The 140,892-nt window shown below is 39.2% G+C and overlaps 4 protein-coding genes and 1 long non-coding RNA gene across 7 annotated transcripts in view; 2 read left to right on the forward strand and 3 right to left on the reverse strand.

Moving 5' to 3' along the window:
* Positions 1–5,932: 5,932 nt before the first annotated feature.
* On the reverse strand, positions 5,933–33,177 carry Ube2d3 (ubiquitin conjugating enzyme E2 D3). Of its 3 annotated transcripts, none has more exons than XM_028760352.1 (8): positions 33,069–33,177; positions 31,868–32,022; positions 16,910–16,973; positions 16,780–16,811; positions 11,762–11,839; positions 10,556–10,661; positions 9,372–9,465; positions 5,933–7,417 (listed from the first exon to the last, which is right to left on the reverse strand). In XM_028760352.1, the coding sequence occupies exons 2-8, from the start codon at positions 31,889–31,891 to the stop codon at positions 7,372–7,374; spliced, it is 444 nt and encodes a 147-aa protein (XP_028616185.1). In that variant the 5' UTR covers positions 31,892–32,022; positions 33,069–33,177; the 3' UTR covers positions 5,933–7,371. The 3 variants fall into 3 exon arrangements, with proteins under 3 accessions (XP_028616185.1, XP_028616186.1, XP_028616184.1); XM_028760353.1 differs by lacking the exon at positions 33,069–33,177 and adding an exon at positions 32,935–33,046; XM_028760351.1 differs by lacking the exon at positions 33,069–33,177 and adding an exon at positions 32,768–32,878.
* On the forward strand, positions 32,947–35,404 carry LOC114614754. The gene is made up of 2 exons (XR_003710378.1): positions 32,947–33,090; positions 35,222–35,404. It is a non-coding gene; the product is annotated as an uncharacterized LOC114614754 (long non-coding RNA).
* A 12,659-nt stretch (positions 35,405–48,063) lies between these two features.
* On the forward strand, positions 48,064–65,098 carry Cisd2 (CDGSH iron sulfur domain 2). Its single transcript, XM_028760485.1, has 3 exons — positions 48,064–48,189; positions 60,262–60,476; positions 62,436–65,098. The coding sequence occupies exons 1-3, from the start codon at positions 48,087–48,089 to the stop codon at positions 62,523–62,525; spliced, it is 408 nt and encodes a 135-aa protein (XP_028616318.1). The 5' UTR covers positions 48,064–48,086; the 3' UTR covers positions 62,526–65,098.
* A 9,174-nt stretch (positions 65,099–74,272) lies between these two features.
* On the reverse strand, positions 74,273–120,521 carry Slc9b1 (solute carrier family 9 member B1). Its single transcript, XM_028760345.1, has 13 exons — positions 120,517–120,521; positions 113,651–113,711; positions 111,406–111,497; positions 111,131–111,330; positions 100,772–100,942; positions 99,390–99,532; positions 98,311–98,438; positions 89,567–89,742; positions 81,417–81,523; positions 80,145–80,294; positions 78,019–78,127; positions 77,176–77,312; positions 74,273–74,502 (listed from the first exon to the last, which is right to left on the reverse strand). The coding sequence occupies exons 1-13, from the start codon at positions 120,519–120,521 to the stop codon at positions 74,290–74,292; spliced, it is 1,692 nt and encodes a 563-aa protein (XP_028616178.1). The 3' UTR covers positions 74,273–74,289.
* Positions 120,522–134,346: 13,825 nt separating this feature from the next.
* The window catches only part of Slc9b2 (solute carrier family 9 member B2), a 28,020-nt gene continuing 21,474 nt past the window's right edge, over positions 134,347–140,892 (reverse strand). The window contains exons 11-12 of the mRNA XM_028760484.1: positions 137,062–137,282; positions 134,347–134,666 (exon numbers count right to left, since the gene is read on the reverse strand). Of these exons, the coding sequence (XP_028616317.1) occupies positions 134,636–134,666; positions 137,062–137,282 (252 nt within the window). The 3' untranslated portion in view covers positions 134,347–134,635. The remainder of the gene's footprint in view (positions 134,667–137,061; positions 137,283–140,892) is intronic.

The following is a 140,892-nucleotide window of genomic DNA, read 5'->3' on the forward strand; positions in this document are numbered from 1 at the left end:
TGCTGAGCACACGTCAGCATGCTGTTTTTGTAGATTTAACTATTCTGATTGTTCATACAATATGGTGTCTTTATGTTTAGTTTTGTCTTCTTAATGCTTTTAAGATCTACACACATTCTAGTATATATCTTATGACTAGAAAATTAAAACTATGAAGCTCAAATTTGTTCATTTTCTACCTTTCAAGTTATGAAAAAAATGCACATACGAGCATTCATTCCTGCTTGCTTAAATGCTTGTTTTCATTACCCTTGTATACATATTGAGGGATTCCTGAGTCACCTAGGCTGGTGTGCATATGAAGCAAGAGCTGTGCTACTTAAGCTGTATCCTGGGTCTGTTTCTGAGAAACCACCAAACTCCTTTCACAGGTGTTGAACCTCTTAAGTTCCTATCAGAAAAGCCCAAGTATTTTTCTCCAAATCTGCAGCATTATTCTCCACTTATATATAAAAAAAAAACATCTGTGTTAATGTTTGTCTGAATGCTGTGCTTGTGTGCCAGAAGGCATCAGATCCCCTGTGACTAGCCTGTTGTGTGGTGCAGGAAATCAAACCTGATTCCCCTCCAAGAGCAGTCAGAGCTCTTAACTGGTGAGAAGTCTCTCCAACCCCAGTTATCCTAATCACCTTGTGACTTTATTGCCATTTCACTGATAATGTTCAATCTTGTTTCATGATTGCTATTTGTACATTTCTTGGAAGAGATGATTTCATTTATAAATTCTTTGTATTTTTGGATTTTAGATCCTTAACATAAAACTTGCAACTGGTTTTCATACTGTACATTTTTCACTATTACAATGTCCTCAGGCACAACTGATGGCCTTAACTTGATTTTTCTGCTTGTGCCTATTAAGTGCTAGGATCACAGGTGTGCATCGTTGGCATGCCTGGCTTGCGCATCTATTCTATGTCAATTTTTCTAGGATGATGTAAGGCAGAGGCCCAAGAACATTTTATGTATTTACCTGGCTGTTTCAGTACGTTTTTGGACGAGACTACTAAAACCCATGTGAATGGTTTTGCTAGATCATGTGAAATGTGAATTGACCAGAAATACATGGTTCCTCATTTCCATCTCAAGGCCTATGCTTTTTCCCTCCAATAAACTATTTTGGTTAGTGTAGCTTTGTTAGCTTCTGGTGAGTCTAGACGTTTCAATCTTTTGCCTTTGACAGAAATAACACTGAATTTAGATTGCTTTAAGCATATTACCTCAACATGATAAATCTAATACATAAACACAAGATTTCCACTTTTGGACTTAAATCACAATTTCATTTTCAGTGAACAAGTTTTGCACACCTTTGATAACATTTTTGAAGTCATTGTAATTCCTAACATTTCATTTGTTATAAAACTTTGGTTTTGTATCTTATAACTTTAATTAGGTGGTTTGTGAGTTCTCTACAAGCTTCTATGTCACTCCAAGTTTAATATCTTCCCATTTCAAAGATTAAACTTTATGTAGCTGTGTCATTTGTGTATATGCCATACTTGGACAAATACTCACTGAAGCCAGAAAGGGGGGGGGTGTCAAAGTCCTCAAAGCTAGTGGTTGTGAGCTGCTCATCATGGTTGCTGGGCTTAAGTGCTAAGTCATCTCTCCAGCCTGGTGGTAAAAAGTCCACTAGGAGGCTACTCTCTTCAGTCTGTTGGCTACCAAACTCTTGAAAGGTACTCATCAGCTGATTTCAAACCACTTTAAATACTCTGGTTTTTCCAGGACCACCTGTTTTGGCTACATTCACCTAAGCTTTACTTCAAATTTCTTTCTCTAAGGGAGTTTTGACAACAGCAAAATTGAAGGTAATGGACTTCTAATCAAGGATGATTCATAAGGACAATTTGACACTAGTTAGTATGGTGTGAAGCCATGAAAACTAACAATTACCACCTAGGACTTGAAAGAGCTCAAGGCAACTTCCCTGGGTATGTTTCCTGCTTTGTTTTAAATTTTGTTTGGGCTTGAGAATGCTCCTAGAGCCCCATGGGGTCTTGCTATAGAAACAAAGCTGGCTTCTAATTGGTGATGGTCCTGCCTCTACTTCCCAACTGCTAAGATTTACAAGTGTACACAACTGAGTCATTTCTTTCAGAAGAGAGGACATTTTCAAATTATTCCCACAATGTTTTACAAAATTGTCCAGTTTGTAATTATTTGAACTAATAAAAAGTAGTCTATGCTGTGATTTCATCTATAGTACTCTAGAGCTAAGACTCTTAAACTGAGTCAGAATCCCACGTGGTAAGTACTGGGGCCACAAACAAGATCAACAGTAAACATTTACAAAACCACAGCAGCCAAAAGCAAGCAATCCAAAGCCAAGCCTGCAAGGAATCTGGGTGTTTTTGGCAAAGTGCTCTCCCAAGTTATTTTGTACTTCACACTGGTTCTGTGCAACATGTACTGCACATAGCAGCAGGCACACAACCAGCAAATACTTGTTTTATAAACCTTGATCTACTGTATAACCCTAGACTCCTTCTATCTCAAACAGCATCATAGAAAAACAGGAACTTGGAATTTTCCTACCACTACTTATCATGCAATTATCAATTCAGTTTGTGTTGTAATGTCTGATTTTTTAAAAATTGGTTTTACTTGCCAACTTGTTTTAAAACTGTTGAGGAAATTTGGCTTGAGATTAGGGCAAATTTTCCAACAAGTTGTGAAATGAACCTAAATATACTTGTGCCATTATTTATCTTGCATTTATAGGTAGCATTCTCACTGCCAACAATCTGAAATTATAAACTTCTAATAAAACACTGAAGATGCTTTACATCTTGTAGTCACAATACCTGAGCAAGATTCATGCAGAATAGACACCCACTTCAAAATAACTTATCTTCCAAGAACATTTAAAATGAAGCTATGTTTGGTTTATACACCTATATACTCAGAATAAAAAACCTGGGGTGAAAAATAAGCCCTGCTGTGGACAGTAAAAATTAAAATTATCTTTTATATTTAAAAGGTTGTAATCACAAACTATCATCTGTGTAAAAAAAACAAAACAAAAAAAAAAACAACAAAAAAAAACCCTACCTAAAATATCCAAAGCACTTACATTCCAGGATGGACCCAAACCAAAACTAAGTATGCATTACACACAGAGCCGTAGCCCGGATGCATTCTATAAACACTGTATAAAATAAAATGCTCAAGAAATGCCACTCTGACATGTACCATAAGGGAAAAAGCCACATAGCATGTGGTATAAAAGTATCATCTGTCTACATATAGAGAAAAGCATTGTTTGCAGGCACAAAGGTGAACTCAACCAGAATAGTGATGGAGGTGGAAAGAAGTGATATACGTTAAAATTTATGTGATACTATAGATGCTACTGGAAAACCATGATTAGAATGAGCATGGTGGTATATAGTGTATACCTTTAACCACAGGAAGAGGCAGGTATGTCAAGAGTTTGAGGCCAGCCTGGTCTACATTAAGTGAACTCTAGGCTTGTCTCAAATCAAAATCATGGCATGGCACCATTGGTAACATGTGAGATTGCAACAATTCAAAATTTTACAATAGCACTTTATATCACATTGTTAAGATGGTTTATGGTACAACTTAGAATAATCATTTTGATTAGAAAGGAGGATGCCTGTTTTGGATGTCTGAGTACTTACATTTGAAGCCTAAGAGGCAGTTTTGTCTTCAGAGAATCTAGATAGCCAGGTGTACGACAACAGGAAGCTAAATGATAGAAGAGCCCTTTGTTTAACCTAAGCACCAAAGGGATGTTTTTATGTGACACAATCCAATTTGGCTGTGGTAAGTTATAAATTAGAAAAAAAAATGAAAAAAAAAAACTGGCAGAAACTGTTGTGCCTGAGTTAATCATTAAAGAATGCCCTTAAAAACAAAGCTAAAGTCCAAGTATCAAGAAACAGGACAAGTGGCGGCCAGATTCCCAATTTCCCTAAGAAACACTGCACCCCAGAACATTTGCTGCTGCCAAAAGCCACTGATTTTTCTCATTACACTGGGCAAACTATTTTAATTATCTGCTTTACAGTACAATTAAACTTAAACACTAGCATTCTTCAAACCTCGACTTACACTTTGAGAAGTCCGGTAATCCACTAATTAAAGCTCTACAGTTGCAAGTATCTACAGCCAGTCACACACTTCTGCATCATTTGTTGGTCTTTACAAGCTACTAGGCTCCACATTTCAGTTTTTCAGTCAGACATTGGGGCTTGTATTCTAAACCATCAAAAATGGCCATGGTTCTGAATAACTTTGAAAACCACCATACTAATCCTCCCTACACCAGTTTGACACCTGCTTCAATGTTATATTCAAAACTCAAGGTCATACAGTATTAAATTCAAGTGCAGACGTCATGGTAACTGGAATTACTGAGTAAGACCAAAGTGTGTTTAAACACAGACTTTAATGGTAACAATTCCTTTAAGCTCAATTAACTTTAGCTATTACAAGTCTTATGCAGATGTCACTATTAGACAACATTTAGTGACTTGCACTGGGTTCCTCATAAAATAGAAGACAAATTCACTTAAAAGTGTAACCAACAGTCATTGAACAGTTTTATGTGAACACAAAACAGGACTAATTTTAGTTATTACCCACCCCCCAAATTACGAACACAGCATGATCAGTGTCTTAAGTATACTTCAACTAACCCAGTAAATAAAAAGTGAGTGTTTCACTACCCCTGAGACCACTAGTTAACCGTGGTTCATACTTTTAAATGTGAGTACACCCACACAAGGAAACAAAACTAATCGGTTAAAAACAATCTGATTATCACATTGCAAACCTGCCCAAGAAAAAAGTCAAAAGGAAATTCACCATTAACAGGTCAACTGGACTCTAAAGACAAATTGAAATTTAAGAATTTACGCATTAAGTAGTATAGGACACACAAATAGTCTACATCAGTATTTAACCTAATACTTTAGTCCTATACCTGGCACTAGTGATGCCACACACTACTGGGTAGGGTAGAGAGCAAATTCTTGGATTCTTTTGAAAACCTCATCATGGGTGACCCCAAGTCCAGTTCAGTGTCCATACATTCAGAATGTTGGTTTTCCAGGTACTCTGTTCTCTTAAACCTGGAGAAGCCTCTATGGCTTATTCCCTTAGAAGCGACATATGAAATGTATAAAGCATCAAGTCAAAGATAGAGAACTGGACATACCCATTAATTCTGACAATCAATGGTTTAAGAAAGTCATCTCTGTAAAATACCAAAGGTAGTGGTTGGGAGCAATTTGAAAGCCAATTAGAGATCCACTGCTTTGTAAAAATGTTGACTGTTATATCTGGCTTTCAAGACACAGGCCTAATAAAGCTGTTTTGACTACAAGTCTCAGAAAGGATTTCTTTTTTTAAGAGTCAAAGAATACTATTCTTACCCTTGTGGGAACAACTGATTTGAACCCAAAAGTTTTGATTAGCGTGACACTTACCCTGAAGAACCCACAATTTAATAAGCAAAAGGTAAAATGGTGTGTGTGTGTGTGTGTAGAGAAACTCACTGGAAAAATTGTATAGCAGACTTGGTATTTTCCAATGTAAATACTTAATACAGAATAAAGCCAGAACATCTTCAGAAGGCATGCACTTCACTTCATTTAGAGGAGAACCTTAAGTAACAAATCATGTCCAAATTACATATTTAAATGTTTATAAAAAATTAAGCTTTTACATTTATTTCTAGCTTTCCACATCTGTATGCAGACAAGGAATACGATTGCACGTAAATATAAGCAGTGCAAAATATGGAAGTGGACATCACATGTGCTAGAAATCAAATACAAGACTTAGAAATAAAGCAATGGATAAATCAAAGCTAGAAAAAGGTGAACTAGGGTGAAGAATGGTAATGCCCTTATTACTACATAAGATTTAGTGGCACAGATAGCACTTGTCAAACAAACAATCCAACAGCATTGACTTTTTTTTATTCATTCATGTTAAGTCACCCGAAAAGATCTGCTGCATTTAAATGCTCATTAATGTAAATGGCTGAACAAATCCATCTCAATGGATAGTCAATATCCCACAGTTAAGTCACTTCAACACAGCCTCATGACAACTCCCACACCAAAACAGTACTTTATTTTGTAAATTTTGACCCATTATTACTCCCAAGTTATATATATATATCTCTTTTTCAGCTGTTAAGTGTACAAGATGAAGAAAATTTTAGTTAGAAGGGGATGCACCTGGAAAATAAATTTTTTAAACTCCATATACACGTTTCAAAACTGCCGAGTCCCAAGTCCATTTATGAACTCTAGGGCTGCCAGAATCATGTGCAGCGTATTAAAGCTACACTATTTGAATAGCTTATTAATTCTGCATAAATCAGGTCAAGCAATGTGTCAACCTGTAACAGACTGTGCATTTTAACTGAACATGGCAATATATTCACTCTTTTGAACTTTACATCATCATTTGATGTCAAACAATGAAGCAAATCCCAACAGTATATACAAAAACAGCTTTGCATTTACAAAGGATTGTTTCCCATACTGATTAATCCAGGCAGCTAACTCATTGGTTTATGCAACTTTATTGAAGAAAAATAAATCAATTACTAGGAGAGCTATTAGTTGATCACTCATCCATTGACAACTTGCATCATTTATTCAGTGCTATATTAAACAGAATTGGAAGATAGATTAACTAATAGCTCCAAGCCTCCTAACAATTTAAATGAAAATTACAAAATGTTTTGAGACCCTATTTTGGAATACAAAGGGTGTTTTGACTTCCAATTTCCATTCTCTGTAGAACAAGAACAGGTCATTCCTTTATTGACATGCATAAAATACATCACATTTTCTGTTCTGCTGATGCTATAATTCAATACCAATTCTCCAGCCACATCAGTTATGAGCATAAAGTATATCATGTAACCTCAATCTCTAACAGTGGAAGGTTTAAACAAGAATGGATGCTGCTAGAATAATGCTGCTCCCTTTGGTGTGACAGCTGAGCATCCATCTCCCTCCCCCTCAGATGGCTTCTTCAGCATGTTAGAGCAGTGAGGATTGGTTTAGTCTCATAACCAAGTTAGAGTGAAGACATTGGCCACATAATACACATGCTCCAGTTTTAAAAAAAATTTCTGAATCTTGGGCAACTGTTCTCTTGAACTACTTTACAGTTTCTAAAAGCAGTTATTGTCCAAAGCTGGAAGAACTTAAGTCTTCTCAGATGAGCATGTGAATGAATGGAGGGAGGTAAACAAAAAATAAAATTAAAAAAGATGAGGTCTGATAGGGGAGCAGCCGGATAAGAAAATCAAAAAAGGAACAGTAATTTAAAGTTTATTCCAGCTATAATGCAGGTTATTCTGACTTTAAGGTAGCATCACATGGCATACTTCTGAGTCCATTCCCGAGATATTCTGTTGTACCTGTAAATAAACAAATAAGCTATTTAAAAAATAAAATTAAAATGAAGAATTATTAGTATCGTAAAGGCAAGAAAAATATTTCTATTTTACCTGTGGATTCACCTTACATCACCTGTGATGGCTATGGTTAGAATACAAGTCAACAAAGGATAGAAATAGCAGCATTGGCATTCAAAGCAGTGGGGGGGAAATAAGAGCCATTTAAGTGTTATCTTAATAAACACATGTGGTGCTGAGATTGGCAGGCTTAACAAGACCTCTCTGCCATCACTAAGGTAGTATTCTATCAAGCTTTCAAGTTGGTTGTACATGCGGACACATTTTTACAACATTAGAAAAAACTCTACTGTACAATTTAATACTGATTGTCAGAATGGTATGTAGTATACACGCTAGATATCAATAGAAATGTTGGCCAATGCTATAACTATGCATACACTGTTACAGAGTATGAAACCTAGAGATTCAGAGAAAATGCCTTTGAAACTTAGGCAGGAGAGTACTACATTAGAAAGGATGATAGAAACAGTAATTTTCAAGGAACGAGCTTTATTTTAAATAAAGTTTAGTAGCACTGACTGCTACTAATCCTCAGAGACCTGCTGAAGAATGGGAATCTCTAGGAATGCAACCACATTTTTGTTAGAAAAGATCACCAGATAACTCATCCGTATTACTGAGGAAGAACACCAGTATCGACAAATACCATTCCCACTGCCCCACTATCACTATCATATAGGCTATTTCACCCCAACCAAAAAAGTGAGAATACCTTAAAAAATGAGTACATCATAAAGAATAGGGGCAAACTTTTAGAAGGAATAATACCACTAGTTTCCTCTCAAACCAAGTTAATAGAGTTCAACTATTTGAAACAGCTCAACATATTAAAAAAAAAACCTCTTACCAATTCAGGATTATGGTATTTAGAAAACCCTCTTCAAACAGCCAGCATTTTAAAACAAACTTGTTTTGGTTTAGCATACAAAGAGCCACAAAATACAGTTAACATTAATGCATGCTTGTCAGTCAGTAATCAACATTTAGTTTGTGAAGTTTAAGTGTTTCCCTTTATATTACTGCTACCTTCCTGGTAAAACCCGAGTAAAACCACTACATTCCATATAGTATTGACACAAAATGTTTAAATTTAAACATCATAATAATTTAATGAAGGATACTCTTACACTTCTACTTCTTACTAAAGCTATATAACTGCTTTGCCATGCAAGAATCCCAAGCAGTAGTGAAGACTGAGTATAACTTTCAAAAAACAGAGATCAAGCAGTTAAGTAGTTTTCAGAAAACTGCCATATCCGTTACCTTCGGTTAGTTAATACAGTGCTTTAAAGCATGCAGCACTCAAGTGCTGGCAGTACCATAAATAAGCGCACCATAGAGTGCAGATCCTCTTACCCTACAACATAGCGTATTTCTCTGTCCACTCTCTTGCTAACCTATTGTACCTAATTGAATAAGCACACTTAGCATTAATTATAACATATGAAAGTTAAATGGTTGTTAAGTTGAACATAAAGATAAATTAAATATTTGATAAATTTAGACCAAAATTTTTACATTAGTATTTTTTTTCTTTCTTGTTTTTCTTTTTGTTTGGAGAAACATACTCGGGTTTATTTCCCCAAACTGAAAAATTAAGCAAGGGTTTAACATTAGAAAACAAACATTTCAAGGGAGCTACTGACTGTCATATACGTTATGAACATTTATTTGGCAGGGTCTCATTAGATAGCCTAGACTAACTTCAAACTTCTAATGCTGCAGCCTCAGCCATTATACTGGCCTCTTACTGCTTTTAATTGTGTTTTAGTAACTAACTAGCTTACCAGAAACAAACATAGAAAGGTACTGTCACAAATTTCAGCAGAAATAAGCTCAACTTGCTAAATAAAACTATTGTTTATAGTCATTCACTAAACAATTGCATACTTACTTATCTCTGTCTGTTTTATAGATCCGTGCAATCTCTGGCACTAGGGGGTCATCTGGGTTTGGATCACATAGCAGTGAACAAATGGATAAAAGAACTACAAGGGAAAAAAAAATCCAATTTCAGGTGTTTGGACAAGCAAACAACTATCATAATTAAATAACACCCAACTAAAGACAGGTTCAAAAACAGATACAGAAAATCTATACCAGATATTTGTTAAACAGAGTAGAAAGCTGTAAAGATTTAAACACTGGCTATATTTTCCTATTCTTGCTAAATAGATGGCCCAACAGTTATAGGCACATACTACAGAGTACAGTTTTGGTTTCCCAGCTCTTACTCTTGGTGTCCACACAACTGCCTATTAACTACAGCTCCTGGGGATCTAGTATTCTCTTCTGGACTCCAAGACATCTGCATTCACGTGCACAATACCACCCACAATTACTAGTTTAGAGCCAAAAGAACAGCGTATTAAAATTAATTTGGAAGCTGAGGCAATAGTTCAGTAGGTTAAGACCTACTTCAAATCCCCACTGTTTCTTCATGTAAAAAGCTGGGAACAGCTAGCTATGTGTGATTGTACCCTAGCATTGGTGGGTAGAGACAGCAAGACACTGAGAGTTACTGTGACAGAACCTATCCAAATGAAGTAGAGGAGAGGAAGACACCTCTGGCTTTTGTATGCACCAGATACACACTAAAAATAAACTTTGCCATTATGTGAAAATAACTTACGAGGCAAATGGCCTACCAACATAAAACTTTTGACAAAAATCCCCTTAAGATTTATTTTTACTGATGAAGTAACTAAAAACCCAAAACACCCAAACCCACTAACTTTTTTTTTTTAAAAGATCCCGATCTAGCTTCAGATTCATTATGCAACCAAGGATGATCTTGACTTCAGATCCACCTGCCCCTACTCCCAAAAGTGCTTTTGTTTAGGCATGTGCCACACCTGATTTATGAGCACTGGGGGGTGGAGTAGGAGAGGATTAAACAGTGGGCTCTGTGTATGCTAGGCAAGAATGTTATACCAACTGAGCTACATCCCAATCTTGCAAGCAACTTAATTAAAATGTTAGCATAATAAAGACATTATCCAAGCAGATGTCTAAAGCCTCTTAACTGTTAGACAGTCACAATAGCTGAAAACTATTATACTGAAACTGTCATTTTACCTTTAGAAATAGTTAAAGCAGGAGACCACTGTGATCTTAGAATATCAAGACAAATGCTGCCATTACTGTTAATATTTGGATGATAAATTCTTGTTGTAAATGCAACCTAAAAAACAAACCAAATGACACAAATAGCTTTAAATAGCTTTCACAAATAAAAACAAGTACTTTACACTTTAAAAAGCAAGGCTTAAAATACTAAGTCTCACCAGCAGTCATAGTAATGAGAGACTATATAAGAGGACAGGAGAATGTGATCAAAGCATAGACACACACATAAGAAAAAAATATATATAGTGAAAACTTCAACAGAATCAATTTTAGATAATAAAAGCTAATTTTAAAAAGTCAATAACAGCCTCATCAGGGAAAAAGCCATTAATTTAGCTCTGAAGGTTAACCCTAATAGTATAGTTTAACTATCAAAAGGCAATCTGTGAAAGGGAATTTAGGATACTCAATTTTAGGATACAGGGATACATTCAAATTGTATTTCCACTGCTGACACAACAAATTGAGTATGAGCTTTATACCCAAAGGAACTATTACACTGTACTTTTAACATGACTAAAGATGGTTAGAAAAACACCATAATTTAATGTATACTATTTTCTAGTCATTCATATACCATGAATTTGACCCAAGAGTTCTGAGAAAGAAAAAAAAAATCAAGGACTATATATGCTCTGAACTCATTACTCTGTTTTAGTCTACAGAATACCAGGACCAAAGGTGTTGTGTTACGGATCCAGCAACTTAGCCTTTAACACTATAGTCACCTAAGTGTATTAAAGCAACTGGAACATTTAGTAACACATAAGGCAAGTTGATTCTGCAGCTTACTAGAGACTCTAACACTTACCATAAGCATAGAAATACTTGAGCCTTGTAACTTCAAAAGAGCAAAAGTTTAAATCTTTGTCTAATTCTTAGAAGTTAGGAATAAGTAACAGCTCAGTATGTGGTATATTGTTAACCTTAGCGCTTCGAAGATGACAGCTTAGATGAAAAAGTTCTAGAATAGTCTATAACAGGAGTTATTATTTACAAAAATATAGCTTATTTCTCTATGTATTACTTATTTTTATTAAACATACATACAAGGCTTAAGCCTCATTTATACAGAAACCTAAATTTTTACGAACATTCTGTTCTTCTAAAACAATCCATACATAAACTAACAGATTTTGGAAGGACAATACTTGCCTTAGGTGGTTTGAAGGGGTAGTCTGTAGGAAAATGAATTGTCAAAAAGAATACACCACCTTGATATGGGCTGTCATTCTGTGAAGAGAAAAATAGGCTTAATATGTAAAGATACTTCCTTAAAGAGATGGCTAAACTGGTAAGCGCACTTGCCACACAAGTAACCTGAGTTCAACCCTTAGAACCCATGTAACAGGTGGCAGGAGAGAACAGACTTCAGTGTTGTCCTGTGACTTCTATTCACATGTCATAATGTGCACATATCCACACCCACAAAATGAATACCTATTTCAAATAATATTTAAAGTACCTTCAAGAAAGAGGCAGTACATATCTGAGAAAGTTTACTTTTCAACTGGCACCTTGAAATTCTTTCATAAAGCCATGAAAAATTTTCTTCTAAACTTAACATATCATATACTCTTGAAAGTCAACAACTAGCCGGGCGGTGGTGGCGCACGCCTTTAATCCCAGCACTTGGGAGGCAGAGGCAGGCGGATTTCTGAGTTCGAGGCCAGCCTGGTCTACCAAGTGAGTTCCAGGACAGCCAGAACTACACAGAGAAACCCTGTCTTGAAAAACCAAAAAAAAAAAAAAAAGAAAGTCAACAACTAGAAAACAAAATTTCAAACTACTAGTGCCCTTTTTTGTTCATTACAACGTGCACATAGATATTTAACCATACTAATATAAAGATTTGAAACTTACTGTGAGTTTTTAAAAAAAAAAAAGAAAAGAGAAAGACACCACCATTTCCATTCTATGAAATAAAATGTATCAAAAGATACAGCCCATTAGTGTACAGACAGTAAACTGTAAATGGGAGTTTAATTTAAAACTACTAAATTCCTCTTGAAGTTCACAAGAACTTATCTAAAGAGATGCTCTAAAATTTATTTAAACTAAATTATCAGAAGTAATCACTGCCTGCAAAGGTTGTATGTATGGCTTATGAAATTTCTTAATTTGCCAGTTCTAGATGTTAGAAAAACCACTTTTGTAAGTGAGTATGACTCATTAACTTTAAATCCTCTAGAAAAGTTCATTGGTTTGACATAAAGACTTGTAAACATAATTTTAACATGAGTAAGATAATACACAGGGTTCAGCAAAACATACAACATGGAAAAACTATTATTTGAACTCTACAGATTGCTTTAGTTTTTTCCCTCTTTAGGTGTATGGATATTTTGCCTTAAAAGTGCCCTTAACCACTGACCCATCTCTTCAGCCCCAGACCTCCTGCTGTCTTTTGTCTGCTCTGGTCCTACTGTACTGGGGATGCAACATAAGACTGTGCCCGAGCTAAGGAGGCAGTCACTTACTTCACCTCCAAACTATGCCCACATGTTAAAACTATTTGTTTTCTCAGTCAAGATCTCGCTACCCCAGGCTCATCTGCCTTGTCCTTCATAAACATATATAGGCATTACAGGTATATGCCATTAGTGCTCTCTGCAAAATGTTCTCACTAAAAGACAAAGCCCATCAAACACTGCAACACATAAAAACTACATGGGAAAAAAATCCTTAGGTACCCAGAATGTGACCTAAATTTGAGATGAGTATATTTATTATATCTAAGTTTTCATTTCTAAGTTTCCCACAACCACATGTTAACTCCTGAATAACAATCTACAAGGATAGTGGGTGAGATAGCTCAGCTGGTAAAGCCTGCATTGACAATATACCAGTTAACCAGAGATCAATCCTTAGAATCTACATGGAAGGCAATGGTTCAAAGGGAGAGGTAATCTTCTAACTTTAACATAAACATCATGGCACATACACAAATGCACTCACACACGTGAATAAAAGTTAAAAATATCCAGTACTGAAATTTATAGGCAAAGCCAAAATACTAAAAAAACAACAGAAAAGCAACTTACAGGGTAAAATCTCAATGAGACACTAAAATCCTACCCTATTAAGACAAAACCCCAAAGGGAACAAAAATAATGGGTATTCTGAACTGATTGCCATCAAATTTTGAAACCCCAGATTTGAATAGATTTAGAATCTCTACCTTACTTTTGTTCCTATTGGCTTCTTTTGTTTCCTAACTATTTGTTCTCTATGGCATTCAATAATTTTGCATGTGTCTACAGATCCATTCTCTGCTTTTAACCTCTAACTCATCAAGTTTTACAGTTTTTGTCTTCTTCTGTACTGTGTCTATTTACTTCTGGTCATATTTTCTTTTTTTTGTTTGTTTTTGGTTTTTCTGGTCATATTTTCAAGCCTAAACATACTTGTCTACTTGATAATATGCATTCAAATCTCAAACTCCTATGTCAATTCCATTCTTCCTAAAGCACAAAAGAACACAGAAAATAGGGGTCTCATACATGATCCCTTTATTTGATTTGCAGTCCTAAAGAACTCAAAACAGTGTCATGCACAGTGGCTTCTTATGCCTGTCATCTACGGACTTTGAAGGCTGAGGCAAGAGGGTTGCTAAGAGTTTGAAGGTTGTAATAATTTCTAAGCCAGCCTTAGTTATACAGTAAAGTGAAGTCCTGTCTGTCTGTCTACCTATACACACACACACAAACACCCACACACACAATTTAAAAATTTCTTGAACTAGCTGCTTCTTATTGGCCATATTTTAGCTTAAAGAGGAAAATTTCACACATCGCATTAACTGTGATAGTATGAAATGACATAAAAACGTGAAGTTGGCCCAATAACTCGTATAAACTGATAGTTTTATTTCAGATTTTCTCATTTATAGTTGATTATCCTCTGTCCATTACTGATAATGCTGTAATGCCACAGAATAAAGTGGAGGTTATTATTTCCAAATCTTTTTCTGCCAACTACCTTTCAAATTAAAGAAAAGTTAATTAACCACACGAGAGACAGGGAACTTATTTCTGATGACATGAAGCATTAACAGGATTACTGTCAATACAAAGACCCTCCTTTCCCACATGTGGTTCCCATTATCTTAAGAAATAAACCAGCACACCCCATAGTAACTTCAAGCATTTGTGTGAATTTTCAATTGATTCAGAATCATTTGAGTATAACTTAATAAAATTCAAGTTTCTCTTTACTGACATTTAAGTAAAATTTAAAAAAACAAAACCAGGAATCTCTACACACAATCTGACTTAAGGTAGTATTCCAAAAGAAACCATTTTCTTATTATCCAGATGTAATGAACAATCTGCAAGTGATTTTATCACTGCCCTGTTTTAGTTTACAACTGCAATTTCACAAAGACATATTTATATGCCAAAACACGAGTTCTTTTTATTAGTGTAGTCACTATAGTTAAAAAGTATGAATGAAATGGGCAGAGTATACGACAGGTATATAAGCCACTAAAAAGAAGACAGTAGCTGTTGTCCCATTCCTAAATCATTATGTTTGTGCAGTGAGCATCTATCTAGTCAGAGGGGCAAGTTTCCCAAGCAACTAAATGTCAAATAGTCTTAATAAACAAGTCAATGCTTAAATGTTAAGAATATACTCAACTGTGACTAAAACAAAAAGGCACTTTTAAATCAAAAGACTAAAAAACAAAGACCTGTGGCCTTTTGTTAAAGATAAACCAATACTAGCCTGCTCCCATGATTTTAATTTTAGTATACTTTTAATTCTAACATATTACAATTACTCTTGAACTGCTGTCAGAGTCATGAGTTTTTCCTTCTATGCATTTTATTACTTGAGTATCTTATACTCTAATATGTCAATTACCTGCTTCCCTATATTAAAGTCCCTGAAGGCTAACAGATTGGTTTACTCATACCTTTATCCTCATCACACAGCAGGTGCTTGCTCACTTTCATTGAGCTAGAAAATGAGTAAGGTTATTAAAACCAGGTAAAGGTGACTCATGCTTGTTAATTCTAGCTTTCAGGGTCCTGAGGTGGGAGGGGAGCTGAAAATTTGAGAACACCCTGGATTACAACTCTGTCTGAAACAAAACAAACCCAAATAAACCAGTCTTTTCTTTTAAAAAAAATCAAGAATTCTGAACTAGATGTGAAATACTCAATACTGAGATATAGGTAATCAGGAGGCTGTGGAAGGAATTCAAGACAGGATGAGACTGTTGTCTCAAAAAAGGTCAATCCAGGGTGTGTGAAATAACTCCATGAGTAGTAAGGAAGGGCACTTGCCATTAAGTCTGACACCAGTTCAATCCCTGTGACCAACATGGAAGTAGAGAGATGACTTTTCCAAGTGAATTCCCTGATCTCTGTGCACATGTACAGTAAAATAAATACACTTAATACTTTTTTTTTTTAAGTCAACTTAAACCTGGAAAGTATTTGTTGATCTAACCCATCTAATTAATTACTAGGTCAAACTTTTCCAAAAATATTTCTTTTAGAATTATTAATACGTACTTAATGACTATTTTTTTCCTACCCAGGAATAATTTACATTACTACCTGCCATAAGATACGCATGTGACTTAAGAGATCCTAAAATGCCCTTTAAAGTTAAGAACAAACAAAACAACCAATCTTACTCAAGATGTTTTAGATCAGTCTATTTCTCTGAAATTCTTAGATGGTTATTCATAATCCTAAACATTCAGTTATCCAGCATATAGTTTATCTACCCAGGATAGAAAGGAATTTTGGTACCTTCAAAATATCAAGTTCTGCCGAAGTAGATTAAAATTTTGTATAAATCTATAGGGCTATTAAAAAAAATAACGATTATTGTAGATTCATTCTTGGCAGTTATGATGCTTTGAGGAACAACCCACAGTAGAATCCTTCCTTCTAGAGCTCAATAACTGCTCTTCACTGCCATACAGAAAACTAAGACTGAGACAAAACAAGGGATTTTGTGGATGCAGAGATGGTACCCCAGGATATAACCAGAGATACAAATATAAGGAACAACTTTTCATTTTCTTTAATTAAATAACAGTGTTGATATGTCATATCAGAAATACAGTAACTATGTATTAATAATGCCAAAGACTAAAAATTGTGATAAAGAGAATGTTGAATTTTCAGAAAAGCAAAACTGAAAAAAATACTTACAGGTCCCATAATTGTGGCTTGCCAATGAAACACTAGAAAGAAGAGGAAGGAGAACAAAACAAAAACTTCATTATCACAAAAACATACAACCTTCTGAAGTTAGTCATTAAGAAGAAACTAAGTTACTTACTGTCATCTCCAACTGGACCTGCAGAACATTGTGCTGGAGGGTCACGGGCCAAATCACTAAGTTCCTAAAACCAAGACAGAAAATGGTAGGTTATGGAACCTAAAATTTATGAAAAGATATGCAGTTGAATATCAAACTTTTAAATTCCATTCAAAGGGACATAAAAACCACTGTAATGAGGACAATATGTGCCAGAGGGGAGAAAGACATCCCAAGTAATCTTAAATCCAGCTCCTGAAATATAGAAAGACACTAAGCATTACTTGTTTAACAGACACATGTTGAAACAATCACCTTGGGACGCATTTGTCTTTGTCCTGTTAATTTTTCTTTTACTATATTTTTATCATACAAAAGATATCTCTGAACAAAATAAAGTAGTAGCAATAAGATGCTTTCAAGTTTACAAAATTAAGCAAGGCTAGATCAACATTTCTTTTGATGAACTAACTTTTCAGACCATCTTAAATGTTCCCTTGTCTGTCTTAAATTCCTTTTTCTTCCCAAAAGTCTAATTTCATTACCATGTCAAACACTTTATAGAGCTAAATACTCTAATTTTATATTTAAATTTTCTAATTAAGGTACGCTGTTAATTCAGTCCTCATTTTTTACCTATTTTTAAAACTCAGATTTGGAAGACAACTTTTCTAGGCAGAAAATGAAATTTTCACAATTTCATACAATGTGTCTCTAACATATACATGTATATATACCTAACCCTCCAATGACCTACAATGCATGTAACAAATACATAGAGTGCTTTGTATAAAAGTAGTTTCCTGTCTTAGACTTACATTTCTCTCTATGGCCCAAGTCAGTAAGAGCCACCTTTCAATACCCTTTCCCCAAAATACAGGTGTAGCTTTAAGTTCTTTATATTTACTTTGCCTAAGTATGGAAATAGTCATTAAACAAACCAAAACAAGGCTGAACGCAGTCATAACTAGAAAGCAGTGGTAGTCTAACGACCTCAAACAAGCCAAGCCATGCAATCTATTAACAAACTACATTTCCAACTCAAATCAATTCTGCCTGGTTTGGGTTCAATCTTCCAATCTAAGCTAGTTATCCTGCCCTCTAGCCTTCCAAGCAGCCAATAAAATGCATACCGTGTGTTGCTTAAAACATACAAATAAAGGATCACCTTGGCCAGTATTATCAATGTACCACATCAATTCATTTAACTGAACATATTAATCTTTCCTCAACTAATTTAACTGAACAATTTTACAAAGTACAGGATATTCTGAATAAGCTCACTTTCCTCAAGCATGTATCAAGTGAATGGAAGAGAAATTTCCAACTTAAATTCCAGAAAAACAGCTACCTTGGTTAAGAATACACCAAATCTTATAGCTCTTGTTAAAAGCACGTACGATCATCATTGTAAAGTAACAAATTCAAGAAACTACTAGTAAAACCAAAGCAGTTTTTAATAATATATTTTCCAGAAAGGGCAAAAAATGACTACAGAGCTGATTTGACCCAATATTTTAAATTCCTGATACCTTTTCCCCATTCACAATACAGTCAATCTCCAATCTATTGGTTTAGGAGGCAAAGCCTTATTTAAGAAGTTTTGGGCTTGAGACCATCCCATTTCTGAAGACAGTGTTCTCGTGTTCGTTCTCTCTCTCTCTCTCTCTCTCTCTCTCTCTCTCACACACACACACACACACACACACACACACACACACAGAGACTGTAGCTGTCAACTAGTGGAGGAATGCACAGCTCATACTGAAAATAGATCCTTAACTATTCCTTACATAATAAACAAGCTATTATGACCACTACAGAATAGCAACACACTATACAGACTACACACACCTATGCCATTTTACTCAGTGTTCTAGAAATCTAGAGACTTTTTTTTTTATAAAGATTTATTTATTTTATTTGAGTACACTGTCGTTATCTTCAGACATGCCAGTAGAGGTCATCAGATCTCATTACAGATGGTTGTGAGCCACCATGTGGTTGCTGGGAATTGCACTCGGGACCTCTGGAAGAGCAGTCACTGCTCTTAACCACTGAGCCATCTCTCCAGCCCCATTTTGTATATTTTAGATATATACTTATTGTATATGATGCACATGAATAAAAAAATTCCTAAATTTCAAGTATGGATACTCCATCATGTACTATATTTGTTAAACACAACCCAAAGACCATGTATCTTTTCTCCTTGCCTCTGCTTTGCAAGTGCTGGAATTAAAGGTACACGCTATCACTCCCACTCATCCCCCTTTTATTGGAGAAAGTAATCATACAAAACTTGAACTCTCACTTATGTCCTGCACCATTAAAAGAACACTTAAGCTTCAATAAATTCAAATTTCTAAAATGGCCATTGAACTCTGTTTGCCTGTTAAATCCATGCATATTTTCCCTATCATAATTCATGGTGAAGTTTACACCTCCTACCATTTAAGGTATTTACTGAACTAAATATGCCAGAACCAACAGGCACAATGGTGCATACTTTTGATCCTAGCACTTAGAAGGCAGAATCAGGCAGATCTGTGAAGCCGGCCTGGAATACCTAAGAGTGTCTCACAAAAATCAATGACAGGTAAGTATAGAGGACATTTACTTTGCATACTCAGCAGATGCTGCCTTGGTTTCATCTACTAAAAAGCACATGCAATTAACAGAATTCTCTAACATATAATTAACTCTAAGACTAGCAAGCCTCATTTCCTAATCCTTTTCACACAAACACCCTCTCCCTTTTAAAGGACTGCATGCAAAGCTCAATGATACAGAGGTTCAGATGAGAGCCTTAAGTCAACCTTGTCCTTCAACCTATGTGAATAAAAATAACACTAGCTGTTTCTGCTAGCTGTATGGTATGCACCAACCAGGTATGCTATGGCAATAGCCTATGGACTAAGAAATTAGAAATGTGATGTGTAAACCAGGAGTGAGGGAGTAGAAGGCTTAAGAGTCAACACGCATGGAAGGCATGAGGGGACAATAATTTTATCTCTTTTTCACACTAGTGGTTCTATTATTTCTCCTTAAGATTTCTGTGATTATATGAAAAAATGGCTGATATGTCAAATACATCAGCAAAATGAGACCTTTGCAAACACAATAGTATAACACCAGACTATTAGATGGAGTGAAAACAAGGCTGCTTCTTTTTCTCTTGTAACCCTGGAGACAGAATCCACAACTGCTTCACACACCCAAGGCAAACTCTTTAGCAATTCACCATGAGCTATATTCTTATCCCAAACACAAAACTGAGACCATTCAAGAGTATGAAAAACCTTATTTCTGTGCATGTATGTGTATCTGCATGAGCTGATAGCTCCTAAGGGAGCTACATTCCCTTAGGTCTCTACAGAAGCCAGAGGGCAACAGATTCTTTGGAATGGAAATTATAGGCTGCTGTAAGACATCCGATATGGGGGTTGGAAATGGATCCTAGGCCTTGTGTAAGTGCTCTTAACACCAGAACCGTCTCTAGTCACTAACAATATTCTTTTAAATGAAGGAATTTCAGAAGCATTTTTAAATGCTTGTGGTATATCCCAACAAAAATGTAAAAGGGCTAGAGAGATGGCTCAGTAGTAAAGAGGACTGGCTGTTGTGGAGGACTCAGGTTCAGTTCCAGCACCTGACACCCTCTTCTGGTCTCTGTGCACCTACAATGTGTGTTGTGTGTTCTCCCCCCCCCCCCACACACACACTCCTTTTAAAAAATTTACTTTTGAAAAAGCATATACTGAGCAATGCAGCATAAAACATGCCTTTTCCCATCCTAATGCTAGGCACAAAATACAGAATATCCCACCAAAAAATCCATAAGCAGTGCTGTTTATTGCCTCAGAGTTTCAAAAGCTTACATGCCTAGATTGGCCTTATGTGTTCAACTAATCCTCCACCTCAGCATCCTGACTCAATGTAGAAAGTAAGGATAATGCTAAAAAGATTTGTGATGTAAGAAAATAAAGCACGAAGTCAGAATTAAGTAAATCTGGTTAACATCTGGGTAAAGCAGGCATCTGATCCCCACTCAGTTGAGTTAATCAGGATATGAAAATCTTAGTTAGGGAGGATACCCCAAGATGGTTGACATAACTCCAATGATAAAGTTCTAAGAATGTACTCTGAAATAATCTAACATTTAGAATAGATTGAGTACCCTCAAAGTGACTAAGAACTTCTAGAAAAAAGCAAGCAACAGACTTTTAATGCTAGTATCAATTAAGTAAACTCAACCATTAAATATTGTAAGAAGAATGAAACATCTAATTTTGCTAACAAGTCATTTCAACAGACAAAACAGCCCTGATATACCTCTGCTAGTCAGTCTACTTCTGAAACATAGGGCCAGCTGCTTATATAGTAACTAAACAGCAAAAACAAACAAAAAAAAAAAACCAAAAAAAAAACCCTCAATCTACAATCTTAGACCCTTCACATGCAGTTTGCCATGAACATATGCCATACTATTTTCAACTTATTAATAGGATAAAATTCACCTTACCTCTGATTAGTTTTAATGAAATAGTGCATTGGAGGAAAAATGTTAGGGGCTAGAGAGGTGGCCTATAGTTCTCAGCACGCAACAGCAGGCAGCTCATAACTACCTCTAACTCTAGATACAAGGAACCCAATGCTCTTTTCTGGCCTTGGAAGGCAAGGTGCATCTCTCTCCACATACACTCACCCTAAAAACCTTAAAAAGAAAATGATACTAGGTAAAAATAATGTTAATTACCTCAGGCAAGTGAGTTATAGGAATATTTGAGACAAGAAATGTCTTAGCCTTCATATACACATACAGGATTTTGAAACAACTGCATATACAGAAGATATTGTGAGGCCTAAGTCTAAACACAGAATTCATGTTGTTATTTCATACATACCAGCTATGTCAAAGATATTTCAGTGAATCCGGTTACAGGATACTGGGTGTGCAACCTTCAACTTAAAACTTTAAGGTGTGTTCCTAAGAAGCCATGAATTTTGGACAGGCTCTTTTCAAGTACTCAATCTCTTTTTAAAAACTGAACTTTGCTGCTTTTAAATTAATCAACTGTGTAGTTTTAAGCAAAGAACTTTTTAAAATGCATTAGGTTTCAAACTGGGTATAGTGCAAGTGAATCTCTGTAAATGAATTTTGAGTTTGAGGCCACCCTGGTTTATATAGCGAGTCCCAGACAGACAGGGCTACATGATAGACTCTATCTCAAACAACAACAAAAAGTTATCAAGTCTCAAAGAAAAAGTTTGTCAATCCCAGAAAAACCCAAACATTTTAAAATTATTGCCAATAATGGCAAACTCCATTACCACTACTAAATACTCACTGTACTTAAGACTTAAGGTGGCAAAAAAACAATTTGTATACTACCTCCAAACCCTATGCCCTTTCCCATCAAGTAAGAATCTGAATTTTCAAATACTCATCTTACACCTGTGCAATATAAATGGCAAAAACCATTTAAAAGTAAGGCTGGGAAGCCAGGCAGTGGTGGCACACATCTTTGATCTCAGCACTTGGGAGGCAGAGACAGTGGTATTTCTGAGTTTGAGGCCAGCCTGGTCTACAGAGTGAGTTCCAGGACAGCCAGGGCTACACAGAGAAACCTTGTCTCTAACAAAAAAACAAACAAAACCAACCCAACCCCAAAAAACCCCACAACAAACAAATAAAAAAAGGCTGGCAGTATGTACTTTCTTCTTTTAGAATCTTTTAAAAGACCTAACCTAGCTATAGACTTACTACTATTTCTTATCTTGCTTCCTCAATTCTAAAACAGAATTATCTTTTTTAATGTAAGATTTTGAGATGAAAAAGACTTAAAGCATTAGAACACAATAGCAGACACACAACATACTCTAAACAGACCATTTGCAAACTACCCACCTTGAAGCCAAGCCTTGGTAAGGCTTTTTGATTCATTTATTCATAATACTGCTTCATAAATATGCCAAATAAAACAGCCCTAGCTCATTTAAATCTTCAGACTATATAATAAATCTTTGTTAAGCAGTCTAAAATATCTTTAGAATTTTTGTTTGTTTGTTCTATTTTTCAAGACAGGGTTTCTCTGTGTAGTTCTGGCTGTCCTGGAACTCACTCTGTAGACCACGCTGGCCTAGAACTCAGAAATCCACCTGCCTCTGCCTCCCAAATGCTAGGATTAAAGGCATGTGTCACCACTGCCCGGCGACCTCTGGTCTGTTTAACAGGCACACAAACACATGTGAGCTCACACAAAAAATTTCAATAATGGTTAGCCTAAACAAAATATCCAATAAACAATTTTAAAATTATCTTACCTATAATAAAGATGGTCAGAAATTGTAAAGTTGACTCTAATACATCAAGTACCATTTGACAAATCTTATGAATAACAAAACTAGTTTCCTACATGCCATTTACCCAGAGTCACCATTCCTTTGGTTCAGAAGGTTCAGGTTTTTACTTCCTTAATTTCAGGCTCTTGTTACTTAAATAATTTCTTCTTTCCCTTTCAAATTTTTAAATGTCTATTCCCCAAATTTCCATGACCAAAAGACATCTCTGTAGCAGTAATCCAAGATTTAAAGTAAAGTCAGTAAGTTCACATACTAAAATCTGCTTTATATTCAACACAAACTTTAGTTTGAGGGTTTTAATAACAAAAGAAAGCAGCAGCATGTCTATAATTTTATCATTTGGGAGGTAAAGACTGAAAGATTATGCTTATTTTGGGATATGTATCTCAAAAGTAACGGGGGAAAACACTATTCTAATCCTACTATTTGTGTTTTATGTAGTACCCACCAATCATAATCAGACCATGCTTTTGAGATAATTGTGACATTTGAATTCTTAGTAGGTACTGATGGGTAATCAAGCAGGCATTTATCAATCTAGAAAGAGAAAGATGGGTATTAAATAGAAAAACCCAGGTAATGGTAGAGACTGACAAAGTACACACAGCTTAGAAACTTTCCTAGAAGATCAAGTACTAATATAATTTAATAATCATAGATCAGCTAAGAAAAAAAGTTTTGATTAGGACTTTAAATGCCCCCAAGTGTATCTCAAAAGTAAGGAGTTATTAGAGCATGATGGATTGAATTTTTTGAAATTCACAGCAAGTATACCATCTATCAGTTTGATCTACAAATATGTTTACTATAGATAAAAAAGATACACAATAATAGTGTTCACACATCAATTCCCCTAAAGTTGTTCACTGTTAAGTCGACATCAAAGTATACTGAGTGCAGTGACACATCCTTTTGAAGTTAAATTTGTATTTTTGCATGCATGTATGTCTGTGCACCACATGTGTGTCTGGTACCTATCGAGGTCAGAAGAGGGCACTGGATCCCCTGAAAGTGAAATTACAGAGGGTTGGGAGCCACTATACAGATACTGGAAGCTGAACCAAAATCAAGAAAGAACAGATTGCCACCTCTACAGTACCAACTTCTATGATCTTAAACGAAAGCTAATTGAGACAATGATCTGTTTCACTCACAGAACATTCAGGTGTGTTCTTGGCCAATTATTATATAGACTAATGAAACTAGAAGCAGCTGTCTTTTAGTAATTGCTAAAGGCCCTACCAACTTTAAGAGCATAAAATAACCTATCAGTAAGAAGAAACTGTACCTATTTCGAAAGAATTATCTTTCCTTGAACTGCTTCTTTTGAAACTTGGCAATCATGTTGTTTAACAGGGAGAACTAAGCCCATTTCCTACTGGCAAGCTATTTATTTTTCTTTAAAAACTCAGAGACCTACTAAAAAGCCAAGAAGGCCACCCTTTTCCAATCCAAAAAAGATCCTAAAAGCTCTCACATGGTCTAATTCACCTCATTAGTTAGGTTAAAACCTCCCAAAAGTATTTAGTATTGCAATTAACACCACATATCTGAACTACCTATATTTCTTGAACAATTCTGCTTACCTTGTAAACAGCACAGCAAAACTTTGTTATCTGTATAAAACAAAACTCTGAGAAGAGCAACAGGTATAACCATTTTATTTTTAAAGATTATTTTTATTTTATGTGCATGAATGTTTGCCTAAACGCACATGCATACGTGTTTGCCCAAGGAGACCAGAAGAGGAAGTTAGATGCCTTGGAACTGAGCTATAGTTGTGAGCTGCCATGTGGGTGCTGGAACTGAACAATCCTGATCTTCTATAAAGAGCAGCAAGTGCTCCAGACTGTTGAGCTATCTCTCTAACCTTTAATTTTTTGTTAAAAAAAAAAAAATTGTTTTTGAGGTATTTCCAAGAGAGAGCTCATAGAGTTTAAGAGGATTCTTACTCCAACCATTATGGGACAGAGACTCTCTTTTGACAGTTCATTGAAAATAGGAAATGGCTGACATCAAGACCTACACCTACACCCAACATTGTGCTGATTTTTGTTTTTTTTGCACCTTTGTACCTCTATTATCTCAGTATCTTAGATGGTGATGGGCTATGCTATAAGACAACCAACCAAAACCTACAACAGCTGACCAAATTAAAAACACTCAAAAACCTAAAGGAAAAACACTGGAAAAAAAAATCTGTGCATTTGGAGCACTTAATAAATAGAAATATAAGGTTTGTCAATAATGGAGCTGCACAATTACATCACAAACATTACTTATAGGTCATATCAACATAGCCAAAAGGAAAGCACTTATTAAGGGGAAGACTCTATTAGTAACCCTGTCATTAAGACCTAACTCCATAAACCTATTCAACTTTGTACAGTTCTGCTACAACCCAAAAGGCATATCAAATTTTAATACAGCAACAAAGCCAAATTCAGACTGCATTCTACATACAGTATATTACTACTAATCCACCCTGTTCTAGAATCAGTTCCAATCTAGATTGTTCCAATCTGACACTATTTTGTATTTCAATGTATAACTAATAAAAGGAAATAAATTTTCTATCAGAATCTTTACTATTTTTCAAAGTTAATTTCCTGTTTTTTTACTTAGGAGTTCACTTTTCCAGAAGTAAATCTGACTTGACTTACAACAGAATCAAGACAGCCCTTGCTGTACACTTAGTCTGAGTTAACACTACTTAAATAAAGACAGGAGGCAGGAAAAAAAAAAACAAACCTCTAAAAAGTGTTGAGATTAAAAATCTCCCTTAGCTGCTCATTACAACTGCATTTCACATATATATAACTAAAGTATCAAAGAATTGACAGTTCATTTACTTATATTGATATTTATTGATATCAAGTATCTATTGGTATTCATTATATTTGATATTTACTTATATCTCAGAAATGGATTTCTGAGAAGTCTCAGAAATGTGTGGTTGCTAGCAGTGAATTCCAGAAGATACTTGGCAAAAAGATTCTAATCTGAACAAACTTTACAGAATTGTATACATAAGATTCAAAAGGAATTATCATTTATCTGGCACAATCTAGACAGCAGGATGAAGTTTGAGCAAGCCCAGAAAATGACTACACTGCAACTCACACCCCTTTAAGCCCATTTTGTTTGTAAGCTTTCCAGAGGAAACCTTAATTTCTTTTATTCTATGGATTTAAAGATAGGTTCTGTGCACTATGCTGCCTTACATCACCGACAAGACATTAGCTTCCTGTTTAGTTCTAATTATAGGTGAGACAAGTATGTTTGTTTATTAGACAAGGTTCTAAGAATGGCCTGAGTGAATAATACTACAGTTTTCTTTCTTTAGATCACCCTTGAAGGTAGTCACTTAAGATTATTCAAAACTAGGCCTGGTGACACACAAACTTAGCCTACTAAACTTCTATTTCAGAAAAATCTTTTTTCAGTTTTGGAATAGACCAAGAAAGCTTAAATCCATGAAAGCAAGTCAGGCATTTAGCAGACATGGAAAACAAAAACTTAGCAGCTAACTATTGGTAGTTAATATTCATCTGTTAGGATTAATGTGAATAAGCATATCCATCTTGAAACATCTAAACAAGAAATACTAAGTCACAATTGAGAAAATTCAGAAACTTTAGGACAAATGTAGCTATCTATGAAGTTCTCTGAAAGGTCCCTAGATAATAAACTCACATGTCTAAACCAGGTATAAAATATTAACTTGTGCCCTTCCCTATCCTACATTAATAAGCTTGAGAATAATTTGTTATTTTGTGTTGAGGACAGAGTATATAACTACATTCCCAAAGTGACCTCCAATTTATATTGGCATACCTTAGTCTGCAGACTGCAAGCATTTACTACCCTAGTTGCTTGAGGAGTTTTAATAATACAATATTATAAGACAGACTGGCTATACACTAAAAGATTAAATGCACTCATTAACACTAGAGAAATTTTAACTAAGATTATGACAGCAAGCTCATAAAACTATTAGGATACAGAATAACAGAATTTTGATAAACCTTTGAAAAATCAGTTGTACAAAGTGATAGTGTGTTTGGTGTTTGTATTTTCCCAACTAAAGCAGAGATTCTTGATTTTTTTTAATGCAATTATGACCCCAGTGAAATATTGATGAAGTTAACCCCAAAGAGGTTTTTTTTTTCTTTTGATTTTTGAGACAGAGCATCTTCTAGTGTCTTAGAACTCACAGCAACTAGGCTAGCCTTGAATTTACAGAGAGGTGCACATGCCTGTCACCCTGGAATTAAAGGTGTGCACCACTGCCCAGCTCCACCAGAAGTTTCTAAGCACAAGTCCAGAATCCTCTAATGAACAATCCAGAATTATGTGTTTTTAGAGATAAGACCAAACATTGTTGTAATCCTTAAAAACCTAGAATCTGAAATAAAAATGTAGTAATGTAAAAAGCCTATCTAAGCAATAGCTCTTATATACAGCAATAGAATAAATTCCTAAAAAGCACAGAAAGCAGTTGGGTTTGGTGGTACATCCTGTAATCCCCGATGGGAGGCAGAGGCAGGATTGTTTTAAATCCAAGGCCAATGCTTTGACTATGTAGTCAAAACCTACCTCAAAAGTCAAAGTGCAAAAATAAATTAAACCAACAAATAAAAGCATAATCAGGAAGAGCGCAACCAGCCCAGTCCTGTAATTCTCATTATGGTGCACTCAGAAGGCTGAGACAAGAGTTCCAGGCTAGCCTCAAAATTTAATCTGAAACTTTTTGTTCTCGATTAGAAAGCTATGGCTGGTGAGATGGCTCATAGTTTGTAAAGGTGCTTGCCCAGATGAAATAATAATTTGAGCTCACTCTCCAGAAGCCATGGTAAAAGTAGAGGGATCTGACTACAAATGTCCTCTGAACTCCACAACCATGCAAAGTGCTCCCTGCCAACCAATAGCGCCCCCCCCTCAAGAATCCAAGCCTTTGAGAATTGATTTGCATTTTAAGAGGCACCCAAACCTAGGAAGCAACAAGTAAAATTTGACAATATAAAGGTATACAAGTAGCTTTCACCGGAGCTATGGAGAGTATTCAACTTAATCTTTATGTGCATAACAAACACTGGATTTAACACAGCAGATAAACATGGTGGTGAAAGATGAAGATAGCGTGTCACAACTGCTTTTATCAAACTCAATACTGGGATCACTGGACGATCAGCATCACTCACTCACATAAGTATTCTTTACAGTATAAATAAACCTTGGGGACCAACTAAAAAACAAAAAACAAAAAAAAAACAAACAAAATCAGGACCACAGGAAAAACCTATTAGCTTACAATTTGTTTACTTTAAAAGAATCCCAGCACTTAACCAACACAGCAGTTTCTAGCCCTTAAAGAAACTACACAAGAATACATTCCATTCATCTTCATTTATAAATTAGTTAATAATTCATTATTAACTAATTTCATTTATAAAAATCAGCCTCATACGAGGTGGAAGACAGCATACTTCAGAAAAACAAAACAAAACAACCCACATTCATTTAGTAAGAATTTTAATGGTCCAAAATACAGGTTTTGTTGTTTTCTTTTCGGAGATGATCTTATTAGAAATCTATTACTAGTTTTGTGGCTGAACAAGTCAAGAGTCAACTTCTGTGTCTGTTACTTCAGGGAATATCTCATATGGCTGTGTGGAGGCCTATTTACACATTAGAGCCTATGCTAGGCCTGAACTATCACAGAAACCCTAAGAATGGTATAAAAATGCAGTTATCATTGGAAGAACTTGGAGTTAGATAGAAAGCCTGGGTTCTAATCCCAACTACAACATCAACACCTGGGTGGGTTTTTTCTTTCCTTTTTTTAAAAACAGTGAATTTTCTTCATAGAGAAGATGTCAACTGTACCTACATTTTCATGTTATAAGAAAACTATTTGAAAGAGTTATGAAACATTACAAATACTTTTAAGATAAATTTCTGTTCACATGTTTCATAATTGATCTTCAATGTAAAGTTCTCAGAGTCCCCCAAATATGTAAATCATTTTTGCTTTGTAGCAGTAAATTTTCTTAAAGCTCCAAAAACACAGATTTGGAATTCAGCTTCTAAAATACCCATTTAGTAACAGCACCATACTACAATTTGGTTCAAACAACAACAAATACAGCAAAAGAATACATGTATGGTTATTTGGTCAGCTAAGAAATAGTCAAGCAAACACACACACACATATATCGATTTACACCAGTTTATCACTAAAGCTCAGTGTCATGTAGAAACATTTCAATAAAATACTAATGGCTTGTTAATTTGTTAATACTTGCTTGGGGGAACTGGAAGAATACATTCTAAATAGAGAATACAAAAAAACCTCACGACAATGGCTAATTGGCCCTTTATTTTTAGAGAAATACTGTCTTAAAAAGAAAAGGCATCCCCTTTCTGAACTTTCAAAAACTACGGCTGCATCTGGGTGCCATTTTTTTAAAGTAGCCTCATGATTCTCACAGTATCTGAAGAAAAAACTGATATGCTGGAATATTCTACAGGTTGAATCAGCCATTTGGCATATCAACAGTTTTCAAATATAAAAAATTTACCTCTGAAGTATCAATACATAAATTTCTTTAAAGTTGTAAAACCTGTTTTCCCTTGCCATCCCAGTATCTGGAGAAATTCCTGGTATAGACTAGGCAAACGGAAAAACTTGCTTAGAGCCCGATTCTATCTCATTTTTTACTACAAATGTTTACACTTAATTACTGCCTGGCTAGAGCTTTTATGTCATTAAAATGGTGCCAGAGCAACTTGGTATCACCTGTAAAAGAAAGAAAAAGAAAGAAAGAAAGAAAGAAAGAAAGAAAGAAAGAAAGAAAGAAAGAGCCCAGTAAGACCTCCCTTTAAAAAGTTCTGTTTTACACTTATAGGAAGCTATGGATTTAAATTTTGGTTAGCACCTAATGTTACAGTCTCCATATTAGTTACGCTGCAAAGGACAATAACGAATCTCTAACGTAAGGTTCACCCTCAAAACTGTCACGCTAAGTGGTAATTTTAATATTATCTTCTATTAGCTATTCGAAGTCTTAAATTCTAAGGTTTTCTTTCTCTGCATTATCATCAATACAAACAATTCAGTTAGGTGTTTTGCATAAAACCACAAAGACTACCCAATGATGTCCTAAGAATTCAAGATTTCAACATCAATATATTCAGGTAAGACTTAACTTTCATGAAACTACAGTTTTTCCAATCAAACGGATCAAGCTATACATATTAACTAACTACAAATATAGTATTAGATCCAACCATAGTCAATCTAAGACCTTGCCTTTCTTTCCACAGAACTCTTTAAAAACTGTGCTACTAAGTCAAAGTTTCTAATACCAAACCTTCCCATTTTGTCTTTTCTATGAAGACTGAGTTTATTTCGCATTTTTTTCAAGTTAGCTGTAAATACTCCACCCTCTCGATTGTGAAAGAACCAAATACAACACAGAGAGAGAGAGAGAGAGAGAGAGAGAGAGAGAGAGAGAGAGAGAGACACAGACACACACAGAGACACAGAGAGAGACAGACAGACTGAGAGACTTAGTCTGAGAGTTTGAATTTAGGTTAAGTCTTGAGGGCAGAGGCTCTGAGAGCTCCCTACAACCGGATAGAAAAACGTTTAACGCTTAACAGAGACCATTATCTTATAGTTAGAAAAGAAGATGCCGGAAAGAACCCGAATCAGTTTAAAGCAGCCGCCATCTTAAAATGTGGGATAGAAGTTAGAGCAAGAAAATGATACTAAACCACCGGAGAGGTGGTTCCACTCACATATTTCTGAAGGAAAAAAAAAATCCTAGTTTTTTCCAACTTCAACTGACAACTTATCAAACTATATTGAACTGCTCAAACAAGCCTCCTTAAGGAAGAGTTCTAAGCAAAAACAGTCCGACCGTCCAGTTTCCCTGCACTGTCAAACACCCTCACCCCCGGGATCTTTCAGAAGGCTTTTACATGGGTTCCCGGTGCCTCAGATAAATAGCTTCGGGTGAAAGCAGCAACCACACAACACAGGAAGTGGCAACAGTGTCGGTCCACCTCCTCCCAACCCCACTTACTCTTGTGTAACTGCCCAGATTTGGTTAAGCTTCTGAACAGACTTCGTCACCACATTTTAGCAAACTGAGGTATGTTTGTCATACCCTGACTCTCAGTCAAGTTCAGAATAAAACGTTTTTCATCTGTTACATTCCTTTCTTTAGGCATTTATAATGCCTATAGCCTTAGTAGTTCTAAGTTTTGAAAAACCAAGAATTGGAAACAGTACCATGACATCTGCCGAGGGCCTGTACACAATTCTACTTCCCAAACCTGACTCTTAGGTAAAAAAAAAAAAACCGAGGAGCCTAAAAGCCACGCTCCCTCACCCACACCTGCAGATTCTAATGAAACAAACATCTCGCTTGCCAAAACCATTCCGTTCCCTATCTTACAGCTCATTTCAAAAGGCACCTGCCTTCTCTTAACCCAAGAAAGGCTATTTTCAGAATTGTATCCAACCCCCCATGCTTTTCTCCGGGCCCCAAGCCTCCTTTCTTCCCATGATTCCGTCCGCACCATTTAGTTCCAACAACTCACCTTATTAATCCGTTTCAGCGCCATAGTCTGTGCTTTTCGCCGGGCTCCTCACTATCCCGATGTGTACCCAAAGGTCCGGCCAAAACTCTTGATTATCCCAGCGGCGGGGAAGGATTGTCTCTTCTTCTCACACCGGCTCTGCCAGACACAGGCGCCTTTTGCAAAAACGGAGCAGATCAGCCACTCGCCAAGGCCTCGGAGAAACCCTGCTGATTCCAGAACCCTGCAAACCGTCGCGATCCGGGCAGGGTGGGGTGGCAGAGCCACCGGCTACTTATATCCGCGCTTCGCCCAGAGAGGGCGAGGGTGACGGGAAGAGCCGAGAGGTGGTTACAAGTTTAACTTCCCGGCCTCTTGAAAGGAAGAGCCCCGGGTGGGAGAGGAAGAGGCGGAGGAGAAAGGGGTGGGTGCGGGGCAGGGTCCAGAGCCGGGCAGAGGAGGAGCCCGGGCCTAGTCGGCGCTAGGCCGGCGTCACTAGGGCAAAGAAAGACAAGGGGGAGGGGAGCGGGAGGCTCCGGACCGACGCCGGGCTCCTTTCGGTTTCTGCTGCAAGGACCGGCGAGCCAGCAGAAGGGAATGGGCCTCGTGTGCACGGTTGTCCCCACAGCTAGAGCTGTTCTGGGTCGCCCCTGACACCACCGTACTCTCCGCCTCACAGCGCGCTCCTGCGTGCGCGCGCCCCAGCCACCTCTCCACCACGCGCCCGGCGGCCGCGGAGCTCCGGCGCGAGGACGCGCCCATGCCCCCTCCCCCTTCGGCCGGGCCCGGCTCCGCCGGCCTTCCCATCCTACCCCACCCAGCCCCGAGGGCTGCCCACTCAGGCCGCCCACAGCCCGGGGCGCCGCGCCGGCCCCGGCCCGTCTCCCTCCCTTTTCCCGAGCTGTCCACACCCACGCGTACAGAGGGCCGGGGCCTCCCTCGAGCTGCGGCCTCGGCCTCCTCCCCGCGCGGCAGCTGGTGCCTCCCCGGCCCTACGGGGCTCACGCGCACGGCACAGCCACAAGATGTCCGCTCTGACGGAACTACTGCCAGCTGCCACGCTCCGCCCCTCCCCCCCGCCTATTCACCGCCGCGTATCCGTCCGCCAACGCCGCCGTCGCGAGCGCAGGGCGAGCTGAGGGTTGAATGGGAGCGGTTTGCCTCCCTCGTCCAGGCCGAGTGGACGCGCCACCCTTTTGCCGTTTCCCTGTCGGAACAGCACCTTCTTACTAAACCGATCGGAGGTCGGACCCGGAGGGCGGGGGACGGAGGCGGGTCATGGGCTGAGGGGGAGGGTAGACAAGTGGCGGAAACCCTTAGACTCAGAGAAGCATCGAGAACCGGAAGGAGACCTTAGGAGGAAGGTAATGGAAGCGGCAGCTGCGCGGTTGAGGCCCCACGCCCCTCCCTACAGTGGCCCCCGTTTCCTCACTTGGGATGGAGGCGGCGGATCTCGCGAGAACCTCGTGGCAGGCTCACCGGAGCTCCGGGTCTGCAATGACTTAAGGGCAGTTTTGTGCTCTCTTCCTGGCTTGGGACCCGCCCCCAAATCCGCAAGTTATCGCGAGATGCGCTGGCACCTCCCCCCACCTCCCACGGGCTCTCGCTGGGCGGGTCTTGCGCGGGAAGCACCGCCCCTGAGTGCTTATGCTGGTGGGCGGGAGAGGAAATGGAATTCCCCAGGCTGGCCGGCGCGCGCTGACACTGCCCTCCCTCGGGCGTCCAATCGGGAATGTGCTGTGGGAGGGGCCGCGGGGTGACTAGATGCCTTAGTCAAGGTGGAGCCGGTTCCTGGTTTCCGGTGGCCCAGGTGATGGAGATTTCTTCCCGTGCTCCTCCGATAGGGTTTAGTAGCGGGAGGAGGCTGCCCTCAAATTAGGAACGGTAATTTAAAACAGATCCAGGCTGAGTGCTGATAGCACTACCACGTGCGGAAATATGCGCGTGGTTAACCCTGAGGGGCCAATCTGAGAGCAGCGGCCTGGAGGGTTCTGTATTACCATAGTCTTAACAATGCAGCTTAATTGTGATCGGATTGGGTAGAGCCTTGGCCGACGTTAAGCAAAGTTAGATATGGAACAGCAAGAGGAATACCCTAGAATGATTTTACTTCTGCTGTTTCAGTTTTTGAGTCCCAAAGTGACAAAATATTAAGGAATCGGTCTGGATTAAATCCAGTGGGTGAGATCCGTAAGTGTACCACTGCCCTGTTTGAATCTGCCATGCGTAAAATGTAGAGGGCCATTTGTCATCGAGAGTACTCTCTGGGTAAGAAGTAAGACTAACTTTTGAAAAGCATTCAAAAAGATCACACGTTTAGGGTTTTCTAGCATCCGCAAATGACCCCACTTAAAATGGAGATCCTTCAGGACTACATGGAAATAATTAGAATTTTTGAGGACCTGTTGCAGGGAATATTCCCCAATTAAAATGATAAAGTCAATATATAGCCTAAGAGTGGCGGTGTATACCATATATAATGTCACTAGAGCAATTAATGGAATGCAGCTGCCTCAACTGCTATCCATAGGAACCACCTGTAGTTTTGTTTAAAATGCTGATTTTTATTTAGTAGGCCCGAGATTATATATATTTACAAGCACCTAAGTAATAGAGGTTATTTTGTCAGAACCATTTTCTGAGTTAGTAAAACCCTCAATACTTACCTCATGTCCTATTGGACACCTCTTACACTTCCTCCTCCCTGAAGAACCCATTGTTCTCTCCTGACTAACCAGTTAAAAGTAGAAGCAAAGAATTAAGCATGGGGTGAGAGGAGAACCCCAGATCTGACTTCCTGCTTACTGCTTTCTATTTATGATACTGGTCTGGTTCTGCATACTACAGGTTTGTTTCCTCACCACCAAAGTTAGATGTAATAATGCCCGCCCTTTGTCAGAGTTGCTGTGTTTTCAATGTCATAATGTGAAAGGACACTGTAGGCTGTTACTGGTTGTATCAATGCCTACTGTTTTATGATAGCATACAAATAATGGGTTTCCCTGTTACAGTGTTATGTATATGTCACACTTTGTTCTTGTTATCCCCTACACACACTGCTGCTCCTTGCTATCAGTCACAGTTCAGATATTTAACTGGCCAGTGTGAATGTGAAACATTTTGAACAATACATATATAGATTATATTTATGAAAATTATGTGCCGGGCACACTTGTTTTTCTTTTTTACAAATGAAGAAACCGGGCAAAGATTGCTGTTATACCAAGGGGACAGCTATTAAGTGGGAGAAGTGTTAGTTGAATGCAAGTATTTACTGGATGGAGCTTATAGAACATGAAGTTTTATATTTGTGTTTTAAATTGACATCTGAGTTAATTTGTTTGTTGTCTTCTTCCCTTTGTTTTGTACTTTCAGAAGCCAGGATGCAGTGATTAGTGGGGAACACTGGAATCTACCAACCAGAAACTCTCAACATACAGAGAGGACAATGAAGAAAACTTCAAAGAAACCAATTCCAGTTGCCTAATCTAACAAGTTTCAAAAAGAGAGAGTACACTGACCCTTTACTGCTATGCAATAAAGCACAAGAAACTGGGACAGATTTGTGGTCAGAGTTCTTATATCTAAAAGTATGTGGGCAGTTCAGTAAAGCTGTTGACCCTGCTCAAAATAATGTTTCATATATGAATATACACACACACATATAGACATGTATTGAAATTCATATTCTAGAGGAAGACATTTGAGGTAGTCAGTTTTAAGGAAAAGCAAACCTGGTATGAGTAATTTTTATAGACACTATGATTAGGATTGGGGATATAGCTCAATTGGTACAATGTCTGCTTTAGCATTCATGAAGCCCAAGGTTCAATTCCTAGCACCTATAAACTGGCATGGTAGCGGCATATCTATAATCCCAGTACTTGGAGTTGGAACAGGGTGAAGGTGGTGGAGTTTATCCTTACCTTGCATGGAACTCAAGATCTGCTTGAGATATGTATGACCCTAACTCAAGAAATAAAACACAGTAGGGTCTACAGTAGGGATTAGTAGGTTAATAAAGACCCAAACTTTGAAATGATGATCAATGGTATTTCCAGTATTTATTAGAATTGTAATGTGGTAATAAAAACTTACTGTTTGAAAAGTAGGTTTGGGGCTCAAGAGATGGTTCAGTGGTTAAGAGCACTGACTGCTCTTCCAGAGGCCCTGAGTTAAATTTCTAGCAACCACATGTTTGTTCACAACCATCCGGTGACCTCTTCATGTGTGTCTGAAGACAGCTACAGTGTGCTCACATAAATAAGTAAATCGTTAAAAAAAAAAAGAAAGAAAGAAAAGAAAAGTAGGTTTGGCTAATACTGCTGTGTTGATCTCCTACACCATTAGTTGAAGACGTGCAAATTTTCCTCTAGTGGTTAGGAAAAGTTAAGATACAGAATTTTAGCTGGGTATGGAATTGAAGGCCTATAATCCCAACCTTTGGAGGTAGAAGCAGAATGTAAGAGTTTGATGACAAGAGCTGGAGAGATGGACCAGGAGTTACGAACTCTTGTTGCTCTTCCAGGGAACCAGGTTCAGTACCCAGCATCTTCATGGTGGCTCACAAACATTCATAACTCTAGTTCCAGTGGATCTGATGCCTTCTGGCCTCCATGGGCACCAGGTATGCATGTAACATAAATACATACAAAAAATACACACATACACATGTATATGTACATGTAGGCAAAACATTTCATACCATAAAGTTTGAGGCCAGCATATATGACTAGACTGTCTCAAAAAAAAAAAAAGTGTGCCCTTACTCAATATATACCATATATAGAATAAAGCATTTACAAGAATTTATATTCAAATCTCATTTGCATATTCTGCAAAAGTGATTTGAAGCCTAAGTGAAACAAATATATGGCTTTCAAAAAGTCCAACCAATTTTATACTCTCTAGTTTAAGTATCATTTTTGTAAGGCTAATTGTGTCTTAGGAAGCTGTACTTTGGCTGGGCATGGTATCACACTCCTGTAATCCTAGCACTGGGGACCTAGAGGAAGGAGAGCTCCAGCTGGAGGCCAACCTGGGCTATATGATGACATAGTTTAAAACAGAAGCTGTGCTTTCACATTGAGAATATTATTTTGACATTAAATTGGTAGGCTTCAAGCTGTAATGACCATGCACAAACCTTTGTGATAAAAAAGTGTTTTTCTCCACACAAAACATATATACAATGTTCATAGTAGTTAATTGTGACATTCAAAAACCAGCAACCCGGATACTTTCCAGTTGATTTAGGTGATGTATTAATGGAACAGAATTGCACTAAACAACAGAATACTGGCATATAGTAGTACTGCACACTTGTGATCCCAGGAGCAAAGGAGGATCATGAGTTTTCAAGGTCAGCCTGGGCCACTACTGAGTTCTAGGCCAGGCTAGAAGAGGTATGTAGAAATAAGTGGGAAGGAAAACATTACCAGTCCATTTAAACTATTCTTGAAGGAATCCCAGCAAACTAAACATAAGCAGGAAAGCTTTTTTTTTCTTCCTTATGCAACATGTGTGTACAAGCAATTATTAAGCACTTAACTTTCTTACTGTCATGTTATACAATACTTACTAGCACTTCGTCAGTATTTTAAATATTGTTAATTTCATATAGTATTCAAGTTAGAAGAAAAGTAAACATTCAAGGACCTTGTCTGGGGAAGGAACACTGCCCCCAAAGCTATATGAAAAATACTGATATCTAACTTTGATGAAGGACTCAGACCTGTCAGCTTGACTGGGTAGAGGGATGCCCAGCTGGCTGGTAAAATAATATTTCTGGTGTATCCATGGTGTGTTCTTGGAAGAGATTATCCTTTGAATCAGTGAACTGAGACCAAAGAAGATTGCCTTCAACACAAACAAGAAAATTGTAACCCATTTAGATTTTGAATAAAATAAAATGGCAGCGGAAGGGAAGTTTGTTTCTTATGTACACCTTCTCTGGTCCTCAGACACCAATACTTCTAGTTTTCAGACTTTTGGATTCACAATGAAGCTTTTATTGCATTCTCCCCTCTCCCTCAGGCTAGGGCTGAATTCCACCACTGGCTTTCACCACTTGCTCATCATTTAAGCAGCATATTTTCACACTTTGTGATCTCCATGATAGTGTCAGGGCCAATTCCACTGTTTCTTTAGAAAACTCTTAATGTGTTCCTCTTTGCTCAAGCACGACAGGACTGCCTTAGAAAACAGAATTCAGTCTTATACTGTTATACTCAGTTTTTTAAACCTTAAATATTTTGTATTTGTTAGCTTGGAATACTGTCACTGTAACATTGTTCCTATATTTGAAAGTCATTCTGCCTTTCAACAAACATTTATTTACAAGTACAATTCTTAAAAACAAGCTCAGAGTTTGTTTTTAAAAACAACCATTGCGGGGCTGGAGAGATGGCTCAGTGGTTAAGAACACTGACTGCTCTTCCAGAGGTCCTGAATTCCCAGCAACCACATAGTGGATCACAAACCATCTGTAATGAGATCTGATGCCCTCTGCTGGTGTGTCTGAAGACCAACTACAGTGTATTCATATACATAAAATAAATCTTAAAACAAACAAACAAAAAAAAACCTATTGAGATGAGGGCACTGGCCTCTTCCAAAGGACCAGGGTTCTATTCCCAGCACCCACACTGTGATTCACAACCATCTGTAACTCCAGACCCATGGGATCAAATGCCCACTTTTGGTGACTGCAGGCACCAGAACACATATAGTGCACAGACATATATAAGCAAAATATCCATACCCATAAAAAAACAACAACAAAACACCCCACCAAATCCACTAGACAGCTTTTGACATGGCATCCTATAGGTTAAGTGCCTATCCAGAATTGTCACCCAATGACCTTTGTACATTTGAATAGGTTGCATGGAGTTCTTGAAAGAAATGTTATGTTGTGGTTCTTTTTGTTTCCTTTAAGATTAGGTCTTACTATGTAGCTCAAGCTTACCTCAAAGTTATTATGTTACAAGCTGGACTATAAATTAGGAATTTTCTGCATCAGCTTCTGGAGTGCTGAGATTACAGGGATATATCACCATACCTGGCTTAGACCAAATGTTTCTAACCAGAACAGTATTAATATATCTAACTTTTTTTTTTTAAAGACAGAGTTTTTACAATGCCCTGGCCATCAGTGGACCTATGTAGACCAGCCTGGTCTCAAATCACAAAGATCTGCCTGCCTTTACACCTCCCTAGCACTGGGACTGAAGGTGTGCACTACTATGCTAGACTTAACCCAAAGGAGTTGATCAGAGAATATGTCTGTGAGAAAAAAAAGTTATTAAGTGAAAAAGACAAAGCTGGAAACAAAAACAAAGAAAGTTCATAGGAGAGTAAAAAACATTGAAAGTTTCAAGATGACTTAGTAAATTTGGGAAGCAACAAGTACTTTTGCTGTGTGTGCACATTCATGTACATGCACCATTGAGACAAGACTTCAGTATGTGACTAAATCTTGAGATCCTTTTCTGAAGTGGATGAGATGGAACATTTTTTTTTTAAACAAAAGGCTTGATTGGATTGCATTCATAAAATATGCCTATGATAGCCATGTAGAGGATATATGGAAGTATGATGGGAGAATTTTTGAGAAGCCCACACCATGCTTTCAGGTTCATCTTTCTTGTAAGTACCTTTCTTTTTACCTGTATTTACAATGTTAAATATAACCTGGACTTGTAAGCCAAATAAACCCTTTCTTCTTTAAGTTGCTTTTTGTCAAGGTATTGGAACTTTGATAGTTCTAGTAAGGGGGTGGGGGGAGTAGTTAGTTTACAATAAAGGAATTGCTTTTTTTCTTTCCAAATATGCCACAGCTATTTTTTTTTACAGCTTTATGGAAGCATAAATAGCATGTAACAAATTATCGTATGCTTAAAGCATACAACTTAGTAAATTGCATTTGTATATACCAGTGAAAGTACCATTCAAAATAAAGAAAGCAAATTACTTTCTTCTTTTTTCCCATCTCCCTTTTCAAGGGAAACCACTTACCTGTTTTCTCCTTTTGTAGATTACTTTGCATTTTCTTTTTAAAGTTTTTTTCATGTCTTAAAATATTTGAATTGTGTTTTATCTGTGTGGGATTGTGTGCCATGGTCAGGACAACTGTCAGGAGTCAGTTCTTTCTCATGGTAGGTCCTGGAGATTGAGTTTAGATTGTCAGTCTTGGTGGCAACCACTTGTCAGCCCTACTTTGCATTTTCTAGAATTTTGAGTTACACAGTATACCTTCTTTCTGGTTTCTTTTCCATAGCATAATTTTGAGATTTATCTATGATGCAGAGATCTTCAAACTTCATGGAGTTACAGAAATAAGTAAAGATGCAGTTACTGGAGAATCCAACTTCAGAAAACTTTTTGCTACAGAATAAAGTTTACAATACTGACTTTTGTTTCTCAAGGTTTCCTAAGGTTGAGAAATTCAAGTCTTACTACTAAATAAGAGGAAATGCTAACTCATTTCTGAGAACTCAAGCAAAAGCATAAGATATATTTATTTAGGGTAGAACTAGAAAGGATCTTATTTTAAACTTGTGCTGAGTGTGAAAACAAAATAGAAAAATAAAATATTTACATAAAACCAAAATTCTGTACAACCAAAATTGTATTCATTTAAAGAAAATTAAAATAAACTGATAAGGACAAAGCTGGGCCTGGCAATTCCGCCTTTGGGAGGCAAAAGAAGGAGAATCAGGAATTCAAAGCTGGTTTTGGTACATAGATTGAAGCTAGCCTGGACTCCAAGAGATCCTGTTTCAAATTAACATAACAAGTGCCAAAAAATACATAAGGAGAATTTTTTTTTGAGATTTTGTTTTTAATGTATTAAGTGCTGCTACCCAAAGTTACCACCAACCAGTCAGTGAAATGCTATGGCAGCCTACATATAACCACAAACACAGAGGTAGAATTAAGGTGACTTGTCCATTACCAAGAGAAACTTAATTTTTTAAAGAAGAACATAACTATCTTACATTTTGTGTCTAAATGTATACATATTTTTTTAAAAAAAAACACATCATACTCATACATATGATTTTTTAAAATTATAAACAAGTTTATTCAAATAGTTCATGTTTCTCAAAGATAGGAAACTTAAGATCACAGGGCCACATCTGGTAAAGATCTTCCTTCTTTATCTTAACATGGTTGAAAGACCAGCAAACACATGTAAGACCAGGAGAAAAGGTACAGACTATAAACTTCCTCTTTTGAGAACCAACCCACTCATTGGATGCCTTTAATCCATTCCTGAAGGCAAAGACCGCATCACCTAATCACCACCCATTAGACCCTATCCTTCAGTGACTGCTAGCTACACTGGGGATTACTTTCAACATAAGAACTTTGGGGGATGTATTCAAACGTGTAGGCATAAGAGAACTGTAATTCTAAGAATTAAGGCAGGTAACATGCAGATAAGCAGTATCTAGCTTTCAGGAGATCCTCCATGCATGGAAGCCATGGTGAACTCATTATACAAGTTGAAACATGCCGGGCAGTGGTGGTGCATTGGGGAGGCAGAGGCAGGTGGATTTCTGAGTCCCAGGCGGGCCTGGTCTACAGAGTGAGTGCTAGGACAGCCAGGGCTACACAGAGAAACCCTGTCTCAAAAAACAAAACAAAAAAGTTGAAACAATGATTCTTTGAAGCCCTTCCTCTCAAAATGAGAGAAAGCAAGTTTGTTTTTTTCTACTTCTCATGGGGTCTGTCTTTTCCCCTTGAGATTACCTCTGTAATGATTATGACCAGAATACAGTAAAAATGATGCTTGTCTACAAACAGACATTAAATAATTACAAGCCCTTACTCACTTCCTGCCCCTTAGCCAGGGAGGCCAGGATAGTCTCACAATGCTGAAGAGACTACTCTGTTGACATATCAGACAGGTGAATGAAGCCATCTTGGAGTCTCAAGCCAAGGTTATCGCTGAGTACCACCGGAGAACCTCAAAACAATGGCACAAGGAACAAAAGTCATCTATGGGAATCATACCTAAATTCCAGACCCAGCTTCTGGGATATAAGTACCCTAAGTTATTACTGGTGACAACTAACATGATATCATGAATAGCAGCCTAGTATTAAATGGAAAGAACCTAGAAAGTATTTTTTTTTTCAAAATGTTTTTGACAACTCATACATGTATTCATTGTATGTTGATATATATATATATATTCTCTCACCCTCAGACCACTCAACACATCCCCTTCTCACCTTCATCTTTTCCTGCTGGAATTTCTTCAATTAAAATTAAACTGTTTGTCCTTTAAGCCCAGTCTTGGTTTTCAAAAATCAGTTCCCATCTTAGCTGGCCTGCCTGGAGTGAATACATATTTCTAGTCACTAAGGCTCAATATATTCATCTCTATCTTTCATATTTTTCCTTTATCAATCTCTAATGCACACTGTATTTTAAATTTTATTATGTATTTTTATCACTAATATGACAATTCCATAAGTTAACTAGAATTGATTAATATTTCATCCAAATAGTTATTGAGGACCTACGAGGTGACTAGTTGTATGTAAATAAGGAAGCAGCATCAGACAGGCTAAATGACTTACCAGAGATGACAGATCTGTATAATTATCAGTCCTGTGACTCTAATGTCAGCATTCTTTTCATTCTCTATGACTCTCATCAACTCATACTTGGTCCATTATTATAGATAAAAATAGACCAGAGTTTGTAGGGCCTGAATCATCTTAGGCCTCAACTAAATTCTGGCGGGCATAGTGTGCTAATGGCCTTAGTCTAGCCTCACACATGGTAAAGAAAAATAACAAAATAATCTCCCATTTCTTTTCTTGTTTTGTGAGACAGAGTTTCTCTGTGTAGACCAGGCTGCCCTCTTAATTCAAAGAGATCCAACTGCCTCTGCTTCCTGAGTGCTGGTACTAAAGGTATGGGCCACCACATCAGCCAATCTTGGTTTTCTAGCAGCTGATCATATTGTCTAAATTTGTAGGCATAATTGCTTTTGTTTATTGCATATACCACTATTCTCTCACTCTGCCAACTAAGTTGAATAGAATTCTTTACTAAGGTAGGATGACTGAAACATACATTGCTATATGATCTAGGTCATAGTCAAAGCCCTTAAGATTACTCCATTCCCCTCCCCCCTCACGTATATATTAGTGGACTAGTGGGGTCTGAGCCGGAGACTATAAATCTTGAAATTCACTAGGAATCTTGGTGAAAAATCCTACATTCTGAATATTGTTTATTCCACTGAATAGTAGCAATCTAGATTTTTTCTGTTAATTGGGACCCCTCACTCCTGCCAGTTGAGTGCTCCCTTTCTCTACCTTTTGGTTTCATGTTGTAAGAAGCTCAAACCTGGGGCTCAAGAGATAGCTCAGCTGGTAAGTACAAGGACCCATGTACTGGGTATGTATCTGTGAGCCAATGCTGCGAGACAAAGATTTCTAAAGCTCATTGGCCAGACGCCCTATCCAAATCCATTAGCCCTGGGTTCAGTAAGAGACTCTGTCTCCAAAATAAAATGAAGAGAGATTGAGGAGACACCCCCCCCCCAACACACACACACACACAGAGGAAAGAGATTCACGGGAACACGCATATACAACACACATAGAGCCCAAAGTTGCCAGTAAATAACATGGTTTATTCATTAAAGCCATGCTTCTTGGCAAGCACTCCTCACTTTCATACTTGACCTACTTTTCAAGGTGACCTCCAAAGTCATAGGAACCTAAAGACTCTACCAGTGAGTTATTAGGTCTAAGAAAACCACCAACAAAATGCAAATAGAAGCACACTAAAAAAAAATATGTACAAGAATTTCTTATTCCTATCAGAATGCCGGCAACCAAATGGTAAAAACATATTTAATACCTACTAAGAGTAAAATGGATAAATTGTGGTATAATAATAGAATAGTATACAAAAGTAAAACAAATGCACACAAAAGTGAAACAAATATACAGCTGCTACAAACACCAACATGAATAAATCTCACAATGTTACATAAAATATAACAAATATATTTTGTTGACACAAAATATACTACGTATAACTTAACACACATAAAGGTAAGTACTAGTAAATCCAATATTTTATCTTAAAATTCAGAATAGTGACTTATGGACAGATGAGTAATAATTAAGAGATAATAATATAGTTGTGTATGTAGTGGTTATATAATTATCTTTATGATGCCATTGGTGCAGAGCAATCTGTGTATTTTTCTGTATGTATGCCGTGTTTTCATTAAAAGTTTATTTAAAATAAATTCATCTAAGGGCTGGAAAGATGGTAGATACAAATATTTCTTGTTATCTGCATGGAGATTCTTTAAGAATTTTATACTTACCAAAATCTTGAGTGTTCAATAGACATACCAAGTATTAACATGTGGATTATAATAATCAGGCTGCCATATTATCTATGTAAAAATCAAATAAAAAGCTGGTATATGCATATAATTCTAGCACTTGGGAGGCAAAGGTAAAGAGTGTGATTTTGAAGTCAGCTTGAGCAACATAAGACTCTTAGTTTCTAAGATTTATTTTATTTTATATATGTGAGTACACTGTCACTGTCATATACACAGTAGAAGAGGGCACTGGATCCCTTTAAAGATGGTTGTGAGCCACCATGTGGTTGCTGGGACTTGAACTCAGGACCTCAGGAAGAGCAGTCAGTGCTCTTAACCTCTGAGCCATCTCTTTAGCCCGTTCTTGGGTTTTTTTTTTTTAAGTAACATTTCAGAGACAATAAAACCAGAATTAGTTGAATACTGTGTCATAACATAGTCAGATGAGCATGTCAGTTCTCTTTAGAATACATTATTTTCAGGTGTGTGTGTCTTATGAATACCCAATGTTTTAGAGTTCTATAGAGAAACAGATTTATAGGATGTCTGTTTGTCTGTCCATCAGTCCATCCATCTATCTATATCGCTATTATCTATCTTCTCCTCTATCTGTCTCTGTCTCTAACTAGGCTATTATTTTAGAATGGCTGACAGGCTGTGGTCCAGCTAGTCCAGCAATGGCTGTTTATCAATGGATAGTCCACGAATCCAGTAGCTATTCAGTCTATGAAACTGGATGTTTCAGCTAGGCTTCAATATATACCTGAAGTGAGCTCTAATGCCAGTGAAGGAATGGACTTGCCAGAGAGAGGGAAAGCAAGCAGACAAAAAAGCTTCCTTTCTCCATGTTCTTTACACAGGCTACCACAGAAGATGTGGCCCAGATTAAAAGATAGATCTTCCTACTTCAAAAGATCTGGATTGTTCTGAGTTCGAGGCCAGCCTGGTCTACAGAGTGGCCTGGTCTACAGAGTGAGTTCCAGGACAGCCAGGACTATACAGAGAAACCCTGTCTTGAAAAACCAAAAAAAAAAAAAAAGATCTGGATTAAAGTTGGGTCTTCCCACTTCAAGTCATTTAATTAAGAAAAAAGTCCCTCACAGGTGTACCCAGCCACTTGGGTTTAGTTAATTTTAGATGTAGTCCAGCTGACAAACAAGAAGTAGCCATCACACCCAATAAAGTAGGACTGTTGAAATGAGAAATATTGGAAATGTACTAGATGTATTATATTGGACTATCTGCAACCATTTAAAAAAAATAAAAATAAGAAGAGAGTGAATAGATGGTCAGTGCCTAAGTGCACCAGCTGCTCTACAGAAGACCTGGGTTTGATTTCCAGCATCGACCTAGGGGCTCATGACACTCTATGACTCAATCCTAGGCATCTGATGCCCTTTTCTGGTCTAAATAACTACCAGGCATGCATGTGGTACACAGACATACATGTAGGCAAAATACCAATACACTAAAAAAATATTTAAAAAGAGAAAAAAAGTGAAACAGGATATAAATTTTGAAGGAGCTCTAAGACGAAACAGTATGATCCATACTTTTCTAAATTTCAAAGCAAAAAAGTTTTAGGCATATAAGCTTCCATCAAAAATATCAAACCAGTATCTACAAATACTGCTACGGGGAAGCTAATCACACACACACACACACACACACACACATACACACACACATTTTTATATGGAATTCAAAAACAAAGGAAAACAACAATTGCAGTGGTGGTATTGCCAAGTGTGGCTATAAAGAATACAGAGTCTCTCTGGGTATTAGACATACCCTATATGTTGACAAGGGTACTGGGTACACTGAATTGTAATCTGGCACTTGAACATCTTACTGTGTTTCTAAGAGAGGTTTCTACTTTTTATCCCAAATGAAAAACTGTAGAGTCTTAAGAATGTCACTCAACATAGCATATTTTGTCCTTACTGGATGAATTAAAAGAAATATCCAATGTCCTTTCTCACACATTCTTCAGTGTACCCAATTTACCTCCTACCTCAACCATTTCCACAAGGATGGTATACCTGGTTAGCAGAATTAAATATAGTTCAGAGGGCAAAAATGCTTAAATTTCACTCTTTTTAAGACAAACATCTTCAGGTCTTTTTTTCCTTCAGACAAAAACAAACAACAACAAAAACTAACCTCCCAAAAGGAACAGAAATAAGGAAATCCTAATGGAAACACTAATCTTTTAAATCATCACTTTTTGGTGTATCATTTATATTGCTATACCATAGCTCATGAACATGTTCTATGTCCAAATGTCTTCAATTCTCCAATTATACTTGGACAATCTGGTTAAAAATGATAGAAAGTAATTTTTTTAAACTTTTCATTACCCACTACTTTTCTGTTTAGTGAAAAAATGATCAGAGTTAAATATAAACAGTTCAAAGGACAGTTTACTTTTCAAACTTTAAAATGCCAACAAAAACATAAAGCTGACTCAGCTTGATGTTACAGGGGCATACCACATGCTGTATGTTACAGAACACTGATGTGAAGTTTCCTGGATCGTTTTACCAGGTACTTGGTCTGGCCTTCCCTCAGCTCTAGTCCTTGTGATCTGTTGAAAAAATTTAGACAAGACACAGAATAGTGAAGACAAGAATTTATTAAATGGTAAAATAGGGTACTCATAAAGAGTGAAAGTAGGTAGTGACCAAAAGGAACACTACAGATGTGAACAATTTCATGAGGTGACATGTTTCTTAAGTAGGCTTTGTACTATGTAAATTTCTTGAATAGACCATTTTCCTATTTTCTTGACAGGGAAATTTGGATGAACTCTTAAGGGAGGGAGAATAATAGATATATCTTTATTCTTACCAGAAAGCCCTCCTCCTCAGCATCAGATAGTAAACTTAAGAGCTTTGGCTCAGTTTAGAATGTCTGTTTCCACCAAGGTCAGAGATGTGATTTAGATCCCTTTTTTTTGTGTGTGTGTGTGACCAGTAATCAAAGTTGCCATTTCAGTTCCTAGTATTGTAAGCTGCAGACTGAATTGGGGGTTGGGAGGCATCCTCAGTGACCTTTAAGCCTGCTCATTTGACTAGCTAGGTATGCAACAGTAGGCTTCTTGGTTCAAAGAAGCCCTTAACCCCACAGCGAGTTCATTATCCTGGCTATTCTAACCTCAGTCAAGATAAGTAAAACTACTCAAATACCTTCACGTTTTACAAGTATGCCCTGTATCAAAGAAACTCCACAAGACAAGCACGGTTATCCCAGCATTTTGAAGATGAAGATACTCAGTAGTTAACAGCCTCGTGAACGTCAGCTCAGCCTGGGTTGTATGACTTGTCTAAAAAATGGGGGCGGGGGCGTGAGAGGACAAACTCATTTTTCCCTTTAAAAAAAGGCCTTAGAATGCTTGAGCAGAATGCTGACTAAAGTCGCTGAAGAAAATAAAAATCAGTGGGTAAGATATGGGTTTCTTTTAAACTCCAGCTTGTAAAGGAAGGTGAGGCCACGGAATGGCACTACGCAGGATTGGGGTGGTCTTACTGAGGCTGCAAGACCGGGGTCCTCACAGAGCTGAGGGAACCGGGAAAAATTCACTCGTGGAAGGAGGTTTCCGGTGAGAAAGCTCACTCGCCCCGGCCCAGCGCGGTGCGTTGCCGGCCACCGGCTTCCGCAGACGTCAAGGGCCTAGAGCGGGCGCCCACCTCCGCAGCAGCCGAGGGCAGGCCGGGCTCCGCACGCGCTCAGCTCCGCAGCGCTCACGTCACTCGCCGCGCGCCAATCGCGGCCTGGCGGGCCTCCTCCCGCCCGAGCCCGCGAGCCCCCCGGCCGCTTCCGCTCTCACGCAAGCGCAGCAGCGGGGCAGCGGACGCCGGCGGCAGGATGGTCCTGGACAGCGTGGCCCGCATCGTGAAGGTGCAGCTGCCCGCCTACCTCAAGCAGCTCCCGGTCCCCGACAGCATTACCGGCTTCGCCCGCCTCACAGGTAACCCAAGCGCAGCCGTCCTATCCTTGCGCGCCGCCCCGTGGGGGGAGCTGTGGAGAGCCCGGCGCGGGGAGGGGCGGGGCGCCAGGCCTGGGCACGTGACCCGCGGCCTGTGTGCGCCTGCGCGGCGCGGCGGCGGCGGCGGCCTCCCGGAAAGGTTCCTCTACGAGGCGACCCTGCAGGTTGAAGCTGAAGAGAAGGTGCTGAGTTAGCTGCAGCGAGTGTTGTTCCTAGACTCACTGCGGCGTACAAAGTCCTTGCTGTCTGCGCGTCGGGGAGAAGTACTGCCTCCACACAATGCATGCATGATGCATTTATTAACGAAATCACCAGTGACCTCCATTCCCGACAGCACTTGGAGGCTTGAAGTCGCCTATCATGGAGGCATTTGAGGTCGCCCCCGTAACTACAGTTCCTGGGGCAAGTGGAGGTGGAGCAAAAGTAGCCAGATGTATTCCAAGGCTGCTATGATTTTGGAGCATAAAATCTAGTGAATTAAGGTCCCGTCTGTATGAGAAGGTTCCCACAACTCAGTAATAAATATCTTGACTATGAAAGTCGACAGAATGCAGTCAGTACTTGAAAGATTGTGTTGGGTTTGGAGCATAACGTGCAGGTTAAAATTTTCTAGACCATATCTCCAGACTGTATGAGATGGTGACAAATTCAGCACAGCCCGAGATCCTGAGTATCAGCGAATGCAAACATGAATTTAGATAACTCTGAGGTGAGTAGGCTTGATTGGCCTGCAGCATTCTAGAGACATCTGACTTAAAAGACATAATTGGAAGACCCAGAAGAAAACTAAAGTGTACCAAAAGATGGAATTCAAGCCAAATTGATGAGGAATGTTGAGATGGGTGTCCCCTCCATTCCAAGGAAATGATTTTGTTTGCTGTTTGGTTTTCCTTGAGTGAGTCCCTCAAACAGATGTGCATTTGATGCTAGTCCCTCCCAGGGATAAAAAGTAAAAACAAAAAAGACTCATGTATTTATATGGATACACTTATACAGACTTTAACAAACTTTTTTATTGTCGGTGACAACTGCTCTGCTAACAAGTAGATGTTAAGCTTTTAACATGTTTAAATATTAGCTCCAGTAGAGTGTATGAAATAGATTAGAAAGCAGGTTAGCTGACTAATACACACTAAGGAAACATGTAGACACCCAAAGTAACATAAAAGTAACAAGAAAAATAATTCCAAACGTTCAGTTCTTCTCTATAAATATCAAAATCTCTTGGTCCTATGCCCTTATGTTTAAAAGTTGTAGCAAGTATGTGAAGACTTTCCTCCTTTGTCATTTCTTTACCTCTGCACTACTTTAATGTAACCCTTCTGCAGGTGTTAACAAGTGCTGATCTTATACTCTGCCTTCATGTCCCTTTATAGCTTGAAATTTAGAGTTCTTTATTTTAAATAAGTGAGTTGTAGTAGTTTAATGTTAAATATGCATAAACTAGTTGTTTTCTCTCTTTTGAATTGTATATTCTTGAATGTATTCACTAAGCTGGTAATGCAAAGCCAAACGGGCAGAGTCATTTTGTGGCATTGTTCTGCTTTGCCAATTTATTCTAATACTACACATTAATTAGGTTTTTAAACTTTTTTTTCTCACCTCACTGAAGGGCGTCTTGCATGTGTTGGTTATGACTGAGACTGCATTTATGTTTCAATTTTTTCTGGATGAAATGTTCTTGAAACAGGTTAGCAGGTATGACTCTTTGTTTAGTGACTAGGAAACTTTAGAAGCATGTTTCCTTACAGGTCTATTCTGTCAGTAAATAGTTGATCCTTATTAAAGCCACTAAGGAAATTCAGCCATAACTTTTCCCCCCTCCTAAATCAATAGTAGCTTTCTCTTTAAAATTATGAAATATTTCATGTTAGCACTGTTTCTTAATAACCATTCTGGTGTCCTTTTTGTTTTCAGTCAGGTCTCCTGTAATACAGGCTGGCTTCACACTGTAGCTGAGGATAATGTCAAACTCCTGATCCTTCTGCCTTCGCCTCCCTATTGTAGGCCTGGTTAAATGTGTGTGGCCGTTTAGTAGTAGCTATTTAAGCCCCAACACAGTGTCTACAAATCTAATTATCATAATCTGAATTGCTAACTTGACTAAGAAACATGCTTGCTTGCAATAATGGCTTTCTGAAAACATTCTGTTCGCACGGTGACAGTGACAGTTACAGACTCTGGTTTGGAGGACTGATAAAAATCTGCAAGCTACTTTTCACCTGGTCTCCCCTCATGTTTTCGTTCTCTGAAGGGAGCTACTTGAAGAATCTTTCATATAGATTTTCATTGAAATAAAAATTTAGAAGACATCTTTTAAGAAGTTTATATACATGTTTAGACGACCAGAAGTATCATCGTTTTTTCGCATGAGAATCAACCAGAAAAGGTTGTAGTTCACATTGCCTCTTTCCCTATTTAGATTTCGATAGCTCCTCACCCCACAGTTCTCTCATGATGAGTCTGCATTCTTAGAAAACATGTCAGTTCTAAATTACCACACAGGATTTAAATACTGACAATTTTGATCTGTCAGAAACCATCTTTCTTTCTGTTAGAATTTCAAGAATGATACCTTTAAGGTAAACTGGTATGCTTCTCCTCTTTGGAAATATAATACACTGATCTTAAGATCCATTTTCTATCATCTTAGAAAGCTTTAAAAATAAAAATGTAGGAAGAAAAATGTTCCCGTTCAAAAGTCAGAAGACAGTTTATTTCTAGATTCATAAACTAGCCAGGATATTTTGCTCACAGAACTTGTTCAATTATTTGAAATTTGACAAAAAGCTTAACTTAAAAACCAGCAAGTATGAGACTTTAATAATGCATTTTTCTCTGGGATGGTGGTACATACTTTTTATCCTAGCACTTAGAAGGCCAAGGCAGATGGATCTGAATTCAAGGCCAGCCTAGTTTATATAGTGAGTTCCAAGATAGACAGGACTACACAGAAAAATCCTGTCTCAAAAAAAAAAAATTTTTTTTTTCTGGATAACACAAGGACACTAGCCTGAGATAAGTTTAACTTTGGCCCAAAGGGACAAGTTTTGAGCCTATAATTTAGAAGGGGGTAACATTGAAACCATACATCCACATAAGGTCTTGCTCATCTATGTTTGTATCACTTTTATTTTTAATGTTCTTTCAAACTGGAAGCAACCCAGATATCTACCTACCAACAGGAAAACAAATTTTATTCATAAGTTTTCAAGTTTACATATAATGCCATAAATACCTTAATTACTGTTTTCTTTATGAATTTTTGGTTTTTTTGTTTTTGTTTTCGAGACAGGGTTTCTCTGTATAGCCTTTGTAGACCAAGCTCACCTCGAACTCAGAAATCTGTCTGCCTCTGCCTCCCACGTACTGGGATTAAAGTGCGCCGACACTGCCTTGCTGTGCCTGGCTTCTTTATGAATTTTTAATGCATTATTTACTGCTAAGATACAAAAAATTATTTCTATTTCTCAAACATCGAAAACATTCTGCTGCTGGGCATGGTGGGCCGTGACTTGAGGCAAGAGGACAGCTTGTGAATGTGAGAACAGCTGGGGCCAAGAGTCTAAATTCAATTCCAGCTCCCAGCTCCCACGAGGTGACGCATAACTGTATGTAGTTCCAGTTTCAGGGAATCCAGTGCCCCCTGTGTCCTCCACATGCACCAGACACACGTGGATGTGGTTCACAGATACACATATAGGCAAAACACTCACACACATAAGCTTTCCTTGTTTTTAAAGAGAAGGAGGGAGAGAAGAAAAGAAAGGAGGGAAAGAGGAAAGACCATGGTATGGAGTATAACAGAGGTTCCTATTATGAAGACCTAAAATTTAATTCATATAACCCAGTCTAGTCTTAAGGTACCAAGCCTGTCTCAGCAGTTCCTCCTGTCTCAATCTCCCTAGTGTGAGGAAAGTTGTTAATATCATTGACTAGCTTTACTGTTATTACTTAAAGCCTGATATTAACTATCTCAAGATCAAAGGGGCAATAAATTTAATAAACTTTCAAAAATTTTCCCCATTCTATGATGAACACAACAACAAGTACCTAGAAAGTTACATGGCCTGTCACAGATATTCAATAAATATGTGATGACTGAGGAAATAGCTATATGGCAAAAAATGTCAGAGCCCCAAACATTGTCCACAGAGGCTAAGTTAATTCTTATATATACATATATATGTATATATAATTTATCTTATTTATACGTGCAGTAGTATTTTGCCTGCCTGTATGTCTATGTGAGGGTGTCCGATCATGGAGTTATAGACATAATAGCAAATGATTTACTGGTTGAATTACCAATCATGGAACTCCTCACTAACAATATAAAATAGATAATTCACCAGAATCTGGATTGGAGGTACTAATTTTAATTACTTTGACAACAAAATTTAGTAAATAAATGCCTAACAAGTTCCCATTATAACCGCTAGTCAGTGGAATCACCATTACTTGTATCTGATCAGCTATCCAAAACTAATTCATTCTTCTTTTGACAACAGGCAGTAGAAGGTACTGAGGAAAGATTGTATTTGCTAGTCCAGCACCGTAATTCCAGTCTTAGGACCTCCCAAATAGCTGGACAGAGGATACAAGAGGAAGGAAGACTACTGGAAATGTGTAGTGTGAGTCTTCCGGCCCAGGTTGTTTCTGAGGCAACACACAGTGTCTGAGACTAATGGAGAACACAAAGGTTTGGGATGTGGCTATAAAGGATGTGGCTTTGAGGTGGGGCCTCTAGAGGGAGTCAGTGGGTCAGAGTTAGGTGCTGGCTCGGTCTTCAGGAACAGGGGGATTTCTTTTTACTTCAAAGTCCTTTTTAATCTCCTCACGTTTTTTAAGCTAGGTTTAACGAGTTGTAGTTCTGAGCCAGATGCATTACAACCACATTGCCCAAAGTAAATCCAGGCACGAACCAGATAGTGATGTCAGTGGGGAGGGAGAGGAGGGTGTGAAGAGAGCCTGTCCTAGTTTCTTAGAATATTCCATCTTGGGCTGGAGCTGGAGCTCTGTTGGTAATGCCTAGTATCATAAATAAAGCCCTGGTTACATCTTCACTGCCACATAAACCTGGCATGGTGGCACATACCTGTGGTCTCAGCATTGACACTGTACAGACAGGAGGATTAGAAGTTCAAGGCCAGCCTGAGATACAAGGATGGCCCTTTCTGCATATATACATACATACCCCCCCACACACACACATATATATTCCTTTCTGAGATCCGTGTGTACTCTATACTTGAAATGGCTTTACAGTGGTTGGTTAGGGTTGAGAGTGTAACTCAGTGATAGAGCATGTGCTTACTGTGTGTGAACTCTAGAGTTCAAAGTCCAGCTCTACAAGGAGAAGAGAGTAGCTTTTCTGTGTGGTGATCAGCATCATAGTAAACCTAATTCTTTTTCCTTAAGGAACTACTTTGACCTCTTTGTTTCTTTTCTTCCTTTCCTTTCTTTTCTAATGTACTATTACTTGCCCTCCATGTTTTACTCCCTGCTTTATTTTGTTTTTCTGGTGATGCCAGTTCTTCTGTCTTCTTAATCTTACTAGCTATCATAATTATTGCTTACAAAAGTCAGGTAGCTTTTAGGACCCTGCTCAGCAACAGTTGAAGTATGTTCTGAATGCATTCTCAATTAGAGGCAGGTCATTTTGCTTTCCCTTAAATTAGAAACAGCAAAAAAAGACATTGTCTAAGTTCTTTTAAACTAAGAGAAAATGTTAAGAAAATTCAACCATTTTACACTAAAGTACAAAGTAAGATGTCCCGTTTGTTTGTTTAATAGACCGAGTGCTGCTTGTCGCCAGTTCTGTCTAGGAGAGTAACGGATAGCCAGCATGCATTCTCTCCCACCTCCCAAACACTTTAGACTTCAATCCTAACCGGTAATAGTTTTTACAAAGGTGCCTCCAACCTGTAAAAGAAACAAAGCCTCCTCTGAAGAAAACACCTCACTGTATCATTTCTGAGTGATAGATACCTTTTTACCCATCCTTGTCATTCTGGGATGGATGAAACAGAGAGAACTGGATATCTCAGGCCTGCACAGGACCTTCCATTCAGATACTGTCAGAGGAGGCTCTGTCTCCTTTAAAGCCTGGGCTGTGCATTAGTGCAGTCTAACCAGTACTGTTATCTATGTTACTCTCTGCTACCTTCTGTGACAATGCTGGCCTGCTGCTCAGCTGCCTTTTTCACTGGGGAAGATGGATTCTTTCATGCATCAGAGACATCCTTCCATATATAAAGTAAAACCAGAAGTCTAAAATCAAGAAAAAGCTTCTCTTCTTACAGCATGTTCAGTAACTCATCAACCACCAAAACCTGTTGACTTCACTCTCTAAGCTACTGGTAGTGACATTTCCAGAGAGTGAGTCAGGTGTGGTGTGTGCCTGTGTCACAGCCAGTCAGGAGACCAAGGCAGGAAGGTCTTGATACCAGCCTGGACCACATAGCCAAGTTTCACCCTGGCCTGGCTTTCATAGTCAGTCCTGGGCCAGTTCACAGGTTTTTTTGTTTTTAAAAGAGGTTGGAGGTTATTCAGAGACATCAGAAAATGTTCACACACTGTTTAACAAGTTTTATAGACCCTCAATACAGATTATTTCTCACAATTTTCCCTTTTCTACCTTGACAGTCTGCTACTTTAGATCCACGTGGGATTAAGTTCTCTGGACTAGTCTTTGTGGATTTTATTTTTTATTTTTTTGAGACATGGTCTATAGCATATGCTGGTCAGATGCTACCTCAGTCCCCTGCGTGCTGGGTTATGAGCGTGCACCATCACACAGGTTCACTATGTTTCTAGTAGGATTCTCTAAGCCTCATCCTTCTCCGCTCTAACTCATGGCCTCCTCCAATCCATCTTCCACAAGAGTCTAGCTTGACTTGGTAAATAGGTAATTTTCTAAGTACATTTACACACTCCAGTGTTTTCCTGTCATACCCAGGGCAGATTCCTACCTACCTGTTGCATGTCAGAATTTCTCATCATGTGATAACCTGCTCACATCTTTAATACTTCTTCCTCTGTATTCCAAAGATACCATGGCACTGAGTTTCCCAGGCATTCTTATGTGTGCACGTTGCCTGCAGTTAACTCTGCCAGGGATGCAGGGCCTCACTTTGTTGTCTAGGGACTGTTCTCTCACTCGTTGTTTAGAAAGGTAAACAAGTGTCAAAGCTGAATTTTTTGTTCATCTCAGCAACGAATTATCACTTCTCTTCTATACAGCTGATATATAGTTGCCCACAGTATTGTAATCTTTTTTATATGTCTCTATTCTGTACAGATGGAAAGCTCTATTGTGACAGTTTGTGTATAAATTTGGTATCATCAAAAATCTATCATTTCACTAACATGTTAATGAGGGTTTTGTTAGTTTTAGAAGTACTAGAAGCTTATTTCTGAAACATCTTACAGCCTTTCTCTAGTTTCTTAATTTTATAAGCTGTGGGAGGTAAACGAACCCAGTGGGAACGATCTAAATGTCAGTTTGATGAAGAATAAACTGAATTTAACTGAAATTCATTGTAGTGTTAGTTTATGCAAGTCTAGGAAAGGGCAGGGAATTGGAACCTCTTGGAGAGGTGACGGGCACGTCCGTAACTGGAGCGTCGTGGTAGAGTATGTCTATAGGGTTCTTTCAAACAGTGTTGTGCAGTTCTCGCTGAATAACAGATAGGCTTGGAGATTTTACATGTTCTGTGTCTTGAAGACTTGACTCTTTGAGCCTTTGACCTCACACTTCAGCTCTCTGCCTCGATTCTTTCTTTCAGAAACCTTTCTAACACTTAACTTACAGTTGCAGTCAACTCACTACGATGCTGCCAAGCTGTTTTGCTTGCTTGGTTGGTTTTGTTTTGTTAATTTTATGTCACCTTGTTTGTTTGCTTCGTGGCTCTTACGTACAGCGGTGACTATATGGTTTGTGTTTTGCTTCCTGTTGTCTGCCCCCTCCCCTCGTTCTCCATCTGTGAGCATCTCCATTCCTAAAGCAGTAACTAGAGTGTAGGGTACTTAGTAAATGCTGTTGATTAAAGGAATGAATGGTTGTTATCCCTGTTTTACAGACAAATGAAACCTGGACTTAGACTAAAGATAGACAGTGATTAGGTTGTTTGCTGCCTTCCTGGTCTGCCCCAGGCACTGCACATGCAAAGAAACAGCAAGCAGCTACTGTTTTTATACTGCACAGTTTCTCCACAAAGTGGGTACTACTTACACAGTAAAAGATTGTAACGTATTGATTTACAAGAGGAAATTCATGAGATTTTATTTGGAAGCGTCTATTGTGCACTTCCATATTTTATGCATGTGTCTGCATGCTCATATGTATGTCTGTTGATGTACAGTATGCACATGCATGTAAGTGGCCAGACAACAATCTTGAGTGTCATCCTCAGAATGCGGTCTGCCTACTTTGAGACACACTGTCTCATTGGTCTGGAACTCACCACTTAGGCTAGACTGGCTGGCCATTGAGCCTTGGAGATTCTCTTGTCTCTGCCTAATTACAAGTATATGCCACCATACCTGGCTTTTTTTTTTTAAAAAAAAATGTGGGTTCTGGGGATTGGACTTGGGTTTTCACAATTATAGGGCAAGTATTTTTAACAGACTAAGCATTCCCCTAAACCCCCTGCCCTTAAATCAGTAACCTAAAACAGAAAGGGACTGGTGAAATGGCTTACGGGATAAAAACACTTGCTACACAAACCTGACCACCTGAATTAGGCCTGCTTATTTAACAGTAGAAGAAGAGAACAGTCCGAACAGCCTTTTCCCTGACTACATGTGTCTGGTGGCAAACTCCCAAACAACATACACGCTAATAATAATAATCACTGAGAAAGGAGTGGTTGTGAGGTCTAAAAGCAAATGTTCAAGAATAGTAAATGTTACCTGTAAGAAGAAACAGCATACTTTGTTTTAGCTGAAGTTTTCAGATCCATATAATTTCAAAACTCATTGTTCTGAACCTTAAATACAATGCTAAAGAAGTGAAAGTATGAATTATATATTTCTTAGTAAAAAGTAAATTAGCAGATGGAGGCAAACAATATTTAGGTACTGAGAATACAGTGGTGACCCAGAGTATGACCATGGTGACCTCATGCTCTTGGAGACCTTTATTGTAAGTGGAACACTTGAGAGGTTGAAAAAAGCCATTAAAACCCAGGTTTCCAGGGCCTGGAGAGATGGCGTAGCACTTAAGACTAATGTTGCTCTTCCAGAGGACCCAGGTTTGATTCCCACATTGGGTCTCATAACCATCTGTGACTAGAGATCTGGCACCCTCTTCTGGCTTCTATAGGCACCAGACATGCGGGTGGTAAGCAAACATACATATATTCAAAACAGCCATACACATGTTTTTTTAAAGTTCTTAATGGAATCTTTTGCAAATGTTGTTATGGAGTTGGAAGAACGATAAAAATAATCTTACATATTATAATGTAGGATACAGACTGTAGAGTTAATAAAAATAGAAATATAATGAAGTGTTACCAATTCTTATTAGTATGTTTTTTTTGGTCTTTTTTTTTTAAATTTATTTTATTATATAAGTACACTGTAGCTGTCTTCAGACACCCATATGAGGGCATCAGACCTCATTACAGATGGTTGTGAGCCACCATGTGGTTGCTGGGATTTGAACTCATGACCTCTGGAAGAGCAGTCAGTGCTCTTAACCGCTGAGCCATCTCTCCAGCCCCCAGTATGATTTTTGAATAACTTTTTTTTTTCTAAATTAAATTTTCATGCTATCCATGTTTCATAATTCTAAAACAATAAAATTTAAAATAGTCATTATAAAGAGTCCATTTCTCCAAATTAGTTTGTGTACTATTTATAATTAGTGATGGTACCCTCCACCCCCAGAGAAACTAGTATATATAAAAAATGTCCAAGGCAAGTAGCTTATCTTACAAGGCTTCTCATTTGTTTGAGTCTTTTGCACTTTATATTCTTTAAGAAAAATCATTTTAGCCAGGTTGTGGTGGCCCAAGCCTCTACTCCCAGCGCTTGGGAGGCAGAAGCAACTGAATCTCTGAGTTAGTAGCCAGCCTGGTCTACAAAGCCTGGCTGGGATACCCAGGGCTACACAGAGAAACCCTGTCTCAAAAAATTTTTAAAAAGGAAGGAAAGAAAGGAGGAAAGAAGGGGGGGGGGGGAAGAAAGACCATCTTATTAAATATACTTAAAGCAATTTAAATTGAGCTTGATTTCACTTTGTAAAAAATTTGACTTAAAACAACTTCAAAAATGTACTCAGTGTTTTTATATGTTGTTACTTTGTTATAGGAGTTAACAGTACCTCATTGTAGAACAATAGATAACCAAGGAATTAATTCTTCATGTGGTCAGTTTCTGAAGGACTGGAGCTACAGCTCAGTTGGGAACGTGCTTGACTGGCTAGCATACAGTGCCTAGTACTGCATAAATCAGCTTGTGGTGTACACCTGTAATCCTCCCAGCAGACAGTAGAGGCATTTGTTCCCTGATAAGGTTACTTTACAAAACAATAACAGTAATAAAAAGAAATAATACATCCTTAAGAATATGTATTATTTATGAGCAGGTGGCAGAGTGACTAAGGGTGTTCCCTTCCTTCGCATATGTGAGAACCAGAGTTTGAGGCCCAACATTCATCTCAAAAGCCTTACTGTGGGGGCCAGAGACAGGCAGATCCTCAGGGCTTGCCAGGCAGTCAGCCTAGCCAAAAGGTGAGTTTCTAGTTTAGTGAGAGTCCCTGTCTCAAGGCAATAAGTCAGAGAACAATAGAGGAAGACACTCAGTTTCTTATTTTGGCTTTGTGTGCACAGCATACACATATACCTCAGAAATACTAAGAGCCAGGATTTTAGGTGCTTCTGTGTCTCTCTAGTGATTTTTTTAATACTTAATATTTTTCTATATTCAGCAATTTTTTGCTTACATAAATAAGTTATTTCATTTCTGTCTCTGGCACTGTTGAATCAAAATGATTCTGTCTGTATTTTGGTAGGCCCACACTCTACCACTGAGCTACATGCTAGAAGAGTATTAGTAAGCCAGTGGGTTTTAATGGTTAGGTAGTAGCATCTCTTTAGAATAGTTCTACTAAGAGAGAAACATTTCATTTTAGATCTGTGGAATTTGACACGTGGTGCCATAGAACAGACTTTGCATTTAGGCTGATGAACTAGTCCTGCTTAGTCTACATTTAGTCTCCATATAATATGATAACGTGGAGTTCTCAAAGCTAACAGCATTAGATGAGTTGGTTCAGTTGCATGCTGAAGCACAGCCCGTCACTTATCATCAGTGTTTCTTAGCATCCTTTGGCACATAGTCTTGGCTAGGCTGTAGTGACTAGCAGGGTGTCAGGCAGTCAGAGGGTGCCCAGAGATGACTGGGAGCACTCCCAGACATTCGAGAACCATTTCATTTGCATTGTTTGCATTTCATGTGTTCAAAAGGCTGACTGAATACTCTAAGAGGTATTTAATAAGCAACCTAAAGTGGGAATATTCAGTGTGTAAAGGTTTCAATTAATTAAAATAGTCGTTATTTAAAGGATTGTCTTTATAACTTAACAAGTAAGTTGACTCATCAGGATGTATTGTATGAGAGAAGAACCCATTTTCAATAAAAGTAAGTTCAAACATTTGTGGCTATGTTTTGTCTGAAATTATAAAGCAGTAGTAAAATTTTTGTGGAAATTCCATTATATGATTTTAGATATGGTATTAAGAAGAAAAGAGTGAAAATGTTTTCTAAATCTAATAAGACATTTTGTTCATAATTGTGTTGATTATAATTCCAGATAAAAGTAAATACAAGCACAAATATTTAGCAGGTCTAAAATTTCAGTTTCACAAATGGAGTTAGCCTACAGATAAAATTAGATAATCCTGGCTGGGCCGGGTCTGTTCTATATAGAGTATACTGTGGGATAGATGGGTTATGGGAAGCACAGGTAACACAGCGGTGAGCTAGACGTCACTGTGTTCCTTCCAGGAGTACTGAGCATCCTGACATCTGTGCTGTGTTTAGTTTCAGAATGGCTCCGTTTACTGCCTTTCCTCGGTGTACTTGCACTTCTGGGCTACCTTGCAGTTCGTCCATTCTTCCCGAAGAAGAAACAACAGAAGGATAGCTTGATTAATCTTAAAATACAAAAAGAAAATCCCAAGGTGGTGAACGAAATAAATATTGAAGATCTGTGTCTTACAAAAGCAGCTTATTGTAGATGTTGGCGTTCTAAGACGGTAAGATATCCATTTATACGTATGATAAACTTGTGTGGAGTTAGGATGGTTTTTGCCACTTCAGTCCCCAATTTTGAAATTCTGTGAGATTAGGAATTTTTCCATACTGTTTAATAGTCAAAGCTGATAGTCCCAAGTTGAGGTTTGCCCTTCTTTGCTTGCTAGTGCCTGTAGTAGAGAACAGAGAGCAACGGAGCCTGCTGCTCTCGAGCTGCTGCTCTCGAGCTGCTCAGCGTTTGTCTAGAGCAGTGTATTTTAAATAGTTTGTGTGTGGGGGGGGGAATTTAAGATTTAATGAAAAGGAGCCAAATGTTGATATCTAAATAATTACTTTTGATGGCAGTCTGTCACTTGGGCAATTGCCAACTTGATTTGGATTGGGCCCCTCCCCTTCTCCCTCTCCCTCCTCCCTTTCCCCCTCCCCCTGTATGTCTGTTTCTCTCCCTCCCTCTCCCTCCTTCCCTCCCTTTCTCATACACACCAGAGTCTCATGTCTCACTAAACGGCCTAGAATTGGTGGTATTAACCAGGCAATGCTGGAACTCAGAGAAGCTGACTGCTTTCCCCCCTCAGTGCTGGTATTAAAGGCATGGGGCCAGTATGCCTACCCTGAGATACCTAACTTTTAACCTCTGGTTTATGGGTTGTTGCTGTTGTTTTATTTGGTGCTATTGTTTTTGGCTTTTTGCTGCTGTTTGTTTATTTTGTTTTTCAATCTTTTCTGTTGGTATTGCAGATGTTTTTGAAGATTTAGTGAAAGGATACATATAAAATGCCTTACATAGAATAAGCTAGTAAGTGTAACTGTAATAACATAAGTTTGAAAATTTTAGAAGCAGCATAATGGGCCTCAGTTAGAGTATAGGGAACTGATGGGATATTGGGAAGTCAGTAGAAGTCACGCTTTTAAAGAAATGTTTACTGGCAAGATGGCTCTGTGGGTTAAGTTCTGCTGCACAGACATAAGGACCTAAATTCTGATCTCAGAATCCCTATAAAAGCCCAGCATAAAAGCTCCTGGGGGTGAGGGGATGGGGGTGGAGGCAAGACAGGAGGCTCCCTGGCCAGCCAGCAGTGACACTGCAGGTTCAAGGAGAAGTCTTCTCTCAAACATTAAGGTGGAGAAGCAATTGAAGAAGGCATTGCTATGTCAATCCCTGGCCTCCACCTGTGCCTCCTTGGGTAAGCACGCACACCCTGTGCACAGGTGCCCAAGCATGTAATGACATGAGGTCCTGCTTTTATACAAGAAAAGCATATTACAATAGGATTTTCATTTTGCTTTTAAAAAAATGAATGCCACGGGGCTAGAGAGATTAACCGCTCAGCGGTTAAGAGTGGCCTGCTCTTCCAGAAGTCCTAAATTCAATTCCCAGCAACCACATGGTGGCTCACAACCATCTGTATTGGAATCCAATGCCTTCTTCTGAAGACAGCAACAGTGTACTTACATAAAACAAATAAATAAATCTTAGGAAAAAAAATGAATGCCACAATGAATTCATAGGAAAACCTGTAATAAAATACTAATTATAACCATAATCAGATGGATTGAGCACCTTTTAATATTTTCACAAACTTTACAGTATGAGTTTTATACATTGTAAAATTTATTTTGCATGTACTTTTTTATTTAAATGAGAAGTTAGCTCTCCATAGAAACCAAAACTTATTTTGAGCCCTTTTTAAAGTTTTATAGTCACTGAGAAGGATTGCTCTGTGACTAGGCTGGCCTAAAACTCTGAATTCTGTCTGCCTTTGCCTCTGGAGAGCTGGGAAGGATTTTCCATTTTCCTTACATTGCCTGCTGCTTGGGATGGTGGGTGTGGTCTGCCAGGAAGCTCTCTAATGGACTTCTTTTGTAGTAAGTGGCACACTGGCTTCACGAGTATTTCACAGATGGCTCTACTTCATGAATCCTGCTGTAAAATAACATTTGCAATTCTTTTTTCCTTTCAGTTTCCTGCCTGTGATGGGTCCCATAATAAGCATAATGAATTGACAGGCGATAATGTGGGTCCTCTCATCCTGAAGAAGAAAGAAGTATAACAGTAGCCATTTTAAGATGAAACTCTGACATATTTTTTCCATCTTTGTTGTGCATAGAAAAATCTTTGGAAGTTTTAACTATCAGTACTGGTAGAGTAATTATTTCTGCCAGTTATTTTCTTGCTACACTACTGCTTATATTTGGTACTTTATATATTCAATTATTTGTATAGAAATCAAGTGGTCAAGTCTCATTCTGAAATCAAGCTTAATGTGTCTTTCCACAATAAAGTCAGCACTTCAAATTTTAATTAATTGGGAATTTAAAGTTTGACTGTGGGCTAGAAGTTATTTCTTTGTATACCAGTATTTCAACAGAATGTATATTTTTTAAAAAAATTCTCCCTTGTTCTGTTAAATGTATCATCTTATTGTCTTGTTTTGCTCATTTGAAGTCATTTGACATTTTTTTTGTGGAATTCTGCTGCTTTTAGAAGAATTATGAAAAATATTGCCATCAAGAATATTTTGAGGCGCCGGGTGGTGGCGGCGCACACCTTTAATCCCAGCACTTGGGAGGCAGAGGCAGGTGGGTTTCTGAGTTCGAGGCCAGCCTGGTCTACAGAGTGAGTTCCAGGATAGCCAGAGATACACAGAGAAACCCTGTCTTGGAAAAAAAAAAAAAGAAAAGAAAAGAATATTTTGAGGCAATAGAACCAGTTTTATAGAGATTTTACCTTATTACCATAATTATCCCAATTTCTAAAAAGTAAATCATATATGAAAATTTCCACTGAAAAACAATTATTTTCATCATAAAAATGGTTCACCTTACAAAAGTCTTGTTCTGTGTGTGGTTGTGTGTGTGTGTGTGTGTGTGTGTGTGTGTGTGTGTGTGGTGCTTAACTTGGTGACTGCTGTGTGACAAGAGCACTTATGAGCTATAGTTTGAATGTCAATTAGATATAAAGTACATCTGAATTTGTATTAAAATGATGCATAGTTCATTGCTCAAAATATTTTATTTTATCTTTTTTGTAGTTATAGAGAAATGGCAACAGGATATTAAGTTACTTGTACTCTAGTGGATTGAATTTGTACATACTGAGAGAAAATATTTTGATCTTTTTTAAAAGAGATAACTCCTTTATTGTATTTTTTTAACTTCACAAAGTACAGATAAGACACTTGTGTGTGTGTGTGTGTGTATGTGTGTGTGTGTGTGTGCATAATGACAGGAAAAACATCTGGAAGGACCTATGACACAGCATAATCTGCCCTCCCAGATAAGGACGAGGATTTAGCAAGGGTTATTGCTTTTACTTTCCATTTCTCTCTTGTTTCCCCTCAGCAAACGTTTATATACTTTCGATTGATTTTTTTTTTTAAATCGAGGCTTTGAATAAAATTGTCATAGCACAATTAAGCTCTTTAGGCCCATTTGATAAGACCTTTGATTGTCTGAAGATAGGGTGGAGCCAGCATTGGAGAAAGCATAGTCACAAATGGATTAGACAGAGTCTGTGTAAGGAGAGGAAGCCACGCACAAGTTAGGGCAAAGACTGAAAAAACAAAACAAAACAGAAAAACAAACACTCATTTCACTTTCTGGCTCCTAAGTGACACGATCCATCAAGGGCAAAATAGGCTATATAAAGAAGGTGAGATTTAATAAGTACTTCAGCTCTGCCATAGAACCGTGTTACCTCCAGAAGCAAGGTAAAAGCAAGACAGTTAAATCTGGGGACACTCATTTGTCAAGTCTGCTGGGTTAGATGGACCATCTCTAGGATTTCTTATTTATTACACGAGCACATAGTAAGCCTGGTACCACATCATTCTGTCTGTTCTTTCTTTAGCTATCATTCCTAGCAGTTTGAGAAAGACAAGTGATGGCAAGCTAAAAAGGAAACCGATTACGAGTCAGCTTGTCACATAATTAAGTTACACTGACACATCTTATAGTCTTAGCCTGTGCATCGTGAAGTGTGATGTTAAATAGACATGTTTTAGAAAGACTCATTTCTTGTGTATGAGTGCTTGTCTGTCTGTCTGTATGTATGTATGTCTGCATGTCTGTATGTATTTGCACCATGCTCATGCCTGGTGCCCGAGGAAGCCAGAGAGAATGTTGGATCCCCTGGAACTGGAATTAACAGACGGTTGCGAGCCACCATGTGGTTGCTGGGAACTGAACCCTGGTCTTCTACAAGAACATCCAGTGCTATTAACAACTGAGCTGCCTCTCTACCCCTGTAAAACTTGTAATAAAAGAGGTTATGACTGGTTTGAAGTAGCAACTGAAATGTGGAAGGAAATACTACAAAAGGCAAAAGCGGTAAAGGCAAAAGCGGTACAGAGTTGTGTCTGCTCACTTACTCTGATGGTACGAAGGATGGGACCAGGGCCTCACACATCCTGGCGAGAGCCCTTTGCACTGAGCTCCATCTTGTGTTATATCTTTTTAATAGTATAAACCACTGAAACAGAATACAAGAAAGTTCTCCTTATAGGTTTACTGGAATTTTTGAATTATTTGTAATTTTAGCCTACTATCAGAAGTTTCTTTAGTTTTATCTTACAAGTTTCATGTAAAAGCTATCCTTAAACTATTAAAGATACAACCCACTCAAGTCATGATGTTTTCTTTTTTGTTTATGTATGTGTCTAGACACATGGGTTTGCAGATGGGAGCATGGAGGCCCAGAGGTCAGTGTGCATTGTCTTCCTCAATCATTCTCTCACTGTCTTAGTTAGGGTTTTACTGCTGTGAGCAGACACCATGACCAAGGCAGTTCTCATAAGGACAATATTTAATTGGGGCTGGCTTACAGGTTCAGAGGATCAGTCCATTATCATCAAGGTGGGAGCATGGCGGTATCTAGGCAGGCATGGTACAGGAGAAGCTGAGAGTTCTACATTTTCATCTAAAGGCTGCTAGCAGAATATTGACTTCCAGGCAGTTAGGGTGAGGGTCTTAAGCCCATACCCACAGTGACACACCTACTCCAACAGGGCTACACCTAATTGTGCCACTCCTGGGCCAAGCATACACAAACCATCACACTCACTGACTCTGGAGCTCCTGGATTGAACTAGGCTGAGCAGCCTAGTGAGCCCCAGAACTGCTCACGTCCCCACCTCCCCAGCACTCAGGTTACAGTTATGCTCTGCAGTGAATGAGTGCCAAGGCTCAGAACTCAGGTTCTCACCCTTGTGTGGCAAGTGTCTTACTGAGTTATCCATCTCCTGAACCCATGGAGGTATAAGAAACATTCAGTCTTTGTGGTAATAAAGCTAAGAATTGTTGAGTATGTGTACCAGACGTTACATCAAGCATGTCCCTGGGACCATAAATGTATTTCATGTAATGTCAGTGAATTCCACTATGTGATTTTTACCTTCCTCGTGACCAACAGCAAGATCCAAAATTAGAGTTGGAAAATATCTGTGCTGGGAGCTTTACAAGGTCTGCCCCACAAACTCATACCTCTTCTTCCTGCCTATAGATGGGGGAGAAGTAGAGTCTTGCTCTTCTGTGGCCGTGGGGAGTTCAGAGACCCTCTATTCAGTGCTCCTAAAGTGCCTTTACTATCAGATTAACCAGGTACTTTTCCACAGATGGTCAAGCCCTCAGCACAAGTTTGGATGCTTTGGTTATTCTGCCTCTCTGTAAAACCGCTGCTGCAATTCATAGCAACAGTCTTTGAAAAAGACATCCTCGCTGCTGCCACACTTTGGGCCTCACAGAAGGCACATTTATTGGAAATTGGTAGTCTAAAATGAAATGGCCAACCTTGAATTTTGTCAAATAAGAACGGTGAGAAAAGTGAAAGTTGTCTCAGAATGTAATTTTAGTGCCCTGAGAAGAAAATTGTTCCCTCCCCTTCCACATTTTTCACTGGAAACCATACTGTTACTATGCCCAGAAGTCCACGTCTGGTAGCAGGCTAGGGTTTTAATAAGCTTTCACATAAGCATTACAATTGCCATCATCTGTAAATTCACAGATTTCTATTATGTGTACTTTATACAGGCACTGAATAACCAAACACACATGAAGTGATAAACCACTTGAGTGTTCTAGAACCTTCGAGAACCAGCTTTCTTAAATTACAGTGGTTGTGAGGGCCACCTAACCTGCTGACATAGAGCACTACTCATTCCTGACTCAGCAAACAAGCACCAGCCTCACAGAATACCAGGTATCCCAAGAGCATTAGTTTGATGGACTAATGACTCATTTGTGTGGATAATTAAGCAAGTCGTGTTGTGGCAAGCACATCACAACTCAGCTGTGAGCTTGCTGCCTCCTGATGATTCACTGACGTGCTTTTGTGTTTTGTAACCTAATTTGTTAATAAGTTTATAGGAAGCCAATTAAGCTAGCTGCTGATCTGTATAATTTTTTTCATAGCCTTTGATTAGAAATGTCAGACTGTATTGCTAAACTATTTTAAAGCTCCACTCTAAAACAAAACAAAAACAGGTGACTGTTGTATTTGATACCTACCCTATAAGTTTAACGAATTGGATTTCACTCATTTAGATTTGTCAGGGGCTGCATCACCAATATGAAAAGGCCTAAGGATGTAGAACTCTTCACATGGCCCAAAGCCAGTGCCTGAGCCCCTTCTATCTTCAGTCTACTTATTTTTCCTTCATAGCAAATTCCAGTAACTTTGGTTATCTGTTTCCTATTCCTAAACATAACGCTTGTATCGAGAACATTCTATCCAGAGGTGAACAATAAAATGTGACTGCAGACCAGAGAAATAACCAAAAATCAAGTGAGAATTGAAAATGAGAGGCGAGTGCTTGAGAAGACGTAATAGAGAACCCTGCATCTCAGCTCCTGAGGACATCCCTGTGATCAGATTATACACATCATGTTTCATGATAAGTTTGCATCAGGTAGTATGATAGTTGAGAAGGAAGGATGTTACACTCACTGATAAAGTACCCACGTTGAAAGCTTAGTGCTTAGCATGGTCTATCCAGGTGGAAGAGCTATCCAGGATGTTCTTGGTATGTGAGGGCTTCATTGCAGGAAGTTTCCCCATTGGGCTGAAACATTCCCAAACTCAACTGCTAATTTACTGCATAATATAATTTTCTAAAATACGGCAGGTGGTATTTAAATCACATAAATTGTGTTAGAGAATTTGCCCACTTACAGGGGCAATTGAAAGGCATTTCCAAGCCACGTGTGCAGCTGCTCCGTGACTGCCTCCATGTCCCTGGCGCACACAGACTGGATTAGGGAGGACACCTGTAGCTGGCCCCCATGCTTTTGTTCCTAATGGGTTTTGACTGGAAGGTCGAATTTTTATTTTACTTAAGTCAACTAGTTTACCTTTTGTAAAGGTCTCGAAGCAGTCTTTAAATACAGTAGAATTACTAGCAGGTACACATTCATGTGCTGTTTGGTAAGGACATTGCTCAGAAAGGCAATACTAGGGCTCTTCAGCTCCGGGTGAAGCTCTCACTTGGCAGGGGGTTAAATGTTCAGATGCATTGCATGCATCTAAGAAACAACGCTTTAAACGGTCTTGGTGAAACAACTTGCAGTCTGCCACCTCTTTCCACCATGAGGGTCCTGGGAATTGAACTCAGGTTCTTAGACTTGACAGCAAGCACCTGTTAAGGCTTGCTCTTTTGATATATTTTGTAAGGGTAATGGCCCCCAAGGCCTGGTTGCTCCCAGGGAGGAGAGAATCTGAGAATGTGACATTGCTACTTGATTAAAAGTAATGGTTAAATATAGATGCCAATCGCTAATTCTTGGGTAGAAGAGACATAGGCGGGGTTTGGGGTTCCCAGGCTTGGAGTTGGAGGAGACCATGAGGAAGCAGAAGAAGGTAAAAAAAAGAGGACTCTGGGGGTAAGAATCTTAAAATAATGGCCACATGGGCTGGCTAATTGTATAATGGGATTATTGGCTGGGAAATAGACATAATACATAGAGGATAGGTATCTGCTCTCGTGCCGATTAAAGTCTATAAATAGAAAGGCTGTGTGTGTCTTTTACCTGAAAACTAAATGGTCTGGGGCAGGGTAGAAATCCCAAACTAGGATTAAAAATATCCAACAAGCACCTCTACACACTAAGCCATTTTATGTCCTGAAATTATTTTTTTTTTAAAGATTTATTCATTTTTTTTATTCATATAAGTACACTGTAGCTGTCTTCAGACACACCAGAAGAGGGCGTTGGATCCCATTACAGATGGTTGTGAGCCACCATGTGGTTGCTGGGAATTGAACTCAGGACCTCTGGAAGAGCAGTCAGTGCTCTTTAACCACTGAGCCATCTCTCCAGCCCCTGAAATTATTTTTTAATGATGTAATGTATTGGAAAGAGTAAGGGGGAGGGAAAACAAGATTGAAGGTGGAAAAACCTTTGTAGCAAAGGATAACAGAAATAAAATCAGTAATTCATAATAATATGGGAGAAATTGCAACATGAAAAAACAGTGTTTTTAAGTTATAATTTTAAGGTTTACTTTTATTTTATATATTAGGGTATTTTGCCTCCATGTATAGACCATGTTTACCACATAAATGCTTGGTGTGGAAGAGAGCATTGGATCTCCTGGAACTGGAGTTATGGAAAAGAAGATAAAGTCTGCTATAAAATCCCCATTGTGAAATTTTACAAATATGTGCATACAATAAATTTAAAACATGAAATAACTCAATAGCTTGAAACTATCAAGTCTGCTTCATGGTGTGTGTGTGTGTGTGTGTGTTACTACAATAAACAGAAGTATGGGTATCTCTTTAATGTGTTAATTTCATTTCTTTTGAATGCATACCCATAAGTATATGGACATAAGAATAGCTGGACATATAGTAAAATTAGTTTTTTAAAAAGAACTCTGATACTGTTCATTCTACTGGCTATATCAAGTAACTTCCAACAAAAGGGCACCAGAGTGTTCGTTTGTCTACATCCTCCCCAGCATTTGTTGGTTTTGTCTGTTCTTTTTTAAATAGCCATTCGGACTGGAGAAATAATAGATCTCATTGTGGTTTTGATTAGATAGTGGAGAAAGGGAGATACAGGGAGTTTAGATAACCAATATCAAACCGGTATTAGCAGGATAAGTTCTGTTGTTCTGTAGCCCAATTGGGCAGCTACAATTCACAGTAACCTATTACCTACTTTATGAATAGCTAGGGGCGAAAAGGGGTCAGAGGCTTCAAACACAGTGATGACAAGAAGTTAGAACTGTTCGTTACTTTGACTTCAGCAGTACATACTATACACATTTATTGACCTATCCACATTCCATAAGCCCTTTGCTGCCATTTTATGTTCTCTGACCCAAAGATGCCATGTTAGGAGGCTGGGTGACATCACTAAGCCAGATGTGCCCCTTCTCTGGTCTTTCCCCCACCCCCAACCTTGAGGATTTACCCTCCCTACTTCAGCTGGTGTTGGGGCCTGTGGTTGGCCGCTTCCTTTCACCAGATGAGAACCTGTCAGGGATCACCCATAGAAATGGTGTGTGCACTACTGCCTCCTTGTGGTCATGGTCTTCGCTTGTGCAGCACCATAAAAATTCACCGTCAGAAACTGGGCCACATCTTTTCAAGCCACTGCTGCTGCTGAATGTTGAAACTGCCAGCAATAAAGCACAACATAGGTTTCAATGTGGCAAGTCCCTTAAGTAACTGGCCACATGACAGCAAGTTAAAATGGGTTAAGTGCCTCGCTTGCTCTCTGTGGAGTAATCACAGATGTGCCTGCTCATTAAGCAGAAAGCTTCGCTTTGTGAAGCAGTGTTGTCATGGAAAAGAGTCACAGACAGAGGACATTGCAAATAAAATGTCTTCTAAAACAAATCTAAAGCAGTGGAAATGTGGACACTGGGTACAGTAGAATTTCTAAAGTATCATACCCCCCCCCCACAAGATTTCCTCACCTCAATTCCTAGAACCTGTGAATATATCCCTCCTGTGAATATACCATGTGATATGGTAGGCCATACAACAGGAAATTATCTACGCAGGCCCAATCTAATCATATAATTCTTTAATCTTTTTTTTTACATTTATTTATTTAGTGAGCGTTGTGTGCACACACTCATGCACACAAGAACAAGCACACAAACATGTATGTAGATGCCCCTTTGGGGCATGTGCACACGCTGTGGCACTTATGTCAAGAGAGTTTCTCCTTCTACCAGGGGTTCCAGGCATCAAACTCAGGCTGCCAGTCTTGACTGCGGCCCCCTTCCCTTCCTGAGTGCATCTTGCTGACTCTACAAAAGTTCTCTGAAGAAGTGATTATTTGTACTGGGTGTGGTGGCTCACACTTTTAACCTTAGTACTTCTGGAAGCAGAGGCAGGTAGATCTCTGAGTTTGAAGCCACTCTGGTGGGTTCTGCTAAGATACTAGGCCAGCCAGAGGTACATAGTGAGTCTATGTCTTAACGAAGTTATTTTGTTTTTAAATTATGGAAAGATACATATTTCATCATCATTACCCATCTTAAGTGCACACTAAGCAGTTTGACTATACTCACATTATGTCGTCACCTGCCAGGTGACAATCCTAATCCAACTGAAGTTGAGAGCCGCTTACCCACAGTCTGCTCTCTCCTGAGTGCTGCCCACTAGCTGACTGTCCTGCTGGATTGTTATTGCTGCTCAGACAATACACTGTACTCCTATGAACATTAAAGGAACGGACACAAAATTGTCTCTTGCTATGCAAATAAAGTTTTTTTTTCTTTGTGACTCAGTTCTTTTAAAATGCGTATGTATATGTATGCCTGCGTGTGTATGTGCCTGTATGTGCATCATATGGATTCAGGTATGTATGGCCAGAGGGCATTGGACCCACTGGAACTGGAATTACATACAGGTGTGAACCACGATATGGATGGTGGGAACTGAACCTGGGTCAGTCTGCAGGAGCTGTAAGTGCTCTTGATTGCTGAGCTGTCTCTCCAGCCCCAGTAAGAGAACTTTAAAAAGTAAATGATATTTTGTGATAGAATCCTTGCTCTGGCTGGTCTTGAACTCCCTATGTAGCCAAAAATAACCCTGAACAGTGAATCCTTCTGTGTCTACCTCCTGAGTGTTGGAATTAGAAGCATGTTTGACTATTCCCCATTGGGGTTGAATACTGGACTCCACTAGATAAACATTTTACCAACTGAGCTTTATTTCCCACTTCCCAAAAGCACTTCTAAAAGGTAAGTTTAAAGTCCTGGCTGCCGACATTCAAAAAAGGGATCTCCTATTGTTGATGTTATTTTAAAACAGAGATGTATTATGTAGCCTAATCTGTCCTTGAACCATGTAGCTCAGGCTGACCCCTTATGTGTGATCCTGCCTTAACCTCTTGACTGCTGGGATAGAAATCTATCATCACTCTTGGCTTCACCATTTTTTTTTTGAACATTTTACTTATTTTTATGTGTATAGTGGAGAAAGAGGTATTGATTCCTTAATTGGTTCTTGATTGTGTCAATAAAGGTGGTGGAAGCTAATTGCTGGGCGAAAGGAAAAAGGTGGGATTTCCGGGTCCTGAGAGGAGGAGAAGGGACACAGGGAAGGAGGGGGCTTTGGACCAGGTTTCAGAATGAGAGGATCCAACAACCGTGTAAGGTCTTAGGGCAACCAGAGGCGGTGGTGGCCTTTGCCACTGACGGATTGCTGATACAGAGTAGCAGATAAGTTTAGGGCAATAGATTCTACGCCCAGCAATTGTGTTATCTGGCAAGTTTTAAAATATAAAACTTTCTAGTGTTTTACATCTGTGGAGGAGCTAAGGTGGACAAGAGGAGAAAGAGAGCGACAGGGACAGTTGATGTCGGCATGGCAAAGCTATCTGGTAAGGGCTGGGGGCGAGGGGAGCGCATCGCAGCTCTCAGGAAACGTGCCAGCTTGTAACTGGCGGAGCTAAGGAGCTAAGTCAAGAGCATGGGCTGGTCGAAGTGGGATCTTGGAGCTAAGCCGAGAGGGGTCAGACCTCCTGTGAAGGAAGAATCGTGGTTTTTTTAAAATTACACGCAACTGTATGGATGTTGTGTCTTAGTGTGAGGCCAGCCAGGCCTATAAAATAAATTGTAAGCTATCCAAGGCTACACAGTAAGACCTTGACTAAATAATAATACAAAGTTATATATTATATAATACTATATACAACATATAATAATTTTAATAATTATTAAAAATAGAAAGCTGATTTGTTTGGGGGGGGGCAGGATCTTATTGTGTAGTCCTGAATTTCCTGGAACTTGCTGTGTGGACCAGGTTGGCTTTGGCTTCTTCTGCCTCAGCCTTGTGAGATTTAGGTATGTGGGACAGGACCCTAGCAGGCCTGGAACTTGGTGAATGCTGGAGTCGTGAAGCCTCTGCAGCATCATGAACATGTGTTTTTAAAAAAAAAAAAAGATGAGACAACTGTAGCTACTATCTTGCCCAGAGAGACCTGTATTTGAATTTTTTTCTAGGTCTGGTTATATATTTCTCAAAATGCCTTGTTCTAAATAAGACTAGCATAGTTGATTGCCTTAAGTTTTAGTGGCATACCTAGAACCTTTTGTGTAATTCTACGTTCAGTGCCACTTCAATATGTTGTTCCAGTCAAAGAACTGTGGTAACGTTAATCTCTCCACTGGGACTTTGCTAAGTAAGTCTGCACAATTTGTAAGAGGCCATTCAATAAGGCAATTTGAGAAACTTATTTTTAAAAATCATGTGTGAGTGAGAGTACATGTGCCACAACACACATATAGAAGTCAGAGAACAACTTTACGGTGTCAGCCCTCTCCATCCGCTTTTAAGTGGGAATTGAACTCAGATCCTCTGGCTTGTATCCAAACATCCTTACAGAACAGAGACATCAAGCTGGCCTCTTCTAAGAAGCTGTTACGTAACTATTCTGAATGAATCTTGAAATTAACTGGAGTTGCACAATGCTGGTAGCAAATTTTGACTGGCATGGATGATCCCTTCAGCCAATACAGAAAACCACTGCTGCTAATGAGAAGCAGTTCACACGGAGATAGCAACTAACCTTCATTTCTTCAGACTGCTTTTAATGCCTACATTTTAAACAAGGGGTTGAAAATATTGTTCATTTCCATTTGTGATTTCATTTTATTCTGCAAGTAAAGACTACAGTGTTTTATTTAAAACTGAAACTTAAATCTATTCAGCCAACTGATAAGAAGTTCAATGTTATGTTCCTGGTAAGTTTTCTTTTTTTCCCCCCTAATTTGTTTGTTTGTAGATCTTTCTATACAGCCCTGACTGGCCTGTGTAGACCAAGTTGGCCTTGATCTCAGAAACATGGCTTGCCTCTATAGTGCTGGGGATAAATACATGTACCACCATGCCCAACCCCTGACTAATGTTTTAAATGAAGTGACAGGAGTTCTACTCCTATTTGAAATTTAGCCTCTCCTCTTGCAAAGCTTAGAATTCAAGGGTTTTTTTCTCTCTTTAGGTTTATTTAGTTATATTGTGCTTACTTTGTATTACAACATAGACTTCAACCTTACCTTAACCTTAACTTAATTCAACCTTGCTTTTTTCTAGGGTATTTGCTGACTAACTTTATTCTTGAAATGTGCAGATACTAAACTGAACGAGCACTGCAGTTGACTATTTTTACTAAATTTACTTTGAACCAAAAAAAAAAAAAATCCAGAGGAAAACCCTGTAGAGAAATTGTGTGTTTAGTGAATCCTGGATTTTACAAACAATCTTTAAACTTCTGCACTGTAACGTTTTTGTTTGTTTGTTTTTTCTGTCATGTAAGATAATTCATGAGACAAAGCAGGTGGTCACAACAAACTTTTTAATGTTGAAAGCCTGAAAGGTCCATTTTTAAGGGGAATGAACTCTTACTACGTTCAAGTATTTTGGGTCCCAGTATGCCAATGAGGAGGGCTCCATTTGGAGCTGTAATGAGGATGGCTAGAAAGGCCACTGTCATCACATTCTTCGAATATCCTTCCAAGTGGGGTGCCATGACCCTTGCTGTTTCTAGAGCCAGGGGGCCTAAGACAGCCTGCAGTTAGGGAGGACACGGAAAAAAATGTTACGAAGAATTAACATTTAATAAAAGTAAATGGCTGTTATAAATGCACACAATGAAACTGAGTGAAAAAGTACTGGAAAAAAAACCAAAGGTAATTTGTATAATTTAATCACTAATTGTATATTCTTCCTAGCAAATATTTCTGGAAGAAAGCAACCCGGACAAACCGGAATAGGAAAGAAGAGGGAAGAAGAGGGGAAAGATGTTAAATTTAAAATATTTGTTCTAACTCATATGTGGGATACATGGCTAGTGTTATAGGTTAGTGGTAGAGTACTTGCCTACCATGTACAAGATCTTGAGTTTGAAAAACAATTGGTATATTAGTTTTTCCAGTTCTTTTTTTTTAAATATTTATTTATTTATTTATTTTATTGATGAGTACACTGTCGCTGTCTTCAGACACACCAGAAGAGGGCATCCAATCTCATTACGGATGGTTGTGAGCCACCATGTGGTTGCTGGGATATGAACTCAGGACCTCTGGAAAAGCAGTCAGTGCTCTTAACCGCTGAGCCATCTCTCCAGCCCCCAGTTTTTCCAGTTCTTAACCTTTGCACACTATACAGCTTAGCCTGGATGCTAGGGAAAGGAGACAAGAAGCCGCAGAGTGAGCCCTTGGGGAAGGGAGCTTCTGCATAACTGCTTGTCTTTCATCCTGATTTAGGAAATGATGACTAATCCAAAACCACAGTGTATCACTGGAAGTAGGTGTAACAGACAGACAGACAGACAGACATTCTTTTTATAGATCAATTGTTCTCTAAAATAAAAACAAGTTATTACTGTTTATGCCTTACAGGTAAGATAAAATAACTATAATATTGTTCATGGGTGAGGACTATATGTCAGAAGTTATGCTGCGAGTTTGACAGAAGTGATTTCACCCACTCCCACAATACCACCTTTTAGTAAATACAGTCATAGAACCGTATGCAACATAAGCAAATCCATGAGCTGAGAGATGAAGGAGTAACCAGCTAATGACCTAGCAGCAACAGTGCATTCAACACCAAGTCTGGCCTTAAAGCCTCGAGTTCTAACCCTAATCATTTTGTTTCATAGAAATGTACAAGCTTCTATTTTGTAACAGCAAAACGGAGAAAGAAAAATCCCAGGAAAGCAAGATCTTATGCTGCCATGTTAACAGTTGAACAATAAGTAACAATACCTCTTAATAGTAGGAAATTATTACAGATTTGGATTGATTCAATCACTTGTTTGTGTAGATATGCAGGGGATGTTAACCTCAGTCCTGGCTAGGGGGTTTGTTTGTTTCTCAACTTGACACAAGTTAGAGTGTTTGGGAAGAAGACCCTCAATTGAGAAAATGTCGCTATCAGATTGCCTGTGGGCAAGTCTTCTCACTATTTTCTTGATTAATGACTGATGTGGGAGGCCCCAGCCCACTGTGGGAGGAGCTACCCTTGGATCCATCCATAGTCTTGAATGGTTTAAGAAAGCAAGCCGAGCAAGTTATGAAAAGCAAGCCAGTAAGCGACATTGGTTCTCCATGATGTTTGCTTTGGCCCTGCCTCAAGTTCCTGGGCTGACTTCTCTTGATGACATCAAAGTCTAAGATGAAATAACCCTTTCCTCCCCGAGCTGCTTGTGTCATAATGTTTATTACAGCGACAGAAACCTTAACTAAGACAACATTCTTTCTATCAGATATGATGTTAAGCAACAGGGGAAAATGAAAATGAAAAAATGTTCCCAAAGACACTCTCTGTCCTTCCTGTGCAGTGACAGTCATGTAGCATAAAAACAAGTATCTATGGTCTATATATGCAGCCCTGGCAGTCCTAGAACTCGCTACATATAGACCAGGCTGTCCTGGAGGTTACAGTGATCTGCCTGCCTCTGCCTCCCAGGGGCTTGAATAAAAGTATATGCCACCACACCTTAGTTTATCTTATACTTTAGGGAAGTAGAAAAAGAAAGCATTTTCATAAAATTTGGAGATTATTTGTCATTTTCTTCTCAATTTCAGAGTAATTGCTTTAAAAATAAACCCTTTTAAGTGTTAAGTGTGCATGTGTATGTACACATGTATCTGTATGTGTACGTGTGTCTATGTGTACATGTGTGTCTGTGTGTACATGTGTGTGCATGTGTATACATGTGTGCACGTGTGTATACATGTGTGTATGTGTGTGCATATGTGTGTACGTGTGTGTACATGCGTACATGTATGTACGTGTGTATGTGTACATGTGTATGCATGCTTGTGCACTTAGGGAGTCCAGATGACGCCAGCCATTCTGTCTCTCTCTGCCTTATTCCTGGGAAACATGGACTTCCAGTTGTACTGATGTACTGGAGGCTGCCAAACCACAGTAACCCTCCTATCACCTCTGCCCCCGCCCTTCTTTCTCCACATCGAGCACTGGGATTACAGGCTCTGAAGCCAAGCCTGTTTTTATGTAGGTGCTGGGACCCAAACTCCCATTCTACACTTGCACAGTAACACTCTTTCCCCTGAGCACTCTTCCCAGCTCTGGGTTTGAAACTGTAAAGAATCAAACATGACAGAAGTTAGGTAGATTGGATGATAATGTGTGACTCGAGAGATAGTTTTCATTTAGAACTTTAAAAACTTATCAAAAACAACATTGTTATAATGACTTACTATGTTCCTACCTGGACTGTAGCTTTAGGGATCCATGAGAGAGCAATAAATACTTTCTCCTTAAAACGAAAGTTAGCAAAAGACATCAGTACAAAAGTGGATAACATTCGAACACACAGTGCCAAACCCAAGGTAGCAATGCACATGCCTACAACACACATAAACACATGTAAAAACAAAGCTGTTTTTGCCAAGAGAGATGAATCTTAAAATTTCGGAAAATACTGGGGCTGTTGCTTCATTATATCTATTTTTAATTAAAAATAGTGATTATAAAAAGTATAAAGTAAAAACAAGGTTGCTGTTGTGTGTCTGTCTGTATGTAGGGGTCTGTGTTGGTGTCTTCCTCCATGGCTCCCTTGTGAGACTATCCTGGCAAGCCTCAGGGATCCTGTCTCTCCTCCTAGTGTGCCTGAGACTGCTTCTGTCATGGGACTGGGGATGGATCAAGCATAGTCCTAAGTATTGTATGTCTAGCAATTTACTGGCCAAGCCATCTCCCCAGCCTCTGAGGAGGCTTCTGTCTAAAGTCTTAGATGAGGTCATGGTGGGGGAACCATGAGAAGAAGGATTGAGATATGACATTCTGTTCATTCGATGGAATGTGTTTAAAGAAATGCAATCAGAAGCATCGAACAGTGTCTAGTGTTTCCTGTAGCCTATTTCTTGGGATCACATGGGTGGTAGGGTTGCCTTTGACTGAAAACAAAGAAATGCACAGGTGGAGGAAAAGAGAGCAGATGTGATCAGTGTTATCTTTAAAGCACCTCAAAGACACGGTATGAACAAAAATAAAGTATTCATCATTTAAAACATCTTGTATTTTCAACCTTCTGTGCTTTATGCAGTCTTACCAATAGTTTTCGATTCAAGAGCATCAACAGATACTTCTGTTCCAACTAAGCCAAAGAGAAGTGGCTGAAAAACATTCCATGTGTTCGCAACAATTTTTTGGATTCCAACCTAGAGGAAAGAGAAATATATTTCAGTTATTATAGACTGTAAAGATTACTGCACTTCAGATTTTTACTTTTTTTTTTTCTTTTTATTATTGTGGGCATAAATTTAGCTGCATTTCAGAAACTTAAAGCCATTTTTAAAACTTAGTAAACTGGGTCTGGTGAGGTGGCTTAATGGTTAAGGGCACTAACTGCTCTTCCAGAGGTCTTGAATTCAATTCCCAGCAACCACATGGTGGCTCATGACCATTTGTAATGATTCTGATGCCCTCTGCTGGTGTGTCTGAGGACAGCTACAGTGTACTCATATACATAAATAAATCTTTTAAAAAATACTGATGATGCGTCATTTTTTTAGGAAAAGGTTAAAATTTAAATTCTGAAAGTTGAGTAAATTTGGTTAAGGATGGACACACAGCTATACAGTATGCAGTGTCATCTCATCATTGTGTTCCAGAAAAGAAAGTCTTTGGAGACCTAGTGATACTCAGAGCGCGTCCTATGGGTAGAGACACGACATGTGGGACAAGAACACACACAGCTCATGCAACTGCTGGGCTTTCAAGAGCAGGGAAACCTGCCTAATGACAATTCTGGAGCCCAGGCCATGACCCTGACTTTAGATAGGTCATGAACAGGCAGAAAGGAAATACTCTGCCACTTTCATAGGTTTGCCTCCCAAGACTCATGTTGCCCATTTCAAAGCTGTTTTTAGTAACTCTCCTATTCTGTTGACTGGAGTATAAATACTAAAAATCTTTCCAAGTGACAATTTGGCAGTATCTGTCAAAATAAAGACTACTTTTAACCCAGAAATTCCATTCCTACAGAATACTTGTATATATGAAAAGGCTACATGAAGAAATCTGTTCATGGCAGTAATATTTTTATTTTAAAAGTGAAACATATGTATACATGTACACATATCTACAAATATAGTATTGGTTGAGATTATTAATTTATGGGAATAAGCTAAATATTTAGGGGGTAGGGACTTTTGCATTCATTCTATATGTTTTGATCTTTATGAACATGTTTCCTCTTTTGTACCATGATTTTTTATGCCATCAGTTAAAAGTAAGTATAAGTTGGGTGGGTGAACTGCTTCGGTGGGTCAAGCTGCCTGCCACAAAGCTTGACAACATGAATTTGAGTCCCAGGACCCACCCACTGGAAAGAAACAAGTGACTTCTCTGACTTCCATGCCCCTTCCCATAGACTAAAGTGATGATGATGGATGGATGGATGATGGATGGATGATGGATGGATGGATGATGGATGGATGATGGATGGATGGATGATGGATGGATGATGGATGATGGATGGATGATGGATGGATGGATGATGGATGGAGGGATGGATGGATGGATGATGGATGGATAATGGATGGAGGGATGGATAGATGGATGATGGATGGATGATGGATGGATGGATGGATGGATGATGGATGGATGATGGATGGATGATGGATGGATGGATGGATGGATGAATGATGGATGGATGGATGGATGGAAGGAGAGAGGGATAGATGGAGGGAGGGATGGTGGTGGTGGTCATAATAATAATTAAGCATAAATTAAACAAGTTCATTTAAGGAAAGGAAAACCAAACATACATAGTGAGCAGAGTAAAGATCCCCCTTTAGCTGACTTAACTCAAACACTAACTAATGTATTAGAAAAAAACAAAAACAAAACAATGTAGTTTGGGGCACAGATATGCTAAGTTTCAGGAACATGTTTTCATTGGTGAATTATAGAACTAAAAATTTGAAGACTAAGATAATTCATAAGAACCACATGATCAAATCACAAAACTTGGGGGAAACCCTGGCTTGGGGAACACAGCTTCCAACTGCATTTAACTGTAGTTCAAAGTGGCTTTCCGTAATCCTAACTCCTCGATCCTGGCACATCACTTCCTGGAGGAAGTGGGACATCTTCCAGCTAGATGGAGACGACTTCCTGAATGTTCATTATAAATTTCAAAATGCAGCCATTTTATTTTAAAAAACAACTCACCTTCTCTTCAGCCCATTTTTTTGCTGCCATGAACGTCAACACTAGTGTGACCAGTCCTCCAGATCCATGTAAGCCAATGTGCTGACAGCCTAAGACAGCAGAAATACACATACTCAGAACTAGGAAGGCTCGCCTCTGTGTAAGTCTCTCCTAGAAACACACATTTAGAAGTTGTTTTACATCAAACATACAAGATGTGGTATTATCTATCTTTTTTTTTTTTACCCTTTGCTAAAATATTTGTAAAGGTTATGTCAAATAGTCTCCAAATGTTGGTTTGATTTTGCATCAAAACTTTTGGGCAGATGCAGAACCAAGTGACAATTCATCATGCATGAGACTTTCACACTTTACATAGCTCTGACACCAACCGCATAGTGCTTACCAGACTCTCCTGAACAGATTTCTTTATTTAAAAGATTTGGTAACTTTGATGCAAATTGCCAAATTACAAGCTGAGGCAGGAAAATGACAACTGTTGAGTTCAAAACCAGCCTCAGCGATATAGTGACTGTATTAAAATTGCCACCAACGCCACCCACAACCTGGTCTAAAACCCATCAAAGGGAATGGAGGCAAATTTAAATCAGAAAATATGGAAGGATAAACGGGAACTTATCTGTTTCAAAGATGTTCGAGAAAAAATTTGAGGAAAGAAGACTCAGAAAATTGTTAAGCATCAATGACTACCTTAGTGGAAATGCAGGTGGGCGGAAGGAAGATGGCAGTCATTTTCACTGTTCTCAGTAGTTTAATTTGCCAGATCAGGACACAGTGACACTAACTGAGAATGCTTGGAATCAACCACTATTAGGCTGTTTTAGTCAGACAGTAGGCACCACGGCAACTTTCGAGGAGTCTTAAGTATGGAATTTTACATTTCCCAGTCCTTTCTAAAGTCATCTCAGGAAGTTCTATGCTACACCCATCTATACCCATGCTGTAGCTCGGATGTGGTCTGTTCCAGCAAAAGCCCTCGTGTTACAAGTTTGATTGGGGTGGTGGTGCAGGGCACGGCGGAACCTCTGGAAACCAGAAAAGCATATGCCTAAAGCAAGTTGTTGGGTTCCAGTCCCTCCTTTCTTTGGTGGTGCTCCAAGGCTGCTAAAAGGTACACTTGCCAGGGTGATGGGGCAAGTCCATAGCAAACTGGAACCTCCAAAACCTTCTGTGTTACAGATTAAGTACCCGGGGAGTTCATTATAGTAACGGGAGGCTGATTAACACACTAACATTCTACAAATCATACATACGTATTTTATTATTATTTACCTGATCTCCACTTGGAAAATACTGAACAAAAATTCCCATAACAATTCCTACCAGCACACCAATAAGAACATCCCTCAAGGATGACAGGACATTGCTAATTACACTACCTGTAAAGGCACAAAACAAGAGAAACTTTTTACTGAGAAATATTTTCATGCATACTATATATTAGAGAATAAGACCTATGTGGTTCATGAGGAAGATTAACATTTCATAGAACAGCATACAAAACTGGACCATTACTAGTGGCATGTGTAAAAATGTATTCAGATCTATCTGAAGTTAAATGTGTACTCTTAATAATTTAATATAAACACAATAAATGGGTCAGAAACAAAGAAATCATGTGCTCTTTTTACACTTGACCTATCAGACCACGTACAGGTGACAAGTGTGGACAGGGACTGTGGCCCCAGGTTGGGCATGCTGACAATTTTGATATGCTCTGTGCAAAATAAACAAACCACATACATGTAGATGGGACAACTTACCAGCAAAACCACATAAAACAACTGGATCCCAAGGTTAATCCTAGATATAGACAAGTCAAATAGGTTTTCAATATGTTTTAGTATGAATAAATAATGTACACCCCGAGTCACTGTGAGTAAAAAAAGTAAACTAACAAATAAAAAAAAACCCTTGATCCTCAATTTAAAAAGAAAGCCTGTCTGGAACTCCATAACCCAACTAAGAAGACATGGCAATCTAGATAAATGAAAGTCAAGAACATGTGCAAACAAATAGGACCAGCTAGTGTGTTGTACCCTGGCAGCCCATCCCCCACTGCTGCGCTGCCACAGATGGGGGTAGTTATCCCACCTGCTACTTCTCCACTGAAAGGAAAAGAAAAAAAGGGACAGTTTTAGAGGTTGCCTGAAGTACTGGCCTTTGTCTCCTCTGTTCCTGCATACTCTGGATACTCAAGTGATGTCAAGAACAAAGGAGAGGTCGAAGGTGTGCTCCTGAATTGGAGTGCTTTTGAAATTGTGCCAAGCATACAAAGGAAAAGCATCAGAAGTTTGCAAATTCTTAGAAAATATAAGCTGAAGAGCAGGAAGAGCCCCCAAACCCATTTTATAAGGCCAGCATTATCTTGATGCTAAAGTCAAACATACTGTAAGAAAACTACAAGCAAATATTCCTAATAAACATGCAAGAATCTTCACTACGAGTTAACTGAGCTCAACAGCACATTAACTGGATTATACAACATGATCAAGTTGAATTTAATCTTGGAATGCAAAGGGATGCAAATGGATTTTTAAAAGACTTCATTTATTCTATTTGCACCTCGTCTGCATTTAAGTATATGTACCATGTGTGTGCCTGATGTTTGTAGATGCCAGAAGAAGGCATTGGATTGGCTAGACGCAAAGTAGAGACAGTTTTAAGCCATCATGTAGATGCTGGAAACCACACCAGGTATTCTGGAAAGCAGCAAGTGCTCTTAACTACTGAACCATCTCTTTAGCCCCTCCAAAATGTTTCTTATCTGGGGTCAAAATACAAAACTCTTTCCTGTGATACAGTACATCAAAAGAAGAAGAGACAGAAATCACAAGACCACCTTGTTTGATGCAGCATTTGACAAATCCAACGATCTTTTGTGGTGAAGTTACTCAATTCAGAATGGAAGCAATTTATCTCCTGATAAAGCCCTAGAAGAAAAGCCCACAGCTAACTTTGTATGGACCAGTGAAATGAAATTTTTTCTTTTAAAGATCAGAAATAGGACAATGATGCAATTTTCCCCAATTCTATTCTCAAGGTACTGGGAGTTCTAGCCAGAGGAAATAGGCAAGATGAGAAATAAAAGGCATCCAAATTGGAAAAGAAAAAAAAAATTTCTCTTAAGTGGACTGAACTTACATACAGAAAACCTTAGAATCTGGGGCTAAAAAGATGGCTTGGTGTATAAAGTGTTGCTTTGCAAGCCAGACAATTTGAATTAGGGTCCCAGAACCCACATTAGAAAGCCAGATGCAGTATTAATAGACGCATTTGTAACCAATGAAGAGAGATTCATTGACCCCAGTGACCAATAAAGAGAGATGGAAGGTAGAGATGGCAGTTTTGAAAGCGCCAGGCCCATAGCGTGGTGTACAGAGCAAGGAATGACGAGACTCAGTCTCAACACAAGGTCCAAGGCCAGGACTGACACGTGGTAGTTCTATGATTCCACATGAGACCTTGGCGTGCCTTCCACCCGCACCCCTGCACACACATATACACAATGAGACACACAGAGAATCCTAACATTCATCCTCCAAACATAAACCTTAGAAACTAAGAAAGACCTACGAAATGAAACCTGCAGAGTCGTGTGCTCCCAAGTCAACAGTGACACACCAGTTGTTTCATATACTAACAGTGAAAAGAAAAGGAAGGAACTTACTTTGAATAATATAAAAAAGAAATAAAGAATAAATGTAATTAAGGAGATGAAAGGCTTGTACTGATATTTACAAACATGGCTGAGAGAAGTTATGGATACATGTAAATGAAAAATACATCCGTGCATGATTAGAAGATTCAATATAGTTATGAAGCCCATACTAGCTGAAAAACCTCTTGGGGATATGTGAGTCCTATAAAAAAAATTCAAGGATACTTTATTAGAGATGGAAAAGAAAACCCTAAAATTTACACTGAATAGTGAAGAATGGCAAAGAGCAACACTCTAGTGCTCTTCATGCATGTGCAATCTGACGCTTTGCTCTTTTTACGAAGCACAGCTGGAGTTTAAGAAAGGTATTCTAATCCAGACTTTAAAGCACAAGGCATAATCACAAAAGAACACACATGGTATTCACTCACTGATTATTGGATATTAGCCCAGAACCTTGAAATGCCCAAGATGCAACTCACAGGCCACATGAAGTCCATAAAGAAGGAAGACCAAGTGGGGGGTGATTCGGTCCTTCTTAGAAGGAGCAACAAAATACTCAAGGGAACAAATATGGAGACAAAGTGAGGGACAAAAACTGAAGGAGGGGCCGTCTGAAGACCTTTCCACCTGAGTATCCATCCCATGTGCAGTCACCAAAGGTAGATGCTGATGTGGAAGTCAGGAAGTGCATGCTGATAAGAGCCTGATATGGATGTCTCCTCAGAGGTCTTCAAGAGTCTGACATATTCAGAGGCAGATGCTCACAACTAGCCATTGAACTGATCATGGGTTTCTCAATAGAGGAGTTAGAGTGAAGACTGAAGGAGCTGAAAGGATTTGCGGCACCATGAGGAGAACAATAATACCAACCAACCACAGCTCCCAGGGTCTAAACCACCAGCCTGGGAGCACTTGGTGGGGGGGATCCAGGGCTTCAACTGAATATGTAAGAGTGGAGGGCCCTGCTGGGCATAGGTGGAAGAAGAGAACCTTAGAGAAGAAGGAGGAGGGGTGAGGGGATTGGGGGTTCCGAGTGGGTGGGGGATGGGGTAAGGGGACAACATAGGAAATGTAAATAAAACATCCAATAAAAAAAAAAAGCACAAGGCATAAGGGAAAGAGGGGTAAGCCACACCCAAGATCATGGGTGTGGTCTTCTTAAAGAAGACTTGCAGAAAGTGAAACCCGACTGTGAGCGGGTCAGGACTGCTCAAAGGAGAGCTGCCCACACTCTGCTCTTGATTTGTACCTCTCTCGCTATTACACGTGCTGAACATTTTTCAGATGCCTGTTAGTGACTCGTGTCTCTTCTTTCACATCTAATTCCAGTCTTTGAGCATTAGTCATCTGCAAACAATCTAGATTTACTTTTCTCAATTCTGGAGAGCAAGAAGGCAAACATCAGTCGCTTCGGTGTCTGGTAAAAGCCTTTTCCCCACAGGTTCTCTTTTCTTTTGGTCTCCTGTGGAGGAAGCGCTCCAGTGATACCTTTTGAAAGAGCCATCACAGCATCCATGAGGACTGCTCACCTCATAATTCTCTACAGGCCAAAGCTCAGACCTCACACTGGGCGTTAGGCTCCAGAGTGGGAATTCTGGAGACATGTGAACTTTCAGACCTCAGCAAGGGCTTCCTCTTTCACTTTTATTCTGGGCATTTTCTTGTTCTTGAGTTACAGTTTTTCCACATAATCTTCACACTATCAACCCTTCATGTGAGGACATTCTCCAATTCCATACTTCCACTCTGGTTGGTGTGGTATGTACATCTTTAAGTTTGATATCCATATTATACCAATTTTTGCTTTTGTAGCCAGTGATTGTTAGTGTTCTATCCAAGAAGCTATTGCCAAGTTCAATGTCACAGTTCAATGCCAAGTTTCCCCATCACAATTTGCAGAAGATACTTTCTCCATTAAGAAGCCAGAAATGGTGGCTCACACCTTTAACCTAGTACTGGGGGGGAGGTGGCTTAGACAGGAGAATTGCAGCAAGTGGAAAGCTAGCCTGGGCTACACAGTGAGTTCCAGGCCAGCCTGGGCTAGGAAATGAGCCTGTCTTAAAACAAAACAAAAATAAAACAGCAAGGAAAGAAAACACTTAGCTTAGGTACAGATGCTCCTACATAAGATATTTAACTAAGTATTATTTTAACAGCAAATATTGTAGTCAGTTACAATTCTGTACAGGTTAATAATTCTGAAGCAGTTTACTGATACTATACAATCATTCAAAATGACAAAAAATATTCCCTGGATTGTTATGTGTTGTTTGGTAGATTTGACAAGTACGACAAGGAATTCCATGCCAGCCACTGTAACAATAGTTGTCTCAAGTTGTCCTGTCTCAAGATAAATTATTTTTTATATGAAAAGTATGTTTGTGATAATAAAGTTAACAGGAAAATAATTTAGATTATGTGTAGCAATGAAAGGCAAAAACTGGAGATGTTAACAGGGCGGGAATGATGGCTCAGCAGTTAAGAGCACTGGTTTCTTTTGCAGAGGATCTGGGTTCAGTTCAAGGCCCCCCATGGTGGCTCATAACCACCTGTAACTCCAGTTCCAATGATCCAACACCCTCTTTTGGCTTCTGTGGGCACTGATACAAACACATCGGGTGCACAAACACACATTTAGGCAAAACACACATAAACAAAACAATTAAAAAAACAGTAAAAATAAACTTTAAAAAATTAGGGCTGTTAGGCCAGTTCAGCAGGGATAAAAGCACTTGCCATACAAGCCTGGCATCTGATCCAATGCCCAGGACTCAGGGTTGAAAGGAGAGAACTGGGGATGGAGAGATGACTTCAGAGCTAGTCAGACTGCCCGTTCAGAGGCTGAAAGTTGTTCTTAGCATTCACAGTGCGCAGCACACAGCTGCCTGTGACTCTAGCTCTGAGGGTATCCACATAGAGGTAGCATACACACATATAAATAAAACTTAAAAGAAGAAGAGAACCAAGTCCTAAAAGTCCTCTGACCTCTACATCTGGTCTGTGTATGCACCCCATGTCCCTTACCCCTATTCTATCTGCCACAGTGACAATAAATGAAATAATAAAGTCAAAAATAAAGGGGCCAAAAATAAAAAGCAAAACTCTTCACTCCCTAATGATGGGACCCTAATTGCTTAGATGCTGGCTCAGTGGATTGTAATACCATAAACAATTAGAGCCTGTTACTGGCCCCTCATTCCAATGGTCAGTTTTAAGGACAAGTGGCCTTTTTCAACTTATGACTCCAAGATAGTGAGCTCCCCTCCTGAACTCTATCAAAATACAACTGCACAATATGGTCCAGGAGGCAAGGCCATATAACTTCTCTTAACTGCTACATAAAAGGACACACTGCCCCTCAAGAGAACAACACTTTCTTTTTGAGGATTATCTTACTGAGCTTCTGGCTGGTAAATACTTTTATCTATATGCCTCAATGTTTTCCTGTCGACAGTATGGACAATGTTCAGCAATTGGTTTATAAGAACAATGGGAGAGGGGTAGGGAGATGGCTCCATTAGTAAAATGCTAGAAGCCAGGCCTGAGAAACTGACATGGATCCTCTGCATGTAAAAAGCTGGGCATCTCTAGTCCCAGGACTGAGAAGGTGGACACAGAAGGAGCTCTGGAACTCACTGGCCAGTCAGCCTAGCCACACTGCTGAGATGCAGACACAGGGGAAGATCCTGTCTCAGCAATAAAATGGAGAATGACTGAAGAAAACATCCAATGCCAACCTCTGGCCTCTACACGCACACGTTATACATACCCACACGGCATGCACGCACACATGTACACACTTAGACACAGAAACACACAAAATAGTGGGAGACAGAGAGAAAGAGAACAGAGGTGAGAGAGAGAGAGAGAAGGTTTATATAATAAGGCTGAGAAATATATTCTTACCTTACGGGGATAACAATTACACATTTTATTCTTATCTTAATTTTCCAATTTAAAAAAAAGGAGACTGAGTCTAGCTGGCCTTGAACTCCTGGATCATGTGATTCCTTCCCCATCTCCTAAAATGCTGAGGATGTAAGCATACTACCACATCCAGCTCTTTCCACACCACTTTTCAAACTAAAGCTATCTCAATGCTTCTATAATATAGACAACTGAATTTTAAATACTATAGATAATCTAAGCGTTAACGTCTGGAGAAATGCTCACTTTTGAAAATATTTTTAAAGCTAAGAATTCCAAATAGCACTTTTGAGACCTGATTTTCTTGCTATGTGTTTTCCACCCAATTCTGTGGTTGTCATTTCCATCAACAGATTTTCGACAACTACATATTATGTCTTCAGGAGGGCAGCCTCTGTGCTCACCCGTTTTCACAGTGAGCATGTCCTGTGTTAGAAGGCACCTTCTGCCATCCTCACTTTGGCCACTAGGGATTTTGTCAGCGTCTCACTGCGGCTCACCTCACTATTTGGCTGGAGAGCCTGGTACTTTCTGCACCTGACGGCACCAGTGTTGCCAATTCCCCAAGCTCTAGGAGGGCCGAGTGGTCACTCCTCCTCCAGGTCTTGTCTAGAATTATGCAATGTTCCAACACTATGACTGCCAGAGCCACCATGGCCACAGATATTGCTATGCCTTTTCAGTCTTAGAGGACCTGCTGGGAATGCCGGGAAGGGGCTTCTGATATTCCAAAGTAAGCAGCAGGTGGCGAACTCAAGCAATGGTACACTGTTGGGAGTAGAAGCTGGGTCAAGGGACTTCCAGCTGTGACAGACTGACTTCATGGTGTCCATCAAGAGCATGTGGAGGCAACCATCATGAGATAAAATTCTTTCCACCAAAGAAAATTGTGTCTGCCAATCCAACTCTGAAAACCAGAGCATTCAGTTTCTATGGAAAGTCGTCTGCCATTCCATTCATCCAGAGTCCGAGAAGAAGATGCAAGTTCCTTTGCAAATCACTGCAGCTCCCTGTACTGGGCAACACTGACTTCTAGGTGCCACTTGGGTTCCCATCTGTTTCCCCCAGGAATGCTTCGAGCACACTGTCTCTCCAGGGCCTCTGGTCAACTGTGAATTCCAGTGGATTCTCCTTGGCTGTGTGAATCTTACTGTATCTAGGTCACCACGGTGGGTTCTTGGTCTCAGCAGTGGTCAAGCCTGGGAACTACCAGCACCCAGGATAGCACGGCCTCTAGTGATATGACGGTGGCTCCTCCCTCTTTACTGCAGTCTGGGCTCTTTATGAGCCCAGTTTCTATTGTCACAGTATTAGCCAAGCTGGTCAAGACCAAGTACCAGCTTGTGAATCTGAACTGGTGCCTTGAGATTTTTGTCTTAACACTACCAAAAGGGCACACTGTCGCCCCAGTTTTGTATGCTTGAATTGTCTTAACACCAAGCAGCATGTTTTTAGGATGGTAAACAACATACATTTGAAAAACACTTAGTCAATGTATTAGTAGTACTGTTAATACTACTGCTTATAATTCACTTAGTGAAAACTGACAAGATTTCAAAGCACCAAAACTAGATCAATGTCAAAGATGAAGATAAACTAATTAGAAAAGTTCAGCACAAAAATGAAGTCATTTTGTTACGTATTGTTTGGGTGCTTTTGGAGAATTTGTTTTATTTTTTAATTTTTAAAAGATCTATTGGAGCATCTTACCTGGTCAAGATGAGTTTTCTATGAAGAATAAAGAGATATTAAAGTTTTAATAAATCTAGAGGGAATGTCACAAACCCAGCTTAAAGAACTACAGAAGAAGGTTGTACTTTCTTTTATTTACCCGAGGAAAAGACTATGCTCAAGAATGTGTTGAATCCAGTGATGGCCACGATGTCATCCAGACTGCTAGCAGCCACTAGTAAGGTCGGGATGCCTTTCTCAACACCATATCCATTCTCTTGCAACAGTAGCATGTTGGGGACGACAACAGCAGGAGAGACAGCACCTAGGACAAAACTGAAAGGCAGACTTTGTGAACCCATCTGTCCTTTTAGGCAACTGGTGTTTTGTTGTTCACTTCACAGGACATCATTATGCTTTTGAGTAAAAGCCACTTCGTGGTGACGGGGCACTGCGTATGTTATTTAGTGCTGGGTAAAACTTCACAGAGATGTATCTTAAGAAACTGGACTGAGCGCAAATTGTAGACCTTTCCTCTGTCCTTATCCTTTAAAATGAAGATGTCAATACAATTAGAAAATTCATAACACAACTAGCAAACAACAAGAGACTCCTCAAAGGACAAGAAACCAGTATTCCAAGTGTAAGCAACAGAGGGTTTACAAGCCCAATGTGTTTACCATTGCTGCAAAAGATACGTTACATATTTAAAGGCACTGTAACTGCACATGGTGGATGCTCTAAAACACTTACATGGTGGCTCTACCATTTCATAATCCCACCAGCTAAACACAATAGATCCAGTTTCTCCATGTCCTTGCCAATATTATACATACATGTCAGCCTAATGTATGCACAGAGATATATTTTTTAACTTTTGTTTTCTGATACTTAGAGATGATAAGCACTTCAGATCTTTGTTGGCCATTTGTCTATTTTCTGTGGAGAAATGTCTCTGACACATACACGCACATACACACATGCACACGCACATGCACATGCACACGCACACTTCTTGTGAGAAAGTGTCTTACTCTGTATCCCAGACTGGCCTTGAATTCAAAACAACCTTTCTGATGCAGCTTTCTAAGTACTGGAATTATAGGTACAAGGCCCCATGCCTAGCTAAATAACTTTTGAAAAGTTGAGTTGCAGAAATTCTTTATGTATTGAAGATATTAAGTTCCTAGCAGGTATATGCTTTTTACATATGTATAACTAATTTTAGATAGTTTCATCACCTGAGGAAAGCTTTAAAGGTTTGATATAGCTACCTTGGTCTATATTTGCTTTTACTGCAGATAAATCCAGTTTCATACTCAAGAAGTCATTACCAAATTCTCACCTGGGAAGTGAGAACTTCATTGTTCAGAGACATGTAGAAAGGCAAAACCACATGAGATGTGGCTGTTAAATGCATCAGATTTTACTAATCCAATTCATAATTTCTTAGCTTGTATTTGCTAGGGATATTGTAACATCTGCAGTGACGCCTACAATTCTCACGAAGGTAATCTTTTCCATACTACGTTAGAAGGTTTATGTATCTTTTGGTGAAGAGTTTGAAGCTGTCTGTTTTTGTTTGTTTTGAGACAGGGTCTCTTTCTATAGCCCTGGCTGTCCTGGAACTTGCTATGTAGACCAGGCTGGCCTTGAACTCACAGAGATCCCCTGTTTCTACCTCGAGAGAGTCGAAATTAAAGGCAAGCACCACTACACCTGGCTGTGGCCTTCTATTCTACTATATAATCTGAAGGTTCATTGAGTAATTAACTGTTAAAAAAAAAAAAAAGGATGGGATTCTCCCAAATCTTACATGGCTTCCTTCACACAGCATCTTCTACTGAGAGCTTCTTTCACACATAACTTATATAAGAATCCAAATCTAGGACTTTGTTTCTAGGAAACTTTGAGTATCTTACTTAGTAATAAAAGTGCCTTTTTCTCTTTAACACATAAGTAGCACAGATAAAAATCTCCAGTTATGCCAAGCAGTGGTGCTGCATCCCTTTAATCCCAGCACTTGGGAGGCAGAGGCAGGCAGATTTCTGAGTTTGAGCCCAGCCTGGTCTACAGAGTGAGTTCCAGGACAGCCAGGACTACACAGAGAAACCCTGTCTCAAATAAAGAAACAAAAACAAAACAAACAAACAAAAATCTCCAGTTATTGGAAAGTCTAAAATATGCAAATAAGCAACTATTAAATAATACAGATATTTGGAGAGTGTCCTAGTTTTGTTTCTATTTCTGTGATAAACACCATGACCAAACTTGAAGAGTTTATTTCTTTTTATAGTAGATAGCAAAGGTAAGACAGGGCAGGAATCCATTCAGGAACTGAAGTAGAGGCCATGGAAGAATGTGGTTTACTGGCTTGCTTCCCGTGGCTTCCTCAGACTACTTCTATATATAACTCAGAGCCATCTACCCAGGGTGGCACTGTCACCAGTAGGCTAGGCCCTCCAATATCAATCATCAGTCAATTAAATGCCCCATAGATTTGCCTACAGACCAATTTGAAGGAGGCATTTTTTTTCAGTTGAAGATGTTTTCTTTCTAGATGACCCCTGTTTATGTCAGGTTGACAGAAGCACTCTACCAGGAAAAGTGAGCCCTTGTCAACTTGATGTGCCAATACATTACTATTAAACAATAACCTTTCCTTTCTTGTTTATCCCCAAGATTTAATATTATTAGTATAATATAAATTATATTCCAAGTCCCACTATCTTTAAACCTTCACTTTTGAGGCAAATGAAACTCTTGAGTTCAAGGACTACCTGGTCTACAGAGGAAGTTCTAGACCAGTCAGGACTACATAGTAATACCTTGTCTTAAAAAAAGAAACACTTTAAATACAATCATTTATGCTGGCCTTTTATACAATCTTTTATGGTGGTGCACACCTTTAATCCTAGCACTCAGGAGGCAGAAGTAGAAAGATCTGAGTTCAAGGCAAGCCTGGTCTACATAATGAGTTTCAGGGTTTTGGGACAGACAGGACAGTCAGACCTACACAAAGAAACCCTATCCCAAAAAACTAAAAATGAAAAAAAAGAGAAAGAAACAGTTCAATCTTTTAAAAATATACAAAATTTCTCTAAAACTCCAAAGTTTCTTTGTGATCACCTGTAAAATAAAAAAATTAAAAAAAAATTTAAAAAACAAGTTACATAATCCTTATTCTAGAAGAGAAGAACTAGGGTACAGTCACACTCAAACCAAAGGAAAACTAAAGTCCACCAGTGTAAAAAGTCCAGTGCTTGGTATCTACAATCCACTCATGATCCTCTAGGCTCCAAAAGGCTTTGCAGCCCCACGTCACTGGCTCTGCCATCTACAGCACACACAGGCTGCCTCATTGTCTCATTGGCTCAGGCTGGCTCCATGCCACATCTGTCCCTGATCTTGGCAGTCATCCTACAGTTCTGGCATTTCCAACATGCAGTTACCTCACAGGCTGCACCTTTACCAGTGGCCTCTTTCAGACCACATGTTCCCAAGTTCAGTCTCTCCCCATGAGCCCTCCAATTCTGGGGTTTCCACTGCAAGCTGGACCTTCACCAATGGCCTCTCTTGGCCTTTTACAGTGCCAAGCTTCTTGGCTCTCCATAGTCGCTTCATGCAAAACCACTACCGCCTGGGAAACTCTTACATATTATCATGTCACGCTGTCTGCATGAGATGCAGCCTTGGCCCTCAATGGACCAAAGCTTCTGTGTGCCGATCCTTAAGAAATATGCTGAGATTTCACTTCAGTGAAGCAGATCTCTTCTTAATCACCACTGATTTTTCAGCCCCAGTGAGTGCACCCATTATCCTAGTAAAGCAAAGGTTTCACTTCAGTGGTTCTGGCTCTCGTTCATTGCTGTTGATTCCTCATCTCTAGCTGATCAGAAACCACATCGTCTTAATTGAAAATATTACATGAATGGCCAAGGTAGAGTCTGCTTCCCTCTGAAACTTCACAAGCCAGGTCTCCATCATCTGTATCCCTTTCAGCATCCCCATCATCCAAGATCCTTCAACAGTTAGTTTGTCAAGCTCTGAGCACTCAATGGCTTTTCTAGCCCAATGTTCCAAACTCTATCCCCAATCCTCCTCCAAACAATATAGTCAGTAATCCTTGATGACACTGGTAGATATTTCTGTCCTGATTTGATTTGTACTGTTGTTGTAAAGACCATGACCAAATGCAACTTGGGGAAGGAAAGGGTTTTATTTAATCTTTTGGCTCATAGTCCATCATGGAGAGAAGTCAGGGCTTGAACTCAAGGCTACACCCTGGAGGCAGGAGCTAATGAAAAGACAATGGAGGAACACTCATTGCTTGCTGGCTTCCTCCTCATGGCTTGATGCATCTGTTTCTTTATGGTACTCAGGACCACCTGTCCAGGGAGGTCAGTGCCCCCCAGTGGGCTGGTCCCTCCCATAGCAACTATTAGTCAAGAAAACACCCCATAGACCCGCTTAATGGAGGAATTTTCTCAACAGATGCTCCCTTCTATATGACCCTACTTTGTGTCAAGCTGACAAAAAATATAACCTGTAAAAATCATGAAGCATAAAAATCTGTATCAGAGGAAAGATACATACTGTACAGGTAGCAACCAGGATCTTACTTTTACTACAGAGGCCCCCTAAATGATGAAAACATACAGAATTGGCCAATAACACTATAAGTACAGTTCTCAGATATCAGCAATTCATTTTCAAAATGTAAAATACGAATAGATATAGCGCAAGGGTAAATAAAGCAGAAATAATTAGTAGACAGGATTCTCCATTCAGTTCTATAAAAGTCTATGCAAACAAACTCTGTAGGCACCAGACATGCACATAGTGCCCAGACATTCATTAGGCAAGCACTCATAAAATAAAATTAAATACATCTTTAAAACAAACAAAAATCCACAAATATGTGTGTATATACATACTACATTTTCTACAGAATAGCAATGGGTAATTAAAAGTTTTTTTTTTTTTAAACTTCCCTGGACTTGGTGGCACATACCTTTAATCCCAGCTCTGGGGAGACAGAGGCAGGCAGATCTCTGTGAGTTTGAGGCCAGCCTGGTCTACAGTGAGCATTCTAAGACAGCCAGGGCTGTTACACAGAGAAATCCTGTCTCAAAATACAAAAAGAAAAACAAAAAAATAGAAACCAACTTTATAAGAGTATCAAAAACATAAAAATGCTTAGGAATCAACCTTAAAAGCCTGTATCATATTTACACTAAACACCTACACACTATAAAACACTGATTAAAAATTCAGTAAGACTTAATTAAAGGGATGTAAGGTCATAGTCATTGATTCTACACTGTGTAAGTTAACCAATTCCAAATTATCTATACAGTCAATTCAATCACATTAAAAATCCAAAAAGCTATTTTAAAAATAATAATTGGCAAACTAAAATGAGTATGAAAATATAAATAACTCAGAACAAATAATCCAAATAGTCTGTAAAATCCTAAATAGTTGTTATATCTAAGTATAAATAATGATTTTCTGACAAAGCTGGTACAATGCAGTAACCAGTGTGGGAACATCTGTAAAGCTTTGCAGAGAAGCAATGCTCAAGCACCTCGGCTCCTACCTCATGGCAAACAATGAAAATTGACTGGCGGTGGCCAATGCACCTGCCTAAACCTAAAAGCTTGTATTAGGAAATCTGCGATATTATACAAATAGAACAAACCATAAAAGAAACAGAAAACTGAAATCAAATTTTAAATTTCCTCTTTGAGATACTGTTAAAAATTAATGGGGAGATTAGGAAGCCACAGGTCAACAGAGACAAACAAAGGCAGGCAGGAGGAAGAGCTCATGAGATCTGTTGTGGTGCACAGCAACAGTGATATATGGTTCTCAGCATTCCTGAGTGAGTGCTACATCTTTTCTCCACCAACACGTAACTGTTAGGTAATACATACTGAAGTTACATTTAACCATTTCATGATACATGTGTAGTCCTAGGTATCATGCTATATATGACCACAGATCACGTTACCTGCCTATTTAAAACAAACAAATATTTTGCTTTGTGAACTTTAAAAAAAAGAAAAAGAAATCTGAGTCAGGAGGTGGTGGCAGTGCCTTTGATACCAACACTAGGGAGGCAGAGGCAATTAGATCTCTGAGTTCAAGGTCGGCCTGGTCTATGTTCGAAGATGGCCAGGCTACATAGAGAAATGCTGTCTCGAAAACAAACAAAAAAATCTGAATGCTTTCAACTTTTTAACTTAAACATTTTAAGTCTTTACTATATTTGACATGTACTGCAAGAAAAATATATAAAAATGTAGTTTCTCCTCAAATAATATTCTAATTACCTTAATACACTTGCTGACTACTTCCTTATCCTGACTTGAAATGTCACCTCATCGTAAGTGTTATATACACACACGCATAAGGGTGAGCATGTGTTCAGACTAAGTCACACTCACTAAAGGTTGTGTAATTTGAAGCGATTCATCTGACTATCCCATAACTGTTTTCCATCTGTAAAACTGAAATAATGTGAGAATGAAAGCATCATGACAAACATAAAGAGGAACTAACATGTGAGAAGCTCACAGAAGAAGCAGCAAATTCTTCAAAAATGTTCATTCATTGCCGCGGTAAGTATGGAAAATAAAAAGAAACTGCTAATGATTTCCCATGGGCATTTCTGGTGCCTGAGATGGACACGACCTCTGACTGGAGAGGCAGGCAGGCTCCTCTTCTGATGTGGTACTGTCACTTGGAGAAGCTGCCAAGCACTTCCTGTGCCCAAGGCAATGAGACTTGAATGATATATCTGAAAGTTAATGACTTACAGACAGAATTTGAAATAGAAGTTACAGAAGAATGAGAAGATCTCATGCTGATCCTACATTATTCCTATATTTAAAGGCTACGAGAGAGCAAAGGAGGACTGTTACAGGAAGAAAGGTTTGCCAAATTAGGGACTGTTATGGACTGAACTGTGTCCCTGTCCTCACAAATCCACATGTCAAGCTGACCAGTAATGAGACTGAATTCAGAGAAACAGCCTTTGAAGAACCAGCGACAGTTAGAGGCAGTTGTAAGGGTGGGCCTGGATCAAAGAGGCCCAGTGCCTCATCAGAACAGGAAGAGACCACAAGGATATCTATAATGAGAGGACAGGCCGTGAAAAGACACAGAAAGATGGTGGCAATCTGAAAGCCAGCTAGAGAGGGCGTAAGAGAAATCAAACCACCAACATCTTCATCTTGGCCTTCCAGTCTTCAGATCTTTGAAGAATAAATTTCTGTTCTTTTAGTCACTATTTAGCTAGTTAAGAAAGAAATTAAAAGACAAGTCACGTATTAGAAGGAAAAATTTGGACTGTATATCGTAAATGAAAGACTTTGGTCTAGAACATAAGCAGAGAGAGCTGGAGACAGGCTCAGTGGTGGACAGCACTGGCTGCTCTTCCCAAGGGTCTGGGCTGGAATTCCAGAACCTACAAGACAGCTCACAATCATATGCAACTCCGTTTCCAGAGAATCTGACACCCTCTTCTCACTTCTGTGGATGTAGCATGCATGTAGTGCTCAGATGCACATGCAAGCAGAACACCCAGACACATAAAATAAAAAGAATATAAACATATTTTAAAATTCAGTAAGAAATCAAGGAGCAACATTTTAAAAACTGACAATGGATTTGACTGTCATTTTACCAAAGAACCTGTATGGGTAGTTCCAGTACATAAAGCAGTCCTTACTGCCAGTGCTTATCAGAGAAATAGAAGCTAAATTCAAAACAGAGAGTCACTCATGGACTCTAAAAACTGCTGCAAGTGAGTCAGCAGTATCAGTGCAGAGGCCGTGACGCGCTGGTAACTTTCAGACTGAAGGGATAACCAGAAAGCATGTCATGTGGCTATGCTTTACATGTGGCTATGCTTTACATGTGGCTATGCTTTACATGTGGCTATGCTTTATTTGATAAATAACAACAACATACCAGGAGTGTAGTTGAGTGACAGAATACTTGCCTCATATACTTGAGGCAGTGGGTTTGATTTCCAGCACAGATATATGTGTGTATGCATATTATATATGTGTGTATGAATACATGTATTAGGGTATTTCACAATAAAAGTGTGAAACTCACTATATTTGGCAATAAGCGTGCAATTGGTGATTGTTTTACAAATTTGACTGGAATGTATAAGTGGATGAGGGAGTTAATGAACTGAAGATGAAAATAAGTTACGAGCTATGGACAGTGCTTCCAACTTGAGGGATATTTTTTTTCCAACTTGAGGGATGTTAACACGAGGGAATGGATAACAGAGGAGACTGATGGGGCTCTGCACTGACAGAAGAGGGTGTTTTGCATTTTTAATGCTCTGAAAATAGAAGCATTTTATTTACATGCCCATTAATAAAATCTCTCACGTATATAATAAATCTATGTGTATGTGTATATTGTATGTACACATACAATAGTGTATGAAAAAGAGGTCATGTGACATACTAAAACACACAGACACACAACAGGAGTGGGGCTAGGATGAGAGGCTACACACTGTACTATTCTACACACTGAGGAACTAAGAATGTTTGAGTAACTGATGGCCAATTTTTTTCAGAGATAGGATCTTGCTATGTCTGAGTACCCCTGACTGGCCTTGAGCTAAGTAAGGTAGTACGTCAGCCTCTCTAGTGTGGGGTTACGTGAGGGGACACCATGGCCAGCAGCACTCGGTAGACGTGAACATGACTCTATCTTCGATCAATTGATTTTCGAGGATTCTTGCTCACCCCTAATAAAATGATTCAATGAAGAACTTGGCTATATAATATTCAGAGTATCTAAAGCTTTAATCAAATACATTTATTTAACTGTGTAATTTCATGCTATGAAAGAAGGAAAAAATATTACCCTAATAGGAATCCCCATTGCCAAGGGAAGTTCATAATGAAGTGGGAGAATAAAGCCGCTGAGCACGCTTCTAGGATGCACGGGCCGAATGCCAATCTCAAACATACTCCCTTCAGAGTCTTCAGAGCCTGAAACAGAAAAGGCTGCATTTAGCTCAACTACAAAGGGCAGCAAGACAATTACTTAAGCAAACATTATAGCACAGTGTTTCTTTGAGGGCTAGCAATTCACCCTTGATAAAGTGCATGTCTAGTCATTTGTAAAGATTTACTTCTCTAGTTATCTCTACCTTCTTTAATTTTTCCATTGCACATTACAGTGATAACATCCCATTGGGTTTTCCCCACCAGTTAATTGGTGGTGAACTATTTAATAGTAATAATAAAAAGACTAACATGTCAAACGTAAAAAATAATTCAATATATTTCAAAAGGAAAAACTTATCTATTTTCTTAATGGCTCAACCATCACTCGTGATAATAATTTACCCTTTGGTATAATTTTATTAACTCTCTATATACACTTCCCATACTTATTTCTGTAGCTATTATGTCCATTAAAAGTCACATTTCAATGACTCAAACAGATTTCTGATCTCCAGATTATAGTATTTTAAGAAATATTTTAAATGAGCTTTTACAATAATACAAAGTTAATCATGAACATATTTCTACAGCCATAAAACAAATTATTGAAAATTTTGATCTCTCTTTAAAAACGGAGAGAGAAGGACAGTTTTATAGGATTACCCTAGCCTTTGTTAACTGGAAGTAAAGAATGCCTGTGGGAAAGCCTCTCGGTTAATTACTAGTGGTCCTGCTTAAGGCACATCTATTTCTATGCATGTTACTAAAGATGACCACTAATAGAGATCTTATATCAGTGATTTCTCGTCATAAAAATACTGACGGCTGGAAATAGAAATTATGAAACCAACATTTGGTCAAGTCTTCGATCTTTATTTTAGTTTTACATGTAGACTCTACTTAGAACAGCTATACCAAAAATCTTGCTTCTTTTTATTTGTTATTTTCTAATATGTAAAAGAATTTTTACTCAAAATTGAATGGGAAACTTACCTCTGGGTCCAGTCCAAGCCCGGCTCGTATTAGGATAATAGTAAGGGCAGTGTTTCTTAAAGCTGAAGACCATGTGGTAGGAATATGGACAAATTCATAAATAATCGGAACATTCCTGATGGTGAAACCAGCCAGTAACATCCCTAAGGCAGGAGGGAAGGAAAGGAAAAGAAAGTAGAAAACAGTGTATCTGATTAGGTTGATTTTTCCAAGAGAGAAATGTGGGTAAGGTTACATACAAGCAGAGGCTGTGCATGGGTAAAGGAATGCAGAGTAGACACTTGCAGGCGTGGTACAGGTGTGGTGCAGGTGTGGTGCAGTTGTGGTGCAGGTGTGGTGCAGGTGTGGTACAGGTGTGGTGCAGGTGTGGTGCAGGTGTGATGCAGGTGTGGTACAGGTGTGGTGCAGGTGTGGTGCAGGTGTGATGCAGGTGTGGTACAGGTGTGGTGCAGGTGTGATGCAGGTGTGGTACAGGTGTGGTGCAGGTGTGGTACAGGTGTGGTGCAGGTGTGGTATGGTTAACAATGAAGCGATGCCAGTACACAAACAGCAAGGGTGAGAGTGAAGATGAGAGGCAGAAGTCAGATCACGGAAGGCTTCTCCTCTTTGGCAGTCAGGGGCTTTGGGAAAGTTTTATAAAGGAATTGATATGAGTCTTGCAGTTTTTATGTGTTGGTTTTGGTGAATTAGACAGTGATAAAACAGGCCACAGAGACCAGTAAGAAGGCTATGTCATGAACAAGTTGGAGATAGAAGTTGTGAAGAAGTGGGTAAAGAGTCAGTAAATATTTAGAGAGATTTGGATGCAAGGGTATCATGGACATGTTAAGAGGTACTAAGACAATCTCTTCAGATGGTGCTTTGCTTATTTAGACATATTGGTTATGTAGACGATATGAGACCTCAGAAAAAATTGTCCCACTAACTATTCTGTCAACCTGCAGATCACAGAACAATAAGATGAATAAGTGTTACATAATACAGGAGTGGCAGATTGGCATAAACAATACAGACACAGCTTACATAGTACTCAAAGGGTATTGGTGCAATGTTTTAGTTCCATGACATGTAAAAAAAACTTCAGCCTTTTCTAAATTTTCTTTCTTCTAGAATACATTTTAAACTAAGCTTACAATGAATTAAATAATGAAGTAACATCAGGACTATATTCAGGATCTTCAAATTATGTTTTAAAATAGAAGGTGAAAATATGTGTATGTAGAGCATAAATCTATATGGAAAACTGTATATACATATACAATAAATGCATATAATTAGAAGTTAGATACACCTTATTAAATAAAATTATATATCTAGCCCAAAGAGAAAATGTTCAAAATTTACAAATCATCAACAAAGAATACAGATGATTATATGCTTACCAAGAAGAGGTGGGAGAGGAGGCACTACAGGTATTCTAATGACTTCTAAAACTTTACCCCCAAGGAAAGCACTGTAAAAAATAACTACAAGTCCAAACAAATTTCCACCAGGGAGAGCTTCTTGACCTATAAGGGCCCAGAGTAGAGTCCATAATACAATGAGTATAACTCCTGAAATATAAAGAATTACATCTATATAGATACAAATATATGTGCCAACAATGAATTCTATTAACTATATTAATATGCAGACTTACTTAGCTACTCACAATGTTGATTAATATTACATATTGGCATAATTGAAGGATAGTTCTTAAGATATATTTCAGAGATGCTAACAGTTTATAGGACAAGTCAACAATTTTCTGAAAGCATTTTAAGGGGCCAGGAAAAATGCTTGCCATAAAGCCTGATGATTTACACCAACCTCTGGATCCCATGTAAATACTGAAGGAGAAAACCAGAACCCACTCCACAAGACTGTCTGCTGAACTGGGCACATGTCCCATAGCACTTGTGTCCTCTCATTACACATGATCATGCATACATGAATGCACACACAAAGAAAGACTGGAAAATAAGCATTTCAAACTCTATGTGTGCTTTTCTTTCTAGTGCTGGGAATTCAATCCATGGCCCCACACGTGTTGGGCAAGAGCTCTACACTCAATGGAATCCCGAAACTCTGTAAAGCACTAACAGCATCTTGTGATAGCTTAGCATTTTTCTGTTCCTTTCTTGTCTTAAAGTAGAGTCTGGCTTTGTCATCTAGGCAGGCTTCCAAGTGTCCTCTTGCCTCTGCCCCAACAGCTGGCATGATGGCCCACACCATAAAGCCAAGTCATTAAGAAATGTCATGACAACATGTTGAGATTTTCTTAAGTTTTAAAACAACCTGACTGGCTATGATACAAATTCTCAATTAAATTCATCAGCACAATGGCAGAGCAAAATTTTTAATATGAGCAGATTAAGATTAAACCCTTGTACTAAAAAAAATATTCGGGTAATATTTTTTTTTGTTGTTGTTGTTATTGTTGTTGTGCTGTTATTTTTTTGAGACAGGGCTTCTCTGTCTAATAGTCCTGACTGCCTTGTGTCCTGCAGACCACATTGGCCTTGAATTCACAGACATTTGCCCGTCTCTGCCTCCCGAGTGCTGGGATGCAAGGTCACCACCACCCAGCTATATATTTTTATAAGAATTAGAAAGGGCAAAGCCTGGGGCAAAAATGAACCTGGACATTGTGGGAATAATTATAAGGTACTTTATGGGCAGGAAGTATTGGTGAGTAAATACTTATGTGCAAAAGTGTTGGTGGTACAGAGCTAGGGAGATGGCTCAGCACGCAAGAGCATTTGCCATGCAGTTCTGGCTGCCTGAGCTTCATCTCCAGCACTCAAGTCAAAATGCTACAAGCTGTGGCTTACATCTAATCCCAGCACTAGCACTGTCATGGGAAGATGGGGGTTGGAGACAGGAGAATGAGTAGGAAGTCTGCGTAGACAATGCAGTGCAGAAAAAAGAAGATACCTTATCCCAAGAATGAGGTAGCAGGAGAGAACTGACTCCTCTCAAATTGTCTCCTCACCTGAAAAGAATGACCCTCCAAACCATCAGCTGTCTATCAATTGAGTTATGCAACAGGGACATAGGAAACCCACAAGCAAGTAAAGCAAACAATGACAGCACACACAAACAAAAGATGTTAGGTGCTGGAAGTCAAGTGATAGAAGGATCTCATAGTTCAACAAGAGGCAGCCTGACAGAAGAGGTCTCATGAATTCCTGGTTCTTGCCATCTACAATTCTTCTAGCATCCTAATATATTCCTTCAAGCAAGGCTATAAAATGTATTTCACAAAATTTTATTAGTTTCATATTTACTGAGTAAAAAAGTATTTCTTTTTAAATGATTCTATTCATTATTCTGTCCAACATCACATGTAGAATATTCAAAACAAAGGAGCAAGGTCTGATTAAGTAAAGGAGAGGAGGGGGAAAATATGAAGAAAATCAAGCAAGCTAGGTCCTCATAGCAGATGGGACACATACAACTTAACTAAGACAAAATTAAATAGCACCAATGGACACACAAAAATCAGTAGCCTTCCTATATGCCAATAGAAAACATGCTGAACCAAATCGTGAAAAATAGTTCTCTTCATAACTGCTGCAAAAAAAGATCTTGGAATAACTCTAATCAAAGAAGAAACCAAACAATTCAATTAAACAAGGAGTTACTGAAGTGAGTTAAAAGTTCTCAAAAGCTCCCTAATGATCAGAGAAATGGGAATGAAGGCAACATTGAAATTCCATCTTACCCAGTCAGAATGGCACTCACTAAGGAAACATAACAGAGAATGCTAGTGTGGGTGCAGACTGAAGGCAACCCCTACTCTGTTGGCAGGAAAGTAAAGTAGTCCTGCCACTGTGGAAATCAGCATGGGACTTCCTTAAACAAACTAAAACCCAATCAACCATGTGACCCAGCTATACCATTCAGGTATTTACACAAAGAACTACAGGTCAACATATCACAGAGAGACCTGCATATTCATGTTTACTGCAGCACTGTTCACAATAGCTGAGTTACAGAACTAACCTTGGGTTCCAACAGCAGAGGAAAGGGTAACAAAATGAAATATGCAAAGGACAAAGTTGCCATTTGCAGACAGATGGGTGTAATTCAAGACAACTGACTGAACTCAGAAAGGAAAACAAATGCCACTTTTCTCTCATTTGTGGATTATGGATTTTGCATAGGTAAACACATTCCTGTATGTACATATGATATGAAAGTAGGAACGAACACAACTGTATGGTGCCACAGGCCAAGTCTGACTCTAATGTTTCTTATTTCTTCTCTTCTGCTTTCTTCGGATGCTGTTTACATTCTTTTTCTGATTACTAAGGTGATAGTTTTTATTAGAATGCTCATACTTTATGCACTGCTTTTGTCACATCCTATAAATTTTGATAAACTGCATTTTCATTTTTATCTAGTCCAAAGTATTTTTAATTTTCTTTTGAGAGTTCCTCTTTCATATTATGTTATTATGTTATTCATATTATGTGTTATTCTGACTTGTGTTGTTTCATTATTAGTAATTTTAGGAATTTCCAACTGCCTTTATTATGATTTTTAAATTTCATTGTTGTATAAAAATATATCATTTTATTCTTTCAATATAGTTTCATAATATAGTTTTGATTTGTATTTTCCAGATGGATAAAAATATTAGACATTTTTCATCTATTTATTGGTCACTTATGCTTCTTTTTTTGAGAATTATGTGTTCAACCCATCTGTTCATTTGTTGACTAGATTATTTGATTTTGGCATTTAATTTTTAAAAATTATGTATTTGAGATATAATACCTTTGGCTGTATATCTGGCAGAGATGTTTTCTCATCCTGTAAGTGGTCTCTCCACTGCACTATTGTCTGTTTTTCTTTATTGCAGATAGATTTAAACTTCATATAATTCTACTGCTCAATTATTGCTATATCCCTAAAGTGTTGGTACCCTTTTCAGAAAGTTCTTGCCTATGACTGTATCTTAAAATGTTTCCTTTAACATGTCTAGCACTTTCAAAGTTTCCAGTTCTTAGATACAATTTCATTTTTTACACAGAATGACACAGACCTAGTTTCATTCTTCTACATGTGGATATGTAGTTATTTTTAGCACCATCAATGGTTTGATGAAGCTATCTTTCTTCTGTATTCATGGCACCTTTGTAGAAAATTGGATGGTTAGAGTTGTGTGTGTTTATTTCTTGCTGCCAAGCTTCCCTGCCATGAGGGACTCTTACACCTGGGACATCTGACCAACCCCACTGCACTGATTTATGTGACATACCTTTATAATGATGGGCAGTAGAGTAGTTCTGCTTACAGCCACATCTCTACAAATAAGGAGCTGCAATATAGCACAGTGGCTCCAGCATCACTAGGGAACATCAACTGTTTAACACAACTACAGTCTAATAGGACCATACTTGTATAGAGTTCATCACTGACAGAAGGCCATGACTCAACACATGACTAGAATCAAGTACGTGTGGGGTTTTGGGTCTTTTTCACATACAATTGTTATTCATGTCACACATACATAAGCTGTAATTGCTGAACATACTGTATTTTTAATAAACTTATTGGATAAGGAAAATAAAAATTATTTTTAACCTTCAATTCTTTTCTCCTTTCTGAAAGTCTGAGTTGCTGTCCTATATAAAATTGCCTTCTATCTGAAAATCTCTTGACAGTTTTTGCAAGGGAAATCACCTGACAATAGTATGTCTTCACATTTTTTTTTAATTCAAAAAAGGATTTATTTGCCTTTAGTTTCTGAAGAATAATTTCACAAGACATGGAACTCTGGACTGATGTTTATTTTTTTCCCTCAACATTTTAAACCTTTCTCTTCACTCTTCTGACTTACATTGTTTCTGAGGACAGAGGACACACTTTTTATTTGGACTCCCAGATAGGTAAGGCTTCTTCTTTGTCTTATTCAAGGTTTTCTCTCTGACTACTGAGGTTTTAATGATTGTACTGCTAGGTGTAGGTAGATTTAACCCGGTGTTCTCTAGTTAATGACTTATAGACAAGATCTTTCTATGTAGCCCTGCCTGTCCTCTAAATCACAGAGATCCACTGGCCTCTGCATCTCAAGTGCAGAGATTAAAAGTGCATTCCCATGTTCTCTTTTTAATGTATTTTTCCTATGATCTGGTGTCTGACATTTGAGAAAATTATCAGTCATGACTTTTCAAAAATGTCTTCGATTCCTTTCCAGAATTCTTCTTTCTCTTGACATCCCCAATTTACATATCATTTTTATAGTTTTCCTTTAGTTCTTAAACATTTGCTCAGTTTCAGCTTTTTTGTCCTTGTTCTTTAGTTCTAGAAGTTTCTTGTCACATGTTTTCATGTATAGGCTTTTGCTTGTATTCAGTCTACTAATGACCCAATCCAAGTTAGGTATACATGTCTCTCCGTGTTCTCATCTGTGCTATTTCTTCTCTATGATTTTTATGTCTTGGCTGCCAATGCCAAAATATTTTCACATATATTCTAGCATATTAGCCATACTTGGTTTAAGCCCACAGTCCTGTAATTCTAGCATCCCCACTCTAATGGTTTCTCGTCCTTCAGAAACTTTGCCTTCAAAATAGACATAAATTTTAACAGAAGGTGAGCATGCTGTAGTACAGAAAAAGATCAGTTATAAATAAGCCTTTGCTAACATGGGCCAGAGTGGAGGCCGAGCACTACTGGCCTAAAGTTCAGTCTGTTGGTGAGCCTGTGCCTATGTGCACTGTGAATACTGCAGCAGTGTCCCAAATGTTGGTTTCCTTAATTAAAATTCCTTAATTGTTTCAGGCTGGACAAAGGATGCTAGAGCTGTGTATTTTCTTTCTAGACAGATAAATAAACATGCCTGGCATTGAATTCCCTTCCCTTAGGTTGGTTAAGCTATAGTAAGCTATGGTTAGACTTTAGTATATTTACTGTTTCAAGACAGGGTCTCAGGGTCTCTTTATCTATCCCTAGCTGACATCCATTTTCTTGAGAGCAGGCTTCACTAAGGGCAGAAGACAGTGCTGTATTTCATAATGATTATTCTCTCTCCTCCTGCTTGGTTCTAGAAGTTAAGTTTAACAAAACTGTGGGCCACAGTTTCAAGCCTGGGCCTGGCCAGTCTTTAACTTGTCTACAATTAACCATCACAATCTAGGCTTCATTACCCTGTTGCTGGTTCCCTGCTGTTTTAAATTGGATTTCTGTGCAGCTTTTAGCCCAACTATTGTATGATAATAAGGGTTTCTTGCTTCTTATAGTTGCATGTTTTATTTTGGATTTCTTTATATGAGGTCAGAGATTCCTGAACTGTAGTGAATTTTTAGTGAATTTGATATTTGCTGGCTTCAGATATACTTCTAATTATGTAAAGCAAACACTACTATAACCAGCCTTTATACAAGCAGAGAATAATTGAGTATTTGTTATATGAAATATTTAAAATATATCTCTTCTATCATTGGGAAAATTTAGTGTATGGTTTGTTCATATTAATGTTCAGATGACTGAATTAGGACTTTTTTCTGCATGTGTATATATGCCAAATTATTGGAACAACAGAAGAGACAGCTACTATTTTTGTACTTTTAAAAACTAATTTTCTATATATAATTTATTATTGTTTTTTGTGCAGATCATTTTTTTAAAACTCATATAGGTAGTTATGTTTGCACTTATGAACTAAAGAAAGCCAGTGTGTAGCACTCAAATGTCTGCAATGAGTTCTCTCAACACCACAGACTTAGAAAACACATTCTCTTGCTGGTATAATTCAGACCTTCAAATATGAGAACAAGCCATCTCTCCTTCACAACAAGGGATCAGATCTTTACAACAGGTTTGTTTGTTCAGTTGGTTGGTTGATTGTTTTTATGTCTGTTTTGTTTTTTTTTCCCCCTCTAGACAAAGTTTTTCTATGTGGCCCTCACATCCTGGGACTCAGGGACTCACTCTGTAGACCAGGCTGCCTTTAAACTCAGAGATCCACTGGCCTCTGTCTCCTGTGCACAGGGATTAAAGGTGTGTACTGCCACCACCTCGGCTTTACAGCTATTTTAATGAAATTTCTTAGTTACATCCTAAGCAGGATAATTTTCATATACCTATCTGCTTCTTCAAAGTTAGTGTCTGCCAGTATTTATTTTCTATGCTTTAACTTTTCATCTGTTGACTGTTTCTCTGACACATAAATTAGAGGTTCATCATCTGAACCATCTTCAGATCCAGGTTCCTTTTGCACTGTCTGGACTCTCTCTGATACGATGCTCTTTTGAGGGGGGCTGGATATTTTTGCTTTTAACACTAGCTTTTTGTTTTGCTTTTTAAGATGTCTTTTTTGATGGATGCTCCTCTTTCCTTATCTCAACTTTCAAAAGACTCTTCTATTTTTATCTTCATCACTGCTGGATTCACTGGACAGAATTTTAGGAAACCTGGTTTACCTTGACTTCACTGTCATTACAGAACTCTTCTGTTCTTTTTTACTGTATTTGCTTGGAGATGGTTAGATGGTTGGTTGTTGTTTTTTGTTGTTTGTTTGTTTTTTGTTGTTGTTGCTGTTTTATCTTAGTGGTTTTCCAGAAGTCTTTGGGTACATTAAAAACTTTAAGAGCCTCTTTAACTAGTTCATACCCATCTCTCCAAGTCAAGAACCCCACGGCGATCTTTAGCATGACATCTCTACATGTTTCAGTGTTCCTTCCTTCCTTTTTTACTGGATACTGTCTTTTCAAGGGACAGCCACTGAACTAACTCACATTCTTCTTTAATGAGGACACTGTGCTGCTCTGTTGTGGACCCATTTGTGTGGACTTCTAAGTTTGTCTGTGGTTTTGCATGTTTGTTTGTTTTTCAAATGTCATTTTCAGCATCAACTGAAGTTATTATGTATAAACTTTCTGTCCTTAAGTTTATTTACATGCTATACTACAAGTACTGATTTACATATGTCAAACCAACCTGGTCTTTCTAGAATGAAACACACCTAATTATAATGTATAATCTTCATGTACTCCGGAATTTGGTTTGGAAGTTTGTACTAAAGAGTCAGTAAGAAACCCAGGCTGCACAGGTATAAAGGAAAAGGAGAGAGCCTTGAAAAAAGATAGTATGTGACTTGTATCCCTGATCTCTCCAAGACTTTTGTCAAAGAATTTTTGGCATCAAATGAGATAGTCATTTTGGGTTTTCTTTCAATTTGTTATATGGTGGATTATGTTGATGGATTTTCAACTCCCTGGAATGAAGCCTACTTGATCATGGTGGATGATGTTTTTGATGTGTTCTTGGATTATTTTATTGAGTATTCTTACATCAATGTTCATCAGGGAAATTGGTTGGAAATTCTCTTTCTTAATTGCGTCCTTGTGTGGCTTAAGTATTAGGGTGACTGTGGCTTCACAGAACAAGTTTGGCAGTGTTCCTTCCATTTTCATTTTGTGGGATAGTTTGAGGTGTATTGGTATTAGCTCTTTTTTGAAAGTCTGGTAGAATTCTGGGCTAAAGCCATCTGGCCCTGGGCTTTTTGTGAGTGGGAGACTTTTAATGACTGTTTCTATTTACTTAGGGGTTATAGGACTATTTAGATTGCTTGCCTGATCATGATTTAACTTTGGTAAGTGAAGTCTATCCAGAAAATAATCCATTTCACTTAGACTTTTCCAATTTTGTGGAGTATAGGCATTTCAAGTAAGACCTGACAATTCTTTGGATTCTCTCATTGTCTGTTGTTATGTTCTCCTTTTCACTTCTAATTTGTCAATTTGGATACTATCTCTCTGCTTTCATTGCTGGTAGGAGTGCAAACTTGTACAACCATTCTTGATATCAATTTGTCATCTTTTCAGAAAATTGGGAATAATTCTACCTCAAGACCCAGCTATACTATTCATGGGCATATATCCAAAAGATGTTCCACCATCCGACAAGGGCACTTGATCTACTATATTCATAACAGCTTTATTTGCAATAGCCAGAAACTGGAAGCAAACCAGATGTCCCTCAACTAAAGAATGAATAAAGAAACTGTGGTTCATTTACACAAGGGAATACTACTCAGCTATTAAAAAGAAGCCTGTCCATTTACAGGCAAAGTGGAACTAGAAAATATCATCCAAAGTGAGTTAACCTAGACTAAAAAGAACATGCATGGTATGTACTAATTTATAACTGGATATCAGCCATAAAGTATAGGATACCTACACTACAATCCACAGACTCAAAGAAGCAAAAAACAAGGGTGGGGGTAAGGGAGGATGTTTGAATTTCACTCAGAGAGGGAAATAAAATAGTCATCAGAGATGGAGAGAGGGAGGGAACTGGGTAGGAGAAGGGACGGGAAGGGAAATGGGGAAAGGTCACATGTAGGGAGAGACAGGGAGAAAGTGCCAGGAGAGTCAATGGGAATCAGCAGCTGGTGGAGGAGGAGGGACTGTTCTTGACTCTGTTGTCGCCTGTGGATCCTCTTCTCCTAACCTGGCTGCCTTGTCTGGCCTCAATGGGAGTGGATGTGCTTTGCCCTGTAGTGACTTGATATGCCAAGGTGCATGGGTACCCAGGGAGGCCCTCCACCTTCTCAGAGGAGAGGGGAAGTGAAGATATGGGGAGGGCTGTCTGATGGGGGTGGAATGGTAGGAGTTGTGATTGGAATGTAAAGTGAATAAATAAATTAATTAATGGGAAAAAAAGGAAAGCAAAAAGATAGTATCGAGTTGTGTATCCCCAAAACAGAAACATGGAAGCTATGAAATCTTCTTTTTCTACAAATATCCTTAAAACTAAATAACCAAAAATGAAAAAAAGGGGAAATAAATTATTGATCTAAGCTTGACATTTCAGGGCTGATGTTGTACTCTGATGATGTCAAGCAGAGAACCCTGCAATCCAGCCTTCAGAGGGTAACCACTGGTGACAAGTACATAATCTAACATGCAAAGAGTGACCACCGGCCATCAGTACATTCCTTCTCTTGCTCTCTCATAACAACCTCAGTCTAGAGACTGTCTGCTAAATAGTTAGCCTGATAGGAATGAACATATCTGAAGAGCTATGCACAAAAAATATAATGACAATGGCAGTCAAGTAATTTACAGTCACATGAGGACTTTTCAAGTTCAAAGAAAAGGTTAATTCATGGCCCTTAAAACACTGATATTAATAAGAAGCAAATATCACTAATGAAAAAAAAACAATGAATAAAATTTTCTTTTAAAAGCTTAAGGACAGCAAAGAACAAATAAGAATATATGAAAAATAAAACTTCAATTACATATGCTTCACTATATTTAGTCTAATTTTTGTTCTGTATAGTTACATACACCCAGTTGTCAAAATCAGAGTTTAATCATGTAGAATATTCATAAAGAAATAAAAATGCTGATGAATATTTGGCAACAGTAAGATGCAAACTTTATATAGGCCACAACTATTTTAAATTTGAAGCCCACTGTCAAGAACCTTAGTATTGTCAGGAATATTATGTCTTCAAGCTAACGAAGACCACAAACGGAAGTCGTAAACGAGAGCCTTCAACTAACATGGCCTCTAATCCTCAAATTCAACATTAAAATACATGAAAAAGAAGAAAGTAAAACCAAGCACGACCGTGATTTTGAAAGGGTGAGGAAATATTTGTTCTGTCTACATACTGCTCAGAATGGAGCTTGCCATCTAGGTGCACCTCTTACACTGTTAGCTGTATTAGCATCTGCATTTTATTAGACGGGTCTATTTCTCAGTTTCTCCCCATGCACATTTCTTATTTGACATACCATCTGTAATTGTTTTATTAAGTGTTCCTCGTGGAGGACAGTAACCATTTGTACATCTGCTCCTTTCTATTACGCTTGTTTGTGTTTCTTTCGTTTGTGTTTCCTTCGTTTGTGTTTCCTTCCTTTCTGGTTCCTTCCTTTCTGGTTCCTTCCTTACTGGTTCCTTCCTTTCTGGTTCCTTCCTTTCTGGTTCCTTCCTTACTGGTTCCTTCCTTACTGATTCCTTCCTTACTGGTTCCTTTGGTTCTGGTTCCTTTGGTTCTGGCTCCTCTGGTTCTGGTTCCTTAGGTTCTGGTTCCTTAGGTTCTGGTTCCTTCAGTTCTGGTTTCATAGTTTCTTCAAGAAAACTTTCAGGATCTTTGGACATCTAAAGAAAAACAAGGAACTCTTTTAAGAACTGTACTCTCCACATAAATTTATGAATATAAACAATCATTATATTTTATAACTAAATTCCTATAATTACTGGCAACATGGAGAACACACATCACACACTTCAAAAATAGACATCACAGCAGAAGCAGCCTCATGTTACTATCCCCGAGTCTCCGTCATGACCACTACCATTTATAGGCTGAACACATGAGCCTCTCCTGCAGGCTTAACAACTAAAACTGTCCACTTTTGTCTCCTTCAGATTAATCACTAAAACTTTCCTGAAATGAAAATATAACTAAATTGAGAAGTTAATTATGAAAATGATGTAACTGAATGGAAAATGAGAAAATCAGAGAATACATCCTCAGAAATTCAAGCTCACCTCCACTAATACATATATGCAACATATTTTGATAATTTATGGTTTATGTCAACTCTCCCAACCTTTGAATGCTAATGTCATTATAAAACTGCTGATTGGTGAGATATTTGTGGTTTGTGAGAATGCTGGGAAGCTTCTCCCAGTGTAAAGAAACAATTACAAATAACACAGAGTAGAGTTAACTTGGAGTAGTGACCTCGGTCTACCATATTGCCATGATGAATGGATGGATGGATGGATGGACAGATGGATGGATGGATGGATGGATAGAAGAGAGAGGGACAGATGGAGGGAGTGATGGATGGATGGGAGAGGGATAGATGGAGGGATGAAGAGAGGGATGGAGGGAAGGATATTTGGAGAGATAGATGGGAGAGGGACAGATGGAGGGATAGAGAGATGGATGGGGAAGAGATGGGTAGATGGATGGAGGGATGGATGTATGTGTGGGTGGGTGCTAACATTTTGAGTGTACTGTAAAAGCGAACATTATCTTTCTGCAGGAAATGTAGGAGAGGTAGACTACACAGACAACCAAGGGTTTGTAGGGTTAAAGTTGAATGACTAAGGAGATGCAGACATTACTGCACTGATTGCTAATATTCTGCAGCTCTATGGGATGAAGTTCTCAGACCTAATGGCCAGACTGTTGCTGTTCTGGGATAGAGGTGTTTTCTGGGGTCTCTGCAACTGCACAGATGCTAAAAGCACAGCAGATGGCTTTTATTAGGGTTGTAGAAAGTCATACAGTAAAATTGGAGGATCTTCGTAATTTCAGAATTTATAATAAATTGATATAGATTAGGATGAATTCATCAAAGATAAAGTAATTAAAAGTAGGGTTACACTGGGCTTCCTGGCTTAAGAGTTGTAAACTCTCTACTAAAAGAAATAACACTTTATAATTCTAATTATAAGCAATTATCTAGTAAAATTGGACTAACAAAAGGCTTAACAGCTTACTTTTTCTTCAAAATATATAACCACTGTTGACTTAAATTGTTGAAACTTTCTACCACATGGAAGGAAATAAGCCATACGTGCCTTCTTCCTAAAACCTACTCAGTGTGCAATAACTCCTTTCTATCTGTCTTATCCTTTCTGCTCACTTTCTAGAACCCACTAAAGTTTAGTAGCTATTTCAAACGTATAATTCTTTACTTTTACCAGACATCAATAGTTAACAGAAATCTATATAATAAACAAAAAAATCATTTAAACCAAACAGTGTCTTGCTTTGTAGCCTGGGATCTCAGTAGCTCAGGATCCTCTAGCCTCAGCCTCCCAACCCCTAGGATTAGCCTCCCAGGATACAAGTGTGAGTCTTTGTTGTCATGGAAAACTTGGATTACTGTTGTTAAAAATGTGTTTTTAGCTTTGGTGCGTACATGTAGGTGGGATGTATGTGTGTTTCATGCACTTGAGTATATAGGTACATGTGTCTATGCATATGCATTCAGAGGCCAGAGAAGGATGTCCCGTTTCTTCTGAGCCTCTGTGCCTTAATTGCTTGGTAGCATTTCTCAGTAATTAGGAGGCTCCTTGTTTTACAAGGCTAATTAGCTGACCAATGGGTGCCCAGGCTGTGTCTGTCTCTGCTCCCCAGTGCTGGAGTTACAAGTATATGTAGCACACTTGGTTTTCATCATGAATGCTAGTGTCAGAGCTGGGATCCTTATGCCCTCACCCAGAGAGCCATCTCCTAATAACTCAACACAGAACTGCACATCCTATATTACAATGTAATTTTAAGTTTTTACCTGAACAGTTACAGATGGTTGGAAATGATCATCCTTCTTGTCTGATTCTATGCCGTGCTCGCTAATATTTAAAAGAAAAATAATTTGAAAAAAAGTCCATATAAAAGAAAATTTGGCTAACAACACACGTCTAAAATATTTAATAAAAGTGTATCATAGTCAAGTCAGATACCTTTAACAAAAATCTACCTATTCACTTAAAGCCAGTGAGATGGTTTGGTAAGGGCATCAAGCTGCCAAGTCCAATGACCTGAGCTCACTCCCTGGGAATCACACAGGTCAAGGAAAGAACTGATTCACACACACACACACACACACACACACACACACACACACATACACACACACACACACAGAGTAATAAAACTTTTAAGTGTCTGCTTAGACTTATTAATCAAAGCTATGAACCCAAGTTTAAGTTTTTTATTACATTTATTTATTCATGTCTGTGTGAAGGTTGGAGGATCACTTGTAGAAATCAGTTCTCTTCTGTGTGGATCCCAGGGAGGAACTCAGGTCATCCTGCTTCGTGGCATATATCTCTGTCTGCTAAGCCATTTCATTGTCCCCAAGAGCCTATGTTTTAAAAGTTTTTGACGTGGAGAAATGTATTACTTTTCCCCAATTCCAGAATAAATGGGCAATATATTAAAAGCATGTGGGAGATAGTCCTTTGTTTTAGTCACTACCTAGTTAGTGTATTGACTTAATTTCCACTACTATTTATTTCATTTTCAACTTCAAGCCTCCAGGAGACGTCAAGAAAATTTAAAATGAAGCCTGGAGGAACATTCACACAGGATATGAGGAAGTTTCTTTTTCACCATGGACCAAAAGAAGACAACACTAAGCTATTAGTCAGGTGGAATACTTGGGAGAGCGTGCTGGTCTACAGTGTGGCTGAAATAGACACGGCGGCACAGAGACCCATGACAGCCAGGAGTGAACAAGGCATGTCACACTGACCAGTCAGCTTGAAACTCAGAAGTTTTCCCACAACACAACAAGAAAAAGATAACCCCACTATGCCAGGAACATCTGAAACTCTGCAGCTGGGGAATCTGACAGCTCTCCTGGATAGTGACCCTGGTGTGGGGATCTGTTGAGATGACACCATTGTATTATCCAGTGAAGCTCAATTCCTACTGTACCCTCCTCACCCCAGGCTTTTGTTGCAGAGCCATGCTGATCCTACCCACCTGTATCCAGCTGATGCCACAGTATATCGAGGGTCACATCTCCTCCCGCTTTCTGGAGCAGCCACCTCACTCTCAACCAGCCCACCAAAATTTAAGCCCTCTCCCTGCTGCAGCCCAAATGCACCATACCTGCCTGTCTACTGGGGTAGACTTGCCCCACGTAGGCAAGAACATCTGATGTATACTGGTATACTGTCCTGCTTTTCCAGCTAGCCATATCTTTCTTGCCTGGGCCCAGCACATCAAGCCCTGCAGTTACACATCCTAGGGAAACTGCTGGGAACTCTGCTCTTGGGGCTGCATAAGCCACACAGAGTCATTAGTAAATGTCCTGCCATGAGATCTCAAAGGATCCAAACAGATTTGACCCATAAAGGTTCTTTTCAGGGCAATCCAAAGTGAAAGACAAAGGACAAAGAAACAATTCTAAAAACAGACATTTACAATCAGTAACATACACATAAGGGAATCCCAACTCAATGAAAAACAGATTTATCAGTAGAAATTTTACAGGCCAAGAGAATATGATAGCATGGTCATGTCCCTAAAAGAAAAAAGGTCAAGCTGGATATGATACACATCTGCTGTTCCAGTACTTGGATGACTGAGACAGGAGAGTCACAAGTTTCAGGAGATCTTGGGCTACATAGCAAGACCCTGTCTCAAAAACAAGCAGACACTGCCAACTAAGAATATTATAATCAGTCACTGCCCCAGAAGTCAGGTATTTCTCAGACAACTAAAAACTCAGGAAATTCACTACCACAAGACTGGTGTTACTTATACTCTCCACCTCCCAAATGCTTAAGGGACCCTATATATAGAAATAAAAGGTATATACCATCATTAAAATACATAAAAGTAGAAAATGCATTAGTAAAGCAAATACACAAAAGAGAAAGTTACCAAATCTTATCAATTCAGAATACAACCAAACAACAAAGATAACATGAGAATAAAGGATATATATAAAAAAATCAAAGATTGATAAAAGTACATCTTTATTGATGATAATTAAATAGCTTAAATTTCTAGGTTAAAAGTTTTATACTGACTAAATACACACAGAGAGAGAGAGAGAGAGAGAGAGAGAGAGAGAGGGGCAGAGAGAGGCAGAGAGAGAGGCAGAGAGAGGCAGAGAGAGAGAGAGAGAGAGAGAGAGAGAGAGAGAGAGACAAAGAGACAAAGAGACAAAGAAAACCAATGGCCCAAAGACATGCTGCTCACAAGATACTCAATTCATTAGTGAAGACACCAGGCCTGGAAGTAAAGAGATGGGAGAAGATATTTTTCTCAGGTAAAAAACCAAATTACCAGATTATAGGCTTCAATACAAAAATTGCAATGAGACAGAGGTAACCATATAATGATTAAGAGCAAATTTTAAAAGGAGGATGTTACTGTAAATATACATATGCCCAAGGCTTGAATACCCAATCATATAATGCTTTCAGTAAATGCTGGGTACTCTACTCTCACTTACATAAAGATAAACCTCAATTAGAAACTTAAAAATTGGCCAGATGTGGTAGCCTTTAATCCTAGCAAGCACTCAGGCAGAGGCAGAGAGGCAGAGAGAGAGAGAGAGAGAGAGAGAGAGAGAGAGAGGGGGGGGGGGGAGGCAGAGAGAGAGAGAGAGAGGCAGAGAGAGAGAGGCAGAGAGAGAGAGGCAGAGAGAGAGAGGCAGAGAGACAGGCAGAGAGAGGCAGAGAGAGAGGCAGAGAGAGGCAGAGAGAGGCAGAGAGAGGCAGAGAGAGGCAGAGGCAGAGGCAGAGGCAGAGGCAGAGGCAGAGGCAGAGGCAGAGGCAGAGGAGGCAGAGGCAGAGGCAGAGGCAGGTAGATCTCTGTGAGTTTGGGGCCAGTCTGGTCTACAAAGTGAGTTCCCAGGACATACAAAGCTATAATACAGAGAAACCATGTTCTGAAAAACAATCAAAAATTTAAAAGAAAGAAACTTCAAAATTAAACAAATATGAAATTTATAGACTATTTCATCCAATTTATGAAAAATACACACTATTTTCATAAGCATATGTGATATTCTTGAGGATATGTTAGGCCATAAAACGAACTTCAACAAGTTCAAAAGGTAGAAACCACAACATATACTGTCTATAAACACAATGACCTAAATCTAGAAAGCAATAAGAAGACTGTTGAGGTTTGGTCTTTTGCTATGTACTATAATGTTAAGGCCACCCCCAAAGACCTAGCTATCCCCGAGACGAAAGAGTCTGCATGAAGACCCAAGTGATGACATGTGACCTTGCCCCCAAGTTATTTCTGATTGGTAAATAAAGATGGAGGAGGTAGTCGGAGGAGACCTCAAGGAGAAAGAGAAGAGAGGAGACTCCATGGGTTAGGGGTCAAGAAAACATGGACCCGCGGGCTAGCCAATTGGAGTTAAGAGCAGCCCAGATAAAACATAGTAAGTAATAACTTGGGATTATCAATAGGAAAGTAGATTCTAACAGCATAGAGGATAGATAGCTGCCCAGCTCTAGTGTCTATTAAGGCTTATTTAATCTGAGTACTTTTAATAGCTGCAATTACAAACTGTTTAGAAAAATTATGTAATGCAAGTTAACAGTCATGGGCATATTAGATACTAGTCTGGATTACCACAGAAGTATACATCCTGGGTTGTACAGATAATAGGTAGCTGGAGACAAGCATTCTTTGCTTGTTCAAATATGCAATGAATAAATACATGGTCTCAAAAGAGACCTACAGAATATGGCATTTAAGGTTATTTCATTATTAAAAGATCTTATGGCTATGAGTCATATCTGCTCCTGACAGATATGCCCTAACTTTATCTGAAGACAAAATGTTGTCCAAAAAGGACAAATGGACTCAGGATAGTTGACTGCTAAGCTCTGCCAAGACAGGGTATGCTAGTCCTTCATAATTCCTACCAAGACAGAGTAAAGTAGTCCTTCATAATTCCTGGTTCTCTAAAGGTCTGTCAGATGTTCTTGGCCAGAAGGCTGAATATAGAAGCTCTAACATCATAAGGAATATTGAAGACTGTCTCAGGGGTAAGCTATCTCAGTCATTTCTATGATTTTTGCAAGCTGTGTCCCTGTGCTTCCTACATAAAATGTTTATTCCTTCCAGATCTCTGATGGAGTTAAAGACTAGCTAGTTATATTCTCACAATTAAAGTTGTTTAGGACTTAAGATATTCTTAGGATGGTAATACAAGTTAAGATAAAAAATAACTTAAATACAAAATTCTAACTCACCAAAATAGGATAGGTGATAAAATACTTTACCTAAATTGCCAAATATAATGGATTATACGTTATATATGTATAGCATACTTTATAATTTTCATAATTGTTATAACTGTATTCAATTTATATCTGAGAGAAAAGGAGCCTTTTATTGGACTAAAAAGGAGAACTGTTGAAGTTTGGTCTTTTGCTGTGTATTGTAATGCTAAGTGCAGGCCTAAAGACCTGGTTGCCCCAGAGACAAGAGAGTCCATATCTAGACCCAAGTCACCCTATGTGACCTTGCCCCAAGTTATTTCTGATTGATAAATAAAGATGCCTACAACCTATAGCTGGGCAGAATTGAGACAGACAGGGCTTGGTGTTCCCAGCAGGGGTAGGATTGGAGGAAAGAGAGAAGAGGGGAAAAGAGGAGAAGACACCATGAGTTAGGAGTCAAGAAAATATAGCCCTGAGGCCAATTGGAGTGTAGAGCAGCCCGGTTGAAACACAGTAAGTATTAACTCAGATTTATTGATATAAACGTGGATTCTAACAGCATAGAGGGTAGATATCTGCCCAGCTCTTCTACTGATTAAGGTTTATTGTAAATATAAAGGTTGTGTCTTTTATCTGGGAACTAAATGGTCAAAGGCAAAGTAGAAACCCTGGATTAGAATTAAAAATTTCTACAACAGAGGAATTTTAATTTTTTTAGATTTATTTTTTTTATTATTTTAAGTTATGCTGTATGTATGTGTATCTTCATGTGGATCTGGGCATGTGTGTGCATGTGTCTGCAGAGGCCAGAGATGTTAGATTTCAATTCACTCTAGAGCTGGAGTTGTAGGAGGTTATGAGCTCTCTGACCTAAGTGACCGAAACAAATATGTGTAATTACAGCTGTCTCATGTTTACCAGAGATACAAATACACATACTGGAGAAAAGACAGTATCTACAACAAATGGTGCTGAGAAAACTAGATGCCCACAAGCAGAAAAATGAAATTAGACCCGTGTATATAATGCTGTGCAAAAAAAAAAACCAAAAATAACTAGACTAAGAACCTAAATGTGACACTGGAAACACTGAAACCATCAGAAGAAAACATACGAAAATCCTGCAGGATATAGGTGTAGGGAAGGGCTTTCTGAACAGGACCCCATTTGCCTAGGAACTAAAGCCAACAATTGATAAAACCAAAATGTTTCTGCATAGCTAAAGAAATAATTTCATGAAAAGGAAGCCCACTGAATTGGAATCAATCTGCCAGTTATACATCTGACGGAAGATTAATATACAAATAATTTTTAAAAAATTGACCCATTCAAAAATGGGTTTGGGAACTCTGAACATAGAGTTGTCAAAAAAAAAAAAGAAAAAGAAAGTTTCATTTTCCCACATCTCCTCCAGCATTTATTGTTTCTGTTTGTTTATTTTTATCTTTGCCATTCTGACTAGGGTATAATGAAATCTAATGGCTTTGCTTTGCTTTACATTTCCCTAAATACTAGGGATAATATTTTTGAGATATTCTTAGCAACATACTCCTCAGATAGGAAGCTTTCAGGTCAGAGCCAGGTCAGGTCCTCGAGGTACCGTGTCTGAAGTACATGGAGTCTTCAGCAATAGGGACTCAATTTCCACCAAGAGCCTGTGATATTTTGGAAGTCTCTTGGACAACAGTGACCAACAACTTAAACAGAGGGCTTCTCATGCCTGCTGTTGCCGGTTTTGTTAGATATATCTCAGGGGGAAGCATACCCCCCCCACACACACACAGAGGTTCATACACTTACTTATATGAATTACGTGTAGTTTTAGGTAGATAGATGGTATGATGGCTTATAACTTTTTCCTGATTACTAGGGATACTGAACATTCTTTTGAGATCCAGGTCCTCGTGCTTACACTGAAAACGTTATACTCACTGAGCCATCTCTCCAGCTGCTACCTCTTTTGAGCCAGGGTCTCTCATTGAACCTGGGGCTCACCCACTGGTTAGACTGGCTGGCCACCTGTCTTTATCCTGGCAGTGCTAGGATTATGGACATACCCCACGATGCCTGGCATATGTAGGTGACAGGATCCAAATTCAGGTTCTTTTGTTTGTATAACATGTGATTTATAGACTAAACCATCTTCCTAGCTTCTGTATGTACCTTATAGGCATGGTAATAATGAAAATGGAGAATGAATTTCTCACATCCAATAATAAGGTTTTTTTTTTTTGTTTGGGGGTCCTTTTTTGGTACTGTTGCACAATGAGAGGTGGCCTTCCTAGGTGCTAAGTGCATATCTCCATCAACCAATCTGATCTTTTACAGGGTATGAGGTACTGTATGAAAAAGAATACATGTCACTGGGCTCTTTTTCTATTAAACATACAGACAACAAAAGGGCAATTATTTAGCATTCTTTTTGATGGTATTAAAATTCTTAACCTACCTCATCTTTCAGGAGTTCGTTTGCAGTCTTAAAATATCTTACGTTTCAGGAGGGAACTTTAAATCCTAAAAGTGACAAGCTGTTATGGCATCTCAATAGGGTAGGTAGTATTCCAAGAAGAGCGCCACCATAGAAGCACCTCAAGACTTGCGAGCGCAGTGTCTGACACACTGTGTGTGTAATTACAGTCCTTAATCCTTAAAAAAGCACTGGTGTGAAGCGCTTGTCTGCTGCGATTAAGCCAAGAGGAATCCTGGTCAGGGGTGTGGGGGAGGGAATGGGAGCCTTCTGGAAATCAGAAACCAATCCTGGAACACATCTGCAATTACAGGTGCACGTGAAGGTTCATCTCCCCGGATTCACGATTCGTATAAATAGCATCTGCCAATTTTGTTGTCTGTCGTGGTGATGGAAAGATCTCTTCTTTCCTATTTGCAAGGACTGTTGAGAGAAGGAAACAAGAGAGACTTGCGTTGAGGGGGGAAAGAAAGAAACCAGGAAGAGATGGAAAAGGGCTTCCAGTATGGTGAGAGCGCTCCCTTAAAGGGAAGGGAGGAGGCCTTCCTTGGCTAAGGACATGGAGGTGACAGCAGGAAGGTACCCAATGGCCTGGAGCAGAAGAATGGCGAAAACTGGGCGTACCTACACTTCCTTTAGCAACTCTCACCCGCCTAGGGACCCAGCAACCGTCGTCGCGCGCAGGAGGTCAGAACAACCAAGGACTTAACCTCCAGGACGGAAACTGGGTTGGGATTTACCGGAAACAGAAGGGTGGGGCCGAGGGCCATGCTCTTAATGGACTTCCTGTTCGAGAATTTTTTTTTCTTCTTTTGACCAGGGTCTCTCAAATGTTTCGTCACATGGGTTTTATTTTAATATTTCTTAATATTTTACTATTTTAAGGCCAATGTCTTTTCATTTTGTTTTGTTTTTAAAACAGGTCTCACTAGCAGCCTGTTTCAGTCTCCCAAGTGCTGGGATTATACGTGGCTTCACCCTAACCCTAACACTTGGTTTATTGGCTTCAAACCTAACTCTTGATCAGGTGGTTATAACCATCACTGTTTTCATTTATTTATCTTTCTAGTTAGTTGAATTACATAGGAATTCTTAGGCAGTGCCAATAAATCACTTCTGTCAATACTCAATACACACCTCCGTGAAGAACAGGTGTAGTGTTATTTACAAACATGAACTGATAGTTAAAAGGAAACAATTAAGAGCTTCATGTAATTGTGATTGTCTTAAACATGACAATTAAGACTTAACATGGTATACGATGTATGCTGTATGTGGGAATTTATATGTTTTTTTTTTAACTTAAAAGAAACTGTTCTCCCATAATCGTGGATGTCAAGGTGTGTATTTGCATTCAGAATGGTACTGTGAACAGAAAATGATGTAAAATGAAATGTTAATCCTGAGGAAAAACAAACGAACACTTAAATTTAGGGAAATATCTAAAATCTTTTCCTTACTTGAAACATAATGTTTATTATGTCTACTGTTCATTCTCATTGGGTTTTGGAATTACATTAGTACATTCCTAGTATGAAGGCAGATTTGCAAACAAAAATGTCAAAGTTCAAAAAATAATCTTTGAAAGGGTCATAAGATAAGCCATCAAATTCTATGGTTCTTTCTCATACAGACTCCACCAAGGGACCATTATCTCTTTCCTCTGGGAAGTAACTTGAATGCCCTAATCTTCTGGTTTGCAAACTCTCAGAAGAGACCTATAAATTAAAATTTGAAAAGAGAGTGTAATTATAAAGGCCAAGCAGGAGCCACATGAGTGACAGGTGACGCAGAGAAAAAGAAAAAAAAAAAAAACTAGTCTGAGAGAACAACGTCCTGGGATAAGTAGTTGTTCACACAGGATTATTTATAGCCTTGGCTGCCAAGTAGCCCCCTCTTCATTCTTTCTGGAATCCACACATCCTCTCTTCTCTACACACATATGATGCTGTCATCCCTCCCCCAGCGCCCATGCTCTGAAAGTGCTTCAGAGATGAGGTCAGTTCAGACCATGGGGGAGCCCCTTCTCTGTCACAGAGAGGATGTTACACAGAAATGTAACTCCTACCTAGTGAGTGGAAATCACTGTAAAAGGGTTCTTAAGCATGGACCAAAAAAAAAAAAAATTTCTTGTGACTCCCAAGAAAAAAATCTAAAGAAGAATTAAGTGGTCACAGAGCACAGCACAATCTCAATATGAGAAGAAAAGATTCAACTGTAATTTGATAACCACATTATTGGCATATCTGGATGTAAATATTTCCCTGTAACCAACGACAATAAAGCCCTGTGTTTAAAAACAAACAAACAAAAAAAAGTTTTTCCTTCACTCACCACCAAATGAATGGTTAAATTTCCCCATAAAGACCATCACACCTGAACTGGACCTGAAAGATCTTCTGTGTAATAACAGATGTTTGAAAAAATGATTCTGTATCCTTTAGATTATGAAAAAAGATATATAGCACAAATTCAAGATTTTCATTAAAAGGAATGTTATACTAAAAATTGTTATTCAAGAAGATAGGCTCAGATATTCACAAAACTAACGGAAGTGTTTATTTCTCCACAGAGGCAGTGAAATGCCTTAAATATTTTTATTATGTTCATAGAAGTCTTTTAAATCTAAATATTAAACTACTTTGTTCTAGAGAAATTTCAATAGAGGTATTAATAATCTGCTTGCGATATTGAGTATCAGGGATAGCAAGATGAGGGGAGTATCCTGGAACAGTAAGTTTTTCCAAGTTACCGAGGGTCACAGGTCAGTAAGATAATAGAAGTTGGGAGCATATTTAGATACTCCCAAGCCCTTCTTGTTCATGCATACTCTGATCCCAGAGCTGTACTCTGAATTCCTGTAGGATGGAAATGGCATGCAATTCACATTTGTATCTCCTGTCCATGTACCTGCTTAGCTCAGAGAAGACATGCAGGTGTCTGCTGAACTTTCAAATCTTTCTTTCAGAAATGGATCAGTAATCCAGCACCCATGAGAGGATCATGAAGCATCTATAACTGCTAAGGGTGGGATCATCTCAGAGGCAGTGGTTCTTTTAGGAAAAACAGAGTAGACCTGTGGGGGGAGCACCTGCTCCACGATGTCTGCTGGTGCTGGTTTCTTGCTGGGAGGTTAAAGCCTCTTGCCATTCATGTCTTAGTGCAGTAAATATCACCAGAGTCTAGAGTAAGTCAACAAAGGTGAGACAAGAAGCTGATGCCTGGCAAGTCAAAAAAGTCACAGCTCCTCCAGACATGGTGGCACAAATCTTTAATCTCAGGACCCAGGAGGCAGAGGCCAGGGATCTTTGTTAGTTATCAGCCAGTCTGATCTATATAAATTCCAGGTCAACCAGACCTATACAGTGAAACTCTACCAATACATACATACATACATACATACATACATACATACAATCACAGCTCAAGTGCTTTGAGCAGGCACAATGCTGTCCAGTGTACATATCATACATATCAGATGATTCTTGCCCTCTTGAGGGTGCTAACCCTGTCCAAAACTTTGAGAACTAAAACAAACAAAGGCAAACCCAATGGTAACTAGCAATAACACACACATATAGCACACTACGCCACTGTCAGGTGCACACACCTGGCCTCTTCGCCTCTCTCTGCTCACATATGCAGCACCATACTCCACTCTACACCAACAGGCAGAATTTGGTTTGAAAGACTTTACTGAGAATTTTTTTCATCTGTGATCATCAAGAAGAATGGTTGATAGTTCTTCTCCTTCTTCCTTTCCCTCTCTCTTCTTTCCCTCTCTCTCCTCCTCTCTATGTTGTTTCTCATTGGGTCTTTGGTATCAGGGTACACTGTCTTCATGAAAAGTTGCTTCATTCTTTCCCTTTTCTATTTTATGAAAAAGTTTAATAGCATTGGTGTTAGTTCTTCTAAAAATAGGAAAAAGGCAAGTATTCACCGTTTCCCTTTTGTTCAGTATAATGAGTGAAATCTTAGCTAGACTTACAAGAGAAGTAAATAAAGGGATATCATTCTATACACCAAAGATCCTGAAGACTCTACCAGAAAATTCTTAGATATAATAAATACTATCAGCAGAGGTAGAATGCAATATTAAAATACAAAGAACAGTAGCCTTCATATTACCAAATACACATACTGAGGAACAAGAAAGACAATCCATGTATTATTGCAAAAATGTCTTATAATAAACTTAACCAATGAAAAAAATTTATATCAAGAAACAAATCAAAGAAGTTACTAGGGAAATACTTCTCATGCTTTCGGATTGAAAGAGTTTACCTTGTCAAATGCCTATCCTACCAAAACCAATATACAGACCCAATACAGCCTCCATCAGTAGCCCAAAGCCATTCTTCACAAAGTAGAAAAAAAATTGTAAAATTCAAACATAAAAGACCTTGGGGAGCCAAAGCAACCTGATCAAAGGAACAGTGATGGAGCTATTACCATACCTGATTTCAAGTTTTACTAGACAGCCACAGGAAAACAAAACCACCATCACTACCACCACCACCACCACCACCACCACCAACAACAACAATCTAGCATGGTACTGGCACAAACAGAAATATAGAACAGAATATAACAGAAATAAACTCATGCAGTTACCGTCACCTAGTTTTTGACAAAGAAGCTAAAGATACACACCATAAGAGGCACAGCTTCTCCAACAAACTGTGCTGGGAAAACTAGATGTTCACTTATGTAAGAAAGAAGATAGATCTGTCTCTCACCATGAATAGTATTTTTGACCATGAGGTAATGAAAGAAAGTATTTAAACATACTGTCTATATAATTCTTCCCTCAAAGAAACAAAATTGGGAGTGGGGAGTTGGCTTAGAACTCTGCATATACACTCACCATAGCTCATCTAAGATGATGAGATTATTTTCTTTAGCTTATCTAAGTCTTTGTCTTTTGTTTGCACATGTTAATTAGTCAGTTGAGAGCGAATGTCCAGCAAATGCAGGTAGAAGAATACAGGACAATATACAAGGAACCTGAGGGAATACAGTCTTGTCATCCTAGCTCTTAACCCAGATTGCCTTGAGGGAGGAAAAGAAAACTTTCCGGTGGCTAAAGTCTTGTTTCTGACATTAACCTGACATGAGTAGTCTAACCCTAACACACCTTCAGTTGCAGAATGCTGATATCCTGACTACACTTAGTCTGGAGCAGTGAGCATACCCACCTAGAATAGAAGTCTTGAAATGAACAGAGCAAAACAGCAGGAAATAAGTTGGCTGAAGAACACAGGTATGGAGCCATAAGAGGACTAGGTCTTGGCTGGGCCAGAGATTTATGGGTTAATCTGGCTAGTGGCCCTAGGCACAGTGATCACATAGGTCATGTGTGGATGTTTTGTATAAATCAAGGGGGTCAGTACATGTTCTGGCACTGTGAAAGCCATAAAATAAAGCTATGGGATTTCCTTCGCCTCCTTCATCCTCCTCATGCTACTCTTCCTTCCTCCTGTTTCTCATCTTCTTTTCCTCCTCTTCTTCCTCCTCCTTCTCTCCTTCCTTCTTCTGCTCTCCCTCCTCCTCCAACTTCCTCTTCTCCTCCTGCTAGCCTCCTTTGTCTCTTTGGCTAGCCAGCCATGGAGTCATGGAGATACAGGCTGTACTTTCTGAGGATTTCTTTCTTGAAGAGAGAAGTGATGCCTCTCAGAAGGTTCTAGCTTCTGCTCCTCCTGAGTGGTCACTGAGATGGGGTTTGAGAGTTTGATGCATAACAAGACAAGGCAGAGCAAGGCAAGGAGCTGGTCCTTTAAGGCAGGCTCTGAGTTGACTCATTTCTCTGCCCTATGCAGGTGCAGAAACTTCTGACAATTACTTGTCAATGTTTTGTTTTCTGTTGATGTCATCTGGAGCTAAGTGATTTTTAAGTCATATTGTTGGGGATAAAGAAAGAAGAGGAGAAAAACCATCAGGAGGAGAAGAGGAAGTTGGAGGAGGAGGGAGAGCAGAAGGAGGAAGGAGAGAAGGAGGAGGAAGAAGAGGAGGAAAAGAAGATGAGGAACAGGGAGGAAGGAAGAGTAGCATGAGGAGGATGAAGGAGATGAAAGAAGAAAGAAGGAGAAGAGAAAGAAGAGAAGGAGAAGGAAAAGAGGAAGAAGAAGAAAAAGGAGGAAAAGGAAGAAGGGGAAGGGGAAGAAGGAGAAGAAGAAGAAAAAGACGACGATGATGATAACGATGATGAAGAAGAAGGAGGAGGAGGAGGAGACAAAGAAGAAGGAGAAGCCACCCAATAGAACAGGGCTGGATATGTTGTTCAGTGCTTGAGTGCTTGTCTAACATGCCATAGACCCTGGCTTCAGTCTCTAGCATTTCATAATCCCTCACACGGTGGTACATGCCTGTGATCCCAACTAAGTAGTGTGGATGAAGGCGAATCACAAACACAAGATTATCCCTGGCTACCTATAACTTCAAGGTAAACTTGGGTTACACAAAACCCTTACTTAAAAGAACCGACTCACAAAACACAATTTTCTAAAAAGACTGTGGCAGAACACATGTCTCCCCTCAGTGGCTGAGTTAGCAGGACCTGTAAACTGGCCACCCTGCAGTGTTCTTATATGGAAATGGAGAATGAAACAGCTGTTCTGCCAGGGATGTGGGGAGGAGAGAGTGTGGTGTGCAGGTGCAGCCTAGTGTCTGCCACATTCCTGCTGGATGAATGTCACCTTATTACATCAGACACTCAGAGGAACCAAAGTGCCACTGATAGTCACAGTGGCCTTTCTCGCTCTGCTCAGGTGCTTGGTTTCTCCGTATCTATGTAAGGCTCCTGCTGGTTGGTATTGTTCTTCCTTATTGTACAAAACTCCCAATGTTGGGTCCAGGGGTGTGATCACATTTGTCTGTGCTCTTTGCTTTAATAAACATGTCTTTCCATCAACTTTTGAGGGGTTTAGAAGAGAGTTTTGGTCAGTAAGCGAGTTCTCTGAGATTAACTCCAGCTCCTCTGCCCACGGCTGTTTTCTTCAATCTTGCTTTGTGCTGGCATCTTGTACAACTAATCTCACTCTCTAAGGGCCCAAGTCACAAGGTACTGGACACACTTTCGTGGGCCACCACATCTAGTTTATGCAATGCTGGGATTAAGGACTCAGATTCACACATGGTGTCCAGTTTTCTCCCAGCTAAGCTGAAACCCCAGCCCCACCCCTCTTATTTTTATCTGTCTATCTGTCTGTCTTGCTGTGGTTTTTATTTTCTTTTTAAAATCTTCCTTCTTATTTTCTTAACAATTGCTTAGTAGTACTGTATAGAGGTTTATCCATTCACCTATGGAAAGATATTTTGATCATTTCTAAGTTTTGGCAATTATGAATACCAGAGACACTCGTGAATAGCTTTTGTATATGTACATTTTTAACTCCTTTGAGTAAATACTATTGAGCCAATCTACTAGACCACCCACTTGCTCTCAAAATGGCCACATCATTTGGCATCACATCAGCATGAGGGTGCCTGTTGACCACATCCTTGCCAGAGTTAACCGTTTACAAGTGGCTTAGATTCTGCTCATTCTAACATCAGAACATGGTAAGTATGTGATAGTGTTTTTATTATTTAATTTGTAACTCCCTAGTGATGTATGACTATCTTATCTGTCACTTGTACACCTTCTGAGAGTGAGGTATCTAATCCATTCTCATCTCAGTCAATGTTTTTGATTTTTAATGCTTTTAACCAGTCCTTAGGGGAAAAAAAAGCCTTTTGTATGTATGTGCATTACATATGTGCCTATTGCCCAGCCCTGGCCTGGGTCTCTGGAGGGCAGAATTGAGCAGTAAGAGTCTGTGTGTCTATGCTTAGTCCTGTGGCTGCACTTTTGGTTTGTATGTAAAATGTCATCGCCTACCTAAGGGGACACATGTTTTCTCCTGTGTTGTCTTCTGATTTACATCTATGACGATGAAGTATTTTGTCTTTTAAGATGGGCTCTTGCTATGTGGGCCAGACAGGTCCTGGGCTGGAGAAAGCATGCCACCCTCCATCTTAGGCTCCTGAACAACCCATGGGCATTGTTATTCCTGCCTTATGAAACGCTGGGTGTCCAGGTGGCTGGCCTCAATATCTGATGATTTCTCCTCTCTCCACTGAGGTACCTTTGTCCTTTTAAAAAGATCCCAGGGCTGTCTTTAACCTTGTCCATCTGAAGGCTATTTTTTTGTCTCATATATTTTAATGATCTGTTTGTCTAAATGTTTTAAAAATGAATGTTAAAAGTGTAAAAAAAATTGTACAAGTGGTTTTAATCATGATATAATAAAAGAAGGAAGACACAAAATTGTGGTTTAAAACTCTCGCGAGGTGCGGGGCAGGTCAGCTGAGCCCATGCCCTGCGGCTGATGCAGTCCCGGGAACTGCGGCTCAGTCGGTGGTCCTCCGGACTCAGCAGCACTCCTAGCTGATGGATCTCGCCAGCTCATACACTGCAGGTGACTGCAGGGTTCCGGGAGCAGTGGCGCAGGGGAGAAGGGAGTCCCCTGAACAGGGATGGGCCAGTCCGCAAGGGCTCGGGTGCACAGACCGCTGCTGCTAGGGAGAGAGCCCCGCAGACCGCTGGAGCAGGGAGTGCGGGGAAGGCTTTCCCAGGCGTGAGTTTCCCACTTACACAAAGGAGTCCAGAGTTCCGGGAGACAAGTGGAATTGAAGAGATGGAAGTTTTATTGGCCATAATAGTTGTATCTGGAATGAAGTGCTCTCCCACAAAATGCCAGGAGGGGTTTCCTTATTTTGGGAGTGGGAGAGAGGAGGGGCTAGGGAGATGAAAACTTAGTTATCTACACCCCTGGCCTTTAGGTAATTCATTAATATGTAAATCTCGAGGCAGAGGTCTGTTAGTCACGCTGTCTACCTGTGCCTTATGTGACCTAGCATGCAGGTTAAATGGAGACTGCATGTTAGGTCTCTGGGTTCTGGGGGTGTGGCCAAACACCCCAGGATGTCCTACAGGTCAACATCCCACCCTCTTTTCTTTCATAAAAGAAGGGGCATCTCTGAAGGTGTAGATTATAGGAGATATATGTAGGCCACATGTGGGGGTGTTACTCCCATGTGACCAATGACTGTGGGCCTCTCTGTGGAAGGGACTGTGGAGGGCTGAAGCTGAGAGAGCTAGAGGCCTAGGAAGAGCTCGAATCGCCTTCCGTCCCAGTGGTTTTATCCAAATCAGGGTGCCGGGGTTCTAAAGCTCCTCTACCAGGCATCCAACCTTTTCTCATAGTTCGCCACCCACAATTCCCTCTCTTAGGAGAGGTGTCTTCTGTAGTGAAAATTTTGGATGAGAAAGTCAAAAGAAAACACCACACAGGCCTGGGGGTGTAGCATAACCAAGCCAAGAGTAATAGGAATTGAGGGTTGGGCTAGGAAAGCAAGGAATCACTGAATCAATTAAATACAATTGTACAATTCGAGAGTAATGACATCTGATTAATCTAAATAGTCACTATGTTTTCCTCACTAACATATCACTTTTGCAATGCTACTCATCTGTTGCTTTAAAAACTGAATGAGGCAGGGTGCCAGGAGAAGTAAGGCTCCAATGGCTAGTATGGGGCCAAGGAGGGGAAGAATCCAAGCCATCAAGGGGTTAGAGTACCAAGGGGTAGGGGTGTTGGGAGCATAGCATGCCCGGAGGTCCCCCCCCGGAGCTCCTTAAGCATTTGTACATCTTGTTCTACCAGCCCAGATTCACTGAAATAGAAGCAACATTCCTCCCCCAGCAAAACACAAGTCCCCCCACGTTCAGCAGTCAACAAGTCCAGGGCCCTCCGGTTTTGGAGAGCTACTCCTGCTAAAGAGGTTATCTGGGGTTGAAGGGATTCAAGGCTGTCCATAGTAGAGTCCATTTCCTGGTCAAACTTGTCCTGGGAGTCGCCAGCCAGATGTTGTGTTTGGACAAGGGCTGCTCTAGCAGTTCCAGTAGCACCAAGCAAAACAGCAAGGCCTAGTCCAATGAGCAGAGGGATGAAGATTTCTCTCTTCTTTCGGCTTCCTCCTATCTTCAAGGCGAGTTCTTCGGATTCATAGAGATAAACCTGGGGGACAACAATCATGGGGGTACAGGAGCCCTGAAAATGAGGGTTGATACAGGCACCTGTAGTGCCTTTGCACCAGAGGAGAGCAGGAGGGCTAACACATACTGATTTGGTGATGGTGATGTCATGGACACATGTGAGATGGGCTTTTGAGGCGGGCCCTACAAGGCAAAGAGGTGGGGGTAGGTCAAAGAGAGGAACATCCTGTGATTTCCTCGCAGGCAGGGGTCCGTGGAGATCATAAAGGGAAAAGTTAATGGTAACGGCTGTTAATAACGGCTGGGAGAGAGAGGCACAGAAAAAGCATTGGGAAGAATTTGGGTCGGTTGTTAAGGGAAGGAGGTCCGCTGCATATTGAATGTACTGTAGCCAGGAGAGGGTAGCTTGTAGTTCCTCCTGAGACTGGTTTTCCTGTTGGATAATATTAGCATGGGTAAAGGGAGATTTGGGGGCAGGGACAAGTTCATGGGAGACATGTAGGTCAGCTACTGGGTATCTAGCATAGCCATTGGGGTAAAGTTTACCCATGACTCCGGTTCGCCAACGTTCGTTCCAGGGATCACTGATGGAAAGCTGAAAATGAGTTTTAAGGTTGGTGAGCATGGTGCCACCACGGCTTGTGGATTCCATCCTGCAGCTCCAATATCTGTAACCTCCATATATGGAAACCTCATGGAGACATTCACCTGTGTTTTGGTAAGGGAAGCAGAGAAAATGGCTGGGGATAGTGGAGATGGATTTAGGGTGTAGGGGGATCTCAATCCTGGTTCGACATCCTTCAAGTGGGCAGTCCTGGGTTCTTATTACTTTGTTGTGTCTGTTGTAGGTTTCTCTAGCATAGAATCTCCAGTGGTAGGTGTTGGGAAGGCTAGGGAGAGGCTGGGCAGTAGCAGAGTTAGCATGAAGGATGACAAAAACTGCCAAGAGAATGGAGGGGGGGGGCTTGCGGAGGGCACATGGCCTGGGCAGCTGTCAATAGGTCATGGATGTCCTTCCAGGAGATCCTGCTGCTCCTCTGGGCATGATGTCTCCTTTGCCTTCTCCTCCTCTTCCTTGCTTCTTGGTCTGTCAGTGAGAGGCAGGCCATCTTCTTGGTTGGTGGGGTGGTGTTGGACATTTCTGGCAGGGACCCAGATAGGCTTGGGTTGGTCCTGTGGAAAGACACAAGCAAAACCCCTCGCGGTTGTAAGGAGGGGGTCTGGTCCCTTCCAAATTCTATCTAAAGGATCTCGCCATCATACCAGGATAGGGGGAACTAATTTTGGTGTGTGCCAATGGAGGGAAATAGGAGGGTATTTGGAGGTTTTGTAGATGTTAAATATGTTTAGGGTAGCCAGGGCCATCATTAATTGTACATTAGGGGGATAAGTGGTGGTTTATTGTTTCAGGAGTTGGGCCTTCAGGGTCAGTGTGTTCTTTCTATTATTCCTTGGCCCTGAGGGTTGTGGGGAATTCCTGTATGATGGGCAATTTCCCTGCGTGCGCAGAAGGTTTTAAATTGAGAGCTAGTGAAAGCAGGGCCATTGTCAGTTTTCATCTGTTGAGGAATGTCCATGATGGCAAAGGTAGAGAACATATGGTAAATTAATCTTTTTGAATTTTCACCCGTCTGGGCTGTAGCCATATAAAATGTGAGTAAGTATCTATAGTGACAAAAACATATTTTTGTCTACCGAATTGGGGAACATGGGTAACATCAATTTACCACAAAGCATTAGATTTGAGGCCTCGGGGATTGGTGCCCATGGTTTGTAAAGCTGGCGTGGTAATAAGGGATGCACAAGAGGCACATGTTTTTATTATTCTTTGGAGCTGAGCAAGGGGGGTGTGGGGGAGCGAGCATGAAGCCCCTTTAGATTTGTGTGTGTGTGCATGAATGAAATTGGTCTGCTTGTTCAGTGGAGGCTATGAATGTCCCTGTTGAGGCAGTTTGGTCATTAAGTGCATTTCCTTCAGATATGGGACCTGGCAGGGGACTGTGGGATCGGATGTGCTGGATATAGATGAGGGAGGCTTTCTCCTGTAGGAGGGCAGAGACCTATATGAGTAGAGGGGAAAGTGGGTTGTCATCTAGTTTGACAAATGATATTGACAACCATGGAAGGAAATTGACAGTATATACACTGTCTGAAAAGAGGTTAAGGGGGCTTTGACTTCCTTTAGAGCTAAGTAAATGGCATATAGTTCTTTGTATTGGGGGGAGTGGTGGGGGAGCTCTTTGAATCAGAGGATCAGGGGCTCATATTCAGGGAAGTAGTATATTACTGCCGCATCTCCCCTCTTCCCCCCATCGGTAAATATTGAGGGGACTCCTGCTATGGGCTCTCTGGAGAATAGTTTTGGGGGTAGCCATTGTAACAAAGGGAGGGCAGAGGCCCATTTTTCATCAGGATAATGATTGTCAATTTTTCCTGGGAACCCTATTAAGCTGATAGTGAAGTGGGAATGATTTTTGATTAGCCACTGAACATTGGAGAGGGAGAAGGGGGTGACAAGAATGTCAGGTTCTTTTCCTAGGGTTTGTAAGGCTCTATCTCTGCCATTTTTAATCATATCAGTGAGTGCATCCACTTCATTTAAAACTCGGGGTGCACCACCCATCGGGGTATGGAGCCATTCCAGCACCCCTGTGGCTGTTAAAGGGCTCCTACAAGGGTGGGGGAGGAGTTAAAGATAAGGAGATGTACAGGTATTGTTGGGTCATATCTAGCAAGAGCCATATCTTTTAGGGATGAATTGACAGATTTTAGGGCTTGGACGGTGTCTGGGGACAGTGTCCTTGGGGAGTAGGGACTTTTATTTCCTTTCAGGAGGTTAAAGAGGGGTTGAAGTGTGCTTGTGGGAAGGTGGAGCCATGGTTGAAGCCAGTTAAGGTTGCCCAAAAAGCTCTGGAGGGAGGCAAGAGTTGATTTTTGAGGGAAGGGAAGGGTGGGTTTGAGGGGGCGTATTGAAGTAAGGGAGATCTCTGTCCCTAAAAATGCAATGGGAAGAATAAGTTGGATTTTGTGAGGGGCTATTTTGAATCCTAGGGCAGACAAGGAAGGTATTATCTGGTCTTTAAGTTGGGAGGGGGAGGTAGAGTCGTCCCCCCATAAAAGAATGTCATCCATGTCTAAATACGTCTGTTTAAATATGCCTTGTCTCAGAGAAATCCGTACTGGAAGAAATACATTTAGAATAAATCATAATGGGAACTCTGTGTATCAGACACATCATACATGTGTGCATAGAAACACTGATAGCCTACAACTATTTTGAGCAAACGGAAGAACATCTGGAAATGTGGTAAGAGTTGCTTAACAACTGTACTTTAGATCGGTTCTATTAACTCTTCTTGTTCTACCAGAAAACAAAACCAAAAACAATAACAGTAACAAAAAAACAGTCCTTTGAGCTGATTTGTATTAATTGGGAAATTTCTATAGCTTGGTTTTGTTCTCCCCTAAGAAACAGCATATCTTTTATTTTAAATTTCAGGATCTCCTACTTTTCTTACTCTTCTATATTCTCAGCTTTTGTTAAAGTACAGCACTTTAAAATTCTTTTAATCAAAAATGTTTTAATATATATGTACATTGGCCTGTGCCCCGAATTGTTAGTGTTCCTCTTCTGACCTCTTCCCTCCCCCTCCCCTTCTTTTCTTACACACTTTTGCTTTTATTTTCATTCCACATAGATTAAAAAAAAAAAAAACAGAGAAAAAATAAACCCTACTGCATTGGATGCTCATAAAAATACAACAGAGTTCCAATTAAAAAAAAAACATTGTTTTTTTATGAGAACTTTTTAATACTATAAGAAGAAATGTATCAAGATTTTAACAAAATCATGAATGTTTTATTTTTCCAAATTACTTTCTCTCACTTTCTGAAGTAACCCGTCCTCCAGTCTTTCTCAGGAAGTACACACCTGAGGTACTGTCAGCAGTATAAAGCTTTCTTATTTTTTTGCTTATGAAGTTTCCATGGGAAATTTTTCATTTGAGTCAAAGGGAAGTAAAGTTGTCCTGGTCGATGGGTTGGGATGGTAAATGTGGTCCATCAGGCTTCAGTGATGGAATCCCCAGGCTTCCTAAAATAGAGGAAAACAACTATTATTGGAAAAGCCCAAACTACTTAGAAGGACAAGTGCATTTTCTACCTTTTTCCTGACACAAAACAGCTTTTACTCCTGTCTGTTACAATGTTACATTGTGCTTTTTCTATCTATCTATCTATCTATCTATCTATCTATCTATCATATATTGTGTGCATGCATGCTCATATGTGCTTGCATGCCACAATGTGACCTACAGAGGTCAAAGGATAACTTGATGGAATGGTTCTCATCTTCTGACATATTAGATCCAGCATCAAACTCAGATTGTCAGGCTCTAGAGCAAGCGCCTTTACCTCCCGATCTACCTTGCTGGTCTACCTACCTTGCTGGTCCTGCTCCTTTTTAAATTCGTCATTACAGGTCTGTTTTGGCTTAGATTTAAATTGTTCCCCTAAAGGCCCATATCCTAAAGGGCTGGTTGTACTGGGAGGTGACAGAAGCTATAAGAACTGGGTCCTGGTGGGAGGCATTATATTCCTGGGGATGTGCCCCAAAGGGATTTGGCAATCCTGGCTTACTTTCATTTTGGTTACTGGTCATGAGGTGAGCAGCTTTCCTTTATCTCAAACTCTCTGCCACTGCTCTCCTTTATCCCAGGCTCAAAAGCAATGGAGCTAACCAGCCATTTTAAAACTATAACTTAAGATGTCTTCTTTAGAAATTGATTGTTTCAGGTATTGGGTGATAGCTACGAAAACCTGACCAATACAAGGTCTAATTCAAACTGTAACAGTTTTGCAGTGACAGTGAGAATGTGTCTTTTTTATTATAGTACTGATCTGCCCTCAGCTTGATGTGAATATGTTTATGAAGACTGAAGGTTATTTTCTGCTATGGCATCACACAGTTTCCCACCACTGGAGCAGAGCCAGGAATACATTGGCCTTCACGGGTGCTGATGGTTGCATGGGCGTGGGGCTGGTTTGTATAGTAATGCACATAATTTACTTCATGTTCTTCTTTCAGAAAATATTCTCTCTGCCAAGGTTATCAGGGAATGTCCTCTCTGCCAAGGTTAATGACCCCCTGAGAATCACAGACAGCATAAGTTTGGGAAACAAGGATATGTCTAATGTTCTTAGCAAAGTGGTAAATGTTGTGACCTTCAGCCGTAGCCCTTAAGGCCACGGGAAAGAACTCTAAAACCATGAGTTCAAAAACACAAAAGCAGGATTTCTCAACTCTCCAAAATATAAGGATGCAATATGAAATATATGAGGGGCTTCAGATACCTAAAAGAACAGAGGCAGCTGCACTAGGAGCCAGCTTATCAGAAGATATTAAAGAAGGAGATACAGAGATTTGTGAAGTGGTGACTGCAGGGCAAGATCCCACCCAGCTAAGTTTATTGCTTGTGCTTATAGGCAGATTCCTGAGTTCAAGGTCAGCCTGGGACAGAACTAGTTTAGGCCCAGGCATGGCAGGAATAGTGATCTCAGTGCCACATTCATCCAGCTACCTTATTGTCTGTGCTTACAAAGGCAGGCAGATTCATTGCTATGTTAAAAATGGGCTTGCTGTCTTTTTCTAAGAATCAAGGGGCTAAGGTCATAAAAATGCTGATAGTCAAAAGGGAACCTGGAGTGGACAATTAAATTGATACGTAAACAAAAGACTGGACTCTGGCCTTCCAGAGCTGAGCTGTCTGGAAAGCCAGCAAGGAGCAGAACACAAGGCTGTTAGCTTATACCCTACAATTGAGCTGTTCCCAAATACCCCTTCTTCAGGACCCCTTCCTACCCTTCCAAGCTGAGGCTGGTCCCTGGCAGTTTTCTCCCTTTTTAAAAGCTCCATAGGATTACAGAAATAATTCACCATGCCTAGTAAGACATGATGTTAAATGGCAGAAACACTCAATGTAATGGCATCTCTGGCCTTCAAGTCTTTTATCTTTTAGACTTATTTATTTATTTATTTATTTATTATTTATTATTTATTATTATAGGTGACTCAGAGACTCCCATCTCCTTACAGTTGATAAAGTTATCAATATAAGTGAGAGGAAAGATATGTCCAATTTCATATCAATTCCCTAAAAACAAACTGATTTTGGTCTTCGTGCAGTGGTGCACACCCATAATCACAGTGCTCCAGAGCCTTAACCAGTAGGATCACAAATTCCAGGCCAGCTTGGACTATATACTGAGACCCTGTCTCAAAAGAATATAAATAACACAACAGTAACTGAAAGCAACTTCTAGGGAGCAGATGAAGCTATGGACCTTAGTCTTTCCTTTGTTTATAGACTGTGAATTGCGTTTGGCTCTAATACATTTCAAACCTCAGCATTGTCTATTTCAGTTTCCATCCTGATACACTTAGGTTCAGAAACAGTTCTCTAGCCATTACGGTCAGCACTTTTTCTTACCGCCGAACGTCAGTAGAAGTCTCTCCTTGAACCTCCTCTTCGTTTTGACGGTTAGATTTCTGAAGAACCCTGGGACCCAGTAAACCAATCAGTAGGCTTCCAATTGGTGCTGTAATGAGGATGGCCAAAAATGCCACTGTCAGCACATCCATCCCGTAGCTTTCTAGCTGTTTCTCTCCATGAGATCTTGCCGTGTCCAGAGCCACAGAGCCAATGGCAGCCTACAAAAGTTTTAGCACAAGGTTGGTTGGAAACATAAGACGAGCATGTTTTAAGAATGACATATTTTATCATCTGAGAAAACAAGTTGCTTTTCCTTTTGCTCAACTAACTCAAATTAGTCTTCTTGCAAAGTGTCCTGCAGTGGGTTTGGTTATCTGTAAAGTCTCCTTCCTTACCTGGAGAGTGACACTTATGCAAGATATATATACACTGGACATGTACTCTAAGATCTGTACATTTCAAAATACTAGGAAAAAACCAGACTCACAATTTAATCAAATATTATTGTATATGATAAGGTTCCCGTGCAAAAGATGGAAATTGCTGTTTGTTTTATATTTTGACATTAAGAACTTGTATTAATAAAGAAAGTATTTATCCTGCCTTAGTCTTTTGGCTGAGATCCAGTTTAATACCTGTTCTTATCACTTAATGTATAAAAAAGCTTAAAGAGGTGTTGGTTAAATTCATTAGACAAGAGTAAAATTGTAAATCACTATATTTTCTCTGGTGCATACACTAATTCTCAAACAGTCTGAAACACAGAAGTGGTATCCCTTCAAAATGATGTTAAATTTACTATTTGGTAAATTTTTGCCCCAGGACTTGGTGAAGTACTTTATTTAATTTGTGTCTATTCAAATATATTATGAAAATTCTAATTTTCTTTTAAAGGCAAAATGTAGTATTATTAGTTTACATGGGGAAAGGTACATTAATCCATCTGGTTAATTCCTTATTCCAATAGAAGAACAATGTTTGCTTCAGAGATAATAGAAAGTGTGTATCAGTCACACAATAACAGAATCTAGTTGCCCACAGGTATCTGAATGCCCTTTTTCTTCTATACAGAACTCCGGGTTTCAGCTGGTTCCCGCTGACAAAACAGATATCTTGTGCTTTCAGTCTCTTTTCAACTAGATTAATTGTGTGCCCATGCTCTGGCTGCTGAGTGGTCAGCAGGGATGAGGCACTGGCATGGACTCTTACCCAAAATAGAATGGACATATGTACCCGTCATCCTCCCAACTGAAGAAAATGGTAGCCCAAGTTGAAACTATGGGTGAGAAGCACATGTTGAAACAGACTGAGCCTGTCAGCTCTGGAACACCCATGCCTCACTACTGGACAGAAAGAAAAGAAAGTCTAACTCATCCCGTCCCTCTGTTGTTTGTTAGCCGCTTTGTTATTATGGGTTATCCTGTGCAACAAGTAACTGAACATCTTATGAATTCTTGGCAAGAGCACCGCTTGTTGCATTGTAATATTTATTTCTCTTCTTGTTCTTTGTGTTATAAATATGTATATGTGTGGCTTAGGGTACACCTGCATGCCAAACTGTGATTTAAAATATATTTAATATATGCATATATTTATTGTGACAGACAAAAGACCAAAGTATTAAGAACTACACACACACATATATAGTAACAACAGAAGAAAAACTAAAATTCCATATAAAATAATATAGTCAGTCTATAGCTATTCTTTATTGGTAAATTAAACTAAATTTAGCTCAGAAATTCTACAGAAATTTGCATCTGTATGAATATGTGCAGAGTTTTCCTCATCACTACTCCCTAAATATTACAAGAACTACTTACCTCATATTAGCTATGACAGGTAATTAAGAGATGATTCAAAGAATATAGGAGATATGCTAAAGTTATAAGAAATCAATAAGCCTTTTGTATATCATCTTGAGTGTCTGCAGAATTGGTACCCATGGGTGTCTTTAAACTCATTCCCCAAGAATAATAGGAGTGGCTGTGTTTGCCTCCACAAGACATATAGTTCCCAACACACACACACACCACATACACACACACACACATACACACACACACACACACACACACACACACACACACAAACACATACATATTTCTCCTTATTTAAAAAATTGCTTTCATGGTAGAAGAGTATTTCAATTTAACATTCAAAAAAGATGAAGTTGGTTGTTTTGGAATTTACCAACAAATGTTAATAGAAGCTTGGAAGCTGCAGCTACCACTCAGACAAGTTATTCCATTTATTGTAATACTACACTATCTTCTTTACATTCATGCTTTACAGATATCTGTGAAAGTCTGATGAAAAAAAAATGCCCCTGAACTGAACAGATCCATAGATCTAGTCCACAGCCTAGAATGTAATCACAGCATATATCAATCTTCATAGTCGCCATAAATTAACCGCATTTCTGATTTTCAGTGCATGATGGGAAAAAGTCTACATACTCCAAACTGCAAGACAGTCTATTAGAGGCTTGACTTATTTCATGTAATTAGCTTGAAAATAGATAATACAATCATAGATCTATAATATTTGTAAGAAGTTACAACCTATACAATTCTAATTTAATTAACATTTCCAGATATCCTGATAAATGCATGTTCAACAATGTCAAACGATTTATCTATTTGTGCTTTCTTCAGTACTTGTGTATTTGTGTGCAAATTTTAGGTTAAGGAACTGAGATATTGTTATAATGTTTAGCTAGCAGTGAGTTGGTTACTACCAACTACTCATTTAGGAAATCAACACAAGATTTGTCCCTAACCATGAGTGATAGTTACTAGGTTCCCAGTGTTAGCATTTCCTCTAGGCTCCACTCAACAGCTGGAAGGAGCCGAGCCTGGCTCACCTATAAGAAGGACTGTTCTCTCTCTCTCTTTCTCTCTCTCCCCCTCTCTTTCCATCTTTCCTTTCTCCATCTCCCTCTATCTTTCCCACATGTCTTTAGCCAGCCTCTTCACATTTTTCTCTTTCTCTCCTCTCTCTCTATGTTCTTCTCTGTATTCCTCCCTCCTCTGCCTCTGCCTCTCCTGGTCTCAATAAACTTCCTTTTATAGTAGGCCTGTCACATGGCTTGATTGCTCAGAGGGACACTTTGGTGGGGCCTGCTGAGGCACTCCCCTCTGCCGTTTTATAAAACACAACGCCCAGTAGATCAATAAAAACATGTATAGCACCAAATTTTCCATATATGATGGGCTTTTTTTTTTACCTTATCAGATCAAGAACTTTTACCTTTTAACCTTAAAGAAAAAACCCTGTGGCTTCAATTTGCCATGTACAAATTGCTCTATTCAAAACTCTTGTCCTTTGGCACTATTATTAAGTAAGAGAACGATCCTTGAACACAGCACTAAGACACTCCAGCAGTCAATGTGAGAGTTAAGCCAGCTACAACCTGGTGAACAGTGTCTACAAGGTAGACGTGCTCAGTGGAGACACATGCACATCCCATGGGAGTCAAAGCAGGATGGAGCAGGCCAGTGCAACATTGCCCTGTGACACAAAAACAGCATGCTTTTAAAACTTAAATGTTTCTCTCTATAATTTTCCATTTGATATTTTTAGACCATGGCTGCCATGGGTGACAGACCCACAAACAGTGAAACCATGGATGAAGGGGAAACACAGGAAAGCATTTCTTTTTTTTTTTTTTTTTTAAACTTTATTTATTTATTTATTTATTTATTTATTTATTTATTTATTATAAGTACACTATAGCTGTCTTCAGACACCCCACAAGAGGGCATCAGATCTCATTGCAGATGGTTGTGAGCCACCATGTGGTTGCTGGGATTTGAACTCATGACC

This window comes from Grammomys surdaster, unplaced genomic scaffold (assembly GCF_004785775.1).
Source record: "Grammomys surdaster isolate TR1022 unplaced genomic scaffold, NIH_TR_1.0 126531, whole genome shotgun sequence".
In the NCBI taxonomy this organism is placed as follows: Eukaryota; Metazoa; Chordata; class Mammalia; order Rodentia; family Muridae; genus Grammomys; species Grammomys surdaster.

Coding starts and splice junctions, on each gene's coding strand:
- Cisd2 (XM_028760485.1), top strand. CDS start 48,087: ATGGTCCTGGACAGCGTGGCCCGCATCGTGAAGGTGCAGCTGCCCGCC. Junction 48,190..60,261: donor CGGCTTCGCCCGCCTCACAG/GTAACCCAAGCG, acceptor TGCTGTGTTTAG/TTTCAGAATGGCTCCGTTTA. Junction 60,477..62,435: donor GATGTTGGCGTTCTAAGACG/GTAAGATATCCA, acceptor TTTTCCTTTCAG/TTTCCTGCCTGTGATGGGTC.
- Slc9b1 (XM_028760345.1), bottom strand. Junction 111,498..113,650: donor AACCATCTGTAACTGTTCAG/GTAAAAACTTAA, acceptor GTTTTTCTTTAG/ATGTCCAAAGATCCTGAAAG. Junction 77,313..78,018: donor TCTTGAATCGAAAACTATTG/GTAAGACTGCAT, acceptor TGTGTGTTGTAG/GCATGTGCATTGCTACCTTG.
- Ube2d3 (XM_028760352.1), bottom strand. CDS start 31,891: ATGGCGCTGAAACGGATTAATAAG. Junction 16,812..16,909: donor AGGTCCAGTTGGAGATGACA/GTAAGTAACTTA, acceptor TCTTCTTTCTAG/TGTTTCATTGGCAAGCCACA. Junction 7,418..9,371: donor TATAAAACAGACAGAGATAA/GTAAGTATGCAA, acceptor GTTTATTTACAG/GTACAACAGAATATCTCGGG.